General features: G+C 35.0%; 4 protein-coding genes across 9 annotated transcripts; 1 reads left to right on the plus strand and 3 right to left on the minus strand.

Annotated features, from left to right (window-relative positions):
• Nucleotides 1-5,005: 5,005 nt before the first annotated feature.
• LOC128242528 (uncharacterized) lies at nucleotides 5,006-8,761 on the minus strand. The gene is made up of 2 exons (XM_052959701.1): nucleotides 8,672-8,761; nucleotides 5,006-8,234 (listed from the first exon to the last, which is right to left on the minus strand). The coding sequence occupies exon 2, from the start codon at nucleotides 8,232-8,234 to the stop codon at nucleotides 6,069-6,071; it is 2,166 nt and encodes a 721-aa protein (XP_052815661.1). The 5' UTR covers nucleotides 8,672-8,761; the 3' UTR covers nucleotides 5,006-6,068.
• A 5,984-nt stretch (nucleotides 8,762-14,745) lies between these two features.
• Nucleotides 14,746-20,331, plus strand: LOC128244637 (pre-rRNA 2'-O-ribose RNA methyltransferase FTSJ3-like). Its single transcript, XM_052962654.1, is given in 5 exon segments — nucleotides 14,746-14,835; nucleotides 16,875-17,015; nucleotides 17,775-18,637; nucleotides 18,639-19,828; nucleotides 19,831-20,331. Coding segments are annotated over 4 exon segments (2,499 nt in total). The 5' UTR covers nucleotides 14,746-14,835; nucleotides 16,875-16,886; the 3' UTR covers nucleotides 20,148-20,331.
• A 2,821-nt stretch (nucleotides 20,332-23,152) lies between these two features.
• LOC128243152 (MARVEL domain-containing protein 1-like) lies at nucleotides 23,153-45,575 on the minus strand. 3 transcript variants are annotated; one of them, XM_052960724.1, is made up of 6 exons: nucleotides 45,163-45,243; nucleotides 42,312-42,371; nucleotides 37,305-37,435; nucleotides 36,952-37,122; nucleotides 33,869-33,967; nucleotides 23,153-28,166 (listed from the first exon to the last, which is right to left on the minus strand). In XM_052960724.1, the coding sequence occupies exons 3-6, from the start codon at nucleotides 37,380-37,382 to the stop codon at nucleotides 28,008-28,010; spliced, it is 507 nt and encodes a 168-aa protein (XP_052816684.1). In that variant the 5' UTR covers nucleotides 37,383-37,435; nucleotides 42,312-42,371; nucleotides 45,163-45,243; the 3' UTR covers nucleotides 23,153-28,007. The 3 variants fall into 3 exon arrangements, with proteins under 3 accessions (XP_052816684.1, XP_052816682.1, XP_052816683.1); XM_052960722.1 differs by lacking the exon at nucleotides 33,869-33,967 and adding an exon at nucleotides 34,631-34,729; XM_052960723.1 differs by lacking the exons at nucleotides 33,869-33,967; nucleotides 42,312-42,371; nucleotides 45,163-45,243 and adding exons at nucleotides 34,631-34,729; nucleotides 45,470-45,575.
• A 6,559-nt stretch (nucleotides 45,576-52,134) lies between these two features.
• On the minus strand, nucleotides 52,135-103,250 carry LOC128243304 (ras-responsive element-binding protein 1-like). Of its 4 annotated transcripts, none has more exons than XM_052960999.1 (16): nucleotides 103,062-103,250; nucleotides 80,080-80,183; nucleotides 76,629-77,066; nucleotides 75,216-75,314; nucleotides 65,209-65,410; nucleotides 64,472-64,938; nucleotides 62,520-63,711; nucleotides 60,551-60,728; nucleotides 59,651-60,362; nucleotides 59,105-59,423; nucleotides 57,950-58,374; nucleotides 57,484-57,655; nucleotides 55,882-57,231; nucleotides 55,458-55,595; nucleotides 55,001-55,230; nucleotides 52,135-54,755 (listed from the first exon to the last, which is right to left on the minus strand). In XM_052960999.1, exons 1-16 carry the CDS (start codon nucleotides 103,099-103,101, stop codon nucleotides 54,567-54,569), a joined length of 6,255 nt encoding a protein of 2,084 aa, XP_052816959.1. In that variant the 5' UTR covers nucleotides 103,102-103,250; the 3' UTR covers nucleotides 52,135-54,566. The 4 variants fall into 4 exon arrangements, with proteins under 4 accessions (XP_052816959.1, XP_052816960.1, XP_052816962.1 ...); XM_052961000.1 differs by lacking the exon at nucleotides 103,062-103,250 and adding an exon at nucleotides 89,085-89,289; XM_052961002.1 differs by lacking the exon at nucleotides 75,216-75,314 and having other exon boundaries at nucleotides 103,062-103,249.
• Nucleotides 103,251-127,827: the final 24,577 nt, after the last annotated feature.

Genomic DNA, 127,827 nt, shown 5'->3' on the forward strand with positions numbered 1-127,827 from the left:
CAACAAATTAAGTAGTAATAAATTTAGAATGGCAGTGTCGAAAACCTTCAAATGGATTATTCATTAAAACGGGTCAATGGAAAATACCGCAATCGACGCCCCTAAATGATTGTATATGCAATGTTTTTTTCTTTACTAGAAGATGAATACCACTTTCTTCTTGAATGCACATTGTATAATGAACTAAGAGTGAGATATATACACTGAAAAGCGGCGGAATAGTCGAGCGCGCTGTTTCTGTGACAGCTCTTGTTATGTTTATGCTCATAAAACTTTGACTTGACTTTATTTGATGTACCAATAAATAATTATTTTATTTGTAATATTTTGGTACGGAGGCCCCCAAATCGCTTGATACAGTTAATTTAAAGAGATACTCTTATTAATAATCAATACATAGAAATGTTTAATAAACATATTTTTTTGAGTGATGAACCTTTAACTTCTTACAAAATTAAATTACGCATTTATTGTAAATATTAATTACTGATAACAATGTTGTAACCGTTTATTTAATAGCTGGATACGCACGAATATGAAATGAATGGTGGGTTGTAAAAATAAATCTTTGATCAACTATCGTCTCATTAGTTAGAAATACCGTTTTTTCTGCACCTTTCTTTCAAATTGGACATGGTATCCTTTATGAGAACCATTGTTTTCGATATTTATGCATCCTTTTCGGTAAATTAAAACAATCGTGTTAATTGTGGTACATCTTACTTGAGTGTAAGAATGCATCTTTAAAAAAAACATGTTTGTCAATAAAAAAACTCGGCCAAGTTCGATTGTGAACCTATTCTAAGCATAAAACTAAAGTTATTGCACTTTATACCTTAAGCTTTGCTTACACCCTAGCACCTTCATTTCTTCACAAATCGTAATTATATTTTAAAATGAATATGTATCACCAAAAAGAACAGAAAGTTTTTAAAAGCCAATAAGATCTCAGTAAAGTGTGATTATTGGCCAAATCAGACAATTCTAACTTGTTATATGTAGTATACCGACCACTAAAACATCCTCCTCTATTTCATTAGAAAAACATTAAGAAAATAAACAAAATCTCCCATTTTTAGATCTTCACCACCCCCTACACAATATATAGTAAGAAAGCTTGAAACAAGAACTTAATTTTAAACGTGTTAAAAAAAAAATATTTTTCATATAAGAAAGTAAATTTTAGGCAAATAAACTCATTGTTTATATATATATATATTGGCTCAATATTTGGTGATTCGGGTTTCGGGTGATAACTTAAAAGTAGTTCCGTGAAATTGGAGGTCTTTTTGAGCATCAGCTCAAAATAGAGCTAAAATGGACTACTACAATATGTCTATATACATCTTTATCATCTAACATCATTTCAAAGATCATAGTCTATTTTTGTTTCAGTTATGTACAAGGAAGTTAAGAACGCTTCATTTAAAGGTAGGAAGGTTGATAAAGCAAATGCTTGTTTGCAACTGGGGAAAGCAATCTGCCCTGAAGGTAACACAAGGGTTTGTTAAATACGTAACAATGTTAATTTTATTTCCCCAACAATAAGTAGTATGTATAAACAACAAATAAAGAAAATGTAGCCCGATATATCTATAAGCACGTGGAAATACATTTATACAGAGGCGGTGGTGACTTCAAGAGTCATGCTGACGTAAAGTGAACTCATACAACTAACATTAAGCGCCTAATAGACATTCGGAACCTCGCAAACTTAGTAAAATGAAAAACACTTTTTAAATCAGGCATGTTCAAAGGTAGTACAAAGGCAAATTAAAAGAAAAAATATTTGATCTTTCATTGAATCAGAAGCCTTGTTGCTGATTTGACTATGGCTAATTAGGTATTCAACGGCAACTTGAATTAAAAGCTGAAATGTCAGCGAGTGCTATTCTTATATATTTGCGCATCCTAGCCTCTGAAGTTTTATTTACCACTAGTATGTTACAATACAGATTGAAAAGATCTGGCCCCAATATCACAAAAATCCTCAAGTCAAATCGCAATCTCAGTCTCAACTCTTTTTATCAAATTACAGCATCATATCGAGGGTTCAAAGGTAAAAGGTGCCAACTTCCAATTTCAACATTTGGAGAAAAACGGAAAAAAAGAAAATATTGAAATCCTTTCGTTTTCCGTCTTTGGTCTTATTTTGCCTAGTCTAACTAGAATGACTATTGCTTATCATGTTGTGAACGTTAGAAGACAAAGTATACAGTAAAACACATCATATTTGCATTTTTGTAAAGAGACAAATGCCATTAGATTTAAATGTGTAGGGGTAAAAGGTGCTAAGTGTAGTTGGCACTGTTCAAATTCATTTCTGCAAGAAGTAGAAGGTGCCAAGTGCAGATAGCACCTTTTGCCGCTATAAAATTTCATCACGTTTGAGTATTTCTAGAAGTGAAAGGGCCAAATGCAGTTAAACCCTTTAAACAATTCAGGGAAAACCAGGTAAATTACTGTAATGCTCATAAAAAATATTATTATACATGTATCTTAAGATAAAATAACAACCAATATATTCATGCGGTCCCTTTATTTAAACGATTAATGCATTTTGTAACACAATAAGAAATGAGGTAAACTTTAACAGTTAAGTCTTTTACATTTTTCTTGGTAGTGTCTGTTAAACTTGAAGTTCTACATTGTACGTAGATAAACTTAAATATTGAAAAATTGATGACATAATATCAGAATTATGATTCAAAATTGTAAATGTTTTCCCTTTTTAAAATCGCATTCTCTCAATCATTTTGTTGATTAAACAATTTGGTCAATATTTATAAAAATGAGAGCTACTTGAGTCCAATTTATTGTTTTTGAGTTTTACTCAAGTACATTCTGTGCTGTAGATTTTTTTTTGTAGAATACTGAACAATAATGTTAATCAGCATAATGCATGTGAGAATGTGCTTTTAAAAATAGTTAAACATTAGTAATTTTTAATAATGTCAAACTGTAATGAGGAAAAATGAGTTGAGCTTGAGACTGAAATTTGACTTTAGTATTTTCGTGATATTGCGACCTGGCATTTATACTCAATACCTTTTATTAAACGATTTATTAAAAAGCATGTATTATTACGTAAAAAGAAACAAAACAATATGACATAAAGTTGGACGGCAAAAAGTCCTCAGTCAGTCCAAACAAAGAGGCGCGGAGGGTACATTGCTTAAAATTGGCCAGTTAATGCCATAAAAAAGACAATAATATTTTGGATAGAAAAACAAAACTGTAATTTGACAATATTATATTGCGTGGTAAAGAGGATTGCATGAAGCTGGCTGAATTCCACACCTGTTTGCCAAGATGTTTTACACTGAGCAAGATTTTGGATCAGTGCCATTGAGTGGCCTCATGAGGGTATTTATATGTGTAATTGTCTGCATGAAGTTGAAAGGCACGGATCCAAGTGAGAATTGTCGTTATTAGAATGGGCGAAGACTTCTGAGTTTGGGTAAGAGTAGACGTGCTTGTCTTTGCAATGGTTGTAGTTTGTGTTTGATAGTAATTGGCCCGATATAATAGTGTAAAGATTACAATCTGTAGGGTGCATCTGTGAAGTAAAACATCTTGATTGACTGGAAGGTGTTTCTGGTTCACTGTCTGAACCTGCTTTAGAAAAGTGTCAAATTACCAGGCATCTAATGTCTAATTCAGCAGATGATGTACTAGTACAACTGTTCATACATGACGTAAATGAGGTTTTCAGTACCGTCAAGACGCTGGTGTTTCCGAGGCCTGGTTGACTGGTCGTTTTCCGGGGATGGCAGCAGGGTGGAGATTTCCTTCAGAACCTCTTCCTTGGCTATTGCATCAGCAATGAGGTTGGCAAAACGACTAGCTCCAGGCTCACCATGAACTGCATCGGGGTTTCCCCACGACAGCAGTATATAGGCCTTTTTTACCATACTGAAATCAAAGACAAAATACCAACAAGCTTAGAAATATGGGAAAAAAATATCATGCATTCAATGTTATCATGTTCGTTATGGCTAGCTTGTTTGTGTGTCAACACTGCAACACTTTCATCTCCGGGTACATTGGAATGCAGTGTGCCACAAGGAGGTGTATTGGTCCTTGGCTTTATTTCATATAATATGCTGGAACATTATTCGATGTTATCCCATTATCCATATCGGTATTTGGTTCTGCAGGTGATCACAATACAAACAAAAGTTTTCGGCCAACTTCTGTTCCCAAATCAGTTGGATGATTGAAAACAAATTAAAAATGAACACTTAAAAACCTGAATATATTATGTTTCGCAGTAGAGCACAGTTAAACAGATGTTGTATTGACAAAATAGGCATAGCTGGTGACAAAGTTTGTTCAGTCAGAGTTATAAAGTACTAAGGTGCTTACTTGGACAACATTTTAAACGTAAAAGAGCTTGTAAAAACAAATGCAAGACCGAAATGCTTAACTATCTCTGATGGTATCTTAAGGGTATTCGTAAATTTATTACTGTAGATGGTACAAATATCTTTGTTCTTTAATTAGACATTTCTCACTTATACTTAGATTACTGCAATTCAATACTGTTTGGCATAGCAGTATGTGATTTACACAAATGCAATGCATTCAGAGTATGCGTGCAAAACTAGTCTGAAACCGTAGCAAAAAACGTAAACAACCTTGTTATGAACTACATTGGTTACCTATCCAGGCCAGAATTAACTTGGAATTGATATGTTCATGTTGTAGTGTTCTGTAAATAATGCACCCGCCAACCTCACGGAACTATTGTCCAAACACATCCAAAGGAGATCAGGGTTGAGGTCTTCAGATACAATAGAGTTGCAGATTGAGATACCTTTAAACAAAGGAAAATTCTTTAATGACAGAAATGATAATTAATTCTCTGTTTTTATGAATTTATTTATTTATTATTTCTTTTTTATTGTGTTCTTATCAAAGTCGTATGTCTATTTTGTAACATCTTAGGGTTTTAAGGAATGAAGATTCAACACGCTATAGGACTATATATTTTAATACTTCTAAAATTACATGATTGCTATGATGCTATCAGCAGAGAAGTGAACTCAATTATAATATTTGGAGGCGGTGCCAATATAGCTAGGCGTCGTTGACAGGTTGACATTTAAATAACAATAAACATTACATTTTTGTATATATTTGGCACTCATCATACTGATTTGCAATGCCATTGAATGCGATTTTGTACAAGAATAAAGCAATTTCAGTGTCTAGGTTCAATAAGCCATAGCACTTATCCATTGTCAATTACATTACATATATATATACGAGTTTTTTTAATGTTCAATAAAGGTTGATATTCAAGTATTACATGTGTATGGGTCTATTACAAGAAACTCAGACAAAAATATTTTTATTGGAATACAGTTCATGCATTTGAATACTCACTGTGGTGTTAATAAAACAGTGAAATATTTGACTTTGATACATCTGAACAATATTTAGTACAATTTCATATCTTAGTAACTCTAAAATAGTATCAAATACTGATTCAAGAGAGTTCTTTATCTCGTTGGAACTTGGGCTCAGACAGTTGTTCTTATGTCTCATGGTTTATTGACTGACATGTCATGGTGATGCAAAGGAACGTCCACATCACAAGAGCACATGGGTCAGGGTATCACCCATACTCGTATATATGCATTAGCAACAAGTAACGTATTTGATTGATTATCGTTACCTCCAAAGATTTTTATCCATACAAGCTGATCAGCATGAGATTTTACCACTGCTCTGTTTTGGTTCATATGACAGATGGCAGATCAATGAGTACAGAACAGAACATGCTCATATGAATTGTTGTGACGTTTATCCATCACCGTCTACTTATTTACTGCCATTGCTCTATCTTTTCTATGGAGTAAAAATGAAGTTCATTTTGCATGAATCACTTTATGAGGTCGTTGTTTATTTCATTGCTACACTCTTGTTGGACAAGCGTGACCTTTATTTAAAAAATGTATCAGATATTAGCCGCTCGGTTTCACAGGCGTTAAATCTCGATTATGGCTTGTCTATTTGTTTTACGGAATAAATCCATAAATATTACTGGAAATTATCAACGTTCATCTATGCAACCGCTGGTGCAGTATTCTGGCCACATGCCAATTGGCAGCATTGTTTCTGGTGTAGAATTCTAGAGATGTTGAGTAGCATATCCAGGCAACATCCAGTCTGTTTTCAAGTTCATAGCAGTTACCCAGCATGTTTAAGGCTGTGTCTATGTGACCATGGCCTTGACTGTCCGTATGTATATAGTGGCGAAGCTTTTCTTGGGCTGCATGTTTCCTAGAATGCATTTTCAGTTGTCTGTATGTGAGGTACTGCAGATAGTAGAGGAAAGGGATACAGTCAATCACGGCTAGGTCCATCCACTTATAGTGATTTGATTGGCGTCTCTGTTCTCTGTCTTCATCTTGTACAGTTCTAAACATTTCATACACCAGAGATTCTGGTACACAGCACATTTCTTGAGGCATGAAATGTACACATATGGCAGTGAACTTCTGCATTATGTCTTTATTAGAGGAATGTTCAGCTTTGTCAAGGAACCTACTGCTGGGTTCGGTAGAAACTCTTCCAGCACAACTGCATAATTGCCACACTTCCGGCTCCAGTAATCCCTCACAGTAAATCAGGTAGTTTGCTGCCGCATCATACTGACTATTGCAGTACAGCATGGAGGCAAATTTTAGTCTGCTTGATAGCAAGTCAGAGTCCAAAGAGGACTGGTACAAATTGAGAATGTCCCATTTGATTGGTTGTCGCAGATGAATAAATCGTGAGGCCAAGAAGGAGGCGAGTGTACCTAACCAAAGAGGTTTTGCCATGGTAGCTACTTCTTGTTCCAAGTATGTCCCGTGTTCCAATATATGTTGTAATATTTGTAACTGCTCTGTAATGTGTGAACTGAGCTCCTCCGCGGAGTAAAAAGAGAACAGACATAAGGCTTGTTGATATGTTGCTATTAATGATTTGCTGCATTCTTCATCCAGATAAGATGTGATAACTTGATTGTTTTTCATTCTTTCGTTATATTCATCTACAAGGCCTCTGCTGATATGGATCACCTTGACTCCCAGAAAATCAATATCTATCTTGGAAATGTAAGGCATGTTGGATTCCATTAAGGGAGAAAGCATTGCAGACAAAGTTGGGAATTCATATTCGAATAGTTTCCCGGCAAAAAGATTCACCCTAGCTATTGTATAGTGTGGGCAGTATTTGACCTTCAGCCACCTGCGAAGTGTTGTCATACAGTAAATCACACACTGTACAAGGTTTTCCTCCCTCCATACATCTGGTGGATATGTCTCTATTGTGAACAGCATTGCGGTCTTCATGTGAAACGTACTGAGACGGTCTCCAACCACTGGCTTTAAGAAAGTTTTTCTCAATATTTTCATGAATACATATGCCTTGCACTGCACAGTGTTCATGTCAAACATCAGTAATCTTTCCATCATTGATGTAGAAAACCTCCATTCCCATTTCGATTGTGGATAACAGGGGTCATGTGGGGTGACATGGAGTGCAGAAGAGCGACACCTGATTGACCTTGAAGGAGACTCCGAATATCCCTGTGGCACCAGGAACACTCCAGCTTGTCTGGCCCTGGCCAGTGTGTCAGGTTTGGGCCAGTGGCCAGGCCGCGGTCTGTGGAAGAGGAACTGACACTCCGTTGGTAGACTGACACAATGATAGGCGATAACATAAGCATTTGTATTCAAGCTTATGGATGAACCATGCTGCACTAATTCACCTCGATGGCTAATGTCGTCATAACATTCCATCAGAGTGTTTGTATGCATCACTCTGCCCTCGTTGTCTTTTACATCACCGGGTAGCTTGACCTGCGTCTCTGGTAGTGGAAGGTCATGTCTCAGCCTCTGAAGCCAACAATGCTGGGGTGGGAGCTGATCTGTATATATAGCAAGAAGGTGAGAGTTTCCTTGCTGCCATTCGTCCCAGTCCAATATGACAGGAATATCAGCAATGCAGGACAATGTATCAATGTCTGACTGCATGCCAGGTGTCGTTGTACCCTCACTCTGGCTGCCATAATGATAGTATTTCTTGTTTCGGCCTTGTAATGTTTCACTGATTGTCATCCCTGTCTCCTTAATCAGCCACGTCCTCCTCCTTTTGGTGAGCATGTATCTGTTCACCCCGATGTCCTCCAGAACACGGGACAAACGTAGAGACAGTACTTGTTCCACTTGTTTCTGCATCTTAAAACCAAGATTTGTATACATCATCATAAAAAAAAATTATCGATATTTTGGCGGGATTTTTTACCTGGGAATTTGTGGCCACATAGCTATTAATAAAACAAAAACATTTTTTACTGTTCCATAATCATACGCTTTTTTATCATTAAAGACAAATGAGTGAAACATGATTATTCATTAATATTAAAAAAAGTAATTTGGCATCGACCTATATTGTGCGACTTAAATATTAGATCATAACATTATGAATATGTACTTCTTTTAATAAATATTTACTTCTTCAGTATGTGTATGCTTACTTTTCATTTCACGAATGTATATTATCTTCAGAGCACATTCAAAAATGTTATCATTCTTATGTATAAATTATTAGCCTAATGGTAATGTCAGTTGAATGGCATGCACCTGAAATAGATTTAACAAAATAAATGTGTTACCTGCGCTAACAAATGAAATGTCTTGAGGATATTTTTCTCTCAGCCATTTTGATGTAAATATAACACTGATCTAACTTCCTGTTTTAAAAATAAGTACATGCCATCTTATTTACTATTCTTTTAATAGCTCCATGATAGATAGATATAGATACGTTTTATTCCTCCAGTAACGGAGAGCATAACATATTTACAAGTATAATATAAAACATAGATATACAATTATTATGTACATAACAAACGTTAATTTACAAAAGTCATAACGTGCATACATGTAGCATGGTAACAAGTTACACAAAAACGTCATGGATCACATAAGCCTAAAACATGTAAGCATAGCTCAAGCTTTCCTAGCTACAAGTAAGTTAATCAACGCCTTTGCAATTGGCTGAAACATCAAACAATTATGAGAATTTGTTGTTGCAAATTGAAACACCTTTGCGCACTGGCCCTTATGAGGTTTAAGAATTAGACACTTAAAAGCATCCACGCCACAGCAGTGAATTATGCTATCCCACAAGGCCCTACGCTCTTCTTCTTTTTTGTGGCAAAAGCATATTAAATGTTCAGTATGACCTTCGACCATCAGATTACACGCTTTACACTCAGTCCGGAATGACCTTGACACAAACATACCCGTTAAGTTCATAAGCGTCGTACATGTTTTCTGGAGACGAGGGTTACTTCTAACCACAAACCATAGCGGCGAACATTTGTACTGCGTAATGATGTTTTGCAGGGCCTCGTCACTAGAAGATTTCGTCATGTTATCATACATTATTGCTTTCACGCGCATCATAACATTTCTCTGAAGGATCCTTTTCCAGGATACCTTATTTGGGAAATCACCAGAACTAATATATACGTTTAGATACTCAACGAGACTGTATTTTTGGAGTAACTTATATATGTCCGGTAGAAATCCAGTCTTCTGTTTATCACCATTCATGAAAAGTAGAAGTCTATGTACGAATATTTGTTTCGCCAGATAATGGCATGGTAACAAGCACAGTTGGCCTAGGAATTGGAGTTTTCGATACTCAATTATTATCTATCTATCTATCTATTTGTTGATGTTTCTGGGTGATGCTGTCAAGAAATAAATCATATCGATTACGAATTTGTTTTCGCAGCATAGTTTGGCTATTAAAGCATCGTTTAAATTGCATTCAACAATTAGGTCGCGGCCGTGTTTGTCCATTCTCATTCATCAGAGGTTAGATAATATAAATCTGAATAAGTTATACGAATATCATCACCGTTCTCTTATACGGGAATGTATTTGTCTAGAAAATAAGTATAAGAGTATTTAAATTGACTAGTGGTTGAGCTTTGTGGTATTCTTTAAACCCATGACTATTTAATTGAGTTTACGATTAATCCCGTGAGACTGTCTATTGTGTAGTGTTGTGTGTGTTTCTTTTATTCTGTCAGGTTTATCTTATCAGATAAAGTTAAAGATGTCTTTATTTATGTTGTCAATGGTTCGTTTTGGCGGGTTTTGTAGTAACGTCTATTAGTTGCGGCTGTGCATATATTCAGTTTTTTTTCTTTCTTTTCTGCTTCATCTATTATATGCTTCCAGTAATATTGTATAACTTATTAGAATAATATTGTTTGCCTTTTGTTTCCTGTGGGTTTCTTTGCTCACTATAAGCTACCAAATGGCATAAGGCATTTATATCATTGTTTGTCACTTAAATGTTGATTAAAATCATTTTGGATAGTAGTAAGATATTTATGTTGATATTTAGCTACTCGGCCAATTCCAGTAGGTACTTAATTGGGATTCAGTTCTGTCTTGTTGTATGGTGAAAGGCACACAGGTGAAGGAATCACACGCCAAAGTTATACATGAACATATATATCTTCGTGTCAAACACTTTTTTAATCACTATTCTTCGTTCATTCGTACGTAGATCACTCAAAAATCGCCAGTTGGTTTTTCCGGGATATCTATATATAACTAACAACCACATAGTAGTTGGGATTCAGATTTTGTTTTATTTTATGTTAAAAAGGTGCGTGTGTAGGGAAATCAAATATTTATTAAAGTAATTATCATGTACACATATGTATCTCTATAACACACACTGTTTTAAATCACTATTATTCATACATAATACGATAATGCCTTGTATATCAAAGGCACTAAATATCTCCAGATGTGTTGTTTATCTTATTTTATGTACTCAAACTGATTCAACATTTTAGTGACACACAATGATTCAGACACATGTGGACTGAACAAGAACACTGCGTGTAAAGTTTGTGACAACTCTAAAATGTTCATAGAGAGTAAAGCTTTTGTTAGGCTATATGTAATACACTGCTTTTTTGTAACGAATCTCATGAGAATTATTTAATAGAATGTGATACGCTTTGATTTCATAATTGTAAAAAATGTACCAAAATGTAAAAAAAATTTGTCGGAGACCTGGTTCGAACCCGTGTCGCCAAAGTTGCAGTCCAGCGTCGTATCCTCTGGGCTACGACGGTTTACTCTAGAGACATAATTAAGCTATATACGTAACTCGGTGATATCACGTGATAACACCGACTAGCCAATCACGCATAAGGAATGAATTCTACTAGGTAGACATACCCGGTAATCTTTTGTAATGAAAAAAAACACGAAATAACTGCTAAACTTAAATAAATTGTAAACTGTGTGGAACTTCAGTTAGTAAGTTCCAATGCATTGTACACATTAATACCAAGTGTATGACAGATTTCGACAATTTTCTCCTTTTTTTCGCAATTTTATCATAAGGAGTACAGCCCTTTTAAAATTTAAACTAGAGATTGCTTTTTTGAAAAAGCGCTTGTCTCCCCTATTGTGTGGTCGTAGCTGAGAAAAAATAAATGATGGACATGAAATTTGTAACTTTGGACTGGAGACAAACCAACAGTGAAGTTTGGTTTATTCGATTATATTAAATAGTGAAGAGAAGAAAGTGTTGTTGATTAATCATGGAAAATGTAAACGAAGTTTGCATTGTATGAAGTTCCTGGGCGCAAGCGTTATTCAATTATTGATCGGAAACCATTTTTCAGCTCACAGTCATCGTGACCATGACCTTTTACCTACTGATCACAACATCAATAGGGATCATCTACATAACCAACTTGCATACCAAGTATTAAGTTCTTGGGTGCAAGTGTTCTTTAGTTACTGAGCGGTAACCATTTCTTCAACTCAAGGTCATGGCAACCTTGACCTTTGACCTACTGATCTCAAAATCAATAGGGGTCATCTACTAGTCATGACCGACTAGCGTACCAAGAATGAAGTTCCTGGGTACAAGCGTTCTTAAGTTATTGAGCAGAAACCATTTTTAAGCTTAAGGTCACCGCCAACGTATCATTTTTTACCTGACGGTAACCTTGACCTTTGACCTTTTGATCTGAAAATCAATAGGGGTCATCTTCTAGTCATGAACAACTAGCTTACCAAGTATGAAGTTCCTGAAACCAAAGGATCTTTAGTTATTGAGCGGAAACTTTTTCTTCACTTCAAGGTCATGGCAACCTTGACCTTTGACCTAGTGATCTCAAAATCAATATGGGTCATCTTCTAGTCATGACCAACTAGCATACCAAGTATGAAATTCCTGGTTGCAAGCGTTCTCTAGTTATTGAGCGGAAACAGTTTCTTCACCTCAAGGTCACGGTGACCTTGACCATTGACCTACTGATCTCAAAATCAATAGGAGTCATCTACTAGTCATGAACAACTATGAAGTTCCTGGGTACAAGCTTTCTTTAGTTATTGAGCAGAAACCATTTTTAAGCTTAAGGTCACTGCCAACATAACATTTTTTACCTGAAGGTAACCTTGACCTTTGACCTTTTGATCTCAAAATCAATAGGAGTCATCTAATAGTCATGAACAACTAGCATACCAAGTATGAAGTTCCTGGACCCAAAGGATCTTTAGTTATTGAGTGGAAACCGTTTCTTCACCTCAAGGTCACGTTGACCCTGATCTTTGACCTAGTGACCCCAAATTCAATAGGGGTCATCTACTAGTCATGACCAACTAGCATACCAAGTATGAAGTTCCTGGGTCTAAGAGTTCTATAGTTATTGGGCGGAAACGAAGTGTGACGTACTGACTGACTGACTGACAGACTGATGGACTGACTGACGGACAGGGCAAAAACAATATGTCTCCCCATGAATGGAAGGTCACCACGACCTTGACTATTGACCTTGTTACCCCCAAAACAATTGGGATCATCTAGACATCATGACCAACCTCACTTCAAAGTTTGGTGAACCTAGATCAAAGCATTCTCCTGATATTGCACGGAAATATTTTTTTACATTAGAGGTCACAGCGACGTTGACCTTTGACCTTGTGACCCCCCAAAATATAGGAGTTTTCTAAACCTCATGATCAACCTCCCTACCAAGTTTGGTGAACCTAGGTCAAACCATTCTCAAGATATTGAGCGGAAATGTTTTTTACATTGGGGGTCGCCGCGACCTTGACCTTTGACCTAGTGACCCCAAAAACAATAGGGATCTTCTACACCTCATGACCAACCTCCCTACCAAGTTTGGTGAACCTAGGTCAAACCGTTCTCAAGATTTTGAGCAGAAATGTTTTTTATATTGGGGGTCGCCGCGACCTTGACCTTTGACCTAGTGACCCCAAAAACAATAGGGATCCTCTACACCTCACGACCAACCTCCCTACCAAGTTTGGTGATCCTAGGTCATGCGGTTTTCCAGTTATCGATCGGAAACGAAGTGTGACGTACGGACGGACTGACGGACTGACGGACTACCGGACTGACGGACAGGGCAAAAACAACATGTCTCCCCCAGAGAGGGGGAGACATAATTGTTTATTTTAAACTGGAAATTCCTATCGGTCATTTATAAATAAGTCAAAATTAATGAAATTAGTATCGAAAACGAGCTCTTTAGATACCTGATGGTTAAAAAGAAATATTATTATATTTCCCCGTGACCCATTTTTCCAGAAAATTAAGACATCCTTTGTTAATGGTATACAAAATGAGTATAACACTAAAAATAGTGTACACATTGTTTTCGGACTTGATTGTTTTTGATGTAGTACGGTCCTGCTTTATTTTCCTTCCTTGCGTTGAGACCTGCAACAAAGTTCTGACCAATACGCTGACGTGTAGAATCGAGAGATACTGCAAAAATAGACGAAGTTAAGAATTATCAGATGTTTAACTGAATATCCTTTATCATTTGTCTTAACGGAAAAGGAGTTTGATTTCAATGGGATGGTTTACACCCAGTGGACAAGATATTGCTTTCAAATAACAGAAAAAATTCAGTGGATATTTTGAATCAAAATAAAAAATAATCAAATTAAAATGGATTGTCTAATATCTATTTATGATTGCCATATTTAAGTAATGCATGTTAAACACTTTCTATACAATTAGCAGGGAAGAAACCCGGATAATACAGTAATTTCACGAAATGTTTGCTGTATAATAACTTCCAAAAAATATAGTTCACTAATACCGACATTTCAATCTCACGTCTTTTATAACAGATCTGTTATTATTTCAATTTGGTTTATGTATCTGTTAAACAAATGATATCAGAAATATCACGGTCTCATTCTAAGAAGTATATAGCATCACCGTAGGGAGTTGCCAACTTTTAATTTATTCCCCCTAATTAGATATTAATGTCAATGTTGAATATATATAAAGATTAGGTGTCATATGGTCTATAAATATATATATATATATATAATGTGCGCTTAATTTATTTCCCTTAATTAGATATTAATGACAAGGTTGAATAAATATATAATGAGATATATCAATACATATACAAATATACAGTACACATAAACATGGTGCATCATTTGAAAAATAATTTTGATGATTTCTTAAATCAAAATGTAAGCATTTATATAAAAGACTCCACGCTGCGTTATTTCTCTATCTGCTTTACTTCCCGAATATAAGCGCACAAAAGGGGAAGTCACTGTGTATGCGATTGTTTAATATTCATGCATAAACAGCAAGAGTATAGTGTAACGCAACCTTTTTATTTCAGATACTCAGTTACGTCCCCTTTAATGTTCTTTTGAACTTCCGGTTGTCACACGTGTGTCAGAAAACAACATAATAATTGTTTGTTTATTCGTTTTGTGAGCAACAAAGGTAGATGATAATACTGTTTTTATATGTGTTTTAACAATGAATATGCTTTCAAGGGTATGAAACAGTTATTGTTCGCCCGTTTTGTACAATAGACAGGGTTCCCCCTGGGCCTAAAAAGTTGTCGCCACTTTTTCGCGGGGGGTTAAGGGGGCCGCGATAGGCCCCCTTACGGGTCCAGGGCAGTGCCCTTGTGAGGGCCAAGGGGGCGAAGCCCTCTGAAGCTCATGGGGTTTTCAAGCATTTTAAGAGCCTTAAATTGCATTAATTAGCACATTGTCGTGCAAATCATAATTTTGTTGTACATGAGCACAAGATATTAATAGCAAATTGTTATTCTGTTGACAAAATTCATTGTATATGGACTAGTATATAAATAAAAATATTGCAAACGGTATTTTAATGGATTTTTTTTTATCAGTCAACAATGATTTTACTGTGCTTATTCAAGCCAGACTCTTGTTTACTACATCGTAAATCAGCCATTTTGACACATTTCTAAACCATGACAGGTGACATCATTGCGTGATCAATAGGATATATTTATATGATTTAATTATTGGTAGTTTTAAATAGCTAGTGACGTGTTATGGGGATTTTCCATTAAAAAAAACGAGACAAGCACGCGTCAAGCATGCGCTGTGAACTTTTAAGGCGTGTTTGACCTCTGTCTCTTTTAGTCGCGATTTTCCGAAAATCTTGAATGGTAACATCTTCTTTTTTCATAATTTATAAAATTATCGATGTTTATATTACACAAAAATGCATTTACTGCGAAAAAAACCCCAAAAGATATGTTAATAAATGACCGTAAATAAGCATGGCACATTTTGGAACAATCATGCGGGAATCGATAGAGGGACATTTTGGAACAATCATGCGGTAATCGATAAAGGGACAATTTGGAACAATCATGCGGGAATAGATAAAGGGGCAATTTGGCACAATCATGCGGGAAAGGGATAATTAACCCTTTCCCCCATGTCAAATCAGCCATATTAGGCCTGCCACTGCATGGCTTATCAGTACATTGATAACCAGTAGCCAATAGATAATAAGCCCCTATAAGTACCCCTACTGCATAGGAGATTATTGGAGAATATTGAAAAATTGCCACTATGCATTTTTAATTTATTTTTCTAGTATTTCTTTTGGTTTAATCAATTATAGTTTAATATGAATTTTTTCGTAAATGAATTTCCAATCCAGTTGGTATAATTTTTATTATGTTGTCTAAATTATTGGTTGAATATTTATAGAGAAACACAACTCCTGTGAAAAATTGAAGATGTTTCAATTGATTTCATATTATACTATATTTCCTTGGCACCTATGCATAACACTTTAATATTTTTTGTATTTCTTTTGATTAAATAATGTTAGAAATTCAAATAATGAATTAGTATTTGTAGTGTATTAAATTTCGAATCTAGTGATCATAGTTTAATCTAAAAAAGTTTTGACAATAAACAAATATTCAAAATCACAGTAATCGTCGTGCGTGTTAAAAAATAAACACAATTTAATTGGCAAACAACAATGTTATTCAGATTCATTGTTCCATAATAAATTGGCATGTCCGTTGTTTTGAAATGAATTGAATAAAATAATTGTAAATATCAAAATAAAAGGCTGGGTCTGCTACTGGCACAGTTTTAAAAACTTTGGGAACATACTTAATATTGCCCCCAACAAGCCGAACAACTCGAATTTTTAATAGTCAGAATCGCTATTTAAATTAAATTTAGTGATTCCGTAATAATATTATAATTAAAATCTGTCAACACAAGGCATTAAATCAAGGTCTAAAATGCATGGAAAATTACGACAACATTCTTGTGTATTTATCAAGATCGAGAGAACACATGTTTTAACAGCTGTCAAACTGGGGCATATCACATATAATTTTATTATTATCCATGTATTCACAACAAAATACTAACTTTGATTAACAGACATAAGGGGACATTTTTATTACCGGATTAACATTCCATTTTTGGAAACAGAAGTGACAAATGACATGTGTTTATTATCTTTTCCAGGTACGGCCAAGGATGGGAAACAAGAAGAAAATTGGAAAGGCCCGTAAGGACAAGTTCTACCAACTTGCCAAGGAGAGTGGATACAGGGCTCGATCAGCATTCAAACTTATACAGCTCAACAGGAAATTTGAGTTCTTGCAGGTAGGTTTATGGATTTTTAATTTAATGTAGCTGAAGAACTTTCATCAGTTTGTTTAACAATAAAAGTCTTGTTTCTTTACATAAAGATAAAAGCTGATAATTACTATTTCTAACAACAGTTATATATATTTTGAAAGAAAAATAATTACTGTTGATTCAGAGCAAAATTTAAGAGTGTTACATTGTATTTCATTATTTTACTACAAAAGAAGTGTAAGTTTTGCCAATATTACACAGTTTATGGCCTTTATGACCGTAAATGACTGGTAATAAGACACAGTTTTCCCCTCAGATTTTGATCTTAAAAAATGCTTACAAGCAGTAACAAGCTTTTGTCATTTTTTTTAAGGAAAACGTCCATTGTTACCCCATCTTGCAGAAATTTATCTCTGCTTTAAAACTTTTCCCAGAAATTTGTCACATTTTTATTGAACAAAACTTTAATCTAAGACTTGCATTCATTAATTTATTCAAAAGCCTTATAATATACACAAGCTTGCATTTATCAAGGTTTCAAGCATCAATCAACTAAAAGTTGAGCTTCTTAGACTTGTGGATGAACAAGCCTGAATTCTTATACAATTGGTTGGCATTATTTTTTTTAGCATGCTCTGCTATATAAAACTCAGATGTTGAGCAAGCCCGGAAGACATTGTACTAGTGCAGGACTTTAATATGGGCTTGTGTTAATTTTGACCACTGGTTATCCACTGTAGTAGATTTTTTCCAATGGAAATAACCCTTTTCTGTTCATTTCAGAGCTCTCGAGTGGTGATTGACTTGTGCGCAGCCCCTGGTGGTTGGCTACAGGTGGCATCGGAGAACTGCCCAGTGTCCAGTCTCATTGTCGGGGTGGATCTGGTGCCCATTAAGCCCATACGCAACTGTGTTGCTCTCGTAGATGATATCACCACACAGAAATGCAGACAGGATCTTCAGAAGGAGCTGAAGACATGGAAAGCTGACTGTGTGCTTCACGATGGTGCACCAAATGTCGGAAAGAACTGGAACTATGACGCTTTCCAACAAATTCAGTTGACCCTTTATGCATTGAAACTTGCTACTGATTTTCTGAGAAAAGGCGGATGGTTTGTTACAAAGGTGTTCCGGTCCAAAGACTACAATTCCCTGCTGTGGGTTTTGAAGCAGCTTTTCAGAAATGTACATGCAACAAAGCCTCAGGCATCAAGAAATGAGTCTGCCGAGCTTTTCGTGGTTTGTCAGAATTTCCTCGCGCCAGATAAAATTGATCCAAAGTTTCTTGATCCAAAATTTGTATTTAAAGATGTTGACGATGAACCAAATCTATCACTGAATCTTATACACCCAGAAAAGCACACAAGACACAGAGACGGCTATAAAGAAGGTGATTACACACTCTTCCATACACTATCAGTTACTGACTTTATCAATAGTGATAACTACTTGGAATTGCTTGCTGATGCCTCAGAAGTAAAGTTTGATGACAAAGCCATTGAAAATCATGCAACAACAACTGTTGAAATTAAGGAATGTCTAAAGGACATAAAGGTCTTGGGAAAGAGAGAAATCAGATTGGTAATAAACTGGAGAAAGAAACTGAGGAAAGAGCTTGATGATGCAAAGGAAGAAACAAAGAAAAATTGTCGAAGAAAAGATAGAAGAGAGTGAAGATGATATGGCAAAGTTGGAAGCTCAACTTGCTGACATGGAGGGTGAGCAGAAGAAAGCATTGAAAAGAAAAATCAAGAAAACTAGGCGAGAAAGAGGTAAACTGCAGCACAAAATGGATATGAAAATGGTTTTACCAGGAGATAAAATTGATATGTCAGATGATAGGGAGCTTTTTGCTTTGACCAAAATAAAGAGCAAGAAACAGCTTGAAACTGTTGAAGAGGTTGAGCTCAGTGATGCAGATGAGGAGGATGAAGAGGAAGATGTTTCCAACAAAAAGAAGAAAAGAATTATATTTGATAGAGAAGAAAAGGATTATGGCATGAGTGATGTTTCAGATGAGGATGAAGAGTTTGATGAAGATGATGCTAGTGATGGCAGTATTTCATTAGATGAAGCAAATGATGAGGAGAATCCACTGCTTGTTGGTAAGCAGAGCAAAAAGTCAAAAACTGATATGTGGTTCAGTAAAGAATCATTTGCTGGACTGGATGATGAGGATGATGAAGATGTTGAAATAGAGAAAATGGCTGAGGCCTATCAAAAGAAAGGTGGTGTCATAAAAGGTATCAATGACAATGATGATATGATCATTCCTGAGGAAAGAGTGTCTGATTTGAAGAAAGTAAAAGCACGAAAAGACAGAAAGATGGATGGTGACAAAGACAGTGCATTTGGTAGTGGATCAGGTGCTGATGATGATGATGACAGTGATGATGACGAGGATGATGATGAGTCGGGTACAGAAGGAGACAACAGTGACTCGGACAGTGACAGTGATTATGACACTAAGGAATTCTATAAGCAACAAGATAAATCTTTGAATGAAAATAAGAATAAAAAGAAAAGCAAGAAAGCAAATAGTGAGGAGGAAGGTTTTGAAGTTGTTCCTGTGGACAAAAATCCTCCGATAAAACTGAATGCCCAAGGACTTGCATTAGGAACAGCTATTGTCAGTTCAAGAAAGAGAAAGAGAGAAGTTATAGAGAGTGGCTATCATCGGTACATGTTTAATGATGACAACCTCCCAGACTGGTTTGCCAAAGATGAACAGAGGCATCATCGTGTAATGTTACCAGTCACTAAAGGTGAAATTCAGGAATACAAAATGAAAATGAAGGCTGTTGATGCAAATCCAATTAGGAAAATTGCTGAAGCTAAAGCAAGAAGAAGAAGATGGCGAGAAGGTTAGAGAAAGCAAGAAAGAAGGCTGATACTATCAATGACACAGAAGAAGTCACTGATCGTGAAAAGTGGTCACAAATTAAACAAGTGTACAAAAAAGCAGGACTGTTGTCAAAGAAGAAAAAGGAAGTGACATACGTTGTCTCGAAGCGTGGTTTGGCTGGTAAGAAGACCGCAAGGCCGAATGGAGTGAAGGGGCCGTACAAAGTTGTGGATGGGAGGTTGAAAAAGGATATAAAGGGGAAAATGAGAGCGGAACAGAGGAAGAAGGGGAAGGGAAAGAAGAAAAGATAAACTTGCTTGCTTTTGTTGGTTCTGAGTATGGGACAACAACTTACTGAATCCAAGACACTTTTCATTTCATATTTTTAGAAATAATGTTAATAGTTTTGTTACATGTATGATAAAAGCATGTGAGCTTTTATGCTCTTTAAAGTCTGAAATCTGTATAAGGAAGTATTAATAAAAGTAAAATACTTATTGCTTATTTCTGTGCCTTGCAAGGTACAATGTGTATTACAAATGATTAATATTAAATTTTGGGCACCATAATTATAAAAGTTGTCGCCAAGTTTATGATTCGGTTGCATTTGGGGCTCAGAAACTGCATTACTATCGTATTTAACTAAGATTGGTCATGGTAAAGAAAATTGATCTCGACTTGTGGCTAAAAAAATAAACGTGATAACTGGACATTGATATCATGTGTGATTCTATTTCGTTCTTGACAAATAGATGCTGTGGATTGATTCTTGCAAGTAATGGCCTCACTAGAAGGGTCAACATTTGGTCAAAAGGTTCCGACAGTAAATACAGAAATCACCTCGGAACGAAAGCCAATTCTCATCTGTTTCAAAAACTGTCTAACAAGGGACCTTGCTCAGCAATTAAGGATATTACAGGGACTGTACACCAGATTGGCACCAAAAAAAGGTTTTTTTCTGAAACGAATCTCAGCACAGTTATTTAATAAAATGTTTTATTCTTTGATATCATAATTGAAAAAAAATAGCAAATTGTTAAAAAAAAGTCGGTAGTCTGGGTTCGAACCGGTGTCCCCAAAATTGCAGTCCAGTGTTGTATCCACTGTGCTACGAAGGCTTACCCTAAAAAGGTGGAATATTTAAGCTATATACCTAACTTGGTAATATCACTTGATAACATTGACTAGCCAATCACGCATAAGGAATGAATTCTACTAGGTAGACATACCTAGATATCTTTTAATGGAACTAGAACTCCGCAAGTCGGATGTGTCGCCTGACGAATTATTTACTGTCGACATTATAGCTGTTAGATTGGCATTTTATTCATTTATAGACAATGATGTTGCCATTTAACTTTCAAGTGTAGGTGGCATTTGTTAATCAATCGTAACCCCTTGTTGTATTTTTGTAGAGGGACACCCAAGGAAGCTTCCTGTCAAGTTTCATTGAATTTGGCCAGGTAGTTTCAGAGGAGATGTTCTTTAAGCAATTGTTGACGGACGGACGACGGACAAAGATCGATCACAATAGCTCACCTTGAGCACTTCGTGCTCAGGTGAGCTAAAAAAGTGTGCAAGGTAAAGTTAGACATGAAAATTAACAAAGGGCAATAACTCTAATATGAAAGCAAGAGATACAGTTTTTGTGCACTGCGATCCCCTTCAATAAGATCTATCTATCTATAAAGTTTCAGTTGATAACTCTTATAGTTTTCGCGAAATGCCCCGGACAAAATTTAAGCTTGAAAATTAACAAAGGGCAATAACTCTAAACATATAGATGCAAGAGTTACGGTTTTTGTGCACTGCACTTTCCCTCAATCAGATATACCTACGGAATAAGTTGGTTGATACCTCCTATACTTTACGAGATATGCCTCGGACAAAACCTAAGCATGAAAATAAACAAAGGGCAATAACTTTAAAACTAAGAAAGCAAGAGTTACTGTTATTGTGCACTGCACTTGCCCTCCATGAGATCTATCTACATATGAAGTTTCAAGTTGATAACTTTTATATTCTACAAGATATGCCCCAGACAAAACTTTAAGCATGAAAAATAACAAAGGGCAATAAATCTAAAAATATGGAAGCAAGAGTAACAGTTCTTGTGCACTGCACTTGCCCTCAATTAGATCTATCTACATATGAAATTTCAAGTTGGTACCACTAATAGTTCAGGAGATATACCCCGGACAAGCGAAAATGGGACGCCGCCGCCACCGCCGACAAAAGTAACCCCTATATGTCGTCTTTTCAGGCGACACGAAAACTGCTAAAAAAAATAATTGTAAACTATGTGGTACTTAAGTTAGTAAGTTTCAATGCATTGTACACATCGATACCAAGTTTGTCAGTTTTCGACAATTTTCTCTTTCGCTATTTCATCATACGGAGTACAGCCCCTTTAAAGCTATGGTATGGGCCTTTCTTTACATGTACGCATTGTCTCTGGCAAAAGTTGAAACAGTTTTAGAGTTGTGGCCAAGGTTAAAAAAAGGTCAGACCAACTATAAATGGTTAAATGAATGATCTAACATCCAGATGTGTAGCAGCTTGCCTTTGACCAAAAAATATCTGCTAAAGCTCGAACTTGCCAATAAATCCTGGGTGAACACAATAACTGAAGACCATTTGGGAGGTCAACAGAGGCACAGGCAGGGATCCCTTGAATAAGATAAACACTTTCATCTAACTAAGCAACTTCTGGTTGCAGTTTACTCTGGTCCACTTCATAGGCTTGCCAACTCTTGCATAATGGTACGTTTCCAAGAAAGCACAATGTTATCCCTTAAAGCTGCACTCTCACAGATTGAACGTTTTGACAATTTAAATTTTTTGTCTTGGAACGACCCAATTTTTGCGAAAATCCATGGAAACCAGTTACCGGGTATATAAGACTGCTGACAAAAAATTAGATCGCAGGTTTTATGTTTAAGTTCAAAACTTGATGTTTTATGCAATTTTCTTAGTAACGGTTTAAGCCATAAAACATTAATTTTCTAACAGAAATATGAATATCTATGAACTGATTTTTTTGTCTTATATTATTGGTTTGCAAATATTTATGCAAAAATTTGCTCATTCCAAGACAAAAAATAAAAAAATACTGGTATATCTGTGAGAGTGCAGCTTTAATGGCAAGGATTTTGCTGCCACACTGAAATTCCCATTTTTATTTTTATTTAAAGTGCTTTCGAAGAACAAGTTGTTCGCGATTGGTACGGTAATTATTGCTTTTCTGATGTCATCGGTAATAGCTTTCTACCTATACAACTTGACCCAGGTACGAATTAAACAACAAAACTCCAAAAACTACTGACATTTATTAGTGTATTAAGTTCATGCAAACATGAAAGAATCTACAATGACCCATATATATACATACATACAAGGAATAAATAAATATTCAACATTTACACTCAATAAATAGCTGACACAAATCGCCAAAGAACATTTCAACGAGATGGTAATAGAGAAGAGTGTAGGATCAGTCAATGACTTCCAAATCTATCAAAAAAGATCTTATTTTAAAATATTTATCAACTCTCAAATGAATTCAGTTAGTGAACAATAGAAAATATTAAGAACAGGTCCAAGCCCCAGCAGTAAGAATAAAGATACTGAATAATATTAACTGTTTTAAGCGTGTTGTAAAAATGTAAATTAATATTTTGTTACACAATTTAAACAGTCATGGACTATCACCTTGCAAGAAATATCTGGTAAAAATAGCATATCAATATATTATTCTCCAAACACTGGGAAAGGCTTGTATTGAAATAGTTTAAGCTTGCTGACATAATGTGTAAATGAAATGTTTCTGTAAAAAATCTGCATTACTATTGAAATTTGTCTAGTGTGAGCAATAAGTTTGTATTACAACTGGAATGTCAATTTGCATATTTATTTGAAAGTGAAGGCATATATTCCAAAAGCAGTAAAAAAACCACAACAGCATACAGGCTAAAATAGGTCACACTTTTCGACTAATGCCCGGTATTTTAACAGTATTCTTAATGTCAATATTTGTTGATTGTTATAACATGTTCAGTTTGTTTTTCAGGACATTGAATTCATAAAACTGAACTTCTTTTATTTATGTTCATTAGCAACAATAAAAAACATACCAACGTTAAAAAAACTGTGCACGAGTATCATCTTTATAAAGGTGAAGTAGCATGCGTAAAAAAGTTCAGACACTAATGTTTTTATAACTAGGCTTAGACAATACTGCAGACTGTTATAATTTTTAAATTTGTTGGTTTTGTTAAAGCCTCAAGAAATTTAAACAATCTATATTATTAAAGTGTATTCAAAGATTTGACTAGCTAATAAAATATTAATAATATACAAGTTGAATAAATGTATACAGTAAACATCATAATAAATATATAACCACATACATTTAATACACAGCCGTGATGTAGGAATTTAATATAGTGATTACACAATAATTTGACAGAGGTTTAAATTCGTGTGCATAAGAGATTTATATTATTAACGGATAAATAAACTCTGAGATTTCAAAACTTCAAATAAAACATTTTAATGTACATTTATTTTACACAAACAATTGTACAAGGAAATCAGATCTAGAGCTAAAAGAAGTATCAATAAACAAAATAAAATATTATATTAACTGATGTATTATAATGAAGGTCAAATGGAAAGTCAATTTTAGGATGCAAATCCTTCATAAATCAGTCAAGAAAACAAGCTGTAGCATGCGTATGTTCTTTGGTGAAAGAAAATGTTTCCACAGCTTAAATGCATTGTGGCAACTACTCAGCCAGAAAGAAAATTTGTGTCATATAGATTCAAAACACTGGTTTCAAGTAGTACAAAAAATTCTCATTTTATGGACTCACATATATATGTCCATTTATAAAGGACAGGTTTTTCTCGTTTCATCACCAATGACATCATTTAACAAAATGCCATTTCTATTATTGTTGATAAGCCATTTTCATTAAAAAGAAATGTGTTGCAAAAGTGGTTTATGAAAATAAAACAAAAACAAAGGAAGTAATCTCCCATATAAAAACAAAAATGGATTGAACAAGTTTTCAATTGTTTGGGATTGAAAAGTTCATGCATTCGCTATTTAATGGTCTTAAAGCTGAATCAGTGCAAGTGTGCCTACTTGGTGAAAGTGTGCTTTATTGGTCAAGTGTGCCTTCCTGGTGCAGGAAAGGTTAAAATATAGATAAAAATATATAGGCATGGACAGATTTTCTATAAGGCATCTTACGTTTAATAGCACACGGTTACATGTAGAAAAAAAATATGAAGCGTTAACAAGGATTTCTTTATGAGTAATGACCACATATTGTACTGCAAAAGAAGAAAATATGTTGCATATAAGTGTTCTTTTGACATATTAAGCACCTTGATAAAACTTGAGTTCTGAGAGATTCTTGTAAGCCAAGTATAAAAACAAAACCACATAAAGGGGCATTCCTTCAGATCTTCAAATGATGATAAAATGTATTAGCAATTTCAAAAAGAAGTTAGTATTATATCCTAAAAAACATCATCAACATCACTATAATGATGCAAATTTCCAAGGTTGCAAACACTGGTATTTAAGATTTTTTCAATAGCTTGACTAACATACAAAGCATCTCCAGGCATCTTAATCAATAATATTTATATTGGCAGAGAAATAATGCAGAAACCAATTAAACTTGAAAAACAACCATAGCAAAATGGAGAAAATGTACCTATGACATAAATAGGCCAGTAGAATTCATTTGACAGATAAAAGAAAAGAATGATAGAGTTTTCCATCACTGAGATTTTTCGTTCAAGCAACCTAATACAATAAAATAAGATATCAGTATGAATTTTTCAAATATATATAAATAGAGATAGGTATATATATATATATAAATACAAATAACAAACAAATAAAATGGTAGTATTAATTACAGGGCCACTTTATCAACGTCCTTACAACATATGATCGTAAAACTTAGATTTTCATGATATTTTTTTCAAATGATATTAAACTAATCACAAAATCATTCAATGTGACATATTGTTTCAAACATATGTATGTAGTGTTGTTTATCTGGCATTCAAACCTTTAAATCACAAAACGGACTAAATATTAAAGCTTCTCTAAATTGATGTTACGATAATTATGTCGTACGCTCGTTGATAATACAGGCCTAGTTTGGTTACAAGAGAATAACAAAATATGGCCACCGATCAACAGAAGGGTAAAATGATCACATTGTTCAATCTTATTAAAAAAAACTTCCAGGCCTTTTTCTAAAGTTCCCACGGGTCTGACTTCCAGACCCATTCCCCGAGCAAAATATATATGATATTTTCCCAATCTGGAGAAAAAAACAACAATCAAAAGTAAAAAAAAATAATAAAAAAACATTAGATTTATTTTTGAAAATCTTTTGACCTCTAAAGGTTCATTCAACATCCTTATGTGTGATGTGAAAGTTTTGGGTATTATTGAAGTCAGAAATCGTTTTTCATCTCATTCAGAGATCAGTATGCAATATTAACAGTCATGATTTATTGCAATAGATATTTATACTCACACAGATTGATATTTCAGCCATTTCAGGTCTTTTGAAAGAGGAAAGAAACATATATTTTAATAATTTCCTCATTTGCAGGAATCGGAAAAGCTTGTTCTTTTAATTGTAAAATTTGCTAATTTTTTATTTAAAACAATTATTTTTTGTCCCTAATGGCATATTTTGCGACGCAAATTTTCCCAAAATATCTAGGGTCTTTTCCAAAATGGGCAGAAAAAGGCCGGACTTTTCAAACAAACCACATGCTGCACTGTACTTTCCTGAACTTCTTATAAAAAAGGTTGTTTAACAAATTAAGTCACAAAAAATTATTGATGTTTCAATTTTTTTGGGTGTTTTATAATGATTAGATTGTTCATGGGTAAAGAAGACTCAATATAGTTTTGTTCCTTAAAAAAAGCAAATATGGTGTGGTGAACCATAAACTTACAACAATATTCTTATAATTCAATACACCTATACAATACCCCATTTTACAACAGTACTCTGAATTGGATACAGTTTATACTAGATACAATTTAAGCCTATTGTCACAACTAACAATCGGAATACATTCTTTGATACAAACTTCGCTAACAAATACTATAATATTATTAAAAGCTCAAACCCTCACAGCTTATTTACGCCCATTGTTTTTACCATATGTTAGAACATTGAATCTGTGAGAGTGCAGCTTTAAAGAAAAGCATTTTTTTTGTATACAGAAAGCTAAATACAAAGTATATGAGACTTTGTCTGCGAAAATAAATCCAGTCGAGAACAAAGCCCCTTTCATATATGCAATAAACGAGTGGCTTAAGCAGACAATCAATTGTACCTTCAAAACACTTTTGAAAATCTCTAATGTTAAAATGTTCATTTTTCGCAGAGGAAATGTATATCACATGTGTAATAAATCTCAGATATAATTTAATTTCAAATATTCTTTTTCTTTGAAAGGGCTTAACAAAACGCTCATGAACTAAATAAGGCTAAAGAACATAAAAATGTTTTAGTCTCTGTCAGAATCTTAATGTCATATTTTTCACACTGCTTATCAAACTGCATAAGATAAAAAGTAATACATTTCAAATGCTTTGGTGCTCCAATGATATTAACGGCTTGGAGTTATAACCATTGGTGACTAAAAGATTTTTACTTCAAAGTGTGAGCTTTTTCCGAAAACTAATACGGTATTTCATGTCTTAGATGAACTGTCGTAATGATAAATTCATGTAGAGATTAGCTATATTTAAAGTTTATCTTAAGTTCATCTTATTGCCATCCTTAATTGATATTTGTTTTCTACAAAAGAAGATCTATTTGTTAAAACCCTTTTCTTTTCTTTGTGAAATGATAAAAAAACAGCTAAAAATCTAAGTTATCAAGCAAAATATGTAAATGCAAAAAACCCTAATGTATCCAATATGTACCAATTAACACCAATAAATTAAAAGGTAAAAGTCGAATAACGTAAACAAGCTACATGTTCATTTCCTTTCAATTTCCAACTAGATAAATGTCTATCATTAAAGCCAAACATAACTGAAGAACTTCCACAAGGTCTGAACAACTGGACTATCCCATGCTTATGGCATTTTATATCTAAGAACAGCTGCCGCACTAGTACTGGGCCTTGGTCTCGTAGTTCGTCTCCGTTGTTGTTGTTGTGGTCGTGTGCGTCTCACTAGACTGCGTGTGAGACGTCGCTCCTCCCCTCCAGGTGCGGAACTGGAAGAATGCGTCAACCACATACAAGGCTGTGGCTGCAAACGTGAAGAACTGAAAAAGAATTCAACAGATCCATCATGTTTGCTTTCTGTTAAAAATATCAAGATTGACATAGTTTTGGTTATAATTCATGAGTCCTTTTACTTTTAGTATAATTAGTTTACAAATGTAGCATTTCTTTTCAATAGGAAATGTATCCAAAAGTTTGTAAAATTTCAAAAGGCATAGAATATGTTGTTGAATATCTAAGTACAGTTGTCATAATAAGAATTATTTTGTCGCTTTCATAATACTGGGATTAGTGAGTTACTTAACACATTTCCTGGATATATTAAATAAAATTTGCAAAGACAAAAGTCAGTTGAGTCACACAAATACACATGAATGAGTTATCTTATTTGGAATTACCCATGTCTTTTAAACATTTCTGGAAATTTAATAGAAAAGCTGCAATGCAACGTAAACAAGTTTTTCAACAATTGTGCAAATAGAGGGCTTGGACAAATTAAATAAATGATGGATAAGAATGCAAATGGAGAAAAGATACTAGATGTTTTTGAACATGCTACCCTATGTTAAAACATGAGCAACTAAGTGCAGACTTTAGCACTTGCCTGTTTCTTGTACAAAACCCCAAATTCAAGGAACCTTAAATGTGACCTTGACCTTAGGCTTACAGATAGGAGTCTTGCTGGTGATACACAGTCATGTCACGGTGTGCCAACTTGTTTTGAATTCCCCAAGTGCATGACCAATTCAAGGATGTGATTGACCTGGCTGAAACTTTTTTGGCCATGGGTTTATGAGGCGCTCTTTGGGTCAAAAGCGCACTGCTGTAGAAGAAAAAATGGCTTTTTTGAAGCTCTTTTGAGGGCTCTCCTGACTTTAAATTTGAAGCAAACTGGAAAATTAACTTAAACATCTGAAAGCAACCAGTTTTTACCTGAGTTTTATTTTATTTTATTTTTTAGGTGGGGGGGGGGGGGGGGGGTCTCTGGGAGCATTAGATCCGCGGATTTCCGCAAAAAGCAAGCCCAGCCACTCGCCAACATTCACCAATCTAATAACAAAAACTTCTGAAAACCTTGTTAAAAAATTATTTTGTTCAAGTAGAGATGTGCACATATAACTTAGGTAAAATATTAACAACAAGAGATGTTTGTCAAACATTATGCCCCCCCCCCCCCCCCCCCCCCCCCCCCCCCCCCCCCCCCCCCCCCCCCCCCCCCCCCCCCCCCCCCCCCCCTGAGCGCCATGTTGTCAGAATTATATGGACAATTGAATGAAATATGCATGGACCGAAATGACAGCTGATTTGTTGCCGTTAAGGCAGTTTTAATATTATGACCATTAAAGTGTGAGGATAGAGTGTGTTATGACCATGACCTTTGACTCTATGAACTCAAAATCCAGAGTCATCAGCTGGTCCCAGAAACCTAAATGACAAGTTCGAGGGTCATGGGTGCAGGCATTGTCAAGTTATCACACAGACAAGTTTTTTTCGTTCAAGGTCAATGTGATCTTGACCTTTGACCCAATGACCTCTTAAATCATAAGGGGTCATCTACAAGTCAGATGCAACTCAGAGTCAAGTTTGAAGGCCATGGGTTCAGGCATTGTTGAGTTATCACTCGGACAACCTTTTACCATTCAAAATCACTGTGACCTTGACCTTTGGCTCTATGAATCCTAAAATCAATAAGGGTGATTTACTGGTCAGGCTTAACATCCATGTCAAGTTTAATGATCATAGGTTCAGTGGGAGAAGATTTGTTAACTTTTTTGCGTTAAAGGTTACTGTGACATTGACCTTGGCCTGATGACCCCCAAAGTCGATAGGGGTCATCTACTGAGCAGGGCCAACCTTCATGTCAAGTTTGATGACCATAGGTCCAGGAATTGTCAAGTTCGCTTTCAAGGTCACTGTGACCTTGACCTTTGACCCCTAAAATCAATAGGGGTCATCTACTGGTCAGGCCCAACCTCCATGTCAAGTTTGAGGGCCATGGGTGCAGGCATTGTTGAGTTATCACTCGGACAACCTTTTATCATTCAAGGTCACTGTGACCTTGACCTTTGGCCCAATGACCCCTAAAATCATTAGGGACCATCTTCTAGCCAGGCCCAACCTCCAAGTCAAGTTTGAGGGCCATGGGTGCAGGCATTGTCGAGTTATCACTCGGACAACCTTTTACCATTCCAGGTAAATGTGACCTTGGCCTTTGGCCAGATGACCCCCAAAAACCATAGGGGTCATCTCCTGGTCAGGCCAAACCTCCAAGTCAAGTTTGAGGGCCATGGGTGCAGGCATTGTCGAGTTATCACTCGGACAACCTTTTACCATTCAGGGTGACTGAGACCTTGACCTTTGGCCAGATGACCCCCAAAAACAAAAGGGGTCATGTACTGGTCAGGCCCAATTCCAAGTCAAGTTTGAGGGCCATGGGTGCAGGCATTGTCAAGTTATCACACGGAAAACCTTTAACTATTCAAGGTGACTGTGACCTTGACCTTTGGCCGGATGACCCCCAAAAACAATAAGGGTCTTCTACTGGTCAGGCCAAACCTCCAATTCAATTATGAGGGCCATGGGTGCAGGCATTGTCGAATTATCACTCGGACAACCTTTTATCATTCAAGGTCACTGTGACCTTGACCTTTGGCCTGATGACCCCCCAAAACAATAGGGGTCATCTACTGGTCAGGCCCAACCTCCAATTCAATTATGAGGGCCATGGGTGCAGGCATTGTTGAGTTATCACTCGAACAACCTTTTACCATTCAAGGTCACTGTGAACTTGACCTTTGACCCGATGAGCCCCAAAAACAATAGGGGTCAGCTACTGGTCAGGCCCAACCTCCAAGTCAAGTTTGAGGGCCATGGGTGCAGGCATTGTCAAGTTATCACTCGGACAACCTTTTACCATTCAAGGTCACTGTGACCTTGACCTTTGGCCTGATGACCCCCCAAAACAATAGGGGTCATCTACTGGTCAGGCCCAACCTCCATGTCAAGTTTGAGGGCCATGGGTGCAGGCATTGTTGAGTTATCACTCGGACAAGCTTTAAAATTATTTTACCATTAAAGGTCACGGTGACCTTGACCTTTGACCCGATGACCCCCAAAATCAATAGGGGTCATCTACTGGTCAGGCCCAACCTTCATGTGAAGTTTGATGACCATACGTCCCCGAATTGTTAAGTTATCACTCGGACAAGCTTTGGTCTACCGACGGACCGACCAACCGAGCGACATACCGACATGCCTGTGCAAAGCAATATACCCCTCTTCTTCGAAGGGGGGCATAAAAATTATTATCAATGTCTACAAAAATCATTTCCGCCGAGTCAGTATTCAAGTAAAGTTATCAAAATGAACTAAAAATTGTTGTAAAAGCAATATTTTCAACCTAGATATCTTTTGAAAATCAGAAGAAATTTAGAAATAAACAAGTATTTGTTTTTACAGGATTGATGATTTCTACAAAACAATTGCAGAGCGTTTTATAAAAAAAAAAGGAAAATGTTTCTTCTGACAAGCAAAGTCAGCATGTCTCAGGATAACAGGTTTACAAGTACCGTTATTGTCCCAATAGATGCAGAATCCTACAAATGTCATTTTTCAGACCCTATTGCAATGTAAATCTTATCAGTAACAATTGGTGTTGTGTAACCTAAGATAAACACACTAGCGTATGGGTTTGAAGAAATGGCCTCAACAGAAATGGACTGTCAACAAAATGTTTACTGATACATTGTTAACAGCTTCTATGTGTTTACAATATGGATTTGTTTACAAGTTTTATGAGTATGAGTTTAATGTCTGGATAAGTAAAAGATACTGCATCCATGTTCCCAGTTATTGAAATTTTACAGGAGCATAAACGCAAGTTTTATAATATAAAAAATGAGGTTTGTGGGTAAAGTAACGGTTTTGTACCATATTTTATTAAGGACAGTCTTTAATAAGTATTTCGCATATAAGTGAATATCATTGTAATTTTTCCGCATGTTACTTACGGCGCTGTTAAGCTCCGCCTATATGGTTATTGTGCTGACTTGGAAGTTTATGAATAGAAAACACTTCTAATTCATTTAAAGTTATATAAAGGGCCTAAACTGTGTGGGAATGCCCACGAAAAATATCCTCTACACATTTTCTAAGGCATGCTCTTCTTTAAGGACAAGTACGGTATATCACTGCAACATTTTACACCTGTTAGAATAGGTAAGTTGTTAGCTTGATGTTTTGTAAGAATTATTAGTCTGTGCACTGTCTTATGTGTTTTTTATTACAAGATTCCTTGCAGCGCAATGCACAATAACTGTCCTAGAAACATTTTCTCATTAACAAGCAAGCTAATTTCCAAAACATGGCATATACTATGGAATGAATGCATCATAAAACTTGTGTGCCAAAATGTTTCCTTTAATTAGCATCTCAAAGTCTTAAACGATAGATTATTTCTCCTTAGTTTGTATTACTTTCTTTTAGCTCAATAGTGACGAAATCTGATAGCTTGTAGATTATAATCATGCTCCAATCTGTTTTCTGGGGTAGGACAGGACTAATACTGATGTTCATATTGGGAGCCCCTGAGAAAGTCCCGCCCAACCCACAATCCCTTATACCTATACAAGTAGAATACTTTCAACCTGTTATGCTTCCATGAATAGTTCACCTTAATGTGAGCACAGCAAGCAGATGCCAATGCTCATGTGTCAGTCATAATCTGCAACACATGCGATTAAGGATGCACTCTTACTCCCATATAAGATTTACCACAATTAACATAATTGTTTAAAAATACCAAAAATGATGAATAAATGTCAAAAAAAACATGGTTCTTATGATGGATACTGAGTTCAATTTGAAAGAAAAGTGCAGAAAACACATTATTTCTACCTTATGAGACGATAGTAGATCACACTAAATCTTTTAGCACTCATCAATCATGTAATACTTTTGCATTTTCAGCTATCAAATTCACGTTTACAATCTTTTTATCAGTAATTAATGTTTCCCATAAATGCATTATCTAGTCAGTTAATGGTTTAACACTCAAACTTTATGTTTGTTATATATGTATATATGTTTTGATTTTGAATAAGAGTGTCACTATGTTACACTAAATTTCTATTAGCATTGATACAAATATGCCTTTAGGTTACACACCACCATTGTTATTTTCTCTATAATTCAATATGAAATTATCATTTTTAAACAACATTTCAAGCATTTCGAGCAAATATAGACTATGAAAAACATTCCATTCTTAAATTACTAGCTTCGAACTACCTCTTAAGCCAATCAAAAATGGGGTCAAGTAATTCCTAAGAAAATATCTTCACTTGAAAAACAAACTCTACTAAAAATTGCACAGTCTGCCATTAAAGTTCTTCCAAAGTGACCTTTCAACTTAGTCCTCCCTCTGCATTGCAAAGGACTAATGACTGTCTAACCACCCAACCAACTGATGACCAAGCACAGTGCAACTCCAATGTAATTAGCATGGACACATATATGCTTAAGTACAGCCCTTAGCTTCATGCTTAAGAAAGGTAATTTCTATAAGCATGCACACATATGATATGCCATTAACCAAACATTTCTTAAGAAACCTCATAAACTTCCGGAGGGAGGACAATTCTATCCACATGCACAATTATAATTATATACCCTTAACCAAACACTTCATAATTTTTTTTTAGTTGTTAAAGACATGCAATGCGACCTTTGCCCCTTAACTTACGGCAGCAGCGCCGATGGAGTCATGCCATTTGGCCCTTGCAACACATACAATTCCAGCAATCAACATCATGACGGCGTATACTGCTAGGTAGATGAGGGTCTGGGAAAGGGAAAGTTTTGAGTAACATTCCGAATAATCATTATCAGTCAAGTGCACACTGATTCTGATAAAGTAGCATGTCAGCAATCACCATCATGAAGGTGAATGCTGCAAGGTATATGAAGGTCCAGGAAAGGGAAACTATGTTGTTAGTCAGGAGCACTGTAATTCATTCACACTCCATATAAGCTGTTGCTGAATGCTTCACATTATTTCTTCATATTTAGCTCCACTGGTAATTTCTATTACAGGATTACCATATAAATATTTTAATTTTTACAATTAAGCCAGGCATACATCAGCAATAACTTATATATGAGTGAAAGATATAGTGGTTAAAAGTATGGTGTTTCAACTCAAATTTTTCGGCAAAATTAATGTAAAACTTCTAACAAAATGTAAAATTAAATTAAAAATAGAATGGACCAACTGTTTTGAACTTAAGAATTATTAGATAAAAGACTAACAGAAATGATTTTGATTCTTTATTTAATGAAGGCAATATCAGTAGCCCATCTTAAAGGGATTAGCTAAATAAAATACAAGCATGCTTCAAAAACATCAGAGGAAACACCTTACCCTTACCCTGAATAGAATATGTTGAACAAGGCAAACCTTGCCTAGCTATGGTGGACAAGTGACATCATACATTCCCATACTTACAGCAGCCGCCCCAATTGAGCTGTGATAGCCGGCACGGGCCGCGGCAACTATTGCCGCAATCAGCAACAAAAGAGCATACACACCATAGTATATTAGCTCCTGGAAAAGTAAGTCATCATTAGTGTCATTGGTATATAATGCATGTCAGAGAAGAAAAGTTGAAATAACTTTCAACATAAAAGTCTGGTTATTGCCGATCCTTCAGATTCTGAACACTGCAAAAGCCTCCAGATATGTAAGTGACTGGGTAGCCAAAGGGCTAAAATGGTTTCATGAAGAATTTAGGGGCCGCTGTATGTCTTTCATGGGATGAAGCATCCTGCCCAGACACAAAACTTTTGAATTTTTTAGAAGGTTCTCAGAGGGCTCTCCTTACATCAATTTGGAAGCCAACTGGTGTGTCAGTACTAACAACAAATAAAGTACAATCAGTTCATTATCAGATAGGCGGAAATCCGCTTATCGCGGACAAATCAAATCCCCGACCTCCTATGAATGGTACACCTTGAAAGGAAGCATTTATTACACTAGTTGTTCCACTGGTAAATCTGTGTTGCTGAAATTGAAGGGAAATATTTAAAATATAAAATGCATTATTTCTGAAATTGATTTAGAAACAAATTGCTATGAGACTTACTATAATAACATGGAATGTAAAAGGACATGTTAACAGATACATGTTTCTCCCACCTCAGATAAGTAGATCCAATAATTTAACCATGCTAGATATTCCCACGGGCGAAGATAAAATGCCCGTATGGAACCCCTTTTAATGGTCACCACATTGTAATTACCTCCCTAGTTGAAGACTGTCGTCAGTAGCATCAAGGAAATCTTGTTTTATGGTAATATTTAGAACGCTAATTAATTATTTCTCGCTTCAAATGTCATAATAAAACAGTTTTCACGCACCATTTAAGAAATAATGCTTCATCTCCTTAGAACTATTTAAAAAGACCGATTTGTCTATTAACATTTACTGGATCACTGCGCGCATATCCATGACAACCACGTGCTATCGCATATCCATACGCAGTTATTTTCACTAAGCACAAAATAGTTCCAGCACAAAATACATTTTTACTTAATTTTGTTTAACCGAGGTGGGAGAAAAAATATCTACCATAGCCGCTCGTATAAGATAGGTTCATCCCGACCCTGGCGCAAGGTGTTCTGCGGAAACTTGGTAAACCTCGTTTCCGCAAAACACCCTACGCTCGGGTCGGAATGAGATTTTCTTACACTCTCGGCCATGGAAGATACTTACAAAGTTGTAACCATGGTTTATATTTGATTTATGCACTTTTCAATGTATTGCTCCACTGAAAACCTTGCACATACCCACTCAGATTATTAAATTTTAAGTTCTCATGTCATCACCTAATGTTACTGTTGTTAAAAAGTGTATAACTCTATTTAAATATTTGTACCATGCATTTATTAAAATAAAGGTTTGAAATTGAGCAATTTATGAAACCAGTCTCTATATAACTTAATAATATGATATAACTTATAATTCCTCTTAATCTTAAATTGATTGTACTGCTGCACAACAAATGCTGTATGTTACATTGTGTACTTGTGTTTATTGCTGCCTTTTTTGCAATATTAGCCTCTATATTTATACAGCAAATAAGTAGTTGCCAATGTCATTATCACATAGACATGGCCCAATTCCGCGCCCAAACATTTTTATATCCCAGCCCCACAATTTTAACAAACTTTTCCAGGGATAGAATGAGGAAAACAAAATTTGCAGTTCACCCTTAAAGCTGCACTCTCACAGATTGAACATCTTGACAACTTTATTATTTTTTGTCTTTGAACGAGCCATTTTATTCAAAAATGCATTGAAACAAGTGATATAAGACTGCTGACAAAAATTCAGAACACAGATTTTCATATTCAAGTTCAAAAATTGATGTTTTATGCATTTTCCTTAAACCGTTAGTAACGGTTTAAGACATAAAACATTAATTTTCGAACAGAAATATGAAAATCTGATCTTTTGTCAACAGTCATATATCACTAGTTTGCAGATATTTACACAAAATTGGCTCATTCTAAGACAAAAAATAATAAAGTTGTCAAAATGGTAAATCTGTGAGAGTGCAGCTTTAATATTGAAAAATGCATTGTTATTTTTTATTTTTTTTTAAATTATTGCAATATTTCGCTGTGAACAGCTCAATTCTGGTAATAATACTTGCTGGATCTGTGGCGAAATCCAAGCCTATACCAAGTTTTATTCAAAATATATATCTTTATATTATACTTTATCTATATTTGCTTAAAAAAACTCCTGCTTCAACCCTACTTACAATGAGACCCCATGGTCCGGGCAGCTTGTAGATGATCCTGAACAGATGTAGTACCAGCAAGATGAGAGTCGTGATAAATGCGGAGATGGTGACAAACTGGACCCAAGCTCCACCATGGCCACTCCAATATGGGAACCAGCACGCGCAGATGAACGCTACTAAGTCAACAACCTGAAACATAATAAACATGCCTGGTTAATATAATATCAGTTCAGCTGTAGGTCTTTTAATATTAATGAACTACACATTACCTGTATGTATTAGACAAAAATGCATGAAACTTGTTACAATTTCAAAACTACTACAATTTTCAGCTTTTAGTACTACAATGTATAACAAGTGTTACAACTTACAACTTCTACAATTTTCAGGATTCCATGCAATGACTGTGGATAGTTCCTATCAAATCCTATAGCAATACTCTCCGCCATTGTGTAGGTGTTTATTCACTGTGTCCTTTCTAATGCACTTGTCCACCAACTAGCTACAAAATACAGAAGTAAACAAGAATGTTATTGATTTCAATAAAAGCAAAAATGAATTTTTGACATCTGCTAGCATTATATCTGAACAAACAGTTTCGCTTTTACTTACACACAGACCATCTTGTATATATTGAACTTGCATTCAATCAATCATAAACCCATTCTTTGCATGTCTTGATATGTACATTTAACACATCTTCAGACTAGGCCTAAAAAAAATATATTTGGTTTGGGTTACCCGACCCTCACCTACGAAATAGGTGCAGACAGTTTGAAAAAAAAGAGAAAACTTTAAATCAAAAAAGAAGAGAAAAACTTTAAAAAACAAAAGTTGTTTGTTTTTAAGTGTGTTTTAATATGTAAAATTATATAGATGCCCTGTGAACGCATACTCAAAATGGCGGAGTTGGGAGAAAATGAAAAAATCTGATACATAATTATGGATTTCTCTATCAGTTTACTATTATTGGTACATAAAATTAAGTCACATGCTAGATTTATTATTTTGCTATGTGATTTTTATGTACTGATGTGGTAATTTGCTGCAAGATTTGAATTTGAAGTGGATTTGTTGAACATCCCATGGTAAATATCAGGACTTAGCATGGATCGGGTTACACACAACTAGGTCCGAATATAATCGGAACCCGCATGGTAAAGGTTAATATGTAGTTTAAAGGCTTGAATGCTTTATATGGAAGATAACCCTAACACCCTTCGCAAATGATGAAAATAACATTCTTATATAAAGCCTAATAAAAAATAATAACAAAAAAGCCTACCTACCCTACCTATTTTTGAAAAGGATGTAACCCTAACCAAACTATTTTTTAGGCCCTATCATTCATAAATGTATACATCACTTTTTATCATTAAGTATGTGAAATACAATGTAACGTTAAATGAGTAAATGCTACACTCATCTAGGTTTAAACTGAAAATGTCCTCTCAAAAAAAAAAATTAATCCAAAGCATAATCTGCATTAAACACATAAACCCACATTTGCACCATAATACTGTTTACACCGGAGTGTCATCAAATCAGCAGAGACATACTCCGACCCGCCCGCCAGTAATACCAGGTAAGTCAGCATCTTATTCATGAATGACTTCACCATGCAGGTAACGTACTGCCACGGGGGTCTCTTGTTTGTGTGCAATCTACATCTGCCTTACATACAGGTGAGCAGATACAGACATATTTATGTGTGAGGTGTTTCTGTTGATTATCATCATCAATCAAATTTGCATTCTCTTTACATGCCCCATCTTAACCTGAGGCAATTGTCACTGCTAGTTTGACTGAAAAATTTGAATGTTTATGGATGTACCCAATTAATTTTGCCTTAAATCAACCTCATTTAAAATTTGGAAAGTTATGGATTGACAAATAAATAAACATTAAACATGTAATTTGCTTTTCCCCTGAAGTTCCAGGAAAAAATAATGAAATCTGAAATCACTTAGTGACTTTAACACACACACACATATATATATATATATATAGTACAAAGTGTTATACACTGTGTAATAACCAATTTGCAATAACTATCTACTAATTAGTTTCTCTTGTGCTATAAAGTTGTTAATTAATTTTGTTATCATTTAATATGTTCTTGTTCATTAGGAAATTATTTTTTTCAAAGGGCAATTTCTTTATGTCATCAACATTATCACAATTTCCCCTTAGTGTATCACTTCCTTCTCTTACAACATTGTTTGTGATGCTCAATTCTTGGTTTTTGGTCTCATGTTTGGTAGTCAATGGTACATGTTGTCCATGATAAATATGTTCCGTATATTTGGTGAGTGTTAGTATTCTATGATAATTGTGTTCTCCTTTGCAGCATTTCTGCCCCCCCCCCTTCTCTGACCATATAATCACCATTCATGTCCCTGCCAGAGGTTTTTCTTTCAGAGCTGTAATCACTTGTCATTTTTAGACAACCCATCTAGCATTAACAACCATGGTACCTTTGAAGTCATTATTTCTTGGCTATAAGTCTGCATTTATGCATTGAACCCCTCCCCCACCCTTTTCCTCGCCCAATAGTGTTATATGTCAGGGTTCGAATTTAACTTTGAGGAGCACTCGCAAAATTTTGCGAGTGCTTTTTGAGGCAACTTGCAAAATGAAAAATCAACTTGCAATTTTATTATTTTCTTTATTCCCTTATAATATTGTCTAATTTAAGTAAATATTTACACCCAAGATATATTATGAATATAAAAAAGTATCAATCTTGAGTGACTAGACTACTAGAACTTGTTGATGGCTTAAATTCTTTTTGGGGGGTACAGATGACTCATCGGATGCTGGTTGATTTTTGATAACAAAGCTGTACATTAATTTGACATTGTTAACTTTGAGGGGGGTATATTTACCCTCGCCATCGGGTAATACCCATTCGGCGAGCACGCTACAGATTTCATTAACTGATCTAATCTATAAGTATTAAAAACAATAACATTATAAATTTAGAATAAATAAAAGCAACAGTGATTACGTCATTTGTTTTCACTTTGTATTATGCATGCCTCGGAGCATCCGTGAAAGATTCGAGATAAAACTCGGCCTTTTCCGTATTTGTTCTATTTTTGAAAACTTACTTGAGCGTGACTCCGTACTGTCTTCTTTACTGGTAGTGTAAACATGCCACTTATAGGTTGTTTACACCTGACTACGTAGCCAAGTTAAGTTCATGTTTATTATACTTTCCTTTTAACAATTTGTGGTCTAGAAAAAGCCACTCACAGAATTTTGCGAGCTTGAATAAAAGTCACTCGCAATTTGCAAATGTCGCTCGCATTTTGCGAGTATACGTGTCTAAATTGGAACCCTGTATGTCCCTTTTATTTTCACATAAATTCATTCTAAGTTATGCTTGATAGCAATTCTATGCTTTTCTCAAAGATAATTTTTAGGCATGCATAACCACATACACACCCATGGCATAGGGCTGTATTTCTAGTTATAGGTTATAAGGGTTGTGTATTTGAAACCATTTCTTTTTGTTATTCATTTTAGTTGTACTTAAGTGATGTTCTGATGATTGATATAATCGAAAATTGATTGGTTTGGTCTGAAGTCGTTGACAATCGATTGTATTTGGTTATTATCGATCATAGATTCAACCAGTGAGTTAATTTCTTCTTTCCTCTGATTATTTGCACAAGTTAAGTTCCGCCAATTTTCCTTTGAGTTAATTTATACATTTGCACATGTTCAGTTGTTATCATAAACATATGGTATTATACTATGTATAGGACGCACTTTTTTACCTCAGTATGTTGGGGAAAAATTGCCTGCATCCTATCTTATGTATTAGGTTCTCTGAGCAGTGACAAAGGGGTAAGTAGCGGTACGGTGTGCACCAAAGAAAACAGCTATCGTATGTAAAATCACACAGTAAACATGTGCATACAAATGGAATGTTTACTTCAAAATGATTTATTGAGAAATAAATTGAAACAAACAGTGTTTACTTTTTTTATAAAAGGGACACTACTCACAAAAACTTGATGATATTCAAGCACTTTAACTGGATTGAGTTATACGGCAGTGGAAAATCGGGATAGAAGGTAAATATCAATTAAACATTGTTCAAGATTTTAACGTTTCAATATTTTACAGCATATTTGTTTTATGCTACTTTTTTTAAATTTTAATTAAGGAATGTGCATACCACAAAGTAGCATTATCGTCACTATCGAAGCTTGTCAAATGTGCGAAGGTGTGAAAAACACCTGCTGTCTGTCATTAGAAACATCAATAGAACAAACTATCGCAATGGTATGGTTCACCGTTGTTTATTCACACTTTGCCACATGTTTTAATTCTTTGCTGAGGATGTCGCCATTTTGAGAACATTCAAGCAAACTATAAGATTTATATCATTGTTCTTTACGATACACCATCAGGCTACGACGAAGGCGAACTTGAGGGCTTTGGGAAAAGCATCATCAGGATGACAGAATAAAACTGTTGTTTATTACCTGTGCTATTATTTGTGCTACTGTTACTTTTTGACCACTCTGTGTCTAATGTATAAATTTACATGAAATAAACAAAGAAACACATATTAGTTTGCTATTTAATATCCCATGGTTTATACTGACCTTTGCCATTTTCATGATCCAAAAAAATAAATTGTCAAAACAAATATGGTGGATACTGGACTTACCGAAAAACGAAGATAATTACCAAAGTACACAAGAAGGATATCAAAATACACTTAATATTAAAAAAAAATTTTTTTTATTTAATATATGTTATAAATGCCTCAGCAACCTAAATTTTTTTGCTCGGATTTTTACATTTTTTCCGCTGCGTCCTATCTTTTGTATCAAGGGTTTTTACCCATTTTCTCACCACTTTTTTTTTGGCTTGCGTCCTATACATAGTTTTACACGGTAGTTCCAAAATTTTTGTTTTCTTCCTACTTTCTTATACTTCTACTTTTATCAGATACTTGATGCTTTTAAATTTAAAGATATATACTTTAATAATATTATAATAGTATCACTCCAGAACTAATTTGATGATTAAACCACTCTAGGGTGCCATTTTAGATTTAAATTATAAAAATTGATATGCTTCTATGTGCCCTTTTTAGGAAGGAAAACAATATCATGCCCTTTAATAATCCTGGATGGAAACACTAGTGCATGCAATCATTAGCTAAACTAGAAGAGGCTACTGACAAATAGAGATTTCAAGAGTTCACCACCATCAAAATATGTCTTTAATTACTATTACATATATATCTGGCTATAATTTGAGTATTAATCTGTTTGCATAATATTTTCTGTTTCCAACATTAAACGGTTTCAATAGCATATGCTTTCAAACGTTTATTAAAAAAAGCCTCTTACCTCTTCTTATAGTGTAAGTGTACAACCTCACAAATATTTGATAATGTCCTCAGTTATGTAGGAAGAAAACGGTCCCTAGACTTACCGAAATACGATTATTTACCGAAAGACGGATAAAATTACCGAAAGACGCATGGAAGTTACCGAAAGACGCCTTCTAATGCATTTATTTTATTGTTTTTATATTAATATTATACAAATACATTACCAAACAAAATTTTAGAGAAAAATATTAAAATATAATGATGTAATAGGCAGTTGAAATTTCAGTGTTCGAGATCGAATTCCGCGTGCCGACTCGCCAACCGAAAGACAGATAAAAGCTTCCAAAATAATCAATTATTCCAATTAATGATGATCTCATAATATTCATATAACTAAAACACACTCATAAAAATGAAAAAATTCATAAAAATATTTACTTATTGTTCAATTGAATAAAGACAATATGTCAGTGAAATAGTTGTCTCCCTTCGCCAACCGAAAGACGATTTAACGCAGGTAAAAATAACTTTATTAGTTGTTGTATTATGAAAATGATTATGAATTTGGATTCAAATAATAGAATTTATATTCTTATGGAAATGTTAGATCAATAAACAGCATTTGAAAGTATTTTGGAATATACTTGAAACATTGCCTTTAAAATAGGTCAAAAATGACGCTAAAATCATTTTCTTTTAAACTAACTAGATCTACAGTATAGTTCAGGGCTTTCAAATTTTAATTTTTGTTTATATGAAAATGAAATAAGAAGTTTTTAAACAGCGAAGTTCTCATCTTCAGATAAATTAGCTTACTTATGGACACTAATAACCAGACCACACCAAATACACAAAATCAGGCGATGTTTAAAACAACATAATTATCACCCGGTATATGACACCCCACAAAGTAGCGGCACGGTTTTTGGGGGACAGTTTGGTATTATTGAAAGTGTGTTAATTTGGGTAAACCCTTTTCGGCTCTGTGACACGTGTTGAGTAAATACCATAATAATTACGCATTAAAGGACCGCATTACGTGTACATTTATATTGCGGGTGATTTTCACACAAATTGACGGCTTTATTTGAAGATCATAAATAACAATCGCGAGTAAAAAGGTAAGATTGCTGTGAGTATTAAAGAAGTCCAAATTAATAGAACTTTACACTCTGAAATCATTAATGATGGATGAGTTTCCTTGTGTTATATGTGTTGTTGACTGTAGTAGTGATCAATGCATACATTGTTCTAATTGTAGGAATTGGGTTCATGCTAAATGTCCGAGCAAGACCTTAAGTCATGGAGTGCCCAAAACCTCAAATTTGTTTGTAAATCGTGTGCATATAGTGGATTATCATATGATGCCGGAAACTCACAACCCAAATTTTCCGTCATGTGGACGATGATGTCTGTTGACATAAGCAACTTTGTACCAAACCATTTTGTACCTTTAGTAAATATAGCCAAATCACTGAGTTTGAATTTGTAAACACGTGACAGTTACTTGTTACAAACAACTGTCCGTCAATCGCCGCTGCACTGGTGACCCCCCAATTTTCTTAGGCCCCATGTTCATACACGACCACAGTGATTTCGAAACATATAGTCACTTTTTTCATCACCTGAAGCTCAAGTTAGGAGTCAGTTCCGACAAATTGGTCATTGGAACTGACGATGAAAAGGCCTTGGTCAAGGCTATTGAATCTAGTTTCCCAGATTTAACGACCCTGTAAGGAATGAGGCAATTCCCCCAAACTGGACAAACAACAATTGCGAGTCCATTAACCATGTCCTAAAACAAACTGTGGAATGGAGGTCACAACCATTCACAAAGTTTGTTCACCTGTCCAATGAGCTAGTTGAAGGTTAATTCAAAGAGTTAAGGTCTGCCATTGTAGGGACACGTACGTCAGAAGACTATCCAAATCCATTGCAGACACTGGAAATGCAGGCTATTATTTCTAATGCACCATGCTAAACCATAAAAAATAAAGTATTTTAACTTTAACTGTTTGATTTCAACGATGAAGATATCTACATAGTTAATAATAAATATTGCACATAATAATAAAACATTTTGTTTGTATGTCTGACACATTTGTTTGTAACACAAGGTGAATTTTCAATGTACATTTACCATAGCTTTTGTCATTAACATGTATATGTCTTTGTCAATGATTTAAATACATATTGTAAGTTAATCATTTTATTTTGTATTTGCAGCGTTCAATATTTATGTAATTTTATTATGTGTATGACTTATGTTTTACGCAGCCTTCCATGTTCGATGTTAATCAAATGTATGTGTCATGTATGTAGAGAAATGATGAAAAATAAAATAAAAATTTAGTATTAAGTTAACTGTATATATTTGTCATGTTCTTACTTCACCTTAAACATATCAATAAATCGTATTTCGGTTGAGAACAGGAGAATACTCTTATTGGCTAAATAAAGGAAATTCTTTTGTCAAAAAACTCATTATTTCTAGATATTTTATAATTTTTGGCTACAATGTGTAAAATATCAAATATATATGAATATTAAAAATAAATACAATAGCAAGCGTCTTTCGGTAAATTTCTATCATGTTTACTCCAGTTTAACCATATCCATAAATCGTATTTCGGTTGACGACGGGAGATAACTCTATTTGACTAAAAAAGGGAAATTCTTTTGTCAATAAAGTCATTATTTCTAAATATTATTTTATAATTTTGGCTACAATGCGTATAATCATTATATATACAAGATTATTTAAAAATAAATGCATTAGAAGGCGTCTTTCGGTAACTTTCATGCGTATTTCGGTAATTTTATCCGTCTTTCGGTAAATAATCGTATTTCGGTAAGTCTAGGGACCCGGAAGAAAATGTTCCAATTTCTGCCAGGAGATCAATTGATTCAATCTTAATTAATCAATTAAACCAAGAGTTATGATAACAGGACTTCCTTTTTAGGTTACAATTCAAGTGCTTAGGACAGTGACGAAATGCTAAAAATAGAACTTGAGACAGAATTGATAACTTGACACTTCCACTATTAAATCTAGGTATATGTTGACTGTTTACACATTTCATTTGCTGAATGACCTGGCCAATTTCGAAACAATCAATAAACACAAAATATCAAATAGGGTTAACGCTAAGAACGAACTGTTTACCAACTTACCAAACAGAAATTCACTGGCTAAATGCGTAAGACTTTAAAATCAAAATATTTGTTGCAATATATTTTAATATTTCTACCGGAAATGGAACGTGTGCAGGGAGACAATTCAAAATCCATATCCGGTTACATACAACTATATTAAGGAACCCTATATCAATAGAAGAAACTCGTAAGGACAAAATAATTCTCAAAAAAAGATCTTATAAAGTAAAATAATTTTTTTATCAACTGTTCTGATGAAGATTTCCTGGAAGTTTCAGGAAAATTAGTTGGTCTGCTCTGTAAATTTGTAGATTATTTGCCATTTCTTGGAGTGATATACATGACATATTTCTGAGAAGCTTCCCATTGGATTTTGGTCTGAATTCCAGGGGATTTTGATCTGAATTCTAGGGGATTTTTATGCAGCGAAATTTTGCTCAATATCTACATTTATGATATAAGAATAAATACAGAAACACACTCTAATTACAATAATTTTTGGAATTGAGTCACTAAAGTCCTTCATGGAATTGCACATTCATATTATGGATGCTTTCCACTGTCAACCTTCAACAGAGCAAGTTTAAAAAAAAAAAAATCAAGGGGATATGGACCCCCAGACAGGGGACCAGGGGATGGGTCGGAATCCCGGTGGATTACCCCCCCCCCTCCCCCCAACACACACACCTCGGCGGGGGGATATGTCAGTAAATTGTACATAGCATGTATACATAAAAAAATACATACTGTACCAGTATGCATGTAAAATACATAAGAAAGATATTCCATTAAATTTTCAAATAATAACTTCATACATGTATCAGTGATCAGTGTCTTGTGTAGAAGTGTCAGGGGCTTGCTTCTATATGAGGGTTACAGTTTACAACCACTTCGCTTGTGTGTCCATATAACCCACTTATTTTCTGCATATCAGAACAATATTTTTTCAACAATTTTAGTCAGCATACCGGATATTGCTCGTGTGCTCGTTCTGGCTCTAAAATAAATTATATCTGAGTTTCAGGACGGGCAATGGGCTGAAGCAATAATTCATATGTAACAAAAAATCATAACTTAATTACTATATTTATTCACTTGACTAAATTTCACATCATCATAGAAATAAACTGATCAAAACGTTGTTAGTGAACTATTAAAATTGTTTATAAAGTTTATGATTAAAACCATTACTTTCCCACTTAAAGGGACTCGTAACCTTTAATAGTGATTTTGAGCAATTCGTTATTGCGCAATTGGTTGATTGACATTATCATGTTATTTTATCAGTGTATTGTTTAAAGGTCAAATTATCCATCACTTTTGAATAAGTCTTGGAGGCCTATATATATAGTTGTTACCATGTCTGATTTCTAGTTGTTGTTGTTTTTCAAAGAAATTGGTTTTCACCCCACTAAAACCAAAATTCTTTTTATATATTATAAATGATTTTTTTCTGCAATTTCGATATTATAAAGTAAAACATATCAAATATACTGTTAGTAAGTAAAAACACATGGGTACCTCATCACCCCTGACTTTTAAGGGAAAGTTTTTTTTTAACTTTTTATGAAACTGTTCGTTTCATTCACATATATTGCCAATGTCTGTTTGTTTTAGTAACCAGTGACACTCATCTTTAACTTTTAACACCTTCTCTTGAATGTCCGGTTTAGCAGGGACCATGGATGACACCCTATGCTAGATGCTGTGGACTTAACCCATTTATTTTAAGTGGACCTCATTGCTCTTGTATTCTAATCCATGGATACTATAATTCTCGATGCGCACGCTTGCATTGCCTCCTCAATAACACGTGTCTATGCATCCTGGGGGGGGGGCGTTTCTAGTCAACTTCTTCCATCAGGGGAGCCTGTCAGTGGCGGCGCTGCTCTCTTCACCTTCGACTTGGAGTCTTGTCAAGACCCTGGAACAATGGATCTGCAAGATGAAGCGCCACCCGGGCATCAGCAGATTTCTGACCTTTTCATCACATATAGTGGGGTTGTCAGTGCATGTGTTGCGTCACTGGCTTGGAGCACACTGAGACTACATGTTTCCATGGTGTTGACTGCTACCAGGGCCACTTGTAAACGCCCTGAGCTAGTGGGCACACTGTTACCGAGAGGCGCTGCTCACAAAGTTGTTCAATATTTGTAAGACTATATGTATTACACTGGCATAGAGAGTATAAAGTGTTAATATGTCTGTAAGTTCAAATGCTACCGGTAAATGAAAATAATGCCTTAATCAGTATAACTACATGGAAGAATACCTGGACATCACAAAACGCAGCATAATTGTTAAGTATTTATACTAAGTGTGTGTATACCCAGTGATACATTATGTCATAAACGTTATCTTGGACGGCAACATTTTCCTTCGATTGATGACTTAAAAAAAAGATAACTTTTCTTTTTTTCTTCACCATTTTTTAATAAAACAAAGGGCAGTCTATGCCGCTCAAAGAGCCCCGCCTTCGTTTTATTACTGGAGTTATATAATTGTTTAAGTATAATCAATTACTACAATTTATGGTTATACCAAATAAACAAAATCGCCAACATAATCACATGACAAATCATGTGCAACTTCAACCAGTGAATTTCTTTTGATACACCAAATTTATTTTTAGTTTAATCAACATGTAATAGGTACACTTACGCAAGATCAACGATATACATGTATTTTTGCATTTTCGCATAAACTTCATTTTTTTTAAATGCCAGATATTAGTCCAGAGTCAAAATATGAGACAAGTTTTTTTTTCAATTTATCCTATAAAAGACATTGCCAAAAATAGTAAATAAACCAATATATATCCAAACGCATTTTAAAATGCTTATAAATGAAGATGTAGTAGCCATAACTGAAAATACTACACGTGGAAATAAAGGGTTGAGTGATATTGTGATTTCTTTTCAGATTTTACAATATTTTAGTAAATATTCATTAAACAAACATAAAATAAGCTATGATTCAATCAGCATCATATTACACAAAGGGAGGTAAATGGGCTATACAATCCAAACTGTAACTTTGCTTCCTAATTTCTAAGAAGTGCAGGCTTTTCATTACGTGTAGATTCATGGAAGGATCAGGTATCTGACCTCAAAGTCACACTTCAGTCAAATGCTGTCATGTTATACTTATATAAATATAACTAGACATTTGAAATGGTTGGAAAGTCATATGCCTATTCAGCTTCTTTCATGTAAAAAGGCACTCTAAGTTACTGGGTGTACAGGTGTATGTGCATGCAAGTCTAGATGACCCGGGCTGTATTCAAAACAACACCTATCCTCAAAGTCAGAGCACTAAATAAAATTTTCTAGTTAATTGACCAATTTGCAAGTGAAATAACACTGATTTCTAGTGCTCCACGACCCCCATCATCGTATTATATGGGGAGATAGTTCCACTTTGTTCTAAACATTTCACATTAGGAAAAAAGTTCCGCTTGTTATAAGAAAAACAAGAAACGCCGCAATGCGACGAAACCAGGTTTTTAATGATTGGCAGATGTGTCTGTTTTTCTATTTTTAGTAACAATGACCTTGACCCTAGGGACCCCAAATGCAATCCATTGAAAGTTATCCATAAACTCTTCCTTTATACCAAGTTGTGTCAGGATATGTCAACCCTATCTTAAGTTATTCAGTTTCAACCATTTTTCTATTTTTAGTAACAGTGACCTTGACCTTGAATCAAGGGACCCCAAACGCAATCCCATGAAAGGTATCCATAAACTCTTCCGTTATACCTGGTTTGGTCAAGATATGTAGACCCTGACTAAAATTATTCAGTTTCAACAGTTTTTCTATTTTTAGTAACAGTGACATTGACCTTAAATCTAGAGACCCCAAAACGCAATCCCATGAAAGTACCCATAAACTCTTCCTATAGACCAAGTTTGGTCAAGATATGTCAACCCTAACCAAAGATATTCAGTTTGAACCATTTTTCTATTTTTAGTAACAGTGACCTTGACCATAGGGATCCCAAATGCAATCCCATGAAAGGTATCCATAAACTCTTCCTATAGACAAAGCTTTGTCAAGATATGTTAACCCTAACTAAAGTTATTCAGTTTCAACCGTTTTTCTATTTTTAGCAACAGTGACCTTGACCCTAGGGACCCCAAACGCAATCTCATGAAAGGTACCCATAAACTCTTTCTATACACCAAGTATGGTCAAGATATGTTAACCCTTACTAAAGATATTCAGTTTGAACCATTTTTTTATTTTTAGTAACAGTGACCTTGACCCTAGGGACCCCAAATGCAATCCCATGAAAGGTGTCCATAAACTCTTCCTATAGACAACGTTTGGTCAAGATATGTCAACCCTAACTAAAGTTATTAGTTTTAACTGTTTTTCTAATTTCAGAAACAGTGACCCTGGCCTTGACCCTAGGGACCCCAAACGCAATCCCATAAATGGTATCTATAAACTCTTTCTGTACACCAAGTTTAGTCAAGATATGTCATCCCTAACTAAAGTAATTTAGTTTCAACCACTTTTCTATTTTTAGTAACAGTGACATTGACCTTGAACCTAGGGACCCCTATCCCAAGTCCATGAAAGGTACCCATAAACTCTTTCTATAGACCAAGTTTATGTCAACCTTTACTTAAGTTATTCAGTTTCAACTGTTTTTCTATTTTTAGTAACAGTGACCTTTCCCTTGAACCTAGGGACCCCAAACGCCATCCCATGAAAGGTCTCCATAACTCTTCCTATTGACCAAGTTTAGTCAAGATATGTCATCCCTAACTAAAGTTATTCAGTTTCAACCGTTTTTTCTATTTTTAGTAACAGTGACCTTGACCTTGACCCTAGGGACCCCAAACGCAATCCCTTGAAAGGTCTCCATAAACTATTCCTGTACACCAAGTTTAGTCAAGATATGTCATCCCTAACTAAAGTAATTTAGTTTCAACCACTTTTCTATTTTTAGTAACAGTGACCTTGACCTTGAACCTAGGGACCCCAATCCCAATCCCATGAAAGGTACCCATAAACTCTTTCTATAGACCAAGTTTATGTCAACCCTTACTAAAGTTATTCAGTTTCAACTGTTTTTCTATTTTAGTAACAGTCACCTTGACCTTGAACCTAGGGACCCCAAACGCAATCCCATGAAAGGTCTCCATAAACTCTTCCTGTACACCAAGTTTAGTCAAGATATGTCATCCCTAACTAAAGTTATTCAGTTTCAACCGTATTTCTATTTTTAGCAACAGTGACCTTGACCTTGACCCTAGGGACCCCAAACGCAATCCCATGAAAGGTACCCATAAACTCTTTTTATACACCTAGTTTGGTCAAGATATGTTAACCCTTACTAAAGTTATTCAGTTTCAACCGTTTTTCTATTTTTAGTAACAGTGACCTTGACCTTGACCCTAGGGACCCCAAACGCAATCCCATGAAAGGTCTCCATATACTATTCCTATAGACAAAGTTTAGTCAAGATATGTCATCCCTAACTAAAGTAATTCAGTTTCAACCGTTTTTCTATTTTTAATAACAGTGACCTTGACCTTGACCCTAGGGACCCAAACGCAATCCCATGAAAGGTCTCCATAAACTCTTCCAATAGACAAAGTTTAGTCAAGATATGTCATCCCTAACTAAAGTTATTTAGTTTCAACCGTTTTTCTATTTTTAGTAACAGTGACGTTGACCTTGCCCCTAGGGACCCCAAACCCAATCCCATGAAATGTCTCCATAAACTCTTCCTATTGACCAAGTTTGGTCAAGATATGTCAAACCTAACTAAAGTTATTCAGTTTCAATGGTTATTCTATTTTTAGAAACAGTGACCTTGACCCTAGGGACCCCAAACGCAATTCCATGAAAGGTCTCCATAAACTCTTCCTATTGACCAAGTTTAGTCATGATATGTCATCCCTAACTAAAGTAATTAAGTTTCAACCGTTTTTCTATTTTTAGTAACAGTGACCTTGACCTTGACCCTAGGGACCCCAAACGCAATCCCATGAAAGGTATCTATAAACTCTTCCTATAGACAAAGTTTAGTCAAGATATGTCATCCCTAACTAAAGTTATTCAGTTTCAACCATTTTTCTATTTTTAGCAACAGTGACCTTGACCTTGACCCTAGGGACCCCAAAAGCAATCCCATGAAAGGTACCCATAAACTCTTTCTATACACCAAGTTTGGTCAAGATATGTCAACCCTTACTAAAGTTGTTCAGTTTCATAGGTGAGTTTGACGCCGCCCGGCCGCCCGCCCACCCGCATGCCCGAACAACGACGTTCGCCATTCTAATAACCAGGTTTCACTATGTGACAGGCCCCAGGCTCCTCTTCTACTGGTTTCTGGGGCGAGTCGCCTTGCTATACATGTGCATATAAGTCTCTGGAAACATGATAACCAAGTTTCATTTGAATATCTTGAATGCGTTTTTAATTATGACAATTCAAGTTTTTGTACGATGCAGCCACTGACACTAATATATTTATGGCCATCACAATAACCAAATTATCTGAACGTTTTTCTCCATTTTCCCCTACAACACAAGACCACACCCTCATGCAACATTGAACCAACGAGTGTAACTTAGTATAAGTTAACATAACCTCACAATTTTTGTAAAATACCAGTATATAATGTTAAACTTATACACTGTGGATGTAAAACAACAGACACAAGAATAAGATTTTCATATTTTATTATAATGAAAAGAACTCAGATCAGAATGATTTCCCACATTTCTAAATGTGCAATATGTACATAATAAGAGTACTGAAAATGGAACTGAAAATAAATAGTATTGCTTTTATATACAAGTTTTCCCATACATTAACACTAATTTTCTAAAACATACATCATATACAAATTTATTCTATCATATCCATGTAACAAGAATGTTTATAAAAAATATAAGTTGTTTTTTAATGAAGTTTTTTACTTCTTTAAATACTTCTAAATAAATAGAGACAATTATTAATTTTCCATTTCATATTTTGAAACTCTTCTACTAAAGATGCAATGATGCACACCAACAACAACAACAATTAAATTCTACATTGCATAAACTGGTATTGTAATGCTGATTTTATATAAAGGCACAACCTCCAATAACAGATTTCCAAATATGTAAAAAAAACACTAAAAAATACCACCTGTCACAACAACCAAAAACACATTTTACAATAATTAACAATTCATAAACAACCATAAGTGTACCAGTAGGTGAGTAGATCTCGGACATTCCTGATCTTTGCCTCAAAAAATGTCCCAGATCTCCTCTTCTACTGGTTTCTGGGGCAAGTTGCCATAATGTACCTCATATACATGTAGCACTTTATGTTCGAGTGCTTAAGCAATGACCTATGTTCGAGTGCTTAAGCAATGACCTATGTTCGAGTGCTTAAGCAATGACCTATGTTCAAGTGCTTAAGCAATGACCTATGTTCGAGTGCTTAAGCAATGACCTATGTTAGAGAGCCTAAGATATGACCTGAATCAATAAAGAGAGACGGACCAAATGAGCTCTCTTATAGAATATAATGTTGCATATCAGTAGGCTTATAGTGCTTGATAGAAAAACATCTCTACATCTCGCCCCAGTAATTATATTATCACAGCAATATTGCAATAAACTTCCACATAAAATGTAAACACATCTCCATAACAAATCAGCACAAAAATATGCAAAAATATACCTGTAAGTTAAGTCAATCAATAGAATTATATTTACAGATCATTAGAGACTTACATTTCCAACCATATGAATAAAATAACAGTGCACTGGAACACTTTGAGCATAAAATATATCGACTGATTGTACAGATATTCACTAACAAATCATACATGTTTCGTTAAACTTTGAAATTTCACCAAGATGAATAAACCATTTTATTATAGTTAAATCACTCCCTTTTTTCTAGACAACTTTACAAAACAAGACATAAATGATATGTACAAGTTAGAGGCAAACAAAAATATACATTGGAAAGAAAATCATGGCCCACTTTGAGAGATCATGCATATTGGGAAATACTTACAAATATTAGTCAAACATTGTCTAAATTTGATTGAAACTCACACAATCTATGCGATTAACACACTTTTATGTACATGTATACAAACAATTTAAATAAATCGTAAATGATACCAAAAAAAAATAATTCATCAATAGATTTGTACTACTAAATCGTAAATGATATCAATAAAAAATAACTTATAACAATAGATATGTACTACATCATTTTTTAACACAAACACACACACACACATGTTCCTGTGGAGTACAGATTTTTTTTCTTTCTAATTTTGAAAAATAAACATTCCAAACTGTTTGGATATGACCAATACCGGTAGTCTATTTTCCTGAACGTGGAATAACCTGACTCGATGTAGTAGAGTATTCAACTACCAACCATCATTCGTCTTTCAAACCTTTTTTACTCATCGCTTTAACTCTTAAATCGATACACCAACCTTAAGTTTAATGCACTTCGGCACAAAAATTCAACAATGCAAATATGATAATAATTATCACTTTATAATCTTGTATCTTTTTGATGCTCTGATATTTGCATATTTACAAAATATATCTTCCTTAGCTCAGAGACAAGAAAACATATAAAGGCAATAACATTTCCAGAACCTATACAAATCATAACTTTAAGGAAACTGGTACAATATTTCTGAGAAAAAGTAGAATCTGAATACAGCAATAAATCTAATTTTTTGACACTGGTAACAATGCTTACAGTATCAACTTCAATGCTGTGCAACAATGATTGTCAACATAATTACACAATATCTGACAGATATATTTATTTGAATTTTCAAATCCCAGTAAGTAATGTCTGATAATAAAACATCAGAAGCATTCCTTGACATACTCTTTAAAGGTTATACAAGCATAATATTCCATCATTAACCTCAAAGGTTACACAACACTATATTAAAAGTCTTAATTGTGTTCGTCAATTTCAAAATTAATTCCCCATCAGAATCATTCAGATTTTAATATTAACCTCAACTTGACTCATACATGACAAACAAGTGTAACACGCACCCTAAAATTAAAGGTTTCATATTTGCTGGAACAGGTCAAGTTTGAGCTATGTCCCTAGGACACTTCAGCAAGACCAAGATACTGGGCAGCGGTGTTCACATCCGAGCTCTCCAGCATTTTCTCGATGGCCGAGGATTCTACGCCCAGTAAATTATGGAGCATATCAGCATTGCAGTCTAGAAACTCCCTCTTCACAGCATCAAGGGCAGACTTGCCATCTGACGACACTTTCGAGTCTTTTGCCTGAAAGGAGATAACAGCATATGTAAAACCAAACATAATCTAAATGCATCTATTAAATTTTTGTGACTAAAACATTTATATAAGTAAGATAGTTACTGATTCATTTTGCTTTTTGTGTTCTTATTCTTTACGCTGTCCGAACATATTGTCACAAGCTTGCAAACCCATTGATTACGAAGTATTTTCTAAAAGTTGCCAAAGCAGTGAATAAACATTCACTGCATCATTGTAACACTTATAATTACCTGGGATACATTAGGCTTGGTGCCACTGCTGGAGGGAACCACAACAGAGGGAATGAGACTAGCAATACTGGAGGAGCTGAGAACCATCTGGCTTGCAGCCGATAGGCCTTGTGTGAACATGAAGGTGCTGCTACCCAAAGATGGGGAACCGGTTGATGACAAAGCATAACTGGTGGAGAACGGGAACATTCCGCGGCTTGCAGACAGGGATGACTTCATGCCTTTTGTAACTGTAACATAAAAGAGTAGTATGTCAACTCTGTGATTTTATAAACATAAAAATATGGCTTGAAGATTACATTGTTACCGATAATGGAACAAATATTTTACTCAAATTTTTTACACAGAGGAACCAAGAAACATAGATGAAAATAAATCTACTGAATCCAAAAAGTCTTTAAAAAGTATGTATTACAATTACATTATATTTCAGAGAAAAAAAACATTTTTAACTCACCAGAGTCAGCTCCAAAAGAGTCCTCCTCGTCATCAAAGGAACGAGGCGGGGCTCCCACGTGCTTCTTCCTGTGTCTCATCATGCTGTGCTTCAACGTAAACCGCTTCTGACAGATGTCACACTCGAATGGACGCTCGCCTGAAGTATAGAAGAGGTGATGTTATTTTACATATTACATTGAAGAACAATCTATGATGTAAATATACAAGTTTGCAACAGACGTACAGTATCAAACAAGCAAAATAGATTATTTTACATAAAGGTAAATTTGGCATGAATTGCAAAACATATTCATATGAACTTTGCAGCCAAAACATATCCCTTTGTGCTGTAAAAAATGTCATCTTTTAAAAAAAAATACATTCTGAAAAAATTAGTTAAGATCAAGCAACCCTAAACCCCCCAAAAAACTACATGTACATACCAGTATGAGACCGCATGTGCCTGCGAAGGTCTTGCAGGGACCAGAATCTCTTTGGGCAGAGTGAGCAGTAGACTTTCCTCTGCATGTAGTCCGCTGAGATCACCTCCATCTTAGAGTCATCGTTTCCACTACCCGGGATCTCGAGCACCGAGCCAGTATCCAGCTTATTGCAGTTATTTTCTACAACTTTGTCCATATGAACTGAAAACTGGTCTATGTCTCCAACCTTGTTTTTGTCCTTAAGAATGTTCCAATCGGAGTCATGGGCGAGGGCTTGATGGTTAAGGCAGTCTGCACGATATTCGAATGAGGCATCGCAGAGATAGCATTTGTATGGATGATCAATGTTGTGTTCCTTAAGATGGCGGACCAGGATCTTCCTAGATGGGAAGATCTCCTTACATTTCCAGCATTCAACGATCTTATCGACATCGTAATTGTCTCTCTCAGGGTTGATGATCCTCTCCGCTGAGCCTGTGAATGGTTTGTTGATGTCAAAGGAACTTGGAGAATCCTGGTTCATGTCAATGGGACTTGGTGAGATGGGCATGTCATCTGGCTTTATTTGGCATTCAATTTGCGCCCGAATTTCGGCCTGAATCTTCATTTCCATCTTATTTTTCTGCTCAATCAGTGCTCTCTGTTCTGCGATTATTTTCTCAATGTTCTTTTTCATAGTATTAGGACTTGAGACCCTCTCTAGGCTGTCAGGTTCTTCTGACCTTCTGAACTGCTCCATGCTAGATTCCTCTCTTTCTTTCATTCTTTGCAGAGAAGGCATTGTCATCATCAGATGTGGGGCAATCTTCAGCTCAGATCCAGACATAAACTGAGAGTCTCTGATTGGCGTCATAGTGGCAGGAACTGTGAATGGAATGGAGGAAGAGGTGGTGTCAGACTTCTCAGACATACTGTCATCAATATGGTCATCTCTTTCCATATCTTCATCCATCTTTTCAGACGAGCCCACACTATTGTCAATATCTTCATCTTCATCCTCGTTGGCAGCACTCATATTGGTAGAATCATCAGCCTGTGGAGGATTTTCTGCTGCTCTGATTTCCATTTCCATGGTAGCAGCACGAATGGCAGATGGTGACATTCTTTCGATGTCTGCAATGTTGTCCGGCAGGTTGGCTCCATTGTGTCGCTCCTTGTAGTGTTTTAAGAGGTTGCTCTGGGTAGAAAACGAGCTGAAAACGCACAATGGGCACTTGTAGGGTCGATCCATTGTCTGACGGGACAGAGGGTCCAGCATGTTGACGCCATGTTTACGGATGAGGTGACGCTCACGGTTCGACTTGGTCGAGAATGTGACAGGACAGCGAGGACACTTGAATGGTTTCTGACCTGGAAAATCAAAGAGTAAACTTCACATATCCACAATTTATACTTCATAACATTCTCAACTGCTTATGATCTATATTAAGCTCAGTGTATTTCTTAGCCTTTGCAAAAACAAAGCCATTGTATGTGCCCCTCTAAAACAAAATAACATTGTTTATAAAGTAAGAACCATATTTTCCAAGCTTTATACCGAATACCATTTGCCACATATCATATACATGAAAACAAAATTTCCAGAGGAGCGTAATTGTTTACCTGTGTGGGTGAGGAGATGTCTGGTGAGTGAGCTGACCCAGGGGAAGGCACGGGGACAGTAGGGACACGCTAGTTTGTGGGGGCTGTCTGCATACGAGTTACGCTTCTTCTTGGGAGGTGCCTCTCCCTCCTTCGTCAGACCTAGTGTAGATCCATCTCCTGAGTTTTCGTCCTAAAAATTGATATATTTACTTAAAATCCATCTTTCTTTTAAAGAAAATTGTTGAAAGAACATGTTTTTGTCAATGAAACATACTGCTCTGTAATAAATCGTAAGTCTCAAATGTTTCATTTTTTTAATTTCCAAAGATTACCTCCCCTATTCCGGTGTCTGAATGTGAACAGTTGTTATCTATTGGTTTTTTCATTCATTTCAAAAAGTCTGAATGTGAATAGTTGTTATCTATTGGTTTGAAGAATTGAAACATAATAAAGGTTAAGGTAACAAAAACATCAGGAAACCAACCTCTTGCTGTCCTTCTGTGGGTGGTGGGTTGGAAGTAGTTGTGGGGCTGGCAATAATGTTGCCTTGGTAACCAGGGGTGGCAGGGACCAATGATGCAGGGTTAGAGTTCACGACTTCCTCCTTTACAGAGAGTGCCATCTCTCGAACCTGAGATAGGGCTGCTTCATCGACGTCACCTTCCCGTTGAAGATTGTCAAGTTCTCTGTTGATCGCTTTACAGTGTTCTAGGGAGATCTGGATTCCTGGACGTTTTAAGATGTTCGGGAATTTTGAGGATGTTGGAGCTTTCACTGATGACAATGTTGCAGGATTGGCAGGAGCTGATGTTGGAATTTCAGTCTTTACAGGGGTAAAAAAGGCTTGAAAGTTGAGCGGGTCGGTGGCATTCATCATCTTGGTCACAGAAGCAAGGTCATTTTCCGAACCTGTGGCAATGAAAATTGAGATGAAATACATATGATTTGTACATACAATATTTGAGTTTGTTTTTTTTAATATAAGAATTTAAGTGTACTTTTTTTAAATTTATATAATGCTCAATTTTTAATAGATGAGCACGAAATGTTTAAATGTTGTTTTTTACCAATTTTTTTTATAAATTTATAGGGTTAATTGATTATCATTTTATTAAGATTTTCACTTCCTGCTTATTCATAAAATTCAGAACTGCTTAATGAACACAGGTTCAAGGAAAAACTTACTAAGTACAGAAAATTCAAACTTGAATATGAACTTAAAACACTCTTGAACAGAAAAGAAAACAAAATAATAACATTTTTGTATAAAAATATACGGTAATTCACACAACAGAAATCCATTTACTCAAAATAATCAACAAAATAACTATAACATGAAATAAATTGGTTCGACAAGTTTCAATAACCTTGTGCAAGTCTACATACATTACCTTTTTCCTTACATGTCTAGTGTAAAATATATGGAAAAAGTACTTAAAATGTCAGGGTCAACATACTTTAAACCACATTTCGACAGTACATATGTATAATAATCAATAGTTTGAAAGCTGGTGAAAAATCTACTAATTTCATCAGCATTTGTGATTGATATTTTAGTTTATTAGCTTTTTAAGGAAGTATGGGGAGAATTTGTTAGTGAAATGTATCAATTGAAATGTTATCTAAGAGATAGACATACCACTAGCTGTCAGGTCCTTGCGCATCAATTTATCTTGTAAACTCTGTAATGTCACCGCTTTGGGCTTGGGCTGTATGGGCTTCACTGGCTGACTCGCGTACGCAGAGATCTTGCTGGCACTGAACGCCCCTGACTTCGGTGGAAGGAGTATTTTCCCTTCGTTGGAAAACATTGGGAAGCCTGCCAGTGGGGAGTTGAACACACCGCTATCGGGGAGTGTGACATCATGCGACTTCAGCATGTGACGCTCCATCGCCTGCCGGTCGGAGAAACCGTGTGGGCAGAACATACACTGGTACAGGTTGTCCAGGATTACAGGCTGAAAATATGAAATAAAAACATTTGAAATCTTCAATTTATACTAATGAATATGTCAAATATGAAAAATATTTATTAACAAGCGTGCCTGGTATTGCAGAAGTTGTATAAAGGTTTAACTTACAGGCCCAAAATGATAGAAAATGAACATTTAATGAGGACAATTCAATGAATATTCTGTTCCACAATTAAACTTAACTGTCCATATATTTAATGTTTTTATCATACCTTAGGTGCAATAGGAACTCTGAGAACTGTGTTATTTCTCACAGACAAGTCAATGGGTGTCTCCTCGGATTTTCCACCATCTGTTATCGATGAGTCACTGCTAGACTTCATGCTGAAATCCAGAGGAGTCTCACATGACCTGTCACCTGACTCCTTTTTAGCAAATGGGCTTTGAGCAGGTGAAATGTGAGCTAGTGGTGAAATCAGTCTGTTTGGAGACACGTGTCGACTCTCCCGCCCGAGAATGCTATCAGGGCGGGGAGTTGAGTGGGCAGCAGGTGGCTGCGGGGTCGAGTTTTTGGAGTCAGGATAAAAGCTGGATCGAGTTTCTTCAGTGTACAAAGGAATCCCATCATCGGAGCACACAGACTCATTATCATTGTCGTCAGATTGGAATGATGTAATATTGATGTAATTTTCGATACGATTATTATTGATTTCCGGATGCGCCTTCTGAACATGGCGGAGACAGTTGTCCTTGGTGCAAAAGCCAACACAGCATAGCTGGCACTCGTACGGCTTCTGACGAGATGGAATGTTGGAACGCAGGTGGTTCTTCAGATTACGGAAGAATTTGAAGTCTACACCGCAATACTTGCAGACGGTGTCAGGAGAGTGGAAGTTGTCAAGGCTGGATGCAGACTCTAGGGCAAATTTGTTGAGATATGTATTCTTCTCAATCTCTTCCCGCGATAAAATACCATGCATGTTCCTGAAAACAAATTCAACATCATCATAATGAAAAGGGAATATTTATTTACCCTCATCTACAACATGAAATTAGTGCTGCCTCCTGAATTCTTTAAAACAACTCTTTAAATCATTAAAATTAAGCCTTTTAACCTAATATTATAACCTAATAATATACTTTCTTTCATCAAATTATTAATAGCCCTATACCTGATGTGTCGTTCGCAGTTGGCTCGTGTTGTGAAGGAGAAGTCACAGACAGTACACTGAAATGGTCGAGCCCCGCTGTGAGTGCGCACATGACGTATCAACGAACTCTTGTCAGGGCTCGTGTACACGCAGAGGTTACACGTGTATGTTGAAAGGCTCACATGGGTTCGCATGTGGTCTGAAAAACAGTTAGTCATACATTTAGAATATTTTATATTATAATATGAAATTGTTTTTAAGCATAAATACTTTATTACTAGCCTATTCACAATTGAAGCTTATAATTTGAAAAATAATGTTTTTTGGTCCATTGATGTTTACACAGTCATTTTCATTTCTCAGTAGTCACTATTTATTTTTAACTCAATATCTGTGGGTTTTGATGATAATTCTTGAAGATCTTGTGTATGGCCTTTTTAGCTATCCATGCACAGACACATCACATAAATTTCCGAAAGAACTGTAACATTTTCATAAGTTATTAAGCATTCTAAGAAATAAATTACTAGCACAGATAATTATGCAAAAATCTCAACAGCAAGCATTTCAGGCAATAAAACTTGTCCTTATAAGCATCCTGTGTTTCAGTTAATTTTTAATTAAAAGTATGCCTCTAATAATTTTGATCAAATCAATTGCACTAACGGCTGTCAGTTCTGACTTAGAAAATATCAAATGTCTTCCTGTGAAATTCTTCAATGACAATATTTATTTTATGCTTTCCGCTGGTTCATAGAAAGATATCAGTGTGATAATTATAATTGATATATATATATATATATGTCACTCCTTTAAAACAGTGAAATATCATTTTGATATCAGTCACTGGCCTGTTTCGCTGTCTTTATCATGTCATTTCCGAATGTATAGTGTATTGATGTCAAAAAAAATTAAGCACAGTTTTGCAATCAAATACCAATTGTTGTAATTTCATGAGTTTTGAGCAGAAAATAAAAATTGTTACTCATTTTTTTTTTCATCTCTGAAAATTCACACTTTTCCTCACTTATATTTCTTATGGTGCCATTCAAAATCACTAAATTTGTTATTCAACTGAAACAAACAATATAATCCTCTGTATCATCTTCAACCCTCAACAATGGTTAGTCTGATTTAGAAACCTAATGAGGCTTTGTCATTTCGGAGCAATATATTTTAAACCAAAGGCTTATATGGTTCATAATTATATTGCTAATTGTTATTTACAAGAAATTCTCATAAACCAGTCAAACATGGCATCTCTGGCCAAACATTTTCGAGTTAAAATTTCAAGCGAACGTTTATGAGAAGGCATTAACAGCAGGTCAATGTCATCGGTGCAGTAAACTCAAAATAAAATGCAAGATTTATGCAAAGTTTGGTTGCCAAACATTGGCACTAAATTCAAGTTTCCACAATTGTTGGTGTCAAAATGCTAATTATATGTCTAACATTTTCTGTAATGGTTCATAAAGTCTTCATTCATTTTTCCAGTGTCATTTATATGAAATTAAAACAAAGGACAAACAGCTGGGTGGATGCACAAATTAATGTCTTTAACAATGCATTTTTAACTCATTCGCATATATTTACATGAGCAAACATGATCATGCAATGATTCATACTATTCGACTACTGGGTATATGCCATGCAGAGACATACGGAACATTGACGGAAAAAACATAACTGAGGTGACCAAGACTTCATTATACACTGGTAATAACTTAACAGGCAAGAGTTTCACTGAACTTGATTACATAACATGAAACAACAGAAAGAGCTAATGATATAAGTAACAATACAAACAATAGTATATGGTACCTGATACTTACTGCACTTTTGAAAAAGCTAAATTAAAAATATAAATTGAATATGAAGCGAAAAAAGTATTTAGAGAATTAAGCAAACATTTTTAACTTTTAGTTGAAATTTCTTCCTTTTCAAACGTATTTTTGTTACAAAGCAATAAACTAATGTGAAATTTACTCACTTTTCAGAGCCTTGTAGTCCGGGAAGTAGTTGTCGCAGTACTTGCAGGGGAGGGCACTGACTGAAGAATTCATCTTCTTAATTTCAGTTATCTCCCTTTCTGGGCAGCCATATTTTCCCAGCTCATTCCTCCCACCTGTCGGAGTTCTTGTCGGAGAGAAGTGGGATGATTTCGGTGTCGATGAGGCGCTCCTAGACTGGGGAGAGACTGAGCGTGATAATCTAGACTGGTTCAGGGAGCTGTGACTCGCAAGCCCCTGAGGGGACGGGAAGCCCTTCATGAGAAGACCAGGGCCCATGCTAGGGAGCATGTTCATGTTTGTGGCGATCTGCAACATCTTGTGGAAGTCGTCCAAGCTTGGCTGATAGCCTGGTGGAAACCTCGGTAGCTGGTTGAACACGGGCGGAGTCCCCGGTGTGTACACCTGGCCAAGTTTGGCAAAGTATTCATTGTTTTGGTATTTCTCCATTTTTAGAGGTTTCGACTCTTTCTTGGGAGAAGGTGCTGATTTCTGATCTACCTTTTCTTCATCTTCTTTAAGTTGGAACATTGCAAGGAAATCATGCTTAGAGAGGCTTTCAGGTGTAAGACCATCTTCCCCTTTTTCATTTTTATTAGACGGACGGGTTTCATCAAATGCTCTGTCGGACAGATGCTTGAGCATATGAGCATGAAATTCACTCACATCAGCATAGTCACACTCGCATAGTGGACATGTCGTGCACTTGTCTTTGGAATGGGAATAAGTATGCAGAATCAGGCTTGATTTACATGGGAATGATTTTGAACAAAGTTTGCAAATAAAGTTCAGGTATGTATCACTTGACTGTCTGGCGTTCTTCTCAAAGTAATTTTTAGCGATGAGAGGAAATTTCTCGACAGAGAAATCCACAAAAGTGAGATCATTAAATCCGACCTTCACTTCGGAAGGTTTGTCATCATTATCTTCATTCACTTCCTTATTAACATTATCCTCCTCTTTCGACTCCTCCCCTTTTTCACTCTCAGTATGAGAGATCAGTCTGTGTAGACGAAGCTTCTGTGGATTCTTGAAGGAGACATTACACAGTCCACAGTGGCTAGATAGGCTTGGATGGGTCTCAATGTGCGAAGCAAGGCCGTATTTACACAGGAATGTCTTTGGACAGGCTGGGCAGTGTAGCACCTCCTTGTCTTCCTCCTGTCTTGATGTCTAAAATGAATGTACAACAAGCTTTTATTATATAACTTTCTAACTACTTCCACGATTTTTTTTTTTAAATAATTAAATCCTTATATTCAGAAAAACTGTATGCTGTTGACACTGAAGATGAAATAATCTTCAAAAATTTATTTGAAAAATAATTCCCTTTTTTAACTAATATACAACCATATAATGAAATTTTGTTCCCTTTTACACATATTTGTATTTTACACATATTTGTACTTCACACATATTTGTATAAAAATACAAAAACACTTTGTATGAAACTTAATTTCCAAGAACAATATGTACAGCATTTCTACAGTTTACCTATACAGTGGTGATTCCAATAAAACACAATTGCGATGTTGCGAACAAGTTTTCTGTGTTAAGCAGTCATGCCTATCTCTCTATCTTAACTTACTTGACAGAGTCATTATCACTGTTTAACTGTTCTACAGCATTGCAATTAAACACAACCAAACCTTTAAATTGCCTTAAGATATAAAGGATGGAAAACACCTTTTTTAATTTTAAATTATTGAACTTCCTTTACTATTGGATAAGTAATGCCCTTAAACAAAATTCCTATCAGACTCATATAGACATGATAATTTCTTCTTAAAAATCAATAATTTTAAATGAATTTTATTTCTTCTTTAAAACCAATAATTTTGAATGTCTTTGCTGGAGTCAAATAGTAATATGTTAGATTTTAAAACTATCTTGTTTTAGCATGTAAGTTCCTATTAAAGCACTGCTTACTAACCTCTGAAAAGGTGCTTTCATCCATTGGCTCCGATTTAATTGAGATCATCTGAGGGACAGTTTTTCTCGGTGACACTGAACTCCTATCACTGTCTGACGTACTCTCCAAAGCTGGTCTCTTGAACGAGATCGGCCAATCAGAAGTGAGATCTGTAGCGCTGAACTGACGTTTCAATCCTGCCACTGAGGACATATGGGACATAATTTCTGCAGGTGCCCCGAATACAGAATGCTGGGAATGGTTGGGCAAATTTTTCAGAATATCCTGGGGGGATGTCGTCAATTTCTGCTGGTTTAGGTAGTTGGTAACACGCTGACGCCAGGCTGCTTTTCCAGTCCGTCTCTGATGAAACTGGGCTCCTAATGTCTTCAGATTTTCCTCCTTGGCGTGGATACGAGAGTGACGGTGCATGTTGCCATTGGTTGTGAACGACATATTACATATTTTACATAAAAATGGGCGTTCACCTGTAATGTAAAATAAACAGTTCAAGTACTTGCTGTTAATTCTCATTTTCAATTATCAATCAATTTTTACCATAAATTGTCTACAATTTATTTTTCTACATCTCAGAGAAGACTTTAACAACCATTCCTAAATCCCTATTCATATTCTAAGCAAATATGAATCAGATGAGAGTTATACACTCACTTTTTACATTATTTTCTTAAATTTTCTAAGATTTAGATTAAGATCAAGATTAACTTGAAGATTTAAACTAAAAACCTTACACTTACCTGAATGTACAAGCATGTGTCTGTCTAGGGAACTCTGTGAGCTGAGGATTTTCCCGCAGATTTTACACGAGTTAGACTGCGACCCAGATGCATGCGTGTTATGTGAGCGAATATGAACTGTGAGATCGTGTAGGTTCAACAGCGACGTATTGCACACCGGACAAATGAACTTTTCACCATTCTCATCAGAGATGGGTAAAATCTGAAAAAAATAACATTTAAGTTAAAATACATGTATACACTTACTTTAAGGAATGATGTATGTATTACGTTCACTCAATGATGATACATATGACTTGCCTTTTCGTACCCAAACTGATAAATATGAGTTGTCAGTAAATGCAAAAAATAAATATTGAAATATTTTCTTAATCTAATGATAAATGGCATTCGGTAGAAATGTCTCACCAGAATGTTATCACTTTGAAAATAATTCAAAATTTCAAACACATACACAATTAATTAAAGCACATTAAATTCCACTGTTATTGCAACAACTTCTACAAAATGAACCCAATGGGTATGTGTGTGTGTGTTTCTTTAATGATGCCACCCAACTATCAATGTACATGAAAATGAACCCAACCTCTGCAACCAGGTTCAAATATAGCTGACAAATCCAGTGTCAGATTCACATGTCAATCAATCTCCACATCCATTTACAGCTTCCAATTAGCACATTATTCTAAAAATACTCTCAACCATTTGCACCTTCTTCAGACAGTCCTTGAAGAGCTCCCCTGATGGAGATGCCAATAAAGTGTCACATGGAGGCAGGGAATCACCCCTTAATTGTGTGTATCACTAATAAGTAATTGGCCAATTCACTCCAGACATAATATAAATGGCATCAGTTTCTTCGGCCATAAATCCAAACATTTCTTTATTTCCTAGTATTCCATCTCAGTTTAAATAATCAGCGCTAAACCTTAACTTGTCAACAGATAAATTTTTACCTTAAATTCACACAAAATAAATTATAGTCAAGTTATGAACTATTGCATTTATATGACACAGAAATAACATCTTATGATTAAAGCCACTGTAAAACCCAGGAAGCAGCTGCTATTATCCAGACTTGAAAAGGTTATAGATGTCACCTGTTGAAAATATCTTCATCATTTGTAGGGAACTGATAAGATACTAGCCTGACAAAAACAGTATTGAATCACCTAGCAACATAGCCTTCAAGGTGCCCAGCATCAAATAATTGAACTTTAATTCACATTGCCCAAAGCACATTAAACCAGTAACTGTTTAAATAATACCTTCTTAAATGAGTCACTTTTGCCCTAAACAGACTCTTTAGATCTCTTCAAAAGGCTTAAACCACTGTGACATAAGCAAAGTGATGGACAATATTGGACCAGCAGATAACTAGACAGAAAGATCACACTGTGACAACCAGCATCTAGTGCCTGAAGCCCTGTTTTGCCTCGCCCATGTGAACAAGGACGGATGCTGAACTTTATAGCGCCCTAATTTGTCACAAGTACCTAAGAACACATCAGCCTTTGGTTGGATCCCAAACACAGACACAATAAAATGAAATAGGTGAAATAAAATATGAGCCATGCAGGTCTGCATGTGAAAATAGACTGCTTAATTTTATGTGTATCAGTTAAGCGATTGATTCAATGTTGTTAAAAATTAACTCTACACAATTATTTATTTTTAAAAAATTATGCTTGGGAGAAAAAAATCGTAATTACAATTTGTTTTGTTTGTATAGACAATGCTGATAAAAATCTACATCTTTAACAATCAATGATAAAAAGTAAGACAAAAGCAGATATCAATCATAAACATTATATTATCTTTTTTTAAATATTTGCATTCATCAAAGGTAATAATTAAAACGGAGACCAACAGCCTTAAGCGAAACATATTAGTTAACATCTAGTTCAATGCCCTATGGTTTTAATAATGTCATAATTTGTAATTTATTCTGACTACAAACGACCAATAAAAGTGTCAGTGACAGTATTTTCAACATCAGCATCCGAAAAATTTAAATCCACCAAAAATTAATTAGCATTTATAATTTATATAGCTTCAGCCTCCAACAAAGAATGCAATAAATTAATCATGAAAATGTTTTATTTCTAAGAAATATTATATAAATAGTTATTAATAAACAATATAATTATAAGCTATTTATACAGTTTGACAACTGGAAAAGGATAAATAAAAATAATTTTGGAAGATTAATTCCTAAATGAAATCAGTTTTATAAATAAATATATATATATGTTTTGAAAAATTACCAACCTTAAAGCCAAATTTTTATCCACATCAAGAACAATAATTCATGAGTAATATTTCACCTTCTCCACGTTCAGTTGATGTCAAATACACAATGACAACAAACATCATCCATGCATCTATCATTTTTTTCGTACTGCCCACTTTCTAGCAACCAATCAAAATACAGCAACTGACCACAGTGTCAATACACAATAGGATACACCGAAAACCAAAAGGTGAAAATGACCATGCAAGAATGTTCAGTAATTACCTTAACTGGTGATCCATTTGGACAAATAGGTGATGGTCCAAAACTCCCACTTTGACCTTTCAGTGGACTACCCCAAGGTGATACAATGTGGTCAAGCATCTTGATGCTTCTGGTCAGTTTCTCAGACTGACCAATATATATTATAACTGTCAACTTATTCTCCCCATTCAAGACCATTGAACCATTAACAAAACTGTAAATCTGGTTAACACCTTATTACAAGCTTTTCATTCCTACAAGGGACTTTCTATAGACCTGTGAAAAGCATTTGATGGAGTAAACCCTGACTTCTTTTGTAAATATTATCACAGTTTTGTCCTGTCATCAGATAGCAATTAAATACAGTTATAGTGATGCTTTGCAAGCTCAATCTTGACAAATATTCACCTGAAACAGTGATTCCCATCAGGGGACAATTAAAGCATCTTTGATGGTCAATATACACTTTACATCATCAGATATGTTTCAGATTGTTCCAATAATTAATAATCAATAGCAACTGACTTTTGCTTACTTTGATCTTGGAAAGGAATCCAAAAGAATGAACATTTTTGGAAGAAAATTCTTTATTCCCCACACTTCACAAAACACACAGGGATAATGATACATGGGTGAGTTTGTGTATGTCTGCATTTATTTAACATTCAAAATTGTCCTGTTTCGTTTCAAAGAAAAGGAGATATATTTTTGAACAAATTTGTGGAAGTGATTCACTATGGATGAAACAAATAAAATAAATTCAACAAAAAAATAATTTTCCCCTATTTAAAGTTATAATGGTTTACTTATTTAAGGTTCTTGATGATAATGTTAGATAAAAATAATGGTACAAGAATTTTTCTTTCCCTTAAGTGTTTTACAAGGTGGTCTTTTTTTGGTCAGAAATGAGTCTCACATGCTCACAAACGATCACGAAACAAGGGTTAAGTAAAAATATCTGGCTGCTGAAACATTACTTGTGATTGATGAAAATGACATTTACGCCACTTACATCGATCTCTAGACGTTGAGTGATCGCCTATAGGCGAACAATGCACTATTTATTAATTAACATTTATAGTTACTGTAGCTATTTTTTTGCACGGCTGATGGTCTTAACATAGAATTAAATAAAAAACTTATTTTTTTATATACATATAATTTTTTCTAAGAAACTACACCGCTTATGTACTAAATGCATTGTCTAGTAGGACAACAATGATGCATTAGAAAAAGGTTTCAATTTGCATGAAATATCTTAATTGCATATTTTTGCTCTATTCAAATTTGTAGTTTGGGCCCAAATCACAAGATTTAAAATTTATGACGCCATCTCTTAACCATTGGCAAACTTTAAACTTTTGCTAGTTTTTAAATTCGCGACCTCATCAATTTGCAAAAAAATGAACATTTAAAACTAAGGGCAATTTACCGATCTACGGCAGTCAGCCGTATGACTCATGACGGAACAACAACATCTGTGGTAATGAACAAAACAGCCTCACAGTATCGAACCAGCATCCATCAATGTCTCGATAATCAATCAAGTTTGAGAAGTAACCAATGGCGATGTGTCACCCATGATACAGGAAGACCATCGCCCATTGTGAATGGTGTCTTATCAATTAACCGATAAAACATTGTCTGACAAACCTCATGTATAAGGAACAAGAGCCTTAGCTAACTAACAACGAGACTTTAAATATCATTCCTTTGACAAAATGTTAACAAACAATAATGAACCTAGTGAAATGTAAGATATACAGTCATCTTCATCATCAATCCATATTCAGGTGATTCTTAATTGTTTAACTGCATTACAGACAGCTTTGATTACTTCCTCCCACACTCAGAGAATAAAGATGTAAGTGAATATTGGACATGCAAATGCTATTTGACCAAGGGGCATAACTCTACAAAAATATTAGCCAGAGTGATGGGACTTGTTATTTGTATAGAAAAAATATTTTTGAGCATTTGTACCAAGTTGCATTTTAATATTTTTTTAAATTATGCCTGATGATGCCATGACAACATAAAGGCACTTCCTATTTTCCCATCTAGCAATCTAGTTTGTTTGTGGTGGTGGTTGGGGGGGGGGGGGGGGGCTTCAAAGCTATGAACAAAATTTTACAAAAAATACTTTGAAAACAATTTCTTTCTTACTAAACGCTGATAAATGATTTACCATTCTTCCACATAAACCTCATAAAACGTACAAAGCATACATGCAAACAATTGAGCAGAAATAGGTAAACGTATCACCGGAAAATTTTGGTCTCATTCAGAAGGTATGAACATTGTCAAAGGCAATAACCATCAGATCAAAAGCAATGACAAGAAATGACTCAAAGATCATCAGGTGGTTAAGAGGTGATCTTTTTGAAACTGTTTCCTTCATTATTGTTTTTACCTTGATTGATGCAGGCATCACCATTATGTCTACCAGCCATGCATGTCACATTGGATGAATTATGGTGAAACGTTGTAAAAGAACGGACGCTGAGAATAGCTTAAACCACGACTATGACATCTAAGACTCATTTTTGCAGATGATACAGCGATAATTATATTAATTAATTATTATTAAACAAGAAAAAACTCTTAATATAATGATGCTTGTCTTTGTAATGTATTGTTTTATCCAATGATGTCTTACATCTGTATTGTATGTATGTAAGTAGGAAATGAGTTGTAATTAATAATGATACAAAAAAAATACAAATTAAACTTTATAAACATGATTTATGGAAAATAATATTAATCTGATGACGTTCCTAATGTTTCAGTGTAATACAAATGTGAAGTATTTTCTTGTATTACTTTAGTTTAACATAACTTAAAATTGTGTCATTTCATCCTATTAATTTAGCATCAAACTTTTAATCGAAAAATTAATTTTCATTTTTGGCGACAATTGAGTCAAGTGATGAAAAGAATATTACCTTTGTTACCATTTAATACAAACATTAATGAAACTAGTTAAGGAATTGTTATCAAGCGAGCCCAATATGTTCAATCCTATATATTATACAAACACATTACTTTGTAAGAGCATATAAGGTTTATTAAATAGGCTTTCAAGTGTGTAAAGTTTATATTTCAGTGATGCAACTTTGAAAAATTAAAATGGACAAAAGGTCCATTCTTCAACCAAACAGATTACTTAAAATACCGACCAAGTTTAGCATTAATTTATATATTAATTGAAGAGCCATCAAATAGGTTTATCACCCCCAAATCTGAAAACTTGATGACAATCTGCAAATCTGCTATAAATACTATAAATCTACCAATATCTTCCATCTTCTATCAATATCTATCTAAATAAGCCCAGACCTGCACAATGCAATTGATTCCATAACAATGCTGCTAATGAAAATCTCCTTCTAAGGACTTTTGTATCAAAGAGCATTTCTTGCATTAATATGCAACAAATGCTTATAACCATGAAAAGGTGTGATTCAAATGATTTTAATGCAAATATTTGTAAATTGAACAAAAGAGTTGATGTTGGTCGTAACAACAAGAAATGAAATAATAAAACAGGATGCAAGCATTCAAAATCCCCAACCAAACCCACTGGTTAACTAATCCATTTTATTTAGTTTACTTACATGAAGATTCAGCGGGGGAATGTCCCATGCTCAGAATTCATTCAGCCAATTTTTATGACACAATCATACCACAAATTAATATAAATCATATAAATCATACTATTTAAAAATACAGTCACCACAAACACGGTTCCTTCCACAATGTGATACAACAGGAAAAAGATGCAACAAAATGAATATTAATATTACAACAATTACGGAACTTAGAGGATTAAAAAATTACCTAATGACAGCTCATACTTAGTGAGAAAAACGAGAGGAAGGATGAAACCTTGAAACTTTGATTAGATCGTGAATTTGGTGACAGCGTCTGCAGCACGAGAGAGTCCCGTTGTCAAGATCACAAGCAGGCCAGCCCCCCAGGGCATGTTGTGCAATTATCAAACATTAGGACAGGCAATAACGGAGGTGATTTTTATGTCAAATGTAACGGTATTGCTCAATCTATCATCACACCTGAGTCTGGTCAACTTTGTAGCTGATCTGATCGTATGAAACAATACACATGTCAATGTATTTCCCTTAAAGCTGCACTCTCGCAGATCGAACGTTTTGACAACTTTTTTATTTTTCGTCTTTGAACAGCCAATTTTTGCGAAAATCCATTGAAACTAGTTGTAGAAGACTGCTGACAAAAACTTAGATCACAGATTTTTATATTTAAGTTTAAAAATTAATGTTTTATGCATTTTTCTTAAACCGTTGGTAATGGTTTAAACCATAAAACATTGATTTTTGCACAGAAATATGCAAATCTGCGGTCTGATCTTTTGTCAGCAATCTTTTATCATTGGTTTGCAGATATTTACGCAAAGAATTTCTTTTTCCAAGACAAAAAATAAAAAAGTTGTAAAAACGGTAAATCTGTGAGAGTGAAGCTTTAAATGATAGTTAGGCTAGTTAAGAGTTTTCCCTCCTTAGACATGCTAGTGGTCAACATAATATTCTGTCCAATAAAAAGGCAGTATTTCTCAATTTTTCAAATCCATTTATTGAGGTAAATCAGCAGTCAGACATTATTGATTTTAATCAGGTGAAGCGGTAGATATAACCATTGGCTGGTCTAGTTGAGTGTGTAATTTACAAAATATTATGTAGACCACTAAAAAGTAAAATATGGTTGGCTTTTATAATGGGTTGCATCAAACTATTAATTTTGTAAGTACAAATTAAAAATCTTTGACAAATACTTAGTGATCATGTCTCTGATTCTTAATAATGTAGAATATTATTAAAGCACAATTATACACTACTGAAATGTTTAAAAAAAGTTTCAGTTTCATTACTGAAATAGTAAACACTCTTTGTCATCATTTCTTAAAAAAAAATCAAAAAATTCCTCATTGAATGAGAATCATTTAGAACTAATTATATTTGTAGATCAAAACTTAAAAAAACAAAAATCAACCCCAGGCAAATCTCTCCTTCCCTTGAAACTAAACAAAAATACATTTGGAATGAATAACAACTTTCATCTTTTAACAACTGAAACACCTATTAGTGGTCAGAAATGTTGACTTGAAAGGAAAATAACAAATATTCAATATTCAACCATTGCATGTAAACAAAGTATACAATGACTATGCTAATACATGTTGGTTTGACTCACAATATATGTGCCCCAAATCACCAAGTAATAGTCAGTGTTCATTTTTGGTCTTCTAAACGATTAAGTAGGCCTAACCTTCTTAATGTTGAGCGCGTAATGCCTCTATATAAGCCAGCGCACATATGAGAGCTTCCAAATAACTCCATTCCATTAATAACTACATGGAAATATGGCAGTTGAAATCCTACATATGTAATAGTATAAGATGACATGAGTTAAAATCTTAATGATTAAGAATGGACTAAGTCAGCAAAGCGAAAGAGCCCTTTTTGATAATTAAAATTTTAATTCAGGTCATATAACTGACTTAAAATACAACCTCATTGGCTGACAGTCATTGTCAAAGCAAAATCTGAGACAGGGATTGTGTATCAGATGAGTGGCCAAGGGCGGACCTTTCAACACCCGCGGAAGTTGAAATTCTTAATGATCAATCCGTGTACTTAATGATTGCCTATCAGCAATATCATTGGCTGTAAATGTAGGTTGTATTCTAAGGATATTTGGTCATCATGAATTATTAAATGTGAATCTGTCTGGCATTGGCAGGGACATGAGTGTGAACACTAGGTACAGTGTATGGAACGGAAAGAACTAATGTTGAATGTGGACATACACTAGATTTTCTGCAAGTTTTGCTAAAATGAGATCAGCCCAAGGACTTTTCAATGTAAACTTTTAAAGACAGTAAACAGCTTGCTATGAGTTTTTCTTGCTTCGCAATAATAAACAAATGATTTTTAGTACAACAGGCAATATCACCTTTTTCTAAATAAGGACATGTGGCGGTTAACAAAGTATCATTTATCATTTCTTGAAAAGGCAAGTCATTAAACCATTAAGGTTAATCAGCTTCTAACAAGATTGCTTTTTTAAACCTAAAAATTAGTTCCTTATTACAACCAACATAGAGTAAACAGCTAAGAAACATGACAATTACTTTACATTTGGTATTTATAATGCAGATATATAATACTAATAAGAGTCAATGTAGCCAAGTTTTCTTACTATAATCTAAAGGTTAACAGCCTAAATTATGCTTGGAAAACTATATGCATAAATTATATGTGCATAAATTGAATGCTATAATAACAACAATGACAACAATAGGCTGAAAGAAATACAGAAGCATGGAAATTACGCACCAGTCAATTATAACCACGGCCCACCCAGGTCCGGGGGTATACGGGGAATAGCAGGGGCTGTGTTTTTACCTTCCATGTGGCCCCGCAGTGCCAGATGAATGGGGTTGTTTTGTTTTCGCCCCGAAAATAGCGGGGAATGATCAGTTTGTCCCCGGGGTGGAGATTTTACCTAGGATTGGCAGGACCGAAAGTCAAAGTCCCCACTATTCCTCCGGCCCGGGGGGGGGGGGGGGGGGGGGGGGGGGGGGATGGTTACAAGTGACTGGTGCATTATGGTGTTAAAAGCCATCACAAAATGTTGTCTATGGCTACGAAATCACTTTTCTCGAGAGTTGAAACAAAGATAATAATCAATTAAACAATGTGGAGTAACTTTAATCAATTATTTCATACCACTAAATTATTGCAAAAATGTGGTATTTTTTCCCCAAAAAAATACCTTTATTTCCAAATATCCTATTCGTTAACCATCATCCTATCAAAAAACAAAAGTATAACAAAATGCCCCTTTAAAACATTTGTGCTTAACCATAGCTAAGTATATAAGCATGTATACTAATGCACAATAGCTATTTTTTTCCACATCTATGACATCAACGTTTTTGAACATACTTTACTTCAAAGTTCAATATTAAAGTGTATTTTGATATGTTTTCATATACCATTTTGTGCATTAGTTTTTACAACATTATATTTTCCCAACACCAGAATACCTTTTCCATGCAACATGCAAGAATTACAAAAGTAGGTCAAGGATAGGTGAGAAGGTCAAAGGATGCCAAGGTCAAGGTTACAAGTTATGTTTGCTTCTAATAGGAGTGGGAAAAAGCATGCTACGAAAAGTAGTTAGTAGTTATGTTTTGTCTTTATACGAAAGCATCGCAAATTTCATTAAACATATTATTTTTTATAAAAGCTGCCTATGTGCTTGATAATTTAAAAACACATGCGGAAAAAAAAATGGACAGAATTGCGTTCTACAAATAGTTTGAATTCTTTTTAATAGCATTAAACTACAACGCTGTAAGAAACAGGGAAACTAGTCCCAAAGATTAGAACATGCATGCAGTGCCGAAATTCCCAAGGGATATCTTGGATATAATTAGGAGTACATGACATATACGGCGGTTTTCCGATACCTTATTTTTTATAAGTTCACTAAGTAATTCTTCAAGATCATCAAAATCTGAATCGTAATCCAGATTTTCATCATTTTCTTCCTCTTCCGGATCATTTTTCTGAAAATGCAACACAAAATTAAACCTAGCGACTAAATTTTTACAATTTATTTTGGTGTAAAAAATTGAAGAAAAAAATAATTGGCCTCTGATGATGATGATGATGTTATGGAAACCTTGTGCTTTGGTATTTGGTATTTAACATCGTTTTTCGGGCTATGAATAATTTTGTATTTTATGTTAGGAGTTCTGATTATTGCCGTTATTCTTTTGGTAATTTGCTTATGTTTAAACCACTGACAAACAAATGCCAATAAAATTTAAACTTATCTCATACAAAAACATCAAAGTCATAAATTGTGTTCGCCTAATGTATTGAGGGAAATACAACTGGTTTTTATCTTTTAACCGTTTACCAGACTTTAAGCTTTAGTATGGTTAGTCTCCCTTTCAACGTAGAAATAAATTTCTAATACGATATTAATACCACTAGATATCTTAGGGACAGAGAGACGGAAGCTCTATTAGAAAGAAAGAAAGCACAGGATTCCTTCTAAAAAAAAACAGAGTTTTATCACTCCTTTGCTAAAGAAAGATGCTTTAATACTTCAAAATTCTTGATCGCTGTAATCCTTGTTCAAATTTAAACCAAATTTGGTTGATATGAAAAAATTGTTAAATCTTTGTGAGAATGATGTTTTTTGTATTTTTTCCTTTTCTTAAATGCATTTTTTTATTTGTTGTTAGAGAACAAAACTGCTTTGATTTTAATTGCAAGCTGATTAGAACATTGTAACAAGGATTAATTAGCCAATCAGAATACTTAAAAACATTTAGCCCTGATTAGTCATGTCACAGGAAAAACAGTCAGTGAAGAGAGGAAATTTCACACGTGTAATATGGAAAAGTACAAATATTACAAAGAAATCACTATACATATATGCATTAAAATATTTTCTGGACAACCAAAACATTGCAAGTAAAATACTTCATTAATTTGGTTTGTTAGGCACAAAGTATAAGGTGTGAATGTAGGGAGGTCGTTGAGTCTAAAATCACTAAAAAAATAACCAAATGTTACCATTTTGAGCATAAATGAACATTTCATATCCCAAAGCATTAAAAAAACATTTTTTCCTTAATTTCTGTCAATGTTCATCAAGCTCAGTGGTATAAAAATAATGGAAAAAAAGCACAGATATTATTTTTTGGAAAAAAAATAATTTCTGTACCTTCGAAAGTAACTAAGGAAGAACAAATTTTGCTCTCAAACATGGGTGTCTAAAATGTCTTTTAAAAGACCACTCAAAACCACAAATTGGTGAAAAATTGGATGCCACACCTTATAATGAATGTCTACATTACCCGTGTTACCTTCGACCCGCGTCGAATCATGTTCCCAGATGTCATTCCTTGACTGTCGGATATCGATGAATCATCCATGGACAAGTTACTGGGCGTCAAGGCAGGAGAGGGGGGTTCGCTTGATTCACTCACACTAGGAAACGATATGGCTGATTTAGCCGACGTCAATGAAAACGACTGGAAAGAAAAGTTGCTACTCGGAACACTTCGACTGTCATTTTTCTCACTGAATGCAGACTGAGGAATCATAGATAGCGGCATAGACGTCGCCATAGTCGCCATGAGATTTGGTTTCAGAGGTTCAGGGCGTTGAATACGAGAAAGTGCCGGCAAGCTGCTACGAATCTTGATACTGTGTGGCGAAGGTGGCTGTGGCTTATCAGCATCATCATTGCAATCTGTGTCCATAACCAAAGGCGCAAACTCTCCGAATTCACCATTATCATCCTGGAAAACAATATTAATGCATTTTATTATAGTTATTAAACTGTCAATTTTGACATTAAAGCAATTGTAATTTCTTTTGAAAGAAAGAAAGGTAGAGTTAAATATGTTCAACATCTAAAAGACATTTTTATGCTTTGTATATATAAGAACAAATTATTTTCAATATGATTAAAAAGAATTCAATATCTGAGAAGTTCAAAAAGCTCAGATTCCTAATTTCAAAAGCGATATTTTGGTGATGAATTGTACATAATTGTACAAATGTTCTATTATTCAGTAAGCTAAAAAAAACACATTTAACAGAATCACATTTCATATTTTTTGAGAAGAACAAATTCTATTTTAATTAAGTTCTACCTTTGAAGAAATTCCCATAGTTTGGAAAGCAATTTCGAATATAAAATAACTTAAATCCTTTATTGACAATGATAAAAATCTCCTGAATCTGACATATTGTTATAATATATTGACATCATCTTCTAGCTGACAATGGCGAGCTACCCGTTATTTGCTTGCTTTTATAGTGAGGTAAAGAAAGCATCTTTACAAGTCATAATTGTCATAATAATAATGGGGATTGAATTTAAACGCTGCATCGCTCGTTTTGGGAAATAGTTGCGGCACACTGGAGACAAATCTATGATTCATTCAAACATTTCGGCGCTGTTCGGTCACTAATGAAACTGGGCTTTTCATCAGCGATGGGCAATTAAAACTTATTATGTGAAACTTATACACTTATTCGAACATCGGGGGCGATGAAATGTGCGTGTTAAGGGAAAAGCTGAATTGGTCCATTTTGTCCGGCCATTTAGACTAATGCGTAAAAAATTATATTTAATGAGTTCCACAAGGTGATTTATATTATATCTTTATCTGGAAAATCTATCAAACCATCAACACTTCAGCCTAGATGTCATGAATAAAGAGGACAATTTTTCAATACACTGTGACAAATGCCAAAAACGGCATTAATTTTTAAACTTCATAATGACCAACTTTATCATAATACCCATCACATGACTATAATCTTCTAGTAATGGAAAGTCAATACAAAGAAATTATCAACAATTAGTAGTGAGACACGCCATATCTTTCGTTTCATTTATTCTTTTGTTTTAAAGACTTACGCCATTTTCCCGTCCATTATCTGTATTTCAACTTCAAGTGCGAAATGACGCTTTATCATATTATCTTTCATGTGTGAGACATAAAATACAAAAACATTGGGTAAGGTGATGCGCTTGGTACTTAACGGATTTCTTTCAATAAATTCAATAGCCCATAGATATTTGCTAAGCAACCCTGATTCAAACTTTTCAAATTTAGCTTGAAGAGGCAAAAATGTTGAGATGGAACAAATTCTCGAATTTAAATATTTTAATGCACTTTGGTTGTGTCGAGTCTGAGTCTAATATTAAATAAAGCTCTTGATATTTTTACAATCGTCCTCCTATATGTTTATTTAATTTTTTTTTAAGTAAATTATTATATTTTCAGGCACCAAAAATATCGTGACATCAAAAGATGAAAGGAAATAAAGCATACTTAAAAATGAACTTATCTTGCCCGGAAGATCATTAGTCGTATACTTAATAACACCGTCTATAATATAAGAATTGGGCTATTTTCTCAAAAGCTTTTTTGGGGTTTATAATAAGCTTACGCAAGAAGCAAATATGGTTACTCTCAATATGCAGCCAATTACTCTTAGTAGGAATCAAACATTTGAAGCGATTAACATCAGATCATTAAAAGAAGAAAATGCTGGATACAAAAAAATTTGAATGTTATCAAAATCAGTACCAATGGCACGTAAATATTGACTTTACGCAAACTCCACATCAATTTTAATCACCCCTTTCAAGGCGGTAAATTCTTATTTGTTCTCGTCATGTTGTAGCACATTTCGAAATGCCACAATTTATCTTAAGTACTTTCGATGAAAAGACCGCTACTTCTTAATTCCAAGTGTAAAGATCGGTAAGAAAAATAACTCCAAAATGGATGCAATTTGGGGTTCAATTATTATTGGGGATTTCGATGAATTATGGCATTGTATGGCCTATTTGTTCGATGAATCAGCCAAACTGAAAACTGCCTCTAATTCCTTATAATATCAACATAATGGCATTTGTTACTTTTCAATAAGCAGACTTCTGTATCAGTTTTTCAATTAAAGTAATTAGCCTTGAATGTTTTGACAGATTGCGCTACCACCAATGCACGTCTTCAATTTGCGATGAATTTACAGTTGAATTCTTGCATCTGTGAAGGTACTTTTTTAATATAAGAGACCAATTAAGCTATGAAATGAATCCAGCTTTATATAAAAGGTAAAACAGTAATTTGAAGCGATTTATATTTGATCATCTTCAAACATAGCTGTCCAATAGAATATAATTGGCTATCCTTGAATCACACGATTTTCACGTTACCCGAAACTTTTATTTATCATTTAAAGATGTAGCCGACTAAGCAACTGAGCAATTATATGGGTTATATTCATTTTTAAAATTACCAAAGGATCTTGATCCGCGATGATTTATCAAAACCACAAGCAAATTGATTGTGCAATTATTCTTTTTAATAAATATTGTGTGCCAAAGATGTAAAATAACCCCTAACAGAAGACCGTCCGTATTTAATCCTAACAGAAATCCATCCACATTGAATAATAATACAGGGAATTAAAAGAACATTACATTTCACAGTCATAAATTTTCAGATACTGTATAAGATTTTAAAAAAAACACTTTTACAGCCAAAGATAATAAATCGTTCGGTATAGCATTTCCCAAAAACTCACAAAAATACTTGCCACTTGATAGTTTTTTGGATGAAATGAAGGGCTTCAGTTTTATTAAGCATGAAGGAACATTCCAATAGTCCCTTTTTCAAAGATTTGTCTTCCAGAACATTGGTGAAAAAAATACAAAAATTGGTTCATCAACATGGCTAATCGCTAAATATAAAGAATGGTTTATTTTTGTTTAATTGCGATTGACCATACCTTGTCTTGCTCCGTGGTATCAGACGTCTGATGACCATTGGTGCTGGAGATCGGGACTAGAATGTCTCCTACGCTGCTGGCAATGCCTCCTTCCTCTTCGAATGCTAAAATGAGAAAACAGGAAACGTTAAAAAACAATTATTGTGTAAGTAACGAGGATATACATAAAAATAACGCGGCCATCTAATCAACGCAGATATCGTACGCTAGTTTTTTCTGACTACTTATAATATCAGTTTCAAAACTAATAACTTTATTGGGCAGTTTAGATTTAAGTTGATGTAAATCACTCTCGAGTCCATTTCCTGGGTGGAAACGAGTACAAGTGTCCATTTTGAGCGGCCAATCTTACACTACTGTTGATCAAACCCACGACCTCTTGGGTGAGAGGAGGGCATGTTAACCACTGTAACCCTCACCCATACATAATTACTGCCCACCGAATGTGAGACAGGCTTATCAGCTTGATAAGTGAATATGCCCTTTTAGCAATAGATTGGCAATGTTATAACCATTTAAGTATTAAGTACAAATGATGTTTCTGTTCTTGTTGTTGCTACAAAAGATTAATATCAATTCATCAAGGTCATGCATGTGAAAGATCTTCATTTATACAAGTAGCGTGCAAAATTATGAAATAATTTTCACCACTGTAAATGTTGCTTTTAAAATTCTTAAATTCTGTATATGAGAACGTAATGAATGGTCGAAAAGTATGGTTTTTCCATTTTTTACAACATTTTGTCCTGCAAATAATTGGGCACTAAATCAACGAGCTCAATACACATCTCCCTCAATGCTGATCAAACAGTTTACCAATTTAAACAAACATCTATTCAGACTCTGACATGCAAAGCCGTTTGGCAGTAATTATGCTCAATTATCTTTATACCATATTCAGCGTCTTAACATCATAATGATATCAGATTTGGCAATATTTGGCATAGCCGCTAGACATGTAATTGCTCATCAAATTTGGTAAGGATATTCGTAATTATGAGGATGTATTACATAAGCATTAGGTTTCAAGTTAATTTTAAGTAAAACCAATTTCATTGCAAACTGTAATAGTCTGGACATCAATTTCTTTATCAACATGTAGATTAATATTGCTTAAGAAGTAGAAGGCTTTCCGAGACATTCTGCAGTCCAAATTAATACTAAGCATTATAGCTACAACGTTTAAAGAGCAGCTTATCCTATTTTGTCATGTGTTTTACAATCAAGCATAAATTATGATATTTATCTTTGAGCAAATGATACTCTTTTAATATCAGCCATTTACTCTCCTTGATCATTTATATCATTTTAAATACTGGTCAATAAGTTTAGCCAACAAATTACCCATGCAATGACCACAACAGATGCCCAGAGATGCCCATATAAGGCTAATCAGCCCTTTATATCATTAGATAGGGGTTGTTGATTGCAGGGCACAAAGGGCTGATACAATACAAATATTTACCAAGATCTTTCCAGCCATTAACAATGATGCATTAAGATACATTGAGACTGTATCAGAAAGCTTTGACCTTACAAAAGTTTGGAAAGAAAAGGCTGCAGCTGCTTAACATAGCAAACTTAATCCTCCCCTTGGGCTGGGATAGCGCCATCTTTGGGATTTACAGAAGCAAATTAAATAAACAAACTAACTACAAAAAGATGGAAAGATAAAAGATAATTGTAACAAATGCATGGCACTCCTTTAGACCAATGATACCAAACTCTTTGATACCAAATATATGTACTGTAACAGAAGTTAAGAAAGATAAGCATTTGATAATGGCAGCAGACACCATTGTGTCTGCCACAGAATTTAGAAGATAAGTTGGTGCAGAAGGTGGGACTCTTTGACTGATATGGCGTAAGGATATCTTGAAAATAGTTCCAGCACCTGTGTCTGCTCCCATGCCAGGAAAGGAAAAGTTGCGACAAATTTGCATCAGGGACAAGAAAAACACCTGACAGTCGTGATAATCAGCGGCCCGCTATCAGCTACTCTGGCTGATTTTTGTCATGCACAGAGCAGCCCTGGTCAAAGTGAGAGAAAAACTGCGTCTCAATATTGAAGGCGAGAACTAAGTACATTTATCTATATATGGTTAAATATTACCATGACTTCATCTTAGTACTTATATATAAGAGTTGAAATGTTTGATATCTATATGTGCTTCACACATTTTTATTATATTCATAGAGAACTTTTCATCGTCTGCAAACTGAAGTCTTGCAGCAAAATGTTATGACACTTTATAATGCACTTTAACTGTTCTCTCTCCATTTTGTTGAATTCCTTAAAGGGAAATATCTGTTTTCCTCCTATATATAATGAAAACAGTGTATACATATACAACTTCCAATGTAAGATGCACAATAGAGCTCTTTGAACATAATTGTGGCACACTTTGTGAGGCCCTGATTAAGGATATTTGTAGATTATCTCACTTTGTGAGGCCCTGATTAAGTATATTTGTAGATAATCTCACTTTGTGAGGCCCTGAATAAGTATATTAGTAGATTATCTCACTTTTTGGGGCACTGATTAAGTATAGTTGTAGATTATCTAACTTTGTGAGGCCCTGATTAAGTATTTTTGTAGATTATCTCATATTAAAGTCATGGTCAAATAAAGCTGCATTCATTGGTTAATAAAAAGATAGATGGATGAATCAACTATGAGGGTTTCAAATATTTGTAAGTGTTTTTTTTAAATTCCTTGCAACAGGGAAATTCTCTTTTAAAGATTTGAAAATGCTATAAACATAATATTTTTATCTTTCTTTCCTTAAGCTACCTAATCAGGATGGGAATGAATTGCATCAAATTATAAAAACTGTTGAATCAATAAACAATAAAACTGCCAATATTTCACATCCCTGTGATAAATTGTTAACATCAGACATTAACATCAGAAGTTTTGGGCCTAAGTTTTCCAACATGCCTGCACTAGATTCAGAAATAGCTGGCTGACATCTCTGATGTTGAGTGTCACGTCTCGTTTCCAAGGAATGCCGGCATTTCAAGATCCCCCCTCGCTCATCAACATCAATAAATTTTGGATACAAGATACTTATTCGATGTCCCCAAGTGCTGAAATTGATTTTATAAGTACACCTTATGATAAATTATATCATATGGATAACAGAATATTGAAATGGAGCCCAAACAAATTACTTTATATCGCTGAAGAAGCTTGAGTAAGGAAGTACTTCAAATTGGAGGCAAGCAAATTTTGTGACTCCATCAAATATTCGCAAATATAAACAAGGTGATCAATCGATGTACGAGGCTTAAATTGGAGACATTCAAGTTCTTCAGGCATTCCAGGTGATGTCTGGAACATAAATTATAGAATAATGACGAAAACTTCCTTTTTTCCTCAAACAAATATTTTTTGTCAACTTGAAACGCCCAATACTTTCACTTCAGTTTATGAACCTGTGTGGCACAAGTTGCAGTAACCGAAAGGTGCAACAAACTTGCATCATTTGTACAAACAACAAACTTGCATCATTTGTACAAACAACAAACTTGCATCATTTGTACAAACAACAAACTTGCATCATTTGTACAAACAACAAACTTGCATCATTTGTACAAACAACAAACTTGTATCATTTGTACAAACAACAAACTTGCATCATTTGTACAAACAACAAACTTGCATCATTTGTACAAACAACAAACTTGCATCATTTGTACAAACAACAAACTTGCATCATTTGTACAAACAACAAACTTGCATCATTTGTACAAACAACAAACTTGCATCATTTGTACAAACAACAAACTTGCATCATTTGTACAAACAACAAACTTGCATCATTTGTACAAACAACAAACTTGCATCATTTGTACAAACAACAAACTTGTATCATTTGTACAAACAACAAACTTGCATCATTTGTACAAACAACAAACTTGTATCATTTGTACAAACAACAAACTTGTATCATTTGTACAAACAACAAACTTGCATCATTTGTACAAACAACAAACTTGCATCATATGTACAAACAACAAACTTGCATCATTTGTACAAACAACAAACTTGCATCATTTGTACAAACAACAAACTTGTATCATTTGTACAAGCTATGTATTAAGAGAGATAATGTGGATTTTTTTTAATTTGTTCATGAGAGGGGGAGGGGGGTCAGAGAGGGGGGGGGACAGAGCAGGGGCAGAGGGGGGAGGGGGTGTTGGGGGGGGGGGGGGTTGAAGCAAGACCTCAAGAAAATTTCCATCTTACAGAAAATGCCCCACAGATTAGCAAATACCAAATACAACATGAACTGATGAAAATTCATTATATCAATGCTTTACAAAACATGATCATAGCCAAATAACAAAAGCATTATCAATGCAAAATTTTGTCAAGTCTCTTTTTCACATCATAAATAACTACTGACACTTGTTAATTGTACGGGAATCAGATTTATATACCCTATCAATACATCCCCATCACATGCCAGTTATCCGTTATTGATTCAATAGCCAAATATTAAACAATCATCTTCAATGCTTTTATTGTGAATTTCTCAACAAATAGAGAGGTACGGAAGAAGGGGCAAGGCTGTTAACTTGAGATGGGAATTCATGTAGGTTCTTGATCTGATCATGGCTCAAAACTTTGCAAATATGCAGCTGTTCAAGTCTATGCCTCTTCTGCAAGCTGTCTTATTTCGTGCAAAGGCTTGCACCTTATCTTGTTGCATGATAAACATTTTTTTTTATGTATAAAGTTGGACTTTTATTACCATTATATTTTCTTGTTAGAGGAAATCCTCTAATATATATATACTTTCAAGTTTTAAGGCAATCGTATATGTATATTTCTAAGGCGATCATCTTATATGTTTACATTCAAGGCAATCACCTTGTATGTAAAATTTTAAGACTATCATTTAATATGTATAAATTTAAGGTAATCATTTTATATGTATACAAGGCAATCATGTTATACTTTTCAGGCAATCTTCACATATGTCTACTTTTAAGGCAATCCTCACATATGTATACATTTAAGGCAATCTTCACATATGTATAATTTAAAGGCAATCATCTAAAATTTATTCTTTCAAAACGATGTTTCACTATGTTTTGATGTATAAAAACATATTTTACAAAACAAACTTTTCCAACAAAGGACATAAAAGGACATGAAACCAATGTCTGAGTTCTAAATTTTAGTTGTTTTGTTCAAATCAAAGCCACCCTTGGTTTCATATGAAACATAAATATAAATCATTCTTGAAACGGAGTCTACTCATTCTCAGTATAATGAATTATATAGTGATGCTAACATTATCAGATGTCATTTTGATTGCTGCTATTGTCATATATAATAGATGCCGTAATACCATCCCTTACACGTGTTACATCAAGCCAATATGAGCCCTAACATTCCATTACCCATCTATTTTTTTTCAACGATCCTTTCAGATACAATAGATTTTTTGCCAATAGATGCCAACCTTGTCAAAGAAACGCCATCCCAGCCTTGTCCAATTTTTTAAAGCTGATTTCTCTTTATCAGAATTTAAATCATCGAAAACTTAATGACAAATTATACTCTATTCTTAATAATGTTTGGAAATTCGATCTACAGGTATACTGAAGAAGTACGTTTATGCGTTTTCAAAGACGAAGGGCGTATTGAGAGACAATGCCTCTCTCTGCGTCGCATCTTTCATCTCAAACTGAAGTATAACTCATCTTTTATGCTAGGAACATACCTTTGTTTGAGGAAAGAGGTTTTCCATTATAACTTTTGTCCTTATATGACTATGGGCTGCATATTTCCATCATTTGATAAAGCGTTCTCTCACCTCCAGTCAATATAAATATTGATTTTTGGATGAATAGGGATTCTTTTGATTGGAAGATATTAAAATTTCAGTCTCATTTGTCAAACTCTGTTCGTTACAGTATGAACATCATTATGGACGGTCTTTCAAAATGTTCACATCGAAGAAGACTTGAGACTTACAACTAACGCAATAGAAATGTAAAACCCAATCAACAGTGACTTCCTGGATATGAACCCAAAATTCAATCAACTTCTTAAGATTTATGAATTCATCATCGAACATGATGCAACAAAAAAAACAGACAAAATATCAAGCAGAAAAAGAGCAATATTGTTCACACTTGTTAACAGTACAGGAAACAGACAAAAACTGGCTCCCTACCAGACATCACTATAAAATGTCAAAATAATTACAAGTATCGGGTATCTTTTGCCCTGATCATGCTCAGAACACATCATAATCAAAGGAATTAAAATTAAGATCTCGAAAATCTACCATAAAGCCCAACAAAGGGTGGGTAATTAGAAGGTCCATATCCCAAAAGAGGTCGCCCAGCCTAAATCATCGTGGATGCTGTGAGCCATAATATCTTGCGGTGTCAAATTTCATAAAAATTTAAAAGATTTTTATCAGTGGATGCTTGATTTTTGAATATCCATTGAAAAGCTAGATTTTTGTGACACAAAATATATATTTGCAGCTGTACTATGTATTTATCAAAGCCAAGTATGACAAGACCCACGATTCAATACTTGAAACCTTTTGTGTTCAAGAGATGTCAAAATATAAACCCTCTAACCAGACTCCCAGTTTATTAGCAAATAAAAGGTTTGCCATTAATAAGCCTTTCAGCTTAAAGTTTTTAATGAGTCACTTGACTAAACCCTGGTAAACAAATGGCTTTTAGCATAAAAGTAACCCATATTGTCTATCGATGGTGTTTCAAACAGTTTGATCGGAGGGCGAGATAACATTGTGTCCATAGCGGCTTGCAGCTTCTGAATGTCTCCAGGTAAACCGTATCATCGGTGTGTCGCCTTAACGGTTGAAAGCTGATCCCTACCCCCGCAACAAGTGGCTTCCCTCTGAGGTGGAGTATGGGAAATGCAAACAAAACATCTTGTACAAGAACCAAGGACGCAGTGGCCCCCATCAGTAAACAGTAACCCCCGGCATCTAGAATCACTTAAATCTGTAAAGTCGGTAAAAAAATTGGTGCGACTAGCGGGAGATTGTTATCACATTATTCACCATGGGTAATAAAAGATGAATACCTCAAAAACGGAACCATAAGGATGGGGACAAGAGGCCATCGTAGATTTGTAAGGATTAAATGTTAAGTAACTAGTGTGGAAGTAAAACTATGTCGATCAGATCTCAATTTTACATTTGTTTGAAGATGTTGACGACAAAGATTACATTCAGTCTTCCTCGCTAGTTAAAAACCTTATTATTAACAACTTAATTGCCCTGACTTCTTGAATCCAATGACAAAAGCAATTCAAAATTTCATAAACATAGAAACCCCTTATTTCGTTGACTACTGATAAATCGAAGAAATATTGAAGCCAGCATAATGCTGAAAGTTCATCCCTTTTGATAAAATTACTTCACAGCATCAATTTATTCTGTATGCTGCAACTTGAGTTGATAACCATTCAAGGCCTCAAGAGGAAATGACATCTTGAAAATGACTTAATCTTCCATAAATATCTGATAACACTTTATTAGCGGCCAGGTAGAAGCTGCTTGCAAGCAATCAAATAATGCTGGATGTAAAATGATGAAATTAAGAGCTCTTGAAGAAACCGGAAATTTTCATAAAACAAATTTGAACAAGACATCACTTTCAGATTCAGACTGTGAAATTGCTTCATAAAGGTATAATAATGCAGTGTAAACAAACAAAGTTGATTCTGCAGTTTCCATGTGAAACCTGAGGTCACATCAACCTCTTCTGTACTCATAAAACCAAGGAACGAATCAAGTTGATAGGCTCTAATAAAAAAAGCAAGTTTCATCACACTTTGTTTCCCAAAGTACATCTTCCTTTCCCCTTTAATTTACTTTAGCACCTTATTAATACAAAGATCATGTAGTGTCAAAATATTTTTGCAAGTAGATAATAAGTTCAATAAGCATAAAAGTTTATTAAAAAGCAATTAACAACATTGCTGACCATCAAACAAATTTGACCCTTAGGTCAAATCAACTTCTTGCAATGTTTTCAAAATATTGCAAAATATTTTCTGAAGTTGATACTATCTCCTAATTATTCCTGACCATTACTTATGGTTACGGTTTGAAAAATTGACCAATTAATTGAACACACATTAATATTACCGTACCAATTTCTTATTTCATCTGATCAGCCCGTAGCATCAGCCAAGAAGCTCGATAACATCAGACAATTGAAAATTAACTGTAAAATTACTATTTGTCATCACTCACACAATAGGTGACATATTTATATTCTGGTATAACTACTATCTCAGGGCTATTCAAATTCGATGCAGAACACTACATCATCCATTTCAATATCTTCAAGAAGGAAAACCACAAACCATATAATTACAAACGACAAAGAGCAGTAGAAATACACATAGTGTATAATTATGATCAAGATAAAAAATTGTTGAGAAAACCACCGTCCAGCTCTCTTTTGTTAAACAATTTATTATTAATATAAAGGTATTTTTAGAAAACTAAAAATCTTCCTCATTTAAGACCAGGTTCAGCAAGCTATGAAAACAATGTCACATGACATCTCTATAAATAGTTACACATCACATGGTCAGTCTCAGCAACCATGAGGCTGAACTACAATGTACCTGAATGAAGGCTCATTGTCCATAAATTTACATATCAAGTACATTTAAACCATGCCTGTATTTGCTTAGTAAGTCTCAATGACATGAAAAACAAACAGGTAATACACTTTGCATCATATAAGGAAGTTAAGATGGGCCCACCTTCCATGAAATAGATGACGAAGAATTTAAACAAACATTTTGAAATTTTTCAATCACATAAATAGTATTTGAATATTGAGACTTAAATTAATAGCTGTTTTAGTCATTTTTGCACTGCACGAAAAACGTGATCTTACATACCAAACAATTTATGAATATGTTCTGCATGTTGAAAAAATAATTATAATACCATTGAACTAATTATCAAATTTAAACTTACACCAACACGCTATCTCTTCCATATTTCTTCAAGTGAGAATTTATCCATAAAAATATTTCTTTAACTTAAGCCACCTAGTACACAAATACTGGTCAACATATCATTAATAAACCTAAACTCAAGATACACAAGTTAAAACTTATGATCCTAAACTCAGCATCCCAAATACTTTAATCTATAAACATTTCCAAATATGGCGGCCATGTTTCATCCCCCAGCATGTCACGGTATCTTGCCTCAACATCCCGTGTTCATAACTTCATCTTCATCTCGACCTAGTTTAACCAGCCTCCTAGCCATAATGAGCTATTTCACCTGTCGGCCCACCTGTATCTACCTGAGTTTACCTCTCACCTCGATTGCTTGCCTCTGCAGCAAGGTTTAATTTGTATAGTCAAGGTGTACAACTCTCATTTTGTGACAAAATTTTATGATTCAGATGCTGGGATGCGGTTTTCTAAAGGATTTCAGTTCATGAATCAACAACTTCTATCTTAACATTTTCAATAAGTTTTATACAAGTGAATTCAATATCTTTAAAGTTTAAAGCAATAAATTTTAGCAACTAAATCTGTTAAATTAAAAAAAAACATGTAACATTTAATTAAAAAGATCTATGTATATGTTTTATTTCTGAATGTTTTTGCAAATGTTATGCATTATCAACTGACATACAAAACAGTTTATCCACATAAGCACAATACAGCTGATAAGCCCGTATGACCCGGACAATATAAACTTTACATTATCAGCAGCCCAGTGGGCTCACAGCATCATGTCTCCATAACCCAGTTTTGGGCGGTGACTTGACGGCCGACACACTGCGTAAGTTGACAACTGAAGTAGCGAGATGCTGGGGACTCCATGACAACCATGCCACCATCCCACCATATTTGCGTGTCATCCCCTAATGTAAACCCTCGCAATGAACACGAAATCTCGCAAGTATGGGACTATCTATGCTGGATGGTATTTGTCTATTTGATGGGTTGTACTCGGACAAAAACATCCTGAAGATGGATACATCACCAGGAGGAGGCTGGCGAATTCATCCCTCACCAATATATCACATAAAACATGCCAAGACTTGTCAACAATAGTCTGCTTACTGACCATGTATGAATATCTGAGCTGCTCTTATAATAAACATTTGAGATATATTATCATTAAATTGCAAAATGCACTCATGACTGCTGAGAAAAAAAACACAAGAAAACCTTAATCAAAGAAAAAATATTTGATTTTTTTTATTCCTTATTTAACTATACTCTATATAACTTTGGCTTCACTGAGATTTTCTTTGCATGATTAAAAGGCTTCAATATTTGAACTAACACGTTGATGTCCTTGTATTTCCCCCACATCATCCAGTGATTATTTAGATAAATATTTATAAATGGCCAATACATCTCAAATAATGATTTAAAACATGATTTTGAAGACTGTTTGCATTATTGAGGACCGTACAGTGATATAATACATGGCATCCACTTGATGCTCACAGTGTACTTTTATTGCTGAATTGAAACTGTACAACAACTGAAATATAGATGAAATGCTGACAAAACATCGCTGTTTGAACAATGATAACACATCGATACAGCATCGTTTTAAAAGGTACAATGTTTATGAGGAATTATAGATCCAGCTTCGCTTAAGCCTCAATTTCCTAGCATCGCATTAAACTTTTAAAGCCAAACCTGGCGACCAATGATTTGTCAGCAAATTTGTATGTTTTTGAACGTCATTCCATCATTGAAAACAATGGGTACTTTATTTTCCTCGGAAAAGGACAAACACTGTTACAAAAGCCAAACAATTTGGCCATCAATAAATGATGCTACATTTGTATATAGCTCTATCTGATGTTAAACATTTCATCAGTCAAATTTTCCACCAGACATAATTCAAATGGAACTGATTTCTAAATTGATTTGTCTTGTAACCTGTTTGAATCACGTCTAAATCATGATTAGATGACGTGAATACAGCAAGGAAAATCCAGAAAGGAGTATTTATTTTAGTATTAACCTTAAAACATCTTTTTTTTAAGTTTCAACTGTTTTTCGGGGGAAAAATGGTCAAGAAATTATGCATCAAATATCAGAACTAATCAATTATAAGATGTCAATTAAAGTGATCAAAAAATAAAATGAAATAGGGTGATACAGAATTTGGAAAGAATGTCACATAGTGGTGAAAAATACATCAATTTTTGTCATCCTACAAGACTGTTGATATAACGCAATAACCAATCAAAACAAATTATCTTCACATCTTGGTCACAAATAAAAGAAAAGCCGTTATTTTTGTGGCTATATTTTATTGCATGGAATCTTAACATCATTGTAAAAATACAATTAAAGTTGAATAAACATTTTAATCAGGAGTAAAATGCTGGAAAGTCCAATATCTTAAAAAAAAAGAAGAAACAAGTTAGTTTTGAAGTATCCTCAGGGCAAAAGTGGTAACCAAGAAAGCATTGTTATATATATAAAAAAAAAATTCAATCAATGCTTAAGAATATTCAATATATGACAAACCAATATTTTTTAAAGCCACTGAGAAATTGTGCAAATCATGGTTCCATCAGTGGTCGAATTTAGCACAAGCCCGCAAGCCCTGGACTGGTTAATGTTTGCAGGGCTCATTCAAATTCTGAGTTTCATATAGCTGGGCTAGTTACAAATTTCATGCCATATAGGAATGTAAGATTTCGGACTGGTTCATCAAAAAGTGTAATTATTCTAAAAAGACCATTTAGAATGACAAAGCATCCTCCAGTCATGTTTTTATAAGCATCAGCTGTGGAATTGAGTCATAACAAAAATTACGAGCTGTCATCACCAATTTGTTAAGTGTCTAAATTTCACAAGCGAACAATATTACAATGACTAGTATCTCTTTCAAGGTATTCTAATACTATCAGGGCATCATTACAAAATTGTTCGATAAACAACGGCCCTATGCTCGTCATTATTTCGGAATGTGCCCCCTAATGTATGAAGGTCAGGCGCGAGTTATAAGGATTCAAAAAGAAACCGTAGGATAATTATGACATCTTTTTGAGAAGTTTATGAAAAGCCTGCACTTAAATAGGACTAATATGTCCATAATCAATGCAATTATGTATAATTTTTGCTACTCTTTGATAACTTACCAACACCAAGGTGTAATTTATCATAAAAAATATTTTTTATCTATAAATCAACTATTTAAAGCATGACTGTGTAAAAGATGTGATATGATTATTTTTCTTCAAAAAATCTATCAAATCTTCATCAGACATTAAAAGGGGAAGTCATATTTTGGTAAATTTTAACATACAAAATACTGTATTTAGATTACAAAGAAGCTAGACTTACGAATTGTCATTACTGGTTAGAGTTTAATGACCAACAAACAATAAACACGCAATTAATAGGTCAATAATTACTAACAAATGAGCTTTTACCGTTGACCAGTCATGTACATAACTCGTATATATGTTTGTAAGGATGTAAGTACCTAAAAGCGTGTTCAGTATCATTTGACACACAAAAACACTCCAAAATAACCTATCTCTACATAAAAATGATACATAGATACATGCATTTAGCTGTCACCCAAAAATGACGGACAGGGAAACAATAATGCATCCATCATGCTTGAAATGCATTGCCCTACTGGTGCCGAACTAATATAGACAGTTAAAAACACCATCTACTAATTGTCAGTTAAGACTCATTATTACATTATGTCATGTTGGTGTTAACAATGTACTAAACAAGAAAATGAGATTGACACATGAAATGCCCTTGGACGACATCCCAATACTATGCCTGCAATTTCGAACCTTGTGATGTGACGTAATTATTACAAGTTCAATAAGGTCAATGCTGCATTTTAATTGTTCTGATACATAAAACATTTGACAGGTAAATAATAATATTAATAGTATACATTAATTAATTTCTGGCAAGTCTCGGAGGGGAAATCCTTTGTTCACGTACACCGATTTCTTTGCTATTGTTTTTATTTCTCAATTGAAAGAATAGAAGAAAAAGATCCATTTATAGTATCATCCAAAACAAATACTTTTATTTATGCCCAATGTTCTATCTTTTTTTTGCAATCTTCAATTTATTTGCTGGTTAAACATGTATTGACAGCTATGTTATGTTTAAACACCGTCAAATATGTTATAACAGAAAAAAACTAAAGGCTCATCACAAGATTTGATCATTTCTCTTTGAAAAAAAAAATTCTGATTGCTATCTGTTTACCAAGTGGTGAATACTATACACTGGACTAGACTGCGTCACCATCAAATTCTTGAAGCATTGTCTTCTGTAGACAAGAAGCTGCAACCAGTCAAAAAAAGTGAAACTAATCTCTAAACCAAATCACTTCATCTGACTATGTTCATATTTCTTTGTTTTGGCAACAATAAAGCAAAGAATTCTTTGTTTTAGACAACAGAGTATGAAATGTTATCTAATATCACTTTCAAATTGCCATCACGCCAAGTTTCAAAACCTTGAAACAATGGAGCTAATCAAGCAAGGCAAAAACAGAAGAGAAAAGGATACCGAAAAATCCCAAATTAGGATTAATGTATGAAGCAACTTAAAGAGGTGTTAAGCAATTACAATACAAAATATTTCACTATTGTTTGACTAAATACCTACATCAATTCATGTTCAATCTATGTCTGACCTTTCTTTATTTATCGTTAACAAGTCACAAGCTAGAAGGGGAAAGTTAGCGATCATATTCAGAGCGTCTTTACAGACTCAACGAAGCTAGAGGTACTGAAAACAAAGCACGAAAAACATGATAAACTATATCCAATTTCTGCCGTGTATTAGATTCTATTCTTTGCTCCTGCATTAAATTGAATTCTTACTAAAATATTGACTAAGCATGAGCATGCAATTTTAGTGGCTTGAAAGGTCATTTTGTTCCCCCGTTGCCAATAAGCAATGAAAAAGCTTTTCCTATTATATTTCAGGGATAACATCATCTTTTATTTGCTTATAATTACAGACTTTTACTGCCCATCAATTGTCGTTTTCGTCACTTTTGAGATGGAAATGGTATACCTAATCAATTGCCTTTTTCTTATCCCAAAACTGAAGCCAATAACCAATTTCTTTTGAATTTCATCAGTTATGCAACAAATCTAATTCTCTTCAGTAGTTAAATTTTGAACAATTGAACCCATTAAACAGTATAGATTTATTGATCGGAGGGTTTAACGCCTGATTTGGTAGCAAAGTCTCAAGATGATGGATTAAGAATTCTGCGATGTATTAAAATAAGTACCAGTTACTAAACCTGAAGCTTTTAATCGCTTACAATAATAGCATAGGATGGATTGTTTTCAAATCTTATGCATATAACAAAAGTGGCATTAACTTGCTGATTTTGGTCGAAAGGATTTGATGTCAAATATTAATAGGATTCTAGTTCACATCACTGACCATAGGAGCGAAAAACATTACTTCTTGTCGAAGCATGTTAAGACTTTTCAAGATGACCACGATTTAAGTATGCCTAAATCCTTATTATAAACAGAACCGATCTGATGCAAAGCCACTAACTTCAATATTTAGATGATGATTTAAAGCCAGTGAGAACATTTCAAAAATTACTTGTAGTGGACAAAGAAAAAAATGCATTAATCCCTAATACCATCGGAATGATAGCTTGTAAACAGAATTGCTAGGCTCTAGCAACTGAAAAAAATTCAGATGTCATAAAATGAGAAATTAATTTATAGTAACAAATACCATGTCAACGAAACCATAGACCAAGACATATCATATAAGTATAATAAGACATCATATTTCTATGTTAAGATGCTTCCACATACAATGAAGTTTGGAAAACAATATTTGATGGCAGAGAATTCATGAGATGTCTTTTTACAAGATTAAGCATTAAAGCTGACCTTGCAAATTAATTCATCACCTTTGTTAATTGCAGCTCCAACATACTAAGCTACAGTTAATTTCTCTTTCTTAATTAAAGTTCAAACATGCCTGTGGCATTTTTTCCATAAATTGTCATCAAGTGTTGAAATTGTTACAAAAGCCAAGATTTTATCATTAAAAAGGGACAGGAGATATCAAATATTTTTCAAAAACTCGTTATAAAAAGTTAGGTGTTTACAGCATAATTGGCTGGTATCTCCAATTTTCCGTTATTGTACATTAAATAACAGTAGCAGTATCTTATCAATAGCTGAAAATTTTAATTGCCAAATATAAGTCTTCACTTATGAAAAAACAGCCTTGTCAAAGTGATAAAGTAACACAAGATTAAAACTCTCTTAAAAATGTTGGATGGGCTAAGTGGTTGTAGAAATATAATGTATGTTTGATGAAAATCCAGCCTCTAGCAAATTTGACAGGCACAAAGACTTCATGGTATAAACAGGCATTTGTTGCTAACACTTCATAAAACTTATAAAACTCCTTGACAAAAACATCACAGAAACATCAATTTTATTTTCAATTATTTGAATAATTCTCAAAATCAACTTATACATAAGGCCATTTTTCAGGACCTTTTCTATTTCATAAACAGTGGTACAATTTGACCAGTTAAAACTCAAACCCCATCAGTAGACCATGAAATGTGCAAGATCCGTCATCTTATCTGATAACCAATTCAAATCATACAGCATTCACATCAGCATCTTTTAAAACCACAAAATATTTCGTTCTTATCACTAATGTGTGACACATCTCGCCTAAAACCATGAATGCATACCAAAATATTCTTTCAATGAATGCAGAATCCCCAACCCAATGAAAAACATTCAAAACAGAATCTGAAGCTGCCTAATCGGGATTACTTACAATTCATTTATATCAGTTTTATAACGGGATATTTACAGATGAATACTCTTTTCAAATCGGGATGTTGATGCAGAAAGATATCCTATGGAGTATGCAGCAATAAAGCTATCGACCGCTGTCATCTTCCCAGACTCTCAAAAGCAACATCAACATTTTATGCAAAAATCTTTGGTGTGTAAGGCGAAACTGATTAAATGCGCATCATTATTAAAGGAGATGATACAGTTATGCATCCAAATTGAAAATGTACGTGTCATTTCAAATTCTTCAAACGTTTTGAAGAAACAGCATCATCTGAACCTTGAATCATTCATACAGGGAACCCAGTCGTAATATTCAAATATTCCAATGATGAAAGTTATTTTATAATGCAAGAGGATTATAATTTGGTGGGGGGGGGGGGGGGGTGATTGAGTGGGGTGCAGGTGTTGAGGGGTGTATGATGTATTGTCAACTTTCATATCATGTTGGATAGAAAATGGGAGTAAAATGTACACCAGAATGCACCATTGCAGTACAAAAATAGCTATTTCTAGGGGGAGGACCCCCAATATTACTATCATTTACACAACATATTTTTCAGGTTTGGGGAACACCTCCATTCAAAGTTGCACTCAATAGTTGCGCCAAATCTTGCATACGCCCCTTTTTAGGCCATTTACATTAAACTAAATTGATTATTTTGAAAATATGTTTTCATTTATAAATAAACATCATTGCAATATTTTTTAAATTGATGATAATAATAGTACCAGCTAAAGGATGTGTTTCAAGTCTACATTACATTATTGATGAATAATGATAATGACATCATTCACAGTGATTGTCACAATAGACAGATGGAATCTCCACTTGGCACTTGGACCATGCACAAACTCAAGAGATGTTCTGGCTGGTATCTCCGATGAAGCAAAGATTGTAATGAAATAAGCCGTATCATACAGACAAAACAATGAACCATCTCATGAATGTACCATCAATGCTTAAATGCAATCAGCATTTTTTTCAGCTTTGTCTAACGCTATGAGCTTAATCCAAAAAGGATGTGAACCATTGTCAAAGCAAACAAAGCAGCCAAATAGTCGATCTATAAAAGGTATCAAAATATTATCAGCTTTAATATCTGTGGCCATTATTCTTACACTCAAACATCCCTGATGATGTTAATCTGATTTTGGCATTAGTTCGATGCTCGATTCATTGAGGAGCGCTACAAGAGAACATTTTTTGTCACATGCATGCAAGGATGATGTGATGTAAATAATATCATCACGAACTCAATACCATACTGAGAATATATCATGTGAGATCATCTTGATGGGAACAACTTCAAGATATAACCACGAGCCGTAATCAACACAACCTATTAAACTCAGCCATTCCATCCAGTTTATTTCGGGTTGAAAAGCTCTGTTTTATACACTGATGATGTATTTATATATATAATTATATTTAATAAACAGCACATTATATGGACAAAAATCCCAAGAAGTTTCCCAATATTTTGATTATAATAAAACTATTAGGAATTCTCTCCCATCGTGCATCATTATTCATTTATTTGATCAAGGTAGAAAGAAACGCTTTAACTGATGTCATATTATTTGCTAAAAGATACTTGATTTCACCAATTATATTGATCTTTCATGATGGAATTTTCTCAACTTTCGAAACATCTACAAATTTCCGGATTCATCTGTCAGGAAATTTTATGCAATGTTTCTGTATGATTCAATCAAAGCACCCAACAAGTTGCCATCTTTTTATCAGTAGTAATAATTATCTAGCATCATAGTCACAATTTTAATATGTTTCGTGCTAAATGTTACACATAATCATTGTGTAAACTGTGAAATAAGAATGAGGAGGAATAACGGGAGAAAAACTATGTTTGTATGTAACCGCATTCATCTATCCATCATCACGAGGCGATAATGCTGATTGTCATCAAACATTTCAAACAAGCCCATTTATCATCTTACAATAAAACCAATAAACCTTGTTCAAACAGAAATTACCAAATTTCTCAATACAGCATTTTGATGCATGTTAAATTTTGCAATCTTGAGAGCTTGCTTGAAGCCCCTTATCTTCAAGACCCCAGCTAAGTAAACCAACTCATTTAATGGATGTAGGCCCGCAAAGTGTTCAGTTTGAATCACAAAGTTTGGTGGGTTATACATACAACTAATATTTGTTTTCTACGAATGCTGTTAAAATTATGTACACAGACTGATGAACTTGCCCTCCTAATTTCAAGATATACTTCATCCCGCTATCATGGAGACAAGAAATGGGTTCAAATTCATTTAAAACACTTAAGAGCTTGCTTTCATAAATACTGAATGGCCGTCAATTTGTTAATTTGTACTTGAATTAGCATTGTGCACCGACCTTAAAATAAGTCTGATGCTGTCGGAATAATGATACACATTATGATTTATTTTACAATTTCTTTTTGTTAAGTCTGAAACTTTTTTGAAATCAGTGCCATCTGACAGCTTAAAATGTATCAACAGAGGCTTGATATGTTTAAAGAACATGTCTGAACTAACTTAAAAACTGCCATTATATGAATAATGGTTCATCTCATTACAAGTTGAGCAATTGATACAATCTTTGACTACTGGGTACTTTATCCTTTCAATAATGATGACTGCCGCAGTAATTATGATGAGAAAGGATAAGGCCATAGCATAGAAGTCTTTTTCCACCCCAAGGATAGAACAGTTATAGATAATAGTGAATGATTTTCTCTGTAATTTTAAAGAAGTTACAAAAGATGTCGAAAATTATGTTATTTGAGCATGAGCAAATTTACTGTCGAATCATTACAGCCTAATAATCTACCTTCAAGTATATTTGATCGCTTCAACACCTGCGATTCAAACGATCAGCACTTAAGGAATTTGTTTTACAGCAGCCATTTTTTTCACCTTTCTTTTTTAACGTCAGCCAGTTCCAACTGTCCAGAAAATATCATTTTTCAAACATGATAAAAATTTCTTATATCAAGTAAGTGATCTTTGTAACTTACGAACCCCTTAAATCAATTTATATTCAAGACAAGTTGCTTATCATTATTATGCAAGGACTAAAGGTGACTTAAAGCTTTAATGTATTTTTTTCCAATTGTCAAACCCTTCTCTACCACAAAAAGCTATCAACATATTCATTCCCACCCTCCATTGTCAGTACCCCATCCCGCCCTAGCATTTTTTATAGCCTCTGAAAAAAGTTAAAGAGGAAACAGCAAAATTTAAAACATAAATTCTGCTTGTATAACCTCTGAAACTAAACAACTTGAGGTCGATGCTTCCAAAAAATGGGCGTGTCTGAAAGTGCACAGCTGTATCCATGAGCCTGATCTCCTGCGCAGACTAGTAATCGATATATGATGACAATAAGTGGATTTTGACGGAATTCTAACCAATTCTGCGTATGTGCAGTGTTTGATATATGTTATGTTTTGTCTGTCGGTGCAAATTTATCGAAAACATATCTCTGCAAGTTAAAAATTCGCGTGACATCTCCCGCCATGTATCAAATCATCAGACGCTGTTTTTCATCACACTCAGCGCGTTAGTGATGTAGATTGATGCTGATGCAGCAGTTGTCGTTCTTGGTATTTTTGGTACGGGAAACAGGGGAAACTGTTTTTACACCAACATCGCGATCAACTTACCCCATTTTTTAAGCAAACTGTTTTTATTGATAATTTGACAAGAATACATAAGAAACAACAAAAGATACCGTTTTAGACTGCTGTTACCAAAAAGATCGAAGGAGGATCTTCGACATCAGACAGATGCTAAAAGACGACATGCTGTTTTAAATGTAAGGAACGTATTTCTTTATTACCAGGATAATTTAATGAGACATTTAATATTTTCATTTAAGTATATAATACAACTCGGCATGAACCCAGATAAGATGTAATGTTTAACGAGGTAATTTCAGGCTCCTATGCTGAGAGAATAGGTCCATATCCCAAAACTGCTCCACACAATCTCCTTACGTCAAATCCGGAGAATAGGTCCATATACCAAAATACCCCATCCCCATTCGCTTACGTAAAATCATGAGCCTAATAGGTTCATATCCCAAAATACCCCACCCCCATCTCCTAACGTTAAACCCTGGACCTGCACATATTAAGTAAGAATGTGTTAAGGGGATTTTGTTGGTTTGAGTCATTTACCCAAAAAAATAAAATCGACGCTAAGATATGAAATGATTAATTATTCAGCAGCTCAAAACAGACCATATTGATGGCAAGGCTTTGGCATCTGAATACGGATGGCTTATTTCCCAGGAAAATGCGCGCAGTGTGCCAATAATCGCATCTTAGCTTTGATCCTGTGAACACTGAGTAAACATGACTTCATATAGTCTCCACATGGGTCTTAAGTAAGCAAACATCGCATCAGATATAAATTTTCATTATTTTCTTTGAACAAGCCGCAGCGGTATAGTAGTGCCATCAAAGGATGCATTTTATGATACTGTTATTACAGTATATCAATAATAACGTCTATTGCAGAAGCTCATTCAGTGTCGAAAGTATATTTCCCAATCAATTGTTCGTCAGAAAAAAGTAACATCGATTCATCAGCATTTGCGTTTCCATTGGCATTTCAGCAAATACGGAAGTTCCAAAACGGGTAAAGAATCATTATTACAAACTTAGCCAATTTTATTTCATGAAATTCACTACTCAATAGCTAATGAAAGCAACTATAGAATATGATGATATGCAGCATAAATATTCAAACTTTGATTAAAATATATCTTTAAATGCTGTATTTGCGTTGCTGAGACCAGCTATCGAATATAATCAATTCAAAGTATTTGTCATCTTCATAACAGGATAACATCACTTGCCCGAATGTTTACCAAGGCCCTCATCCCAGATTTATGTAGGTAATATATCAGCAAAAATCGCGTCTGTATCCCGGGCAGCTGTCTAATATACCTAATAAAAATTCGTGTCCTATCTTTGGCGTTGTAAGCCGGGCTTATCTATTCCTGTTGTGATGATGACGCTTTATTTATTCGTTATTGTTTTACCACATCGGGCGTATCCATGGCGACAGAACGCGATGCGCGAAACCATCATACTTTTTGACTGTCGCGTTCAGAGGGAAACCCATCTATGTACGTGAAACTGTTCTTGGGGGTTTAAACAAGGAAACCAATAAGTATTGGTAAAAAAACTTTTTATACGAAACTAGGAAGAATTAAGTCTATTGAACATGTCAATATGATGTTCTTTTTGAGATAAATGTTCGTTAATTTCAAACAAGTGCCGTGATACAGCGGAAAGAAACCTTTATCAGTAAAATCAATTTTGAACCGAAATTCAGGGATTTAGGACCTCAATAAATTGAAAGAGTGGATTGAAATTCCGTTGCAGACCGCAAATTTTGCTAGACTCATTGATTTTAGGATGCTAGATGATGTTTACATAAACCAGAATGCTGACAATTGACGAGATTTACCACGACTTGGAGAATCCCCATCACCGCTTTGAACCTTTCATAAACGTCTTTACCAAAGGAAGATGGGCGTACAATGCCTTTATATTTGGAAAGAAAAGGTTTTTGATGGCTTTCATTAGATAACACATGCTAAGGAAACAGAGTTTTTTTTGTAGTTTTTTTTCATAAATCATATCAAACCGCTCATCAAGGTTTCCATCATGATTTCTTTCAATTTCTATCCGGGATGGGAATCGTAACAATTCTCTAATCAATACAGGTCGTATTTCAACTTTTAAGCGCAGAAGTTGAGACAAACAATTCAAGAAATACATTTAATAAATTTTAGATTGAAACATCAATATCTTATATAGCTGAGAACCAATTGATTCCAAACTATTGTTTGCCGATGCCTGTCCACACTGGTTAGTCAACATGAGATGCATTATGAGATCGCTAACGGGAGGCTAATTGAATATATAATTGCTACGGTCTTTATTACCAAAGCGCCATATAAGAATACCTTCATTAAACATCACCCTCATCTTTTGAAAAGAACTGAGGAAAGGCCGTTTACTTAAGTGGGCAAATATTGTACCAACGTATTCAACATCTGAGTCCACGTACAAATATTAACACCATAACACTGTATTTAATCCTGTGTTTAAACTCTGATGCATATTTGATGAAGCTGCGACGGACCATGAAAGACGTTGATGGTTTTGATGTCGTCGGTCCTGGGCACCTTTGTGTTAAACCAAACTTCAATAGCAGAAATGAGGAAGGCAAACATAAAATGCGGTCATAGCGTTTGAAAGTACCGTTATGGTCCTTCGAAATGAAAGTCTGCTGTACGACTTAACAAGTGTAGGAATGTTTGCATGAAAAACTATATGTCCTCGATAATGGTAATTCTTGTTCACGTGCAGAACAAAGTCCAAAGGATGGCATTTAATGAATATATGACATCATCATCATCATCATCATCATCATCATCATCATCATCATCATCATCAACAACAACAACAACAACAACATCATCATCAACAACAACAACATTTTCACAACGACATCTTCACGACAATACATCGTTACCCATATAACCATTATCATAATCACCGGCATTCATTACTGTACAAGCTGCATCGGTAAATATGGCAACTATTTCAGTTAATGTTAACACATAAATTAAGGTAACCAGCTTCATCAACTGTATGCCCGTGCATAAAATGCAATGGAAATGTTGCTAATTGAGATATATCAACGCGATAATGTCTATAAAGTTACCACACCATAAATTGTAGAAAGTGTTAAGCTTAAGCAGATATTAGTATGCTGTTAAATGTATATTACGAGAACGCCATTAACTTGATAACTCTTGATTCAATTTGATTCTTTAATATTAACTTATTAAATGTTTTTTATGCATAACAAATATAAGCAATCCCGGATGTCATTTACCGCACTAGTTGATTTTAAAATCAGTTCCTCTTAAAGATATCAGACATGTACGATGTTTACATTTGAACAGCCATGTACAATACATTTAAACCTCAATAATCAAACAACGTTCAATTGAAATAAACAAAAACTGAAAAATCAAAAATATAAATTCAAAATTAAAATTGTCATCACAAATAATGACTTACCAAAGATGGGACGAGGTTTCGCCTGTTTTCTCCGCGACATGATGCAGTTGTTCCTGCTACTAGCACTGTGATAATGGTGACAGAGTATAGATTATTTTCCAAAGCCTTCATTCAGGGTTAACCAGACGCTTCGCTTCTTAAAGCTCCGCATCGGCCTAGAGCCGCAAATGGGGGAGATACGCCGAGACTTGTTGCTTTGTAATTATCAGTTTAAATTTGGAAGTGATCTATTGGTTTTGAAAGATAATCGACCGGGCTACTTGGACTACCCAAGTAACGGTGAAAGCTGAGACGTGGGCCATTGGGCGGCTCACTGGTTCGATGCAGGGGCTCTGTCAGTGGGCACGTGCCATTGCAGCCCGCCATTTCTTTAAAGAAAATTTCCGCGAAATTGTTCAAAAGTAATTGAATCTGTTATTTATAGTTCAGTTTCGGTTTATTGACAATATCAGTAAAAAGTAATTGAACTCTAGACACCACTGTATAATGTCAATGGTTTAATGATAAAATGCATGAGTTTTCATCCTTTTACGTTTTTGTTTTGAAATAAAATAAGTTTTATCTTTCTGTCAATGCGCTGTGGTTTATATAGTCCTGTTGCCCCTTTAGGTGGCCGCCAATCTCCACAGGTAGTTAGTTGGCAGTTCGCAAAATATCTGAGACCTTTATTACGAACAGTCTCAAGTCCAAGTCTAGACTCAGACTTAGAAAAGCAAGTTTATTGAATTAAAAAGGAGCATCAGTTCGTTTTACAAAAATATATAATTATTAATAATTGTACATTTCAAGTAGTTAAAATTGAGCAAAATGGTGTCGTCTAAACTCTAGAGCCTCGTCTTCGCTTTCACTCTCTTTATTTAAAGGGACTCAATCATTGTTATAGTGCTAGACAACGACAAAACTGTCATGCGTGAAAGGTGAACAAAATGCTTTCTTAAAAAATAAAACATCATCAAAAGTTCAAATTATAGCTTTAAAGTTAAATTTTTTTTAATTCTGTGACAGAAAATGCTCTGTTTAACCGAAAGGCGTTGGAAACGCTATAGAAAATCGAATGATTTCTGACTTAATTTGATTTACAAAATTCTGATCAAGTAAGTATCAACAGTTGGTGTTTGTTCGTTCATAAAAGAGTCACTTTAACCTAGAAAGGTACGGCGAGTGTTGACCAAAATTTTTTTTTAGCCGAAATCAACGATTCCACGGACGAAAATTCTGAAATTTAGCAGGTGATAGCTTTTCTTCAACTTATGCATGGAACTTTAATGCTTAAAGGTCTGTAGTTATTAAACCTCCAACTGTTTCCATTTTAATAAATCGGATTAAATTTCGGATGAAAAGTAACTCTTTATTGGTAATGACAGCGAGATTGCTGGATACAATTGATCGTACGTTCTTGTTTAGCCGGATTACATGGCTGTTATTCAGATGGTTCAATACCGTTTATATGTAACATTCAAAATAAATTGCAACCTGAATTGTAACTGCCAAAACAAGCTGAAACAAATATGACCGAGAATAGGTTCCTTTCTTTGACACCAGGGTGAGATTGGTCTAGTGAAAAAGGTGTCTGCCTCCCACACCAGAGACTGTGGGTTGGATCACCACCAGGGTGAGAGTGGTCTAGTGGTATAGGTATCTGCCTCTCACGTCAGAGGCTGTGGGTTCAATCCCCACCAGGGTGAGAGTTGTCTAATGGTATAGGTGTCTGCCTCTCACCCACGAAGTTGTGGGTTCAATCACCACCAGGGTGGGAATGGTCTAGGAGTATAGATTTCTGCCTCTTATCCAAAAGGTTGTGGGTTTGGTCCCCACCAGGGGTACTTTCTCATAGCCCCTCAAATAGGACATAAGTACTGATTTCTACCAAGGAAACGGACTCGGTAAAAATAATGTAGCTAAATGAAATTAGCAATAACTTATGGAAATAAGGAATGAATGGACTAAATGTTGATATCACTGGTTTTAGGAAAAAGACAGGATTAAGAATTAAAGGTTATAGATCTGACGTTATTGTATTTTAAAAAGGGCTACATCTAAAAGAGGTTCGTTTACGTTTTATGTGGTCAGAAATTCGTGTAAAATGTGAAAAAATTAAAGGCATTTTTCATCATCGAACATTTAAATTAGAGCTCTTTTTTAAATAAAACTATCTTAAAGTGTGACCGAAGTTTTTGCCGACACTCTTGAGGAGCTCTATTGAAAACTGAATTATTTCAGGTTTTAATTGGTTTTACACTTTTCTCTTAAAATAAAAATCCGCCAGTTGCTGTTTGGGGTTTGTTCATGAAAGTAAGTAAAATAGCCTCATTTTATCAAAATCTAAAAATATCGCTTCCAACATAAAATCCGTAAGTTAGTCCCTTTAAAGTTAATTTAAACCGAATTTCCCACAGAAGACCCCATTAATGCCAGTCCACAGTTGTAGAAACATGCTGGGGTCTTCTTATCGACAGAAACAATGGGAGCCATATCAGGCTTCAGCTCGACAATGGAACTGATCATCTGTTGAAACAGAAAACCTTATCACTTTTCACCTTGAGCAGTTTTCATTTCTATAATAGTCTGTAATGAGCTAAGTATTGGAACCTGTTCAAAATTCCAACATCAGAAGATAAAGAAGGAATTTGAAGGAAGAACGAATCATTTTCAGTTTTTAGTTTCCCTCTGATCAGGTTGAGGGAGTTTGACGGGTTCAAAGGAGCAAGGAGGAAAATGAAAGTCCTGATAACACTCAGGGGCGTAGCTAGCCCTCTATTCACGTGGATTCATAAATGTTCTGGGGGGGGGGGGGTCACAGGGCATGTCCCCCCCCCCCCCCGAAATTTATGAAAACAATAGTGCAATCTGATGCATTCTGAGCGGTCTAAGGTGCTTTATTTAGTTCTGTCAAATGGACATGTTTAAGATATAAATCTACAAATAAACCCTTTACTCGGCAGATTTTGTTCTCTAATATACAGAGGCGTAGCCAGCGTTACGCACTTACGCATGTGCGTAACATCAATTTGAAAAATGAAAACAATATGAACAAAAATGGCATCAAAATCGAGGGCTAAGCTAAAAAATAATAGGAAGATCAGCTAAAGAAACCTTTTCTTCTCTGTGCTAGATAGCTTACTGAGCCTACATCGACATCTTGGTAACTACAAATTCGGCGGCTTCGAACCTACAAATCCCTCCAAATACACCTCAGAGCTTAACATGTTAGTTCCATTTTCCAATTGTCCCCTGGGGAGGCCCCCGACCCCCCCCCCCCCCCCCACCGGCTACAGGGATATTTACCTCCTACACCTGCCCCCTTTCGTGCGTAACATTCAGAAAAACCTGACTACGCCCCTGATATAGCAAACAAATAAGCCCCGGTTATGTTGACAATTTGACAGGAACACATTCAAACTATACTCATATCCTCAATGTACAAGGAAGAGCGAGTACGGCAGTCAGATAAACAAAACCAATACTTTCATTGTAATTATCAGAACTTTGACTCGTCCAATTTTGCCTATAAATGAAACTATATCGTCATCTCAGTCCTCCCCTTTTCTGTCTTACATACTAATTACCACATTCCCCTTTCTTCGATTGTTTAAAGTTAGTTCAACCACTTTCAAGACTGCTTCCTGGATATAAACATAAACCATAAACCATGCCCTTTGTGAGAGACCATGAGAAAGTCCCTATGTTGACTATCTTCTTGGGTAAGTGACGGACACCTATACTCTAAACTACTCTCACCATGGTGGGGATCGAATCCACAATCTCCCGTTTGAGAGGCTGACAGCTTTACCATGTGGACACCAATATCTCTAGACCACTTTTTCTGTGGTTGGGAACGAAACCAAAACCTCTCGGATGATTAGCGGACACCTTTACCACTAGACTACTCTCACTCTGGTGGGGTCGAAACCACAACCTCCTGGTTGAGAGGCGGACACCTTTACCACTAGACTACTCTCACTCTGGTGGGGTCGAAACCACAACCTCCTGATTGAGAGGCGGACACCTTTACCACTAGACTACTCTCACTCTGGTGGGGTCGAAACCACAACCTCCTGATTGAGAGGCGGACACCTTTACCACTAGACTACTCTCACTCTGGTGGGGTCGAAACCACAACCTCCTGGTTGAGAGGCGGACACCTTTACCACTAGACTTCTCTCACTCTGGTGGGATCGAAATCACAACCTCCTGGTTGAGAGGCGGACACCTTTACCACTACACTACTCTCACTCTGGTGGGGTCGAAACCACAACCTCCTGGTTGAGAGGCGGACACCTTTACCACTACACTACTCTCACTCTGGTGGGGTCGAAACCACAACCTCCTGGTTGAGAGGCGGACACCTTTACCACTAGACTACTCTCACTCTGGTGGGGTCGAAACCACAACCTCCTGGTTGAGAGGCGGACACCTTTACCACTAGACTACTCTCACTCTGGTGGGGTCGAAACCACAACCTCCTGATTGAGAGGCGGACACCTTTACCACTAGACTACTCTCACTCTGGTGGGGTCGAAACCACAACCTCCTGATTGAGAGGCGGACACCTTTACCACTAGACTACTCTCACTCTGGTGGGGTCGAAACCACAACCTCCTGATTGAGAGGCGGACACCTTTACCACTACACTACTCTCACTCTGGTGGGGTCGAAACCACAACCTCCTGATTGAGAGGCGGACACCTTTACCACTAGACTACTCTCACTCTGGTGGGGTCGAAACCACAACCTCCTGATTGAGAGGCGGACACCTTTACCACTAGACTACTCTCACTCTGGTGGGGTCGAAACCACAACCTCCTGGTTGAGAGGCGGACACCTATATAACTATAAACCCACAACGTTTTTGGTGAGAGGCGAACACCTATACCAAGCCCATCTCACCCTGATTGGGGTCGATTCCACAACCTCTTTAGTGACAGGCGGACATCCATACTACTAGAAAACTCTCACTCTTGTGGGGATCGAACAATCAACCTCTTGGGTGAGGGATGGACATCTATACTACTAGACCACTCTCAATATGTTGGGGATCGAACCCACAATCTCTTGGGTGAGGGGCGGGCACGTTTACTACTATACCACTCCTACCCTGGTGTTTGAGAGGCGGACACCTATATCACTAGAACACTCTCACTATAGTGGGGATCAAATGCACAACCTTTTGGGTGAGAGGTGGACACCTATACATATAGACCACCCGTGGTGGGGATCGAACCCACAATCTCTTAGGTGAGAACTTTATATCACCATTCCTCTTCCATCATGTCACCTCCTCTTTCCCTAATATCCCGGTTTACTTGGTCATCTCTTGCACGCTCGTTTTTTCTTTGTATAATAGCCGAAGTGTTTTCCGATTAGCTCAATTAAATGGAAACCTCAATTATATCAATTATCATTTTTTCTAAAAAAAATAGTAAAATATCGTATACTCTGTAACGTTAATTCGAAATAGTTATTTCAATTTGATGAAGACAGTATCCCTCCTAACGCTAACTACATTTGTACGTACCGTTCCTGTGCACTCAGGATGGTAATAAAATTATGTGAAATGAACTAAAATGTGAAGAGCTTTGTCAACATGTGAACTGTGGTCTAGAAAATTTGAATATTTTGAAATGTATAGGATGTAAATTTGACGTATGATATGACCACAGACCAAAACCAGAATCTTGATGCTCAGCGATAGTTTTATTTGACTTGTGCGTACCAATTAGGATAATTTCTTAGAAAATTAAGTTACAACAAATGCACACACACAAACTAGTGATTTGGGCTAATTATATTTCACACGAATATGCGCCATTTATTTGACAATTAGAACAGGTTCAGATTTCCCAGGTTTTTTTAGCAAAGCAATAAACCACGGTACTTATTTCTGCTCACTTTACCGGAAAAGTCAACATCTTTACCACCACTGTGTTCCCTAATTCACGGAGCGCATCACAAGTCAAAACACTGTCAAAAGGGGCCATCAAGCGCCCGTATCTGTTGACCCCTAATCAAACCCCTTTTCAAGGGCCTATTTACCTCAAAAAGGAGATGCGATTACGAGCACAAGGAACGCCGCGGTGTAAAGAGATTTGAATAAAGATATTCTTTGCGATGCTTAAGTACTAGTCAATTAAGATGTAGAAAAATATTAAATGACGGTGGCTCAAAAGACCAACATCTTCAAAATGCTTCATCTCATGTTATTTGGTACATAGAACACTGGGTTTCTGTAAGTATCATATATCATTTAAACAAGGGAGTTCTTTATTCGAGCGCCCCGGATTGGTAGGTCGCTATTTAATTTGGGTTGACAAGTGATGTAGGGCTTTGAAAAGGAGGGTCTTGCATCGTCTGACAAAACGCTGACAAGATCGAAATAAACAGAAGCATTGAATTTATTTTTTACATTCATCTTGCGGCAAATGAGATTGCAAATTATCACAGCACTCTTTTATCTGAGTATTGGTTCAACATCTCATAGCTTATTGTTGTTGTTGTTGTTGTTGTTGTTGTTGTTGTTGATGATGATGATGTTGATGGTGGTGGTGGTGGTGGTGGTGGTGGTGATGATGATGATGATGATGATGATGATGATGATGATGATGGTGGTGGTGGTGGTGGTGGTGGTGGTGATGGTGGTGGTCATGATGAGGATGATGATGATGATGATGTTGGTGGTGGTGTGGTGGTGGTGGTGGTGTTGTTGTTGTTGTTGGTGGTGGTGATGATGATGATGATAATGATAATGATGATGATGATGATGATGATGGTGATGATGATGATGATGATGATGATGGTGTTGGTGGTGGTGGTGGTGGTCGTGGTGGTGGTGGTGGTCGTGGTGGTGGTGGTGGTGGTGCTGCTGCTGCTGCTGCTGCTGCTAATGATGATGATGATGATGATGAGAACCCCATGAAATAAACATTTGATTTAATATTTGATTTTTAAATGTGTGTGGGTCTGTTAACAGTATGCATGTGTATGATGAGATTAGTAGTTGAAGGGAGACAAATATGGGTAGTAATAAGAACTTATGTTAGCGATATATTTCTGTTACGGTACGGGATTATCTACCTTAGACATTTTTTATCACAGATAAAGTTAAGCAAACGGATATGTCTAATGCTGAGCATGTTGCTTCTTCTGCACCCGCCATGTGGTTGCATGCTTCAACCCACTCTCCTCGGGCAACAATTAAAACATAGTTCGTTTAGCTTTACCCGAGAGTTTTTTTAGCCTGTCTGGTGCACGCCTACTAATCGCCAGCTCCACCACTTATTGGTGGTGCAAAGAAAATTAGCTGTCAACACTTCCGTGGTGCAGCTATGCCTTTTGTTTACTTCTAATCACGTGAGTATGATTTATATTTTATTTGATAATTTTATTAACGAACATATTTTGAAAATTGGAGAAAGTGGTACCGTGCAAGAACACTTTTACTGGAGGTTGGCTACGCTTTCGTTTCAATTTCTTGCGAACTTTGGTGCCAGGAGCCGCTTTCTCACGAATTTCATCACTTTAAAGATTACTTCAACTACATGTAATTTAAAAAACGGATGTAGTGACCTAGCTAATAAGCGTTATACTTTTCATTGCATTTACAAGAATGAAGTGTATGTTATCCGGTTTATTTTCATTTTGGTGCTCATATATACATATATATATATATATATATATATATATATATATATATATATATATATATATACATTGAATATTATTGAATGAGTAACAATATCAAATTTACACCACGAAAGGGGGAGACTTATTTTCGTTTCATGCAAACATTAATTGAGATCAGAGTTTCATGGCAGACAAAATGGGGGATTTATAATAAAAAGTAGCGATTCAGGTACCAACTTTTGCCTGGTTGGTGTACTTTTTTTAAGTATTGAAAAAAGAATGCATCCAGTATGTGACGAAAAACAAATTCTTCGATCGACAACTATCTTTAGAATCATAACTTAACATAAAAATGGCAATGTTTACAAATAAACGTGCTGATTTTTTCCACAATTTCTCGTATTTTTTCGGCTTATATGGCATATCTGTGGATGTTTCGATTCTTGCTAACTGTATAAAACGTTATAAATTGGCACAACCTATATAGAGTATCAACGGGCACTTATCGGTAACTGTTTGGTGCCACTCAAAATATTTTTTGGATCCGATTGTTATTGCCTGTTAACAAAATTGTAAAAATAGTAAAATCACGGTTGTCGCCATTCGGAACTCCTCGGCCATTTTTTTTCAAAAACAACCTCGGATGTATTTGGACGGTTTACATACTGAAAAAGTGGTACGTTTAAGTCCGCTGCAAGTAGATCGCGTAGTAATTTTATTTAGCAGTTAACTTTGTGACTTAACTCTTGGGATTTTTAATTACGTTTGCAATAATACAATTCAATGGCAATCAATTTAAACTTAGATCAATAAATACAACTCTAAAACACTACATTTAATTAATGACATAATTCAAAATTTTACGAACTACTTCAACTGATGTACCGGCATACATCCGAGGTTGTTTTCGATAAAAATGGCCGAGGAGCTCCGAATGGCTTGTCGAGACTACAGCCTTTTTAAACGGTTTCAGCGCTTTCATTGACAATGTACACAAAGGTGAAAACAATACTCATGTTTGTTGTGGTCCTGAAATACGACGCTTCATGCATATATATGCTGATGGCTTCAGTGCTCGCGTAACGTCATCATCTACTTATACGACTATTTGTGCATGTATATGCTGCTGGCTCTAGTGCTGACATAACGTCATCACCTACTAGTAGGACTCTTCATGCATATATATGCTGCCGATTCTGATGCTGACAAAACGTCATCACTTACTTTTACATTCGGAGCTCCTCGGCCATTTTTATCGAAAACAACCTCGGATGTATGCCGGTAAGCGGCTGTAAAATCTCCCAAACCGGTGCAGTTACTGGAATATTTAGATAATTCTAGTGTAGCCTTTTGTCGCCACGTTGTACCAAAAGTCGTCAACAAAGAAATTTAAAAAAAAGACGTCGCATATGATATTTACAGTCTAATGAAGACGAGTTCGAATAAGGTAAATGTTATATCAAACGAACAACATAATGCAGACTAGGCGTAGTCATGTCTACGTGCATACAAATGGTTTTCGCCCTAACGCAATGTGATCTGAACTTTCTCGTTGACCATGTTTAGGTTCAGTGAACGACCAAGTAGCTCAAGTAATGATTGTGTCACCTGTTTTAATGAAAAAGGCCATTAAACCTTTTACATTTATTAACACGAGACTAAATGAAACAGACGATTTTATACATCAGAAGTATCATCATTCGGACCTATTCAGTCATTTTCCTTCAAAAACAACTGCGGATGAATATGGGCATGCACATGTATAACATAATAATATTTAATACATATTTTGAGTGATAAACCTTCTTCTACTTACTAAATAATGCATTTATGGTATATATGAATTACTGATAGCAAGATTGCTGAACACGCATTTTTTTAATGATTGGTGAATGCTAAAAGATTTAATGTGATCTACTATATTCTCATAAGGTAGAAATACTGTGTTTCCAGCGCCTTTCTTTCAAATTTAATACGGTATCCTTCATAAAAATCTTTGTTTTCAACATCTATTCATTCTTTTTGGAAATTAAAACAATTGTATTAAGTGTGGTAAATCTTTTTTGAGAGTAAGAGTGCATCTTCAAAAAAAAATTGAAAGACGCTTCCGCGAAGACACCAAAACTGATTTGAGATTTTTTCTCGAAAACCCAACGATTATACGAGATACATCGTATATAAATTCTTATATCAAATATAATTCAATTTCTTCTCTTTAAATAATTTATAGAACTTATGTTTTTGAATAGTTGAAAACCGAGATTAATGCATCGTTACATTAAATACATTCAGTCCTGCAGATAAAACTAAAATCAAAGAACTGTACGCACTCATGAATCGTGTAGTATCTGTATGTGATAACAATGCTTTCGTGTTGATACATTGTTTTGTTGTTGTCCCAAGCTGTCAGTTTAAAGGTTTAAATCTCTTTGTAAACAAAAATAACAGATTCATTCAGGTTAAATTTTATTTGTACCTGTTGTATATTTAATGGGCCGATTGTCGGAACTTTTTTAAAGTTAACAACGTTGTTAACGTCATCGTTGTTAACTCTAAAATAGCAAATGCACTGGAAGTTTGATGGATACTCATGTGATTTGCAGAATTTCTAAGAAGGTCTGAGACAACTATTTCAGCTGTACTTGTTTTATAGAAGGTCTGAGACAACTATTTCAGCTGTACTTGTTTTTATAGAAGGTCTGAGACAACTATTTCTGCTGCACTTGTTTTATAGAAGGTCTGAGACAACTATTTCAGCTGTACTTGTTTTATAGAAGGTCTGAGACAACTATTTCAGCTGTACTTGTTTTATAGAAGGTCTGAGACAACTATTTCAGCTGTACTTGTTTTTATAGAAGGTCTGAGACAACTATTTCTGCTGCACTTGTTTTATAGAAGGTCTGAGACAACTATTTCAGCTGTACTTGTTTTATAGAAGGTCTGAGACAACTATTTCAGCTGTACTTGTTTTTATAGAAGGTCTGAGACAACTATTTCTGCTGCACTTGTTTTATAGAAGGTCTGAGACAACTATTTCAGCTGTACTTGTTTTATACAAATACATGATCAAATCATAAAGTTGTTCACATTTTAAAGTTAACAAAGATGCCTTTAACAGCGTTCTGTACAATCGGTCTATTACCGTTTATCTTTAATTGCAACAACCATCTTCAAAAACGATATAAATGTTAACTTTTGCCAATTTATTTTTCATTTTATTAGAGAAATAAAAGTTGAAGAAACGTATCTAATGGCATTTATCTTCTATTTACATTCCGTTTTTTTTATGCAGTTTATTAAAACAAGGCGTCGTTTTTAAACAAATCTCATCACCATGTAAACATTGATAATAAATAGCATCGAGATAAATAAATAAATTAATAACTCTCCAATTATAATACATTAATAGAATACTAAAACGACTTCTGGAAAGCTTGAAATATCCACATGAATTGTAGGTAATATCTGAAAAATAAAAACAAAAACTTTGATTGACGTGAAATTGAAACAAGCCAGCATTCGCGTAAATGTACACCATAATAAATGCACAGTTATATGATACATTCAAGGGAGGTAGCAAAACAAAATCGAAATATGAATACATAGCAACATAAGTTACGTGTTTCTTAAATAACATTTAATTGACATGTCTATATCAAAACTATCTCGGTAACAAAATCAATTTTAACATTATGTAACTTTAAAATGAATGCGTTTTTGTTTTTGTTTTATTAATGGCTTACCTTAAATTACCGTATATTTTTAAGATATAAATATCGAATATTAAGAGCTAATACCGTTGCAGATGTAGGTCCTTTCATGTTTATAGAGGTAGTGAACAGCTCTGCTGACCAGAAACAATACTGAAACACATGAAGAAGTTAACATGAATCAGCAAAGGTCTGTTTACCGTTTAAATTTGAATTCTAGTTTCGAAATATCTTGGGCATGAACGGTTAGAAAATTTGGACCTGGGTATTTGGGTTTCCATGATTTTTCACGCCTCATAATTACTAGTAACACATAGAATAGTATGTACACAGTTTCTTCTTACGAAGGAACCATGTCGTCTAAAAGAAAAAAAATCCAGTTGGATTCTTTGGTATAGTTTGTGAAATGAAGACGAAACGCCGTCTCTGTTATATACGCTAAATTGTGTTCCAAATGCGCAATGCATGTAATATATTTGTTGAGCTTACATATCGGTATCCCCATTATGTTTTGAAAACAGTAGCATTTTATATAAATTGAATGCATTTACATTTAATATATTTACTTACAGATATTACATGCATGAACTTTGTTGTTTTGCCTTCTGTGTCAAGATAAATATAATCTAAAATATAGATACTTCGAAAAAAATGCATCCAAATTATGAAAATGGCATTGTCGATGTTATTAAGATTGCTCTGATTTCAGGTTGCACATTGGTTCCCCGCTTGCAGTGTGTGTGCTGCTATGCAGCAGGAGTACACAATAAAGTAGCTGAAGTCAAGACTGGTCAGTGCGCAACGCTGTCAACGCATTCGAAGTGCCAACGGTATGAAACCCGTCACAGCTTTGAACAATAGATCAGTGAACACTCACGAAGCAATGGCGACCACAGTTCCGTGTCGTCTGCGCTCACAGCACTCACATTCTAACGGGGCAGCAGTACTCTGAAATTGAAGGAAATTGTTTACAGTTCGGGTTCGTAAGTCAGTTATACCTTAACATTTATAATGCGTGTTTTGTAATTATTCTCAATCAAATGTCTTTCATATTTTAGGATGGAGGTCGCTTGGCATCTAAGAACAAATGAGACCTTGAAGCAAATAGCAATATTATAAACATAAGAATTCTCGAAAAATTTCATATTTCTAATATTCATTCAAAATTATATAAACTCCGTGTAAGCCAAAGATTATTGCGAGTCAACTAAGATTTTCCTCTTACCGATGGATATGTGCTACTTAAATGAACGCTGCTAGTTTCTGGTAAACTGCTACTTGATTCAGGAAGCGCGCTGCTAGATTCAGGCAAAACGCTGCTAGATTCTGGCAAAACGCTGCTTAATTCTGAAGGCACGCTTGTAGTTTCTGGCAAACTGCTACTTGATTCAGGAAGCGCGCTGCTAGATTCAGGCAAAACGCTTGACACAGTGCTAAATTCTGAAGGCACGCTTGTAGTTTCTGGCAAACTGCTACTTGATTCAGGAAGCGCGCTGCTAGATTCAGGCAAAACGCTTGACACAGTGCTAAATTCTGAAGGCACGCTTGTAGTTTCTGGCAAACTGCTACTTGATTTAGGAAGCGCACTGCTAGATTCAGGCAAAACGCTTGGCAAAGTGCTTAATTTGGTAGGCAAAGCGCTGCTTATATTTGGCTGTAAAGTGCTAGCATTTGGTGCTGCGCTGCTAATCGACGAAAGATGGCCTGTGGTATGTGCATCTGTAGTTGTTGATTCATCCGTAACAGAAGTACTGCTAACCTTTTTATGCAACGTGAGATATGTTTTATAAGGGATACATGATAATATGATGCATGCTGATATCGTTGAAGTAAATTATGGCACTTGTTATTTGAAAGAAGAAAGTACAAATGTATATCCAAAGGCAATATAAAGTTAATGACCAGCCAACGTGGAAAAGACTAGAAAATACATTAACTGCAATACATAGGAGTACATGTAAAGGTTACACAAAACTGATTTTAAAGATAGAAAACAACGACAAATATACAACAGAACACATGCCCACGCTTGAGTGCAAGAAAGTTGAAAATGATAGCAATTTTTTAAGCGAAGTCATCCTGCAGAGCCTTCTCCATTGCCGATTTTTTTTGGCAAAATGTTCTTCAACTTTGTTCGCGATTTTCAGTTCGATTATATCATGTTATTTTGGGTCATTTTTTTCTAATATTCGCGCGTTTTTTAGTATTTCAAATGCAATGGATTAAATAAGAACGACGTTAATAATACACGTACCTGTTTTGCTGTAGTAGAAGAAGCGGCAGGTGATGATACTGGTAAGGTAGTTGTACTCTTTAGGGAAGAAGAAGAGGAACGAAACATAAGACTATTAGGTCAAAGGGTATAGAGTAAACACTGAATGCAGAATACAACCATTATACAACACAAGAGATTAAGTCTAGGAATTAACATGTATATGGAGAAGAGGTTGCCATAAGATTGAGTAAATAATTAGATATAGTCAGATACTTAAGCACATGTATAAGTCGATAAATGGTTAATGCAAAGAGATTCTAGCTAATATATCTTTAGTACAGTAGATTCAGAGAGCAATATACGCAGGAAAACTTGGGAGTGATACAGAGTATATTATTCATGTTAGCAATGAATTATATAGTGAAAATATAGAATACGTGTATTAAGATAATGATACGATGCGTCTGCTGTGTTGCGTAAGGAGGACAAACCTTAATAAATGATATTGCTTATACAAACACAATGTAGTTGAGTTAAGGTATTGTTTATACAACATAATGTTACTCACTTGAGGTATCGTTAATACGAACACAATGTTACTCAATTAAGGTATTGCTAATACAAACACAATGTAACTGAGTTTAGGTATTGTTAATACAAACATAATGTTACTCACTTGAGGTACTGCTAATACATGTACATACACAATGTTACTCACGTGGGTATCGTTAATACAAACTCAATGTTATTCACTTGGTGCATTGTTAATACAAACACATTGTTATTCACTTGGTGCATTGTTAATACAAACACATTGTTATTCAATTGGTGTATTGTTAATACAAACACATTGTTATTCACTTGGTGCATTGTTAATACAAACACATTGTTATTCAATTGGTGTATTGTTAATACAAACACATTGTTATTCAATTGGTGTATTGTTAATACAAACACAATCCATCCTACAAACTGGATGTATTGTTAATACAACCACAATATTATTCACTTGAGGTAGTGTTGGTACCTTGGTAAAACCAGTATTTCCCGTACTCTATAGACATACGGAAGAGGATTGTGGTTAGATTAGATTAAAGTTTTTGAAATGTATATAGTTGGATACATTAGGACGTATATAAGTTAATTAATGGTAAATGCCACGAGATTCTAGTGAATATATACGTTTAAGACAATAGATTCAGAGAGGAAAAAAGCAATAAGTGAAACACAGAGTATTATTCAAGTTAGCAATAAATGTTACAGTGGAAATATAGAATAAATGTAATGAGATAATGATACGGTGCGTCTCCCGTTCTGCATAAGGAGTACAAACCAACATAGAATGATTATTCATCATCAACTATGTTAATTCAAACACAATTTAACTAAATTGAGTTAAAGTTAATACAAACAATGTGAATCACTTAAATGATTGTTAGTAGAAACACAATGTTACTGACTTGAGGTATTGTTTATACGAACACAATGTTACTCACTTGTGGTATTGTTAATACAAACAGAATCCATCATACTAACTTGATGTATTGTTCATGCAAACACAATGTTACTCACTTGAGGTATTGTTAATACAAACAGAATCCATCATACTAACTTGATGTATTGTTCATGCAAACACAATGTTACTCGCTTGAGATAATGTTAATACAAACACAATGTTATACACTTGAGGAATTGCTAATACAAACACAATGTTACTCACTACGGATATTGTTAATACAAACACAATGCATCCTACTAACTTGATGTAATGTTCATGCAAACACAATGTTACTCACTTGAGGTATTGTTGGTACTTTTGTAATACCAGTATTTCCCGTACTCTATAGACAGACGGAAGAGATATAGTGTCAGATTATATTATAGTTTTTGAAATGTATATAGTTAGATACAGTAGCACTGATATAGTTAATGCCAAGTGATTCCAGTAAATATATGTTTAGCACAATAGATCCAGACAGCAATATAAGTAATATAGGAAAACTTGGAAGTCATACACAGTGTATTGTTCAAGTTAGCAATAAATGTAACAGTGGAACTATAGAATACATGTATTGAGATAATGATACGATGCGTTCCCTGTTTTTGTTTATACAAACACAATGTTACTCACTTGGGGGTATTGTTAATAAAAACACAGTGTTACTCTCTTTGGAATATTGTTAATACAAACACAGTGTTACTCACTTCGGGGTATTCTTAATACAAACACAATGTTACTCACTTGGGGTAATGTTAATACGAACACAATGTTACTCACTTGTGGTAATGTTAATACGAACACAATGTTACTCACCTAAGGTATTTTAATACAAACACAATGTTATTCACTTGAGGTAATAGAATACAAACACAATGCATCCTACTACCATGATGTATTGTTCATATAAACACAATGTTACTCACTTGAGGTATTGTTGGTACTTTAGTAAAACCAGAAATTCCCGTACTCTATAGAAAGACGGAAGAGGATTAGGGTTAGATTAGATTATAGTTTTTGAAATGTATATAGTAAAGAGAATAAATATACATATGTGAAGCCAATTGTCTAAACTGAATAAGGTATACACATGTTTTCTTTTGGTTAGTTTGCAAATAAAGCAGTTTAATTGGTTAACAGTAGGTTTTGAATAATTATTAACTAATAAGTTAAAGTTCTGTTTAACTTTATCCAAACCAAAGAGTAAATCAGTTTTATACATTTGGCACCTCAGGTTTTGAGAATAAGAGAATGAAAACATGGAGATGAAATTCCATACATTTATGGTACACCTCATCAGGAGATGTTAGTTAACAATAATTAATAAGGTGATTATATCCGACAGAGAACGAACCAAGTAGCCAATTAAAGAATGAATAAGAAAAGCTATATGGATGTTTACAAAAGACAAGAAACAAAGGAAAACGATTACAAGATGAATGATTACGTATTTAGTAGTTAAAGATATACGTACATAAATATGTGTATGAGTAATGAACTGTGTTAGAGAAATGTAAGGACCGATTATGTGTATGAACATATCTGGAATATTTATGTGTACGCTTAATGTACAGATTGTGTATGTGTGAGAATGATGCATGGACTATGTACGTGTAAGACTGATGCATGGACTATGTATGTGTAAGAACGATGCATGGACTATGTATGTGTAAGAACGATGCATGGACTATGTATGTGTAAGAACGATGCATGGACTATGTATGTGTAAGAACGATGCATGGACTTTGTATGTGTAAGAACGATGCATGGACTATGTATGTGTAAGACTGATGCATGGACTATGTATGTGTAAGACTGATGCATGGACTATGTATGTGTAAGACTGATGCATGGACTATGTATGTGTAAGACTGATGCATGGACTATGTATGTGTAAGACTGATGCATGGACTATGTATGTGTAAGACTGTTGCATGGACTATGTATGTGTAAGAATGATGCATGGACTATGTATGTGTAAGAATGATGCATGGACTATGTATGTGCAAAAGTGTTGTATGAAATACAGATGTGTACGAGTAATATACGGGAAGTTTTGAATAAGATTAATGTTGGGATATTTTTATGTAAAGATTAATGTATGTGACGTTAATGTGTAAGATTAATGTATAAGATTAGTTGAGGGTTCGATTTATATATGGGAAGTTTATTTGTATGGGATGCTTTTTATAAGATTAATGAATCGGATGTTTATATTTGTAGCATCGGTATGTAGATATGGACGGTGGGGTAATATACAAGAACGTTCTCTATACCATAGGCGTGGAAGGAGAAGACACGATGGGTGTTGAAGACGATATAATAGGCGTGGACTTCTCGCAGTCCGATATCACTCTGAAAGTAGTCATAGTAAGAATGAAAATGAAATGCATTGTTCCTAATTTTGAATACATTTATGCCGTACAAACGTTTCAACTCGAGCTTTCATATACTCTAAAGACGCGTGCAAACTCGCGTACGAGAGCTCAAAAGTTCAAATGTACACCCACTTTGACCAAGTATTTGTTTAAGTCATTACTATATCTAAAGGATCCAGGAAAATGTGTGAATAGACTCAAAAGATAAACAAAAAAATATGTGTAATTTAATTATCAAATGAAGGAAAAGTTTACATTTTATAGCATTATTAAAAGCCTTCTTTTATTTTTATTCTGATTATTTAAACTTCGCCCTTACCATTGACCATTCTCGTTCACCAGAGTAATGATGCTATACCACGTTAGATTTATCATTATCAAACCTCTGATGAATGGGAATGACCATGGAGTTTCCTAACCATTAATGTTTATGGGTAAAAGAGGCCATTCTTGAGCGCGGCACTGCTTTCTAAGGGTACTTACTCGGCAATGATGATGAGGTTTCCGTGACGTCGAGTCTCACAGCACCCTACCAAACAATCCTCTCCAATGACAATGTCATCAAATGGGTTATTACCAACGGCACTAAAATAAAAATATATAGTCTGTCAAATCATGACCCATTTTTTAGCTCCTCTATAATAATAACAATAATAATAATAATAACAATAATAATAATAATAATAATAATAATAATAATAATAATAATAATATAATAATAATAATAATAATAATAATAATAATAATAATAATAATAATAATCATAATAATAATAAAATAGTAATAATAATTAATAATAATAATAATAATAATAATAATAATAATAATAATAATAATAATAATAATGATAATAATAACAACAACAACAACAACAATAAAAACAATAATAATAATAACAATAATAATAAAAGTATGCATGTACGTGTCTATTGAGATAAACTCATTGGGCTTAAATAACCAAACACAAAATGTATAAGATTCAGGTACAGATTAAAAGATATATATATATATATATATATATATATATATATATATATATATATATAAGCGATGTTTTGGCGCGTTTTAATTGGATAATTGATGGCCATGTTACTATTTTTAAATATATACATATTTATAAAGGCTTATAATGTTTTTATCTGTATCTAAATCCTATGGGTTTTTGTGTGTGTTTATCATACTTTTCAAATGTGTAAAAAATGACCATGAATTAAACTTTAAAAATAAACCGCACACTTTTTTGCATCAACCAAATTCGTACGCATGTGAACATAAAATGATTTTATGATTTGAACCAAACACTATATTTCTTATTTATTGATTGATTTAGTATTTATTTCATTTTATTTTTATTTGTTTTTTGTTGTTGTTGTTTTTTTTGTTGTTGTTTTTTGGTGGGGATGAAACGATTTGCATTGTACAGGAGTGTGTACGGAATTTAGATTGTAAGATTACGTTGACAATTAATGCCACATATTTCTTGTGCATATTTTACATTCGTCACATGGTAAACAGCGGAGCACTTTGACAAAGTGTTGATATTCCAGCTTTGTGTCTACAAAGAAGCCTGAAGCCGCAACATCATAAACGCCAGGGCGTACTTTGTGTGACTTTTCTTGGAGTCGATGCCAGAACCACCAAGAAAAGAAACACTATTTTGCCTCTATCGTCCAAGGACTCGGTACAAAACTATTTGTACTTGACCTTTCTTTTGTACATATAGTATATTTCTATCTTGTGCATGTTGCTAAGTCTATCGGTTCAAGTCCGCACGGTATTGTTTCATATATCTAGTTTAGTACATTTCTTTTGTTATGCATGTCGCTAAGTCTATAGGTTCAAGGTTGCACGGTTTTGTTTAATATATTTAGTCTAGTATTATCATTTCATTTCGCATGTTGATAAGTATGTCGACTCTATGCCAAGACCTATTCACAAACGTTTTATCTTCTGCAAGTGATTTGGTGATATACTTCTTGTTATTATACCATTTCATATCCATTTTCGGCCGGAAGTCTGAAATCACCTTGACTTCTTGTAAAATTCATAGAAACGAATTGAATAAAATCAAGATTTTCATTGGTCATTTATAATCTAAACTACAGATCTCATTGGTCTTTTTAAAATTAGTCAATTGAAATAAAGGAATATCGGAAACGAGCTCTTGAGATCAATGTTTGTTTGAAAGTTGAAGAATTTTGTTTACCAGAAAAAGTAAGGTAAATCTTCTAAAGGGAAATCCTTCCGAGTAAAACGTTAAAATAGTATGCACGTTGTTTTTGGACGTGATTGTTTTTTTTATCTAATACGGTCCTGCTTTCTTCCTTCCGGGTCGTGCTGAAGTGCTGATTAATTGGCTGATTGTTCAGAAAAAGAGGGATGCTGTTAACCATATAGATAAGGAAATATTTTTTTACTTGTGAAGTGAAAGCAGAATGAATTATTTTATGTTTTATTTCGTATAATAGTTTGTTAAATATCGGACACAAGTCACCCCGCTGGTTAACCACGACCGAGTACTATTTTAAAGATACATCTTAATTGTTAATATATGCTTTTTGCATTCACATTTTTGCTGTCGATATTGAGTGCGTGCCTTTTCATAACCTACGTTGACGGGTTAATGCTGCAGATTACATATACAAAACTATGCCTACATGTTGCTTTTCCATTGCTTTATACGATCATTTGTACATAGTTCTTACTTCTTTTATTTTCAAATATTACAAACTTTTAAGTTTTATAATTACATAAACTTAGTTGGACGCACAATCCCTCTGCGTGGTGTTGTTGGATGGTTTCAGTGTCTATCCAGGTAGGCTATTTCGGGAATGTGTAAAACAACGTATGACATTTTAAATCCATTCCCACTTTTCATTTAAAGCGATGCGTTTATTTTCCCTTGATTCAAATGAGTTTGTCTAGTCTTTGACTTTTTCAACCTTGACGTTGGATGTGTAACATTAATATCATTTTATGTGAGCACAGAATAAGTTATGGTTTGAAGAAATAACTATTATTTATGGCGAGTGTATTGTTTGCATTGTACGGGAGTTCAGACTTTGTACGGATGTTAACAAACGTCATAAATTATCGCGTCAGCCAATCATTTAACATCATTTCTCACGTGACGTTCCACTGCCAATCATATCGCTCATCCTTGTATTTTGAGCGTGGTGGGAACATACGCAGAGCGAAAACACCACCACTCCAACGCAACCACCTTTATCTAATAATTGAATTTACAATTTACAAGGCCAAGGGCTAAATTCAATGTCATTGTTACTATATATGTATGTAATAAATGTTCGTTTCAGTTTCTTCGTTCAATGCATTAGAATATTATTTATCTTTGTTCCCCTTTGCAATCAATTCAGTTTCATGATTGTTGATGCCTTACCTATATTCTTTAATCTGTATAAGTTTAATCCAAGTCATATAAATATTTTCAATTTTGTTACATTACTATTATTGGCGGATTCGACCACACAGATGAGCTATTTCGGAAATTTGTAAAACCGATATATTACTATTTCACTCAATGGTATTAAACAACAATTACTGCATTTTTAAATAAATGCCAATTTTCCAATACAGCTTTGTGTTTCCCTTCATCCATTACGAGTTCGCCATGGCTTTGCGACTTTGACCTTATACAATACATACATGCTTATTTCTATACTATTCTTGGCGTTTTTGGTTTGAAGCGATTCGGGTTCGAACCTTCCGCACAAAAAGCTCTATCAATATAATTTATACATGTAGTTTGAAAGAAAGTTTCTGGACTCACCCATAGTAGTGGGCTAGGTTGTTTGATCCATCGGCGGTCGGACAAAGAAACGTCAAGAGGGCCAACACGCACGTCCATCTGCCGGAGTTATTAGAAAAAGTAAATATTATAATAATATTTAGTTTGTGCTGAACTCTGATATTGTTTTGACAGTTAAACACGTTTTAAAACACTGGCTTTCACATTTGTAAAATTACGGTCCTTGTTCGATAAAAAATGGATTTTTTAAAACATGGAACACTTTGAACATTTTTATTTTTTTGTTGAGAGAGAAATAAAACTACAAAGAAAACAACAGCAAGGTTTATAGACACCTGAGAGGACATATCGCGTTAAATTACGACCTTTTTATTTTAACTATTTTTTTAACAAATTCGGGAAAAGTAGTGAAAATATTGCAGAAGCTGTGTTTTAATTATTAACATATTAACATAAACAGTACATTACCTGCCAATAATCCTTGCATCCAAATATTGTTTCATCATTTTGTTTAAAAGTTTAACACAAACGACTGATCTAACGCCTTCTAAAATCAGGAAAAAAATGTCAACAGAAAAAGATAGCGATCCTAAAATGAAAAACAATACCAATAACGGATAAGAATTAATTTATTGCGCAGGTACAAATTGCCTACGGGTGTCAACATTTTAATTAAACTTCTTCGTTTTTGAATAATTGTTACATGTACACAGATAATATTAAAGACAGTAACGCACTTTTATAATTAATTAGAAAGGCACGTCAAAGTCTTTCGCTGGCTTAGTGCAAGATGGGTGTAATTTAAAATAGAAATGGAAGACGTAACAACTGTCTGGCGCTATGCTCTCGGCCTCGATTTGGTGTTCCACTGGAAATTATTTTCAAAGAAAGAATCATGTCCCTGATTTATTTACACTATCTTAAACCACACAATTTCAAAGAAAGAATCAAGTCTCTGATTTATTTACATATGAATTTGTTCAATCGTATTTTTTTGCTAAATGAAAAAATCTGATCAACGGACAATGTGTTCAAAATATTTTTTATGAAATAGGAAATATTATGAGTAGGTTGTTTTGTGAAGTTGTATCGCTCAAAGATGTTTGATCACAAGACTGCAGAACCAACAAAGATATATTATCGTCGCATTATTCCCACTGAATCCAACTATATTAAATTAATAAATTATTCAATGAATACAATGGTCTCGTGTTTATTTGCTTACCAACACCATAAGAGTAGGTTTATAAAATAAATTTGGCAGTCCTATAGCACTGCAGACTGGCATAACAATTCGACTGTGTACCTTAAATGTCACACCACTGAATGATGTCTGCCTATATAGCCCTGATGTCACACCATTGTATGATGTCTACCTATGTAGCCCTGATGTAACACCACTGTATGATGTTAACCTGTGTAGCCCTGATGTCACACAACTGTACCAATGTAGCCCTGATGCCACAACACTGTATGAAGTCTACCTGTGTAGCCCTGATGCCACAACACTGTATGAAGTCTACCTGTGTAGACCTAACTGTGTAGATCTGATGTCACACCACTGTATGAAGTCTTCTTGTGTAGCCCTGATGCCACAGCAGTGTATGAAGTCTACCTGTGTAGCCCTGATGTCAAACCACTGTATGAAATCTACCTGTGTAGCCCAGATGCCACACAACTGCTGAATGTAGCCCTGATGTCACACCACTGCATGATGTTAACTTGTGAAGCCCTGATGTCACACCACTGTATGAAGTCTACCTGTGTAGCCCTAATGTCACATCACTGCATGATGTTAACTTGTGAAGCCATGATGTCACACCACTGTATGAAGTCTACCTGTGTAGCCCTTATGTCACACCACTGTATGATGTATACCTGCATTGCCCTGATGTCACACCACTGTATGGTGTCAACCTGTGTAGCCCTGATGTCACACCACTGTATGAAGTCTACCTGTGTAGCCCTAATGTCACACCACTGTATGAAATCTACCTATGTAGCCCTGATGTCACACGTACAACTGCTGAATGTAGCCCTGATGTCACACCACTGTATGATGTCTACTACCTTTATAGCCCTGATGCCACATCACTGTATGAAGTCTACCTGTGTAGACCTGATGTCAAACCACTGTATGAAGTCTACCTGTGTAGACCTAACTGTGTAGATCTGATGTCACACCACTGTATGAAGTCTTCTTGTGTAGCCCTGATGTCACAGCAGTGTATGAAGTCTACCTGTGTAGCCCTGATGTCAAACCACTGTATGAAATCTACCTGTGTAGCCCAGATGCCACACAACTGCTGAATGTAGCCCTGATGTCACACCACTGCATGATGTTAACTTGTGAAGCCCTGATGTCACACCACTGTATGAAGTCTACCTGTGTAGCCCTAATGTCACATCACTGCATGATGTTAACTTGTGAAGCCATGATGTCACACCACTGTATGAAGTCTACCTGTGTAGCCCTTATGTCACACCACTGTATGATGTATACCTGCATTGCCCTGATGTCACACCACTGTATGGTGTCAACCTGTGCAGCCCTGATGTCACACCACTGTATGAAGTCTACCTGTGTAGCCCTAATGTCACACCACTGTATGAAATCTACCTATGTAGCCCTGATGTCACACGTACAACTGCTGAATGTAGCCCTGATGTCACACCACTGTATGATGTCTACTACCTTTATAGCCCTGATGCCACATCACTGTATGAAGTCTACCTGTGTAGACCTGATGTCAAACCACTGTATGAAGTCTACCTGTGTGGCCCTGATGTCACACAACTGCTGAATGTAGCCCTGATATCACACCACTGTATGATGTCTAAATGTGTAGACCTGATGTCAAACCACTGAATGAAGTCTAAATGTGTAGACCTGATGTCACACCATTGTATGATTTCTACCTATGTAGCCCTGATGTCACATCACTGTATGATGTCTACCTGTGTAGCCCTGATGCCACACCACTGAATGAAGTCTAAATGTGTAGCCCTCATGTCACACCACTGAATGAAGTCTACCTGTGTAGCCCTGATGTCACACCACTGAATGAAGTCTACCTGTGTAGACCTGATGTCACACCACTGAATGAAGTCTACCTGTGTAGACCTGATGTCACACCACTGTATGATGTCTAACTGTGTAGCCCTGATGTCACACCACTGTAAAGTGTCTACCTGTGTAGACCTGATGTCACACCACTGCATGAAGTCTACCTGTGTAGACCTGATGTCACACTAATGTATGAAGTCTACCTGTGTAGCTCTGATGTCACACCACTGTTTGATGTCTACCTGTGTATACCTGATGTCGCACCACTGTATGATGTCTACCTGTGTAGCCATGATGTCACACCACTGTAAAGTGTATACCTGTGTAGACCTGATGTCACACCGCTGTAAAGTGTCTACCTGTGTAGACTTGATGTCACACCACTGTAAAGTGTCTACCTGTCTAGCCCTGATGTCACACCACTGTAAAGTGTCTACCTGTGTAGACCTGATGTCACACCACTGTAAAGTGTCTACCTGTGTAGCCATGATGTCACACCACTGTAAAGT

This window comes from Mya arenaria, chromosome 8, assembly GCF_026914265.1.
Source record: "Mya arenaria isolate MELC-2E11 chromosome 8, ASM2691426v1".
Lineage (NCBI taxonomy): Eukaryota > Metazoa > Mollusca > Bivalvia > Myida > Myidae > Mya > Mya arenaria.

Coding starts and splice junctions, on each gene's coding strand:
- LOC128242528 (XM_052959701.1), bottom strand. CDS start 8,234: ATGCAGAAACAAGTGGAACAAGTACTGTCTCTACGTTTGTCCCGTGTT.
- LOC128243152 (XM_052960723.1), bottom strand. CDS start 37,382: ATGGCGGAGAGTATTGCTATAGGATTTGATAGGAACTATCCACAGTCA. Junction 37,123..37,304: donor TCCTGAAAATTGTAGAAGTT/GTAAGTTGTAAC, acceptor ATTATGTTTCAG/GTTGTTGACTTAGTAGCGTT. Junction 34,730..36,951: donor CCGGACCATGGGGTCTCATT/GTAAGTAGGGTT, acceptor TTACTTTTCCAG/GAGCTAATATACTATGGTGT.
- LOC128243304 (XM_052960999.1), bottom strand. CDS start 103,101: ATGTCGCGGAGAAAACAGGCGAAACCTCGTCCCATCTTTG. Junction 57,656..57,949: donor CCACAGAAGGACAGCAAGAG/GTTGGTTTCCTG, acceptor ATCAATTTTTAG/GACGAAAACTCAGGAGATGG. Junction 54,756..55,000: donor CCAAGCCTAATGTATCCCAG/GTAATTATAAGT, acceptor ATCTCCTTTCAG/GCAAAAGACTCGAAAGTGTC.